We start from the raw sequence: 141,104 nt of genomic DNA on the forward strand, positions 1-141,104 counted from the left end.
GAAAATTATAGCCAATTCCCAGTAATCAGCACCAACAGGAGCCAGCAGTAGGGCCTGCAATTAGATAAAGAAAAGTAGCCATGTTAGCAATCCAATTTGTTTTAAAAACAACAGATTTACCTTTATAATTATGAAGCCGTACAGGTTCCTGCCAGAAGAAGGGCTCCAGCCCTTCCACTCAGAATAATCCTTGCACCTGGCCTTAAATCCCCTGGACGCCAGAGCTCTCCCGGCCTTTAAGGCCTCCTGCAAATCTTACTTCCTCCAAGAAGCCTTCCGGTTCCCCTGTCACTGATCGGGTCTCAGCATTCCAGAATTGTGGTGTAGCCCCTTTTCCAGTCTGCCTCCTGTCCCGGTAGAATGAAGGCTTCCAGCAGGCTGGCTCAGCTGCTTGGGCCATCTCAACACCTCACCCTTGACCCCCGAAGTGGGGCGGACCTAGCCCAGTGCCTAGCACCCAGGGACTTTTCCCAACGTCTTCAGTGTCCCTTGTCCTGTGGGACAGGGGCCCCTCTACTCTCAACTCCAATTCCCAGCGCGCTTTTCGATAAGGCTTTAAAGAGCAGGGGCATTTAAAGGGGGGGGGGGGTGCGGCTGGACTGGGCAGCTCCCTGCAGAGCTGCAGGGAGACGCTTTAAACCCGTTGCCTGGTCAGAGCAACCCAGTGAGGGAAATAAAGGACTCCCGTGGACCCTCGAGTGTGAAACCAGAGTTGAGGCTGGGGAGAAGTAAAGGGAGGGGGCGAGAGATCGGGAGCCGCCTGCCTGCCTTCCGCTCCCCGTTTCTCTCCAAGTGCTCACCGCCGGCCTCCCTTCCCGCTTTGGGGCTCTGTCGGTCTGTCGGTCGGCTTTCTCTCGCTGGCTTTCCTGCGCTCGCTCGTTCTCTACCTCTCGCACCGTTCACGTGACCGCCAGCTCGCAACGGCTCCGATCACCTCTTCCTGAGGCTGCACCTTTCGGTTGGTAACAGGAGACACTTGGGTGTTGGGGGCAGGATGGGTTTCCTTCCTTAGCTTTTCCTCCGCGTCTTCCTCGGCAGCTCCCGCCGCTCTTCTCGGCCGGGCCTCCACCCTTGCAGCCTCTCCCAGCCCCCACAGTGCTCGCTCTCCCTGCCCACTCCTTTCCCCCTCCCCGCTACCCGGCCTCCCCCCGCCCCCACGCTGCCGACCCTCTTTGGGGAGGGGGCTTCGGCGGCGCGCCAAGTGGGGGTGCAGACAAAAGGGCTAGGACGGACTCCGGGGCACCCCTCTGCAGCTCCCCACCACGTGGCTCCTCCCTGCTCAGGCCGGGGACAGCCCCCTCCCTTCCGCAGCCAGAAGTCTGGGGAGTTCGCCTCCGCCCCGTGAGGCATCCTTTCCGGGCCTCCTTCGGGCCAATGGCTCCGCCGCGGGTGCTGAGCCTCCCGGCGCCTGGAGCACCAAGGAATGCACCCAGCGGGGTGGGGGAGTCGCTCCAAGGGCCGAGGCAGCAATCTCTCGGTTGCTAGCGTGGAAACACACTGCACGGGTCGGTCGTTGGAAGGCTTCGGGTTCCAGAAAGGTGACAAGCTCCCCGACCTCATCGAGCCCTGAGATCTCAATCCCTCTTGAGAGTCCGAAACTCAAGAAAAAAGGACAGATGTAAAAGCAGACTGTAAAGTGCCCTGCCAAAGCAAGAGCTGGCCTACATCGGGGGAACCAACTCACCCAGCTACTACCTCCCCACAGCCAAAAGCTGCACATGAACTCCTTCCAGCGGCACCTTGGGGGCTTGTTCACCCACCAAGGCCACTGAAGACCCAAGTGACCAAGTCCAATAAACAACTTTCTAAAAAAAAAGTATTGTTTATTTTTATTGGAAAACCAGAGTTACAGAGAGGAGGAGAGGCAGACAGAAAGGTCTTCTACTTACTGGTTCACTCCCCAAATGCTCACAACAGGCAAGAGCTGAGCTGATCTGTAGCAAGGAGCCAGGAGCCAGGAGCCAGGAGCTTCTTCCAGATCTCTCATGCGGTTGAAGGGGCCCAAGGACTTTGGGGCCATCTGCCACTGCCTTCCCAGGCCACAAGCAGGGGAAGCATGGTGAGTGGAGCAGCCGGGACATGATCCTTTATGGGTTCTCAGCACTTCCAAGAGGAGGATTATTCAGTTGGGCCATCACACCTGCCACCCCCCAGACAATTTTTCAATGGTGCCTCCCTGGAAATGCACTCCTCGCTTGTGGCTCTGGCTGGGGCCACGTCACCAGGCAAGCCCTTAGATAACATTGTGTGTGCATTGGAAAGCTACCCCCCCCCCAGCTGACCACTTAATATAGTTTTAGTCAATAAAGCTAAGTTTCCTCAGGGGATATTGCCTGTGGCCAGAGCCACACTTGGATTTTCGGAACAGTCTTGGCCAATTGGATCAGAATGCTGGGAGGAACCAGTGCCTGGAGGAATTCCATTGCTCCAGCATGTCAGGGAGGGGACTAGAGGTGAGAAGTAGACCAAGCTTAGGCTGGGCCAGGACAGCTGCACCCACTTACAGCAAAAAAAAAAAAAAAAAAAAAAAAAGAAAGAAAAGTGAGAAGAGTCACCACAGCTGCCACTTATCAGTCCTTATGGTGATGATGTAGATGATGAGGTAACAAATGCAGAGCACACAGCAGCTTGGATCAAAGCTGCAGCAGGTACTATTATTATAGGTACTATTATTGTCAACCCTCCCCGCCCATCCCCCCCTCAGCTCCTGTAGAGCAAACAGGAAACAATGGCTCGGAGAGGACACCTTGAGCAAGTCTCACAGCTGGCTAAAGGTAGAGCTGCCTCTGGAATCCAGGTCTGACCCACACCACATCCAGGACTTCAACCACGACCTTATTTGGCGTCTGGTCGGCCAAACTGGAGTGATTCTAGCCCTCTCCCGCTAGCAAGGGACTGAGACAATCAGGCAGCAGGGCACAACCTTGGTGGAAAGTGACTATTTACAAAATTGTGTAGGGGTCAGCCCAAGAGGCCCCAAGTCGTCCTGCTGCCATTGTAAATGCCACAGCCTTGCAAACAAGTGCACACTCCTAGATTCCAAACCCTGAAAAACAATCCAGACATTCTCATCTGCCCATCCTTGTAGAAACAATCCATCTTCTGGCTTTGGTCTATCCATGCTGGGTAGGGAGGAAAGCAGAGCTTTACAGGGTGCCAGGCCATGGGGTGGGTTTCTTGGAGAGTGGTGTGGGGGTAGGCTTGATCCTGGACCCCCATGGCCCCATCCCCAGTGCTCCCTGGAGGGAGGACAAATAGGCCCATTGATTGAAAACTCTCCCGGAGGGCATGAGAGTAATGACTCAGGCCTGTGTGGTGCCTGCACCCCCTTTGACCTCCCCACTGACCCCTGCCCTGGGAGGTTCCAAAGACCACAAATCTCTGGTGCTTGTGGGCCATGTGGTTTGTGGCAGTTGGGAGTTCTAGAGGGGAGGGGGAGCTGCAGAGGGGACAAGGGGATGCTGCTTGTCACTGTGTGGGTCCCCAGAGAACTAGCAAGGGGCAGGCAGGGCCCCTTCCAAGCCCTGCTAAGCCACACTGCAACCACTGATAGGGGCTCCATCATTTATTTTTGAAAGCAACAGGGCTCTGGGCTCATTTGCATACATGTTTGCACTGCCTGCTGTATTTTTGGTGTGGGAGAGGGGTATTAAAACCAGAGCATACTTAACAGATTCGTTTTTTTTTTTTTAAGATTTATTTATTTTTATTGGAAAGTCAGATATACAGAGAGGAGGAGAGACAGAAAGATCTTCCGTCCCTTGATTCACTCCCCAAGTGAGCGCGAAGGCCTATGCCATGCCTATGCCATGCCGACCCGAAGCCAGGATCCAGGAAATTCTTCCAGGTCTCCAAAGCTTTGGGCTGTCCTCCACTGCTTTCCCAGGCCACAAGCAGAGAGCTGGATGGGAAGTGGAGCTGCCGGGATTAGAACCGGCGCCCATATGGGATCCCGGCACGTTCAAGGCGAGGACTTTAGCCACACTGCTGGGCATACTTAACAGATTTGTAACTGGTCACATTGATCCTGTCCAGGTTGGTGAGCTAAGCAGCCAGCCAAAGATGGCCCCTCAGTCTTTCTACCCCATCTCAGTGTGAAGCCCAATAAATACTAAGGGACTACTTGTAAGCCAGCTGTTTTCCAGGAAGGGTAGAGAAAGCAATTTTTTCACCTTTAAAAAGGTTGGGATTCAGGCCCGGCGGCGTGGCCTTGCGGCTCACTTGGGGAGTGAAACATCGGATGGAAGATCTTCCTCTCTGTCTCTCCTCCTCTCTGTATATCCGGCTTTCCAATAATAATAATAAAATCTTAAAAAAAAAAAAAAAAAGGTTGGGATTCTTGGGGTGGTGCTGTGGCATAGTAAGCTAATCCTCTGACTGTGGCACGGGCATCCCACATGGCTGCTCCACTTCCCCCTGCTTGTGGCCTGGGAAAGCAGTCAAAGATGGCCCAAAGCCTTGGGATCCTGCATCCACGTGGGAAACTCTGAAGAAATTCCTGGCTGCTGGCTTTGGATTGGCTCAGCTCTGGTCGTTGTGCCCATTTGGTGAACAGCAGATGGAAGATCTTCCTCTGTCCTCATTTCTGTAACCCTGTTCTTCCAATAAAAATTAAATATATATATGTATTTTGTAAATGGGAGGGACTCTTCATTTCTGTCATTCAAGAGACATTTTTGGAGTGTCTTCTATGTCCCAGGCACTTTATCAGGTACGGGACACTTCAGCAGTAAGGCGCTGTGTCCATCACTGAGAAAGGCCAACTCAGGCCCAGGACACAGAAACATAATCAAATAGCTTTAGCGTCGTATGCCATCCAAGAAAAGACTAGAGCAGACTGCTGCGGTAGGCCTATGTGATGGGAGGGACTCGGGGAGACTAGTCCGGAGGTAGGGTTGCTTAACCTGGGTCTCAAGCTTGTAGCCACTCCCTCACCTCCTTCCCCTTTCCTAAGGTGTTTTCACCTCCTCCGGAGCCCCAGTGCAAAATTAGCAAATGATTCTGCTTTCTGGGAAGCCTCAGTTTCCTCATCCTCAAAATGGGGGTCATCAGTCTATGACTCGGGTGGGCCCTATCTCCCATCCACCTTGCTGGAGTCCTGAAACCCATCTGGATCCTGATCCTCCGCCTCCTCCCCAACCCCCTCCCCAACCACCACCAGTATGAGGGCGTAAACAGCAGCCTCTTCAAGGTACCACGAAAACACGTGGCAGATCTGGAGAGTAGGGAAGGCGGAGAGGTGGCGACGGGGGACGGGACACGCGGGGGCGTGCACTTTGGGGTGTGGCCCCAAAAGAGGGCGCCCGTGGCGGTGTGGGTTCAAGTCCGCATTTAACGTTCTTCACGTTTTTAGCTATACTTCCACAGCTTTCCTCTCCCCCACTGTATACGCGGGAGCTGAGCAGCAGCAAGCAGCTCCCTAACGCAGCTCGTCCCACGCGAGATCCGGAGGAGCAGGGCACTCAGGGAGGGCTGCCCCGCCAGACCTCCACTCCTTCCGTCGAGTGGAGCGCATTTACGCGCACTCCCCATCCACATTCCCCTCCCCCAAATCCTAAAGATAGCCCACCTTTGGAGGGGATTCCCAATCCCGCTAAGTTTTCTGCTCGCCCAGAAAGGGATTTTTTTTCCATTGGCCCCTTGGGGCCCCCGAGAGGGTGGGGGCGAGAGCTCGAGGACTGGGCAAAGGCAGAGCTGCCCGCGCTGCCCCTCCAGGATTTCCAGCACTCAGCGCAGAGAGCGGTTCGAACTTCGGCCTCCGCCGAAAAGGCCTGGGCGCTTCCTTTAAAATGCAGAAACTCCCAGAGTCCACACCCCCGCCTCTCGGGCCGCCTCCCTCCCCCTTCCTCCTCCGCCCCCGCCCTAGCCGAGGCTCCTCCTTCCCGAGCTCTGCGCGTGGGGGCCTCCCTGCCACCTGCCCGCTGCCCATCCCACATGCAAAGCGTGACCGCCGGGGAAGGAAGCCGAGCGCGCGCCCACACCGGCCCTGCGCCGCGGCGACAGCGAGCAGCTCGCCTCCTCCGTCCGTCTGCGCTTACCCAGCATGCACTTCCAGGCCCTGAGCTATCTCGGAGCCGCAGCCCCGGGGTCAGAGCGGCCGGAAGAAACAGGAAGTTTGGGACGGTCCTAAGTCGTGGGGCTGGGAGTCCGACACCGCAGGCCCTTAGTTCTGCGCTGCCTCTCCCCCCCCCCACCGCGCGCCCTCCCTCTGGCCAGCTTCCCTGGGGTCCCTTTTGGGGGCTGGCCTGCTCTCCAAAAATCCAGATGTGTTTGGGGGTCATTCAAGGCGCACTCCCAGGGTTCCCTTCGCGGTAGCATCCCCTTGCTCTCTGGCTGGAGGGGCGGGATGGGAGGGAATGCACCCGCCAACCCCGGTGGGGTGCTGGTCTTCCAGGGAGGCCTGTCTTGTGCCTGCGGAGAGGGAGGGACAGTCTAGGTTGCAATGCCGCTGGGGTCGGGGGCTAGCAGTTCGCCTCCCAGGGCCATCACTTGGACGGTAGTTAGGGCCATCTCTTGGTGTAGAGTCAAGGGTGATTGCCTGTCCCTCCCCTTAATGGTTAGCCACACTCTAATCTGCTTTTTGGAGCTGCCCCGGGCTGCCCCATTCTCCTTACCAACCAGCTCCCTAAATGTTCAGCACTGTAAACCATGGGCACAACACAGAGAAAGAGGGACTACGCACCTTCCCCCCCACACACACACACCTTCCTGGTGCAGAACAGGGCTAGAGCTGTGAAAGGTGACCCTCCCCATCCTCATACCCCTTTGGCCAGCCTGAAAGGAGTAGATATCCAGCACCCTTGGCCTCCCTCTCTGTCTTGGCCCCAGCATGGACCACTTAAATTGTTGTCAACCTCAGCTGGACCCACTTGAGTTCTTACTAACCTATGGATCGTGGTGGAGTCCCATGGGTTGTCCTGATCCCAGTATGCCATTTGGCCAGTCCTTTTCCAGGCGTTGCAAAAGAGCCCTTGGTAGAGACTCTTCCCACAGCCTCATGCTCCTGGCCAGTGACTTCTTCCCATTCACCAAGGGTTTCCAAGCTGTGTCTCTTCTTAGAGGTGCTGATAACAAGGGGCCAGGTAGCGGAGATGAAGAAAGGATGAATATTTGAGGAGCATAGAAGTGAAGGTAAAAATGCATTTGGCTGTAGAATGACCATTTAAAAAAAGACTGCTATAAGCATAGTTTCTGTCCCAGAAAGAATTAATTCATCTTTCCTCTGTACTTGTATAGCATAGGATTTATACCCATGTCACATTGAATTGTAATTATTTGTTCAAGTATTTCTCCCTCCTAGATGGTGATCTCCTGGAGGGCAGAAATGATGCCTTATTTATTGCTGTACAGATCCTAGCTCACAAAAGGGCTGTCGAATAAATGAACTTTAATGATGTTGACCTCCAGGCTCTGGTTCAGATCTAATATTCCATGATGCAATTTGAACATGCACCCACGGCCCACGGATACAGTCACATTCATGTAAACACACAAATGGGGCACATCCATAAATACTGTGATGTCACAGTCTAAGTGTGAGCATAAGATCACTCCTGTGGAGGTGAACAGATGTTACATGATACCAAGAAACTGGTAGCCTTTGGAAAGCTGAATCTCCAAAATGAAACATTTGAAGTGTGGACAGCCAGCATCACAACTGATGTGGCCGCTTTCTCTTTCACTGCTCTGCCTTTCCAAATAGCCACAGTCCAAAATGTAGGAACATTTCAGGCTGATACTCTGAGTTTCTTCAGTACAGGTCTTTCTGATTTACAGACCAGAAGATTCTTGGGTCCAAATTGAAGCTGCAGTGGAAGTATCCATCCTGTTTCCCCAGTGCTTGCTTGGAGCATGCGTGAGTGTGACCACATGTCTGTCTGCAGACACCTGCTTGGAACTGCCCACAGCTCTGCTGACATACGTGGATATGGGTGCATCCTGAAACATGTGCCACAAATACACGCAGGCACATTCTTCCCTCAGTTCCCACCAGGCAAGCAAGGATGGCCTCATCCTCACTTGGGAGGAGGCAAGACTGCTGTGGGTCAGGGAAGAGAGAGGAGAGAGAGAGCAGGGGTCACCGGACCTCCAGACAGCCCTGGTAGATAGCATAGGGACTTTGCAGCTGTCACTTAATGTGCTTTGGTTCACCAGCTCCTCAAGGCTTTCTGTTGTTCCTCTGCAGAGGGTTCCAGGGAGTGTGCATCCTGCAGGCATGCCGTGTGAGGAAGCTGTACATTTCCAGCTGTTGTCTCACACTGACGGGGATGGGAGGTAGAGGTGGGGGGTCAGGAGGGGTGCTGACGGATGGGAGCCTTCCCCTCACCCCCACAAGCAAAATGCATTACCCACATTACTCATGGCCGGCCTCTCTTCACATGGACATGGTTATGGCACCAGAACCTTGGCAAGCCCTTCTCAAGAGGAGAGAAATTATGGCTTTTTCTCCACCTTGCCTTTTCCTAGGGGAACGCTTCTGTCAGCCCCTCCAACTGGAAGCCTCCGCAGTCTTAAGCCCCACCTGCCTCTGCTGGCCGCATTGCAAACACACAGCCTGCATCCTAACCTTTGATGGCCATGTGTGTTTGCCACCTCGCCCCCACCCCTTCCCTAACTTTGTGCCATACTTTACAGCTTGCAAAGCACTTTCTTCCCAAACATGCTTTCTTTCACCTGTGCCACGGTGTTTCAAGGCAAGTATCCTTTCTACTCCAAAAGTCTGCAGCTCAGAGAAGACAACAAGTTTTCCAAGGTCACACAGCCCATACCTGGGAGTGGGGCAGGGCTACATGTCACAGCTTTAACCACAAAGTACATGCCATGCCACAGTTTTGCCACGCTTGATGCCAGACTCCTGAAATGGAGGGAAACATCTTTCTGCTTGTTTGGTATCTGATGGGTAAACCTAGCTTTGTGCATGGTTGGCATCGTGATACCTGGCTAACCAGAGAAACCCATGAAACAGCCTGCCAGGGAATCCTGGAAATTCCAGGAAAGAAGAGGCTGCTGCACCCTAAAGGTGTTGTGCACCATTAGTATTTGCAGCCATGCCCACTCAAGAGGTCAGGCACAACATCCTAGGAGTAGATCCGGGCTTGTCTCTCTCCCTCTTCTGGAGCTTCAGCGTGTCAGAAGCTCATGAATAAAGCTGGTATTGGAGCTAGACATCAGCTAGTAGGAGTGGGACTGTGGTCTAGAGCCTACCTTGCAGGGATGGGCTGTGCCAACAGAATGCCCTGAAGCCCCAGCCCTTTCATGCAAGGCTGGCTCGAATTGAGCAAGCCCCCCTACTTTGAAGAGTCGTGGTTGATTTCTCCCCACCCCTAAGGCCTCCCCCACTAGTCAGGACCGCCCCCCACCCGGCCCCGCCCCGCCCCGCCCCGCGCCGCCGGACTCCCTCACTGTACCTGGGCCCCTGTCCGGACTGTCCTCAGGGGCGGGGCCAGCCCTAGGGCAAGCTGGGGCAGGAAGTGGTTGCAATTACACACTCCCGCCCCGCTCCGGCTGCCACTGCCGAGCGACAGGGCTAACGCGACCGGCCCTCTAACGTTCGTCCCTAGGGCAGAGGCTTGGAAAATGGCTCAGCCGGCCCGGAGGGCGGGCTGCCTGGGAACTCCTGAGCTGGAATGAAGCTCCTTCCTAAAGGACAGGGAGTTTCCAAGGTTGGACAAGGCTGATGTCTCCACTGGCTGCTGCTGGTGGCATTCAGGAGTGGAGGAGATGATGGGGACGTGTGTGGGGGGGCTTGCGACCCCACCCCAGCGTGTCAATCACTGTACAGCGTTATCCTTTAACTCGGCTGCTAGCAAAAAAACAGCTTTTTCCCCTGTCGACACAGGCAGCTCTGATCCCTACCGAATAGGAGAGGACATGCTTTGATCCTACAGTGGTTTTATACCCCCTATTCTGCACCACCCCTTTATCCCCCCACCCCCACCGTGTGTTACCCATGGCCATCTGGGGCCGGGTATGAGCCAGGTGGAGGGTGGGGCTGGAGTGGCGAGCGGAGTTAGTGCATGTTTGACTGAATGACTTTGATGGCAAGCATCTTTAGCTCAAAAAGCTGGGGTTACTTTCTGAAATGGTGGTAGAAAGTAGCAGCCAAAAGATAACACAAGGAGTCTCTGAGGGAATGGGGGTGAGAGAAGTGGTTAGGCTTTTTAAAAATAAAGTTTTAGGGCCCGGCGGCAAGGCCTAGCGGCTAAAGTCCTAGCCCTGAACGCCCGAGGATCCCATATGAGCGCTGGTTCTAATCCCGGCAGCTCGACTTCCTATCCAGCTTCCTGCTTGTGGCCTGGGAAAGCAGTAGAGGACGGCCCAATGCATTGGGACCCTGCACCCACGTGGGAGACCCGGAAGAAGTTCCTGGTTCCTGGCTTCGGATCCGCGCACCGGAGCTTCTTCTGGTGGTAAGGGACCCAGGCCCTTTGGTCTGTGGGGCCAATACTGTGGGGCATTAGAGTAAGTTTTTGCCCGTGGTGGTGGCATCCTATACGGACACTAGTTCATGTCCTGGCTGCTCCACTTCCCATCCAGCTCCCTGCTTGTGGCCTGGGAAAGCAGTGAGGTTGACCCAAAGTCTTGGAACCCTGTACCCACGTAGCAGACCTGATTCGTAGCTTTGAACTGGCCCAGCTCTGACTATCGTGGCCATCTGGGGAGGGAACAAGTGGATGGAAGCTTTCCCTCTCTGTGTCTCTCCTCTTGGTAACTCAAGGTCTCCTGCTGCCCAAAGGTGTAGTCTTGATGGAAAAGCCTTCACTGCCTGTTGGTTGGTTGACACAGTGACAGACAGAGAGCTTTCTTCATGACCTGGAGGTGCTTATGAAGGGGTTGTAGCTGCCCTTTGGGGTCAGGGCATGGAGGGAAGCTGGCACAGGGCAGGGCTGCTTTGCTGGGATTGGCACAGGACATGTATTTCTCTCTGTCGGAAAATTCCCAGGCAAAGTGTTCAGAGCCTGCAAGTGTTAGAAAGTAGATTCTTCCAAGGTCGTTCACTGTGTGCTTTAGTCTCACGAACTCAAAAAGACTTACCACCGCATGCAGATAGGTAGAAACCCAGAGGGCCATGGGAAGAATCAAATCAGGGACAGGCAAAATGGCTCAAGTGGCTAGTCCTTCACTTCCAAGCACCAGCATTCCATATGGGTGCCAGTTCATGCCCTGGCTGCTACTCTTCCCCTCCAGCTCCCTGCTAATGGTCTGGGAAAGCAGCAGAGGATAGTCCAAGTCCTTTAGCCCCTGCACCCATGTGGGAGACCCCGAAGAAGCTTCTGGCTTCTGGCTTCACGTTGGCTCAGCTCCAGCCATTGTGGCCATTTGGGGAGTGAAACAACTGATGGAAAATCTCTGTCTTTCATACTCTGTAAATCTGTCTTTCCAATGAAAACACATAATTCTTTTTTTAACTTTCTCATTTTTTTTCTGTATCTGGTGTAATGGGGGGGGGGATAAAGGGAGAAGCCCCATCCAGCCATCCCAGGGTCCCCAATGTGGGGCATGCTTCAAGGGCACTGCTCAAGTGGTTTTGATAGTTCCAAAGTTCTGAATTGCTGCTGCTCCCACCATTCGAAGCATGATGAAATCTCTTCAGAATCCACTGACTGACATAGCCCACCTTAGAGTCTTTGCCCAGATTTTCACTGCCAATACATGGTTGGGGTAGATGATCAATTTATTCTGTCCTCCATCCTCTGTTGTGGTACCAGGCATCCTCTGCAGGTTCCTCCATGTGCTCCTGAATATGCTGTCCACTGTTCCATCTGACCCTCAGCTCTGACACATGCACGCCATGGTCGGACCATGGAACCTGCACTTCTCTTCATGGTTGGGGTTCTGAGATCAGCAGTTTAGTTGAAGGGATCCCCAAAGAAACTTCGTCTGAGGTGATCCCAGACCTGATTCTTGTGTGTGCTTGCCAGTACAGGGTCCAGCTCAGTCTGTCACCCCAATCAGCTCTTGCACATGCTGGTCGTTGCAATTGCTTGGTCAGTTCTGTTTCCAGCCCTGTCTTCCACACGAACCAATGGGTGCTGCAGTCCAGCCCGATCCTGCCCACTTCATACTCGGCCCTCAGGCAAACCAGTGGGAGCTACAGCCTAGTCAGGGTGACCCGCAATAACCCCACCAGGCCCGCCCCCTGCCCTGGTTCCTGTGCTTGCCAGTATGTACAACAGACTGGTCCAGTCTGTCCCACATCCCATTCAGTTCTCATACATGTCAATGGGCATTGAAGCCTAGTTCAACCCAGCCAGCCCCACTATCCAGCCCACACATATGCTGGTAGGTGCCGTTCTGTCTAGCCACCCCTGCCACAGTCCTGGTTTTCATGCTCTCCAGTGGGAGTGGTAATCTAAGAAGGAGGTGCCCACTATTTCCCTACTGGGCCCACTCTCACTCCTGGATCATGCACTCTCCAGGTGGTTCTACAGTTCAACTTGACAGAACTAGCCCCCAGTGCCAGCATCTGCCAGCTGATGCTGCGGCAAAGCCCAACCAACTCTCACCCACTCTGATTTATGCTTGTTCCAGTAGGAACAGCCAGCCCAGCCTGGTTTTTCCCTGGTCCAGCTCACATGAGGCCCACAGGTATTGTAGCCCTGCCTGGTCTGGTCTGCCCCCATCCCAACTCACGCTCTCCAGTGGGAGTGATGGTCCAGCAGAGGAGCCCTCCACATTCCCCCTACCAGAAAACAAGAATCAAATTGGGATAATTGATGGCGAGTGTGACCTTGGCAGTGTGCTGTGTCTCCCAGTGCAGTAGACATCCTAGAGGGATGGCAACTTGCTGCCGCTGAATTTCAGGGACACACCAGCTACTCAAGGGCCTGACCTGGTCCCTGAGTGGGCACCCTGCTCCCCCACTGCATCCTATCTCTCATTCAATCAGTACATGTCGATCACTAGTCCTTGCTCTGACTCTGTGTCCCATTACCATCCTGCAGATGTAAAGACTACCTTCTAACCTGGATCTCCACCTGAGAGCTAAGCAAGCCTAACTATGAGGCAAGCAGCCCCCTGCCTACACCTCATGGAAGGGTTTCTTTTTGCACTTCTCCCTTCTCTGCTCTTTTTCTCTTGCTGTGCTGACAGTGGAGTCTGAAGTTACCTAGGACTTAGCTTGCCCACCTCCAAGGAGCCTGGAACCCTGAGGGGGAAGGGGAGAGGGCTGTGACCAGCTAGCTCCTGCCAGCAGGGGCAGGCTGCTGGGGAGGGGGATCTTTCTCTTCTGGCAATGCTAGAGTGAGCCATAGCCTCAACAACTTGACCAGGCCTGGCCTGGGAGAAGGGGAGCTATGTCTGTATAACAAGCAAAAGCCCATTCAAGGGTGATGTGAAATGAGGCTTCAAGCTCGGGACAGTATTGAGTCCAGGCTTTGCAAGGTCACCCTCCTCTTAGAGGAGGTACTGCAACATGGGGTAGTGGGGAGAACGGACTTACAGTGGAGATGCAAGCCAAGCCTTTCGTGTTTGTGTGTGTCTGAAGCCTTGAAAAGCCAGGAGAGAAATTATGCAATTGGTGTTGTGTTGGAATAGCATTCTCATCTTGGGTCCTGTCAGAGCAGACACCTCGGTTAGTCCAGTTTTGGTTGTCACCTTGTGGGGGACAGGTGAGGGGCTGCAATGGCCAGAGCTGAGCTGATCTGAAGCCAGGAGCCTCCTCCAGGTCTCCCACATGGGTGAAGGGGCCCAAGGACCTGAGGCAGCCTTCACTGCTTTCCCAAGCCATAAGCAGGGAGCTGGATCAGAGGTGGAGCATCTGGGACTTGAACCAGAAGTCATATGGGATGCTGGTGCTCTAGGTGGAAGTTTAACATACTACACCATGCTGCCAGCCCCAGGAAAATATTTTTTGAATATTTATTTTATTTTTATTTGAAAGGCACATTTAAAGAGAGAATCAATGAAAGAGAATGAGAGAAAGAAAGAGTTTTCCATCTACTGGTTCACTCCCCATATGGCTGTAAGGGCCTGAGCCAAGCTGATCAGCATCCAAAAACCAGGAGATTCCTCCAGGTCTCCCACATGGTTGCACGGGCCCAAGGACTCCAGCCATCCTCCTCAGGGAGGGTGGATTAGAAGTGGAGAGTCTAGGACATGAACCGGTGTCCTTATGGAATGCAGACACCAAAGGCATAAGATTATTACCATATTTTGCCACCACGCCATCCCCCCAAAAGTTATTATTTTTTTGAAATATTTACTTAATTTACTTAAAAATTGGAGATTCAGAGAGAGAGAGATCTTCCATCCACTGGCTCACTCCTTCAATGGATGCAAAGGCTGGAGTTGAGCCTATCCAAAACCAGGAGCTTTTTCTGAGTCTCTCATGTGGGTGCAGGAATGCAAGGATTTGGGACATCCTCCACTGTGTTCCCAGGCCATAGCAGGAGGCTATCAGTCCACTCTACTGAGCAACTTGATGGTATCTTTTCGCTCCCCTTGAGGGGGTGGTCTTGCAGGTATTCACAATCAGTGGATCTAAATCAGGTTCCACCAACTTGTCAAAGTCCCTGTCTGATATTTTAAGTCTAGTACAATCCTGTATAGGACTGTAGAGGTTAATAATAACATCAAGTGCTTTCTGGCTTTTGCTAGAAAACACTGACTTCGGTGTGATCATCTCAAGCAAATCCGAAGTTCAGATGCATTTGGTGGATTTTTCGGGGCGTGCACTTGGTGCAGTGGTTAGGGTACCACTTGCACTGCTGTCCACATCTCATATCTGAGTGCTCGGTTCATGTCCCAGCTCCTCCAGTTCTGGTCCAGTCTCGTGCTGTTGCACTGTGGGAGGCATCAGATGAAGGATAAGTCCTTGGCTTTCTGGCACACGTGTAAGAGATGGAGATTCCAGTCCAAGCTCCTGGTTTCATTCCGACTCAGCCTGGATTACAAATGGCCATGTTTTAAATGTGGGGAGGGAAACATTTGAGGAAATCTCTTTGTCCTGTCTGTCTGTGTCTCTGCCTTTCAAATAAAATGAAACTAAATGTTGAAAACATATCTTATTTAATAGGTAACTATTTTGTTAGTTTTTAAAGAGATTTATTTATTTTAAGTTTTATTTGTTTATTTTTAAAGATGTATTTATTTTTATTGGAAAGGCAGATAAACAACGAGGAGGAGAGACAGAGAAAGATTTTCAGTTTGATGGTTCACTCCCAAAGTGGCCGCAATGGCCGGAGCTGAGCCAATCCGAAGCCAGGAGCTAGGAGCTTCTCCCAGGTCTCCCATGTGGGTGCAGGGGCCCACGGCTTTGGGTCGTCCTCAACTGCTTTCCCAGGCCACAAGCAGAGAGCTGGATGGGAAGTGGAGCTGCCGGGATTAGAACCGACACCCATATGGGATCCCGGCGCTTTCAAGGCGAGGACTTTAGCCACTACACTATTGCACCAGGCCCAAGATTTATTTATTTTGCTTGAAAAATCTTTACAGAGTAAAGGAGAGACAGAGAGAAAGATCTTCCATCTGCTGATTCACTCTCCAAGTAACCTCAATGACTGAAGCTGAGCCAATCTGATGCCAACAGCAGAGAACCATACTGGTACAGGGTCCCAAGGCTTTGGGCTGTCTTCAGCTGCTTTCTCAGGCCACAATAAGGGAGCTGGTAGGGAAGTGGAACATTCGGGACACAAACCAGCATGCATATGGGATCCCGGACGTGCAAGGTGAGGAGTTTAGCCACTAGGCTACTGCATCAGGCTCTATATATTTATTTTGAAAGGCAGAGAGAGAGAGAGAGAGAGAGGTCTTCCATCCACTGGTTCACTCCCCAAACAGGCTCAACACCTGGAGCTAGACAGATCGGCACCTAGGAGACAGAAGTTCGCTTCTGGTCTCCTAAATGGGTGTAGGGGCCCAAGCACTTGGGCCATCCACTGTAGGTTTCTCAGGCATGTTAGCAGGAAACTGCATGGAAAATGGAACAACCAGGACTCAGTGTCAGCCCCTAGGTGAGTATTTGCAACATGCGGTTAAGAGTCCATACTCTGGAGCCAGATTGCCTGGATTCTACTCCTGAATCCAAATTTTTTTCCTTTTCTTTCCTTTTCCTGAATCCAAAACTTACTAGCTAGGATAGCTAAACATATTATAGCATATCTACACGCTGGGATATTATTCAGCTATTAAAAGGAATGATGTGCACTTGCTGCATCACAAATAAATTCTAGGAGAAAGAAGCCAGACACAAAAGGCCATATTTTGAGTGATTTATGAAAATGAAATGTCAGGCCCGGCGCTAAAGTCCTCACCTTGAGTGCGCCGGGATCCCATATGGACGCCGGCTCTAATCCCAGCAGCTCCACTTCCCATCCAGCTCCCTGCTTGTGGCCTGGGAAAGCAGTAGACAGCCCAAAGCCTTGGGGATCTGCACCCGCGTGGGAGACCTGGGAGAATCTTTTAGCTCCTGGCTTCAGATCGGCGCAGCTCCGGCCGTTGCAGCCACTTGGGGAGTGAATCATCGGACGGAAGCTCTTCCTCTCTGTCTCTCCTCCTCTCTCTATATATCTGACTTTGCGATAAAAATAAAATAAATCTTGAAAAAAAAAGAAAATGAAATGTCTTTTTTTATATTAATGTGTTCTTCAAAATAAAGATTTCTATGAATTCTTTGAAGACACTTCCAGGGCATGAATTAAAAAAAAAGTGTAGTGTCACAGTGGGTTAAACTGACACAGCGTAAGGCACTGCTTGCAATGCTGGTATCCATATCAGAGTGCCAAACCGTCCTTGATGTGCTTCTTCTAATCTAGCTCCCTGCTGTTATGCCTTGGGGCAGTGGAAGATGGCCTTAGCACTTGGACCCTTGTCACCCACTTAGGAGATGGTCTGGTGTCCTGGTTTAGGCCTGGCCCAACGCAAGCCATTGCATCCATTTCAAGCTTGAACCAGCCGATAAAGAATGTTTCCCTGTACTTCTTTCCCTCTGACTTTTAAGTCAGTATAATCATATTTTTTAATTAATTAATTAATTTTTTATTGGAAAGACAGATTTCAAGAAAGAAGGAGAGACAGAGAGAAAGATTTTCCATCTGTTGGTTCACTCCCCAGGGTGGCTGCAATGGCAGGAGCTGAGGCGATCCGAAGCCAGCATGCAGGAGCTTCTTCCAGGTCTCCCACATGGTGCAGGGTCCCAAGGCCCTGGATCATCCTCTACTGCTTTCCCAGGCCTCAAACAGGGAGCTGGATGGGAAGCGGAGCACCAGGATTAAAACTGCCGCTCATATGGCATCCAGGTGTTTTCAAGGCGAGGGCTTTAGCCACTAGGCTACTGCGCTGGGCCCAGTATAATAAGCTTTTAAGAAAATTATTATTTATTATTGTTTTATAATACAGTTCTGTAGGAAGTATAATACACTTTTAAAACAAGTATTTATAGCCAAAACAAGCTTACCTTTTAATTTTCCACAAAGTTACACAAAATTCTTATCTGAGAGAGATTGATTTTATATCTTCTGATTTACTCCTCAAAATGCCTGTTACAGCTGAGGGTAGGCGAGGCTGACGCCAGAAGCCTGGAACTCAGTCCAGGTCTCCATGCGGGTGGCAGGGACCCAACTACTTGAACCGTCACTTGCTGCCTCCTGAGGGTGTAGATTAACAGGAAGCTGGAGTCAGGAATGGACTCAAATGCAGGCATTTCCCTAAGGGGGTGTGGAACTCCGAGCACTGTACGCAATGCCAGCCCCCACCCCTCTAGTGATCCTGATGTATTTGAAAGTTTAAGAACATTTAGTATAGACCACATGTGCACTGAATGCAGAGCATTCTTTCTTGTTTTGTTGTTGTTGTTTAGAAAAATCCAAATCCCAGCTTTCAGCTTGCTTTTTAATCATCTTCTGACTTTCTTCACAAAACAACAGATCTCTCCCCTGGAGCCCCTTGGTGTTTAAAGAGCAAAGAACAGACACACATGAGTACGTACGAACACACAGAAGCCCGACATAAGCGTGGTATCTTTAGTGGGTTATCTATAGCAGCAAAACTATGCGCTTCCCCGCTGCTGTTAATATTGGAAGCTCTGTACTAGGCCACACGGAGGCCACAATGAGACACGGCCTGTGCTGTACACATGCCTACGTGTTCTAAGAGACGGGATGGGCACTGAAGAGGCTGGGGCATTGTGCAGGTGGTTGGCTTGAGAAGTGTGGTGTGTGTGTGCGTCAGGCATATAGAAGGTTAGTGGAAGGCACTGGGGGACAGAACTCGAGCAGATCCATGCCCCCGCGAAGGCTCACTTGTCAGCCAGTCCTGTTGTATTTTTGGAATACTTGCAGTTGGCTCACACATTACCAGGCATTGTGGGAAATGCCACCTTGTATGACAAGGGTCCTGCTCTCAGATGAAGGTGGCCCCACTGAAATCCAGGGCACAACACACAACGTCGGTTAGTGCTCAGCTGTGCTGTCCTTAGCTGTGAGGCCAAGAGGGTCAGGGATGGGAGCAGAGCTGATCTGAGGCCCAAGCATTAGGACAGAGTTTCAAGGAAATAGAATCTGAAGGATTTACCCTGGGGGAGAGAAACTCCCCAGGCTGTACCCGCATCTCACACTGGAGCCAGAGCCACTTTGGCGTCAAAGGCAGAGGAACGCAACCACTCCACATTCAGGGAGTTGGCTGACTAGCCTCCCATTACTGGGGCCCACTTAACTTGGTATTGTTTGCAATAGGCTTTAATCTCTTTAGGGGGAAGAGCTGATAATTTTCCTGAAAGGTCTTGGTAAAATGGATTCTATTTCCTTTGCTAAAAACACATCTCTTTCTCTATTTTTAGTTTCTTTTCTTTTTAAAAATATTTATTTATTTATTTATTTGTTTGTTTCTTTGTTTATTTATGTTGTAAAGTCAGATTTACAGAAAGAAGGACAGAGAGAAAGATCTTCCATCCACTGCTTCACTCCCCAAGTGGCCACAACAGAGCTGAGCCTATCTGAAGTCAGGACCCAGGAGCTTCTTCCAGCTCTCCCACATGAGTGCAGGGAGGGTCCCAAGGCTTTGGGCCACCCTCAAATGCTTTTCCATGCCACAAACAGGGAGACGGAAGAGCAGCTGGGATATGAACTGGCACCCATATGGGATGCCACCACTACAGGCAGAGGTTTAGCATACTACACCATGCCGCCAGCCCGTTCTTTTTTTCAACTTTTATGTTAATGATGAATTAATTTAAAAAATGATGAATTAATTAATCAATTAATTTAAAGGACAGAGTTATGGAGAGACAGAGACAAAGACAGAGATTTTTCCATCTGCTGCTTAACTCCCCAAGTGACTATAAGGGCCAGGGCTAGGCCAGGCCAAAGCTAGGAGCTGGGAGCTAGGAGCCAGGAGTTAGGAGTTGGGAGCTTCATCTGTGTCTTCCACATGGGCGCAGGGACTCAAGCATTTGGGCCATCCTCTGTTTCTTTCCCAGACACATTATCAAGGGCCTGGATGGGAAATAGAGCAACCGGAACTTGAATAGGCACTGCACCACAGTGCCGGCTCCAAACCCTAATTTTATAAATGAAGAAACTGACATTCGGAGAAACGCGTCCAAGGCGATATCACCAGGAAGTGTCAGGGTCAGGTTTCAAGCCACATCTATCTAACTTCAGAGACTGTACCTGCAAAATGGAAAGAGAAAGACTGAAAAATACTGACTTCAAAATGAGTCTTTAAGAGGGCTGGTGTCTGTCGTAGTGATCAGTAATCTCCTTTGGGTACCTTTATTCCCTGCTAGAGTGTCTGGATTTTGGTCCAGCTTCATACTTGATTACAGCTTCCCCACTGAAGTACATAGCGGGAGGCAGCAAGTGATGGCTTTAGGTACTTGGGACCTTGCTATTCATGTGGGAAACTCGGGCCGAATACCCAGCTCACAACTTGGGCCTAGCCCATCCTGAGGTTGTTGCAGGCATTTGGTGGAGTGAATCAGGGAAAAGCAGGTCTCTCTGACACTACCTTCCAAATAAATAAACTTTTATAAATAGCTGAGTTTAATCATAATGAGGCTCTAAAAAAATCATTTTACTCATTGGAATAGTAGACTTACAGAGAAAAGGGGGGAAGAGATGAGAGATCTTCCATCTACTAGTTCACTCCCAAAATGATTGCAATGGCCAGAGCTGGCTCAGTCTGAAACTAGGTGCTTCTTCTGGATCCCCCATGTGGGTGAACAGGCCTAAGGTCTTGAGCTGTGTTCTACTGCTTTCCTAGGTCACAAAACAGAGCTGGATGGAAAGTGGAGCAGCTGGAACATGAACCAGTGCCCATACTGGATGCCAGTGCCACAGTGGAGGATTAACCTAATGCCCCACTATACTGCCCCCCAGCTCATTCTTAGATTTCCCCCTTCTCCACCTCTAATACCATACCGTTTGGTTAAGAACTTTGTTAGAGTTCTTAGGGGCAAGGGGAGGGGGCGTGGTCAGGGAGCTGAGGGGCATGACCTGGTGAAGCCTCTGTGCAGATTTTAACCCTCCCCTTTCTCATGGCTTCCTCCTCCCCCTTTGGCTATAAAACCTAGAAAGATTGTTGGTTGTTTACAGAGTTCAGTTTAACCAGACTTGCTGTCTCCCCATTGAGGCAGGGGGAATTGGAGGGAGCCGGAAATGGGGAGGAGGTTGGGGGAGGCGTCAACCCTGCTTGCAAGAAGCTGGGCTCCTGTGAGATTTAGGCATCGCCAGTGGGGACAAGCGTTGCCCTCTCACCCTCAGTGGGGCCTAGCTGGACACACAGTTGAGCAGGAGACGGCATGTTGGGAGCTCTTTCCTGTAAGTTGTAAGGTTCGGTCTCTGTCCGTCTCTCCCACTGTCCAACTTTCACCTTTGGCCAATTTACAGTCCTCCAGGAGTGCTAAGGCCCCCAAGTTCCATCCCACCTTCACTTGCAACTGACTGAGGTGTGGGAAATGGACAACCAGTAGCTTCCAAGTTGCTTCATTTTGATAAGTTATAAAGATCTGAACCACTGGGATTTTTTTTTTTTTTTTTTTTTTTTGTCATAGGGTTGGGTTGTTTCACCAGTGAGACAAGGGCCTTTGATTGCAGAACAAAGCAGAGAATTAAAGTAATTATCCTGTAGATTTAGCTCAAGGTTGGTTTGGGCACTAAATTACTCTGGGACCCCACATGACCTGCTTTGTCTGCTAGGCATCAGAATGGCAGGGCCTAGGCCAGTGTTACCCCAAGGTCCCAGGAGGCTGGTGCTGCTGACACGAAGTTTATGGCATACAAAACTATTTTCCATCCACACCTGGTTTGGCGCTCGTGAGGTGTCCTTGTAAGGGAGGCAGAGCAGGTGCATTGATGTCTGGATTTTAGAGGGAGAGAGGGAAGACCTAGGTCACAGTACCTGGCATGAGACTGGTATGACTCAGTCAAATGTTAGGGCTTGCTTGAGGTATCGCAGGTAGCCACTGGGAGGATGGTACCAGGACCTGACTCTTAGAAGTCCCTCAAACAATCCTCTTTCCATTGCACCAAGGTGCCCTGCTTGGGGCCCTGGATGTTACTGGTGGGAGAAATAATGAAGAAAAACAATATGCCTGAAAAAGACTATATTGGCATTTGAGGCAAGTGCTGCACTCTAAAAAAGTAGAGTCAGGACTACTTTGTTTTCTAGGTCTTAAATTCACTTGTTATGTGACCTCAAGCAAGCCACTTGTAGATAGTGTAGGCTCAGTTTCATCTGTTACCAAATCAGGAGTTGTAGTGAGAAACAAATGCAATAACACAAGGGGAAGGGTCTGTAAATGCGCCCACGCCCAATGACAAGAAGGTGTTGCCATCACGGCTCTGGGTGCTGCGGCTCTGGCTGTGAGCAGGTTTCCCACAGCTCTCCCCAACCCGTTCCTTGGTTTCCCATCATCTCCTGTAGGGCAGGAAGCCTGGCCCCCAACAGGAAAGGGCTCAGAGAAGCTAGAGCTTCAGCCAGGAAACAAGCATCTTGCCCCAACATTTGTTTCGCCAGATCAATGTTGCAGCTAAATGGTGAGACACCCGCCTAAGCACCTACCAAGGTGCCCAGGAGGCACTGCAGCCTCAAGCCAAGGGGTAAAATAATCAGTAAGATCCTCAGGGCTGGAGAAGTGTAGGTTTCATCATTGTTAGATCAAAATCAGTGGGGACAGTAGAGTTAAATCAAAAGCAGAGTTGATGGGGTGGCAGGGGTGGGGGTGGAGAATTGGGGTAGAGTCCTGCGTTATTAGCCCCATAGAGATTGGCTCCTTAACAGTGCATGTTGAATTCTCATGTTGATCAGTATAAACAAATCATTTCCAAATCTTCACTCTCCTGGTGCAACTAAGGCCAAATACTTTTAAAAGTGTGTGTGTGTGTGTGTGTGTGTGTGTTATTTGGGGAGGGAATGCATGGGATCAGAGGAGTGGCCAAGTGAAATAAGTACCAAAGTGGTTCCTAGAGCAACATAAAATGGCCAGGCTGTCCACTCTGCTGGCAGTTGATTTTGAGTTTGTTGAGGATCAGCAAAGAGGAGCCATGGAACAGCAGGCCTTGAAGCCAGTGCAGCCTCTGACAACTAACTGACAGCTAACTTGCTGCAACTCCTCAGGCACATGGTTCGGAGCAAGTGAGGGAGACAGAGCAGACAAGTCTCAACTGTTATCTCCCAAGTACTTTCCAAGGAGAGAAGACACCCCCATAGCTTAGAGATGGAACTTCTTGGCCTGTGAGCAGCCCTGGGGGAGGGGTGGGAAGGAGAAGGAGGAAGACATTCATCCCACAGAGCTTCCTTCTAGTCTCCATGAACCCCTGGCTTCCTTTCTATAGATAAATACATAATACATAATAAATAACATCAATATATCTACGCATAAAAATTTTCCCCCAAATTCCAGTGATCCATTTCAAACCGTCCAGAAACTTACGGGCACCTCCCCTAATGCTCTCTTGTCTAAGACTGTGCTTTAAAGACAGTCCTGACCCCCCCACCCCCATCCCACTAGCACTGGCTCAGGGCTGGAGCCACTCAGAAACACCCTAAGACTGAAAGCAACTCAGCCGGCTGCTTCAGCTCCTTGCTGAAGCTGCTCTCCTTGGAGTTAATGTAAAGTCATCAGAGTTACATTGCGGACCGCAAGCTGCTCAGCCCTTCAGTCCCGCCGATGGCCTGCGATGTAAACACACATGAGGATTTATTCCTTTGCCCAGGCGGAGGAAAGTCGTTAGGGTAAAGGGTAAGGGTCAAGGGGCTCGGATTGGTGAATGAGGAGCCAGGGGAAAGTGGGCATAAACCGAAGGCTCTTCCAGCCGGGTTTTTGGCTGCGAGTCTTGCAGGCTTCCCGGTTTACAGAGGTTTGGTCCGCGCCCCTCTTCTTCCTCCTCCCTCGGGTCTCTCGCTCCCCCCCCTGCCCCGCCCAGCCCCGCCCCACAGATGCCTCTACGTCCAGGCGGGGGGCTGCCCCATTGAAGTAGGTGGGGGGCTCGCGGGTTTGCAACCAAGGGAGGTTGCCACGAAGGGTGGGTCGTCTCTCGAGACGCGGGGAGAGGCGGCGAGCCCCAGCATTTTCCCTTCGCCAGCACCTGTCCCATTTTGGCGTTGGGGCCGGGGCTTGGGCTGTGCCCGCGGGCCGCCTCGGTTGCCCGAGGCCAGAACCGTGCACCGAGGTCGCTCAGGGTGGGCAAGTGGGGGGCCCGGGAAGGGGCGGGGCGGCTGGTGGGGGCGGCCCCTTAACGCAGGCAGGACCCCCGCTCCCCCCACCCTTCCCCGCGCACACGGAGGCTACACGGGGAGAGAGTCACACAGAAAGCACGAGCGAGCGAAAACGCTCGTTCTCCGATCCCGGACCGCGTTGTTCGCCACCCCCCCTCCCCTTCCTGGAGCCCGGGGCGGGCCGGGGAAGGTGGCTCCGTTCTTTCCCCAAGGCCAGTGCGGGGTCTGCGGCTTCCCGGAGAGGTTCCGGCTTCCCCGGGGCTGGCAGGGGGAGCCCCGAGAACTGCAGGCCCGCCCCCCCTTCCTCCTCCTTCTTCCCCTCCTCCCCCACGTGTCCTCCCGGAGCCCAGCGGCCTGATCCCAGCACCCCCCACCACCTCTCCCTCCTCCTCCTCCCGCTTCGCTCGTTTCCCCGGTGGTGTGGAGAAGAGCAAAGTTGCGACAGCGGCCGGGGGGCTCTGCCCAGGTAAAGGGGGCGCCATGAGGGAGGGGGACGGCGAGGCCCTGCAGAGGGGGCAGGGGGAGGATAAAGAAACTTGGTTTGCGCGGCCCTCACCCCGCGCGGGTTCGGGTCTTGCGTGAATTGAGCCCTCGTGGCGAGACGCGGCAACGCCGCCAAGCACCGAGGCCGGCGCCCGGAGCCGGACCGCGCGCTTGGGCCAGCTCGGCGGGCGCAGGCAGCGGGCCAGGCCGGCACCCAGGCAAGGGCGGAGTAGGTGGCCGTAACACCGGACCGAACCGGGGACTCTAGGGCTGTGGGCACGGGCCGAACCCGGATCGGGCCGAGTTGGGTGGCGAAGTGGGACGTGGATTCGGGGGCGGGGCGCGGCGTGGGGGGAGGAAGCGAGCAGGCCCCGGTGGAGTGGCCCGGGCGTGGGGGCGGGGGGCGAGTTCGGGGCACTTGCTGGGCTCGGGACCCAGTGCTAGGGCGGGGCGGCGCTAGGGGCTGGGCCGGACCGCGGGGGGAGGGGAGGGCAGGGCTGGGGGAGCCGGGGGTGGAGTAGGGGCGTGGAGTTGCGAGCGGGGTCTGGCCTCTGCCGGGGGCGAAGGTAGACCGGCGGGGCCGAGAGCCGAAGGAGGGAGGCCCGCGGTGGCGCGGCGGCGGGGAAGGCCAGCTTCCGCGGAGTTTGTGCCCGGGCAGCCCGGGCTTCGGCCGCCTCACTCGCATAAATGGGGCTAGGGGACTGACTGGTAAGCAACTCCCAGTGTTAGACGGTGTTGGGCTGCAATTCCGGGAAAAGCGAGCAGAGACACCGTCTGCAATTATGCCGCACCCCCCATACACACCTCTTAGCATCTGGACTGTGCTCTCTGGGGGCCACAGACCCTCCCCACCACAATCCTTTTACTCTCCAGCACTCCCTCCCCACTTCTAGTCCTTCCTTGGCCATCTGACTCTCCTAAGGCTCTGCGTTTAGGGGGTGCACGGCCACGGTGTGTGTGTGTGGGGGGGTGCGGATAATTTTCCTTCCCGTGGCGGCAGCCTAGTTAGTATCTTATTCCTGCAAGGTGCCATCGCTTTTGGTCGCGTGAACATTAGCATTTAGATAATTTATCCGCCCCCCCCCCCATCCCCATGATTTGATGGCTGTTAAGGAAAGGGACGAATCCTTGAATTTGCGCGGTTGCAATGAGGTTTGAAGGTTGGGATTTACCTCCAGGTCACTTCCACTGCCAACTCCTCATACCTGAGAGCCACTTCCATGGGGATCCTAACCTTGAGCGCGGATGGGGAGAGGTGGGGTAAGGGAGTACTAACGTGCTTCTCTGTCTCTACACAGGATCGGCGTGGCGAAGGACTGCTGGTCTCAGAGGGAAATTAGCTGCCACTCCAACTTGGGTCACCCCCAATATTACTTTGGTGAGGGGGACAACATTAAGAAGGGGATCTTGGTGCGTGGGGGCTCAGCCTCAGGGCGGGGACTGGCCAGTCGCCCAGAGTCTCCCATTTTTTGGCGGGGAAGAGAGGCAAGCCCCGACTTCCAGACTTCCAGGGAGGAGTCCTGGGGAGGGGGATGGGGGTGGCGACGACGGTGGAAGGGAGCTAGGAAGAACGGGGCAGTCCCACTCTGCTTGCAAGGGGAGCTTCCCTCAGGCCCCTGGGAGAAGGGGACTGAATGTTTTGTGCTACCCTGCAAGGGGAGATCTGGAGTCTCCGGGTTTGCACACTGGATCGGGCACCAGTGGCCTGAGAAAGTCAGGTCGGGGCATAAGGTGGAGAGCGTTGGGCGAAAAGGAGAGGACCCTCTGGCCGCAGCGCACTGATCTCTCTTCCTCAACCTCTCCTTCTAGGGGTGTCGAGGTGTTGGGGGGGCGTGGGGCTGTTGCAGCCCCGCGGATTGAGTGCCTCCGCCTCTCCCGGGAGTCTAGCTTTTTGCCCGGCTTGCTGCAGCCACTGCTGCCTCCCTCTCCGGGATCCGCTCGGTCCTAGCAGCGATCCCCTCCTCCTCCTCTCCCCTCCCAGTGTCACCGGGGCTGCTTGGCTCTGCCCCCTTCTCCGCCGCTTGCTCCCTGCTTTCGTCCCTCCCTCTCTTGCTCGCTCCCTCCATTCGCCTCCACCTCCCCATTCACCCCACCCGCGTAGGCGGCATTCTGGGAGTTGTAGTCCGCTGGTGTGGGGGCTAGCACCGCCCGCAGACCCGGCCGGACTCCACTTCCCGTCGAGCCCTGCGACCGGCACCCACTCCACCAGGCTTCGCTCGCACACACAGACACACACACACACCGCTCTCCCCCTCACTCTTTCGCTCGCCGCGGCTGCTGCCAGTGTGTGGCTCTGTCTCTCCTCCGCTTTGCCGAGCCCTCCCTTCTTCCTCTCAGTTCCTAGAGTCCGACCGCCGTCGCCGCCGAGAGAGAGGAGAAGGAGGTCGGTGGTGATAAGGGGCGGAGGGGGGGGCTTAAGATCGGGGCAGTATCTGGCGGGTGGCCGTTAAGAAGGGGTAAGAGGGAGCCCGGGTGGCGGCCTGAACCTCCCCGCGGAGCCGACCCGGGAACAGGTGCGTCTTTTTTTCTCTCCCCCGACCCCTCCACCTCTCTTGACTCCCCGGCTTTTTCGTATCCCCCCCCCTCCACCGCTTCTTTCTGTCTTAAGCCTTTGCTCAGCCCTGTCCCTTCTTCGCCCCGCGGCCGCTCTGCTTGCCCCCCGGGGGCGCCGTCCTCTTCGTGTCCCCGGACGTAGCGCTCCCTGGAGCTCGGTGTGTCCTCGCCCCTCCCTTCGGGATAGCTCCCCAGCACTTCCCATCTTCGAACCCCATCCCTGCCCTGCTCTACCCCCTTCTCGACCCCCTTCTCTCTCAGCCAGGTGAGACTTATTCGCTGTGATCCCAGAGAGTCTTTTCCCCGGCTGGGCGGGGGTCTCCATGGAAACGGGGGTCGGTTGATCCTGGGGTGGGGTGGGGGATGAACCATAGGAATTACCCCATTCCTCGGAAAGGGTGGTGGAGGCTACCGTCTTGATAACTACCTGGCCCCAAACCCTGATACAAGGATCCAAGATCCGAAGGGAGGTTGGTCAGCAGGGCAGGGCGAGAAGAGGCTTGTTTTATTTTTTAATTTTTTGGGGGGGTCCGTAATGAAGTCTTGAAAAGACCAGGAGAAAATACCCTGCAACCTCAGGGGAGGTGCGACGGCTGCTCCCAAGGCTGCTTCCTTCTTCACGCTGAGGTGAGGGAACCGTAGGGTAAGGGGTACCCCTAGGTAGCGGCGGGGCCTGAATTCGGGAGTGGGAGTGCTGTGATGGGGGCAGGGGCAATTATCCCAGTCCCTGGAAAAAAGGCGGGGGATGACTTCGGAGCGCCCCGGTTCCGCTGCCCTCTCTCTCTAGGGGTGGGGACCGCCGGGCCAGGCGTTGCGAGGAGGGGGCTAAAATAGAAGCAGGATGAAATGGGGGGGCAATTTGTACTAGCCCCGGCAAGCCGGGTGCGGGGAGGGGGGTCAGGCGTGCTAGCCCTCTACACGCTTCGCGCCAGGCCTGGAGGCAAGGGGTTTGAGAGAAGCCCAGGGCTTGAAGGAGAGAGGCTCTGGTTACGGGGCCGGGTTTCGGGATCAGGGGCAATCCCCCAGCCCTTGGAGGAGGGAGAGGGATGGCCGCGAACCCCAGGGCTCCCCCACCCTAGGTCCAGAGGGGCGTGAGGAAGGGACAGCAGGCCCAGCGGAGCTAGATTCGAGCGGAATCGCGGCCAGGGAGTGGTGGGGCTTAGTGGTGGGCTTGGGGGGAGCAGTCCGGCGGCGGGGCGGCGGGGCGGGCGGGCGGGGCGTGGGGCTCCGGCGGGCGGCGGGGCGGGGCCGGGGCGGCGCTGCCGCCGCCGCTGCCGCCGCTGCTCCTGCTGGGGCCGCCGCAGCCGCTGCCGCCGCCGCGGCCGCCGCCGCTCTGGGCGGGGAACGGAGGCCAAAGGGAGTCCCGTGCCGGGGCAGAGGGCGCGGGCGGCGCGCGGTGGGGAGGGGGCCGTCCTAGGGGCGGGGGCAAGCGGGGGAGGTGGAGCCCCCGACGGGAGGCGGTATGAACCCAGACCACGACGACGAGGAGCCCCTGGGACCCGGTGCATGGAGGACGAGGTGCTGGGAGAAGGAAGGGGTGGGGGTGGCTCCCACGACGGACGGGCCTCGTGGGCTTGTCTCCTCGAGGTTAAGCTTCAGGATAGAGCCCTGCGGAGATGGCCAGAGGCCCGGAAAGAGATAGGGAGGCGAAGTGGATGGTGGAGGGGGGGGCCCTCCTCGCCGGGGTCCCGCCGAGAGGAAGGCTGGGCCAGAGGGACGTCCGGGGCAAGGCTGGGAGGAGCCGGCCGCACTACTGCTGGGGCTTTCACGTTATGGAGGCTCCGGAGGTTGTTGTAAGGACCAATGTGGTCTACGGGAAAGGTGGGAGGGAAGCATGCTGCGAAGCCAGCAGGCCAACAACACAGGCCCATGAGGGTGCCTTCCCTGCTAGTCCGCCCCCACCACCCCTTCCCCAGCCCCGTTGAAGCGCTGTGTTTTTGTTTTATTGTTTTCCAATTTACTGTATTGGCCAGTGTGGTGCTTCTGAACTCCTTCTCCGTGTCTCTTGGGGGTAGATAGTGAGGCCAGGTTTGCCTTGAGAAGCACATGTCTAGCCCAAAATTTGCGGACTCTTGCTGCCAGTGTGTGAAGCAGGCCTAGTAACTTTGTGTACTCTTCTAGCAGTTTGGAGGTTGCCCCTGTGGCAGCAATGAAAAAAAAAAAAGGAAAAAAAACCCTCTTTGCTGAGACTTCTAGAGAGTGCAATTGTGGGTTAACTGGTCTCCCGCCACCACCTCTGTCCCGGAGGCGGGTGCTGGTTCCTGGGGGAGCTCCCCTGGTTTTTTAAACTTTGAAGGCTGTTTCTGAAAATCTCGGCACTAAAACCTTTCAGAGGGAAAGAAATGGGAAATGCATTTAGGGTTCGGGGTAGAGTAGCGTGATAATAAAATTCTGATGTGGGAACACACGTGAAAGGTCATGTAATTCTGTTTCTCTGTCCTAGCCTTGAGTGTGGAAATTGAGTGAGGCTTGTTAAGAGGGACTTGGTGGGTGGCAAAATAGATGGTATTGGAGGACAGTTTGGTGTAAAACTGGGTCTTGATATCTCTGTGTAGTACTGAAAATGACAGTATGTACGAAAGAAATTTGGAGGATTAGATTTGGGGTTCAAGTGGGACAGTCTGATTCCAGAAATCACCCAGGGGCTCTTCAAACAGAAGCAGAAGGTTACAGAGCAGCCTGTCAAATTTTGGTGGTCAAGCAAAGTTAGGAAGGACTGGGAAAGCTGGCAGAAGTAGAGAATTCAAGTCAAGTGTAGAGAATCTGAAGTTTGATGGTAAGGTTTAGGAGCAATGTGGCAATTTTCACTAAGTCATAGGAATGTTGATCAACAGACATCTTTTCATAAGGTGGTTGAGGCACCTGCCATTAGAGCAAATGGGCACCAGAGTTGCAGGCCTTGGGGCACAGATCATGGCCAAAATGGAGTGTATAAGAGGGTTGACCCCATTACTAGCTTTGCAGCTGGGCTTGGTGGGTTTCTTTTTCCTCTGGTTCTGAGAAGACTAGTACTCTGTAAGTCATGGGTGATGCGAGGGGACAGGATGCTGATTCTATATTCCAAAGGACTAGCTCTTTAGAAGAAGCCCAGAAGGAAGGGAGTGCAAATGGTTACAGTAAGGGCAGGGGAAAGCCAAGGCTCCAGCTAGCACTGTTGTTGGAGTCTGGCTTGGGCAGAGTGGAAGGGAGTTGCAGAATAGTAGCTGTACCAAGGACACTCCTGCAGCTGGCTGTGGCTATTTAGATGTGTCAGGAAGCAGTAGGGAGGAAGAGAAGAATCCTTTCTTTCTCAGTGGCTTAGGCTTTCTAGGGGAAAGTGAAGGGAATTTCCTGCTTTTATTTGTAATGCAATTCACTTTAAACAGGTAAAAATGTTGATGAGCACAGGGGGCAGTGGGTCTCATAATGTGCTAGCTGTGGGATAGGGATTTCATGGAAGGTCATCTCTGAGAGAAACAGAATTAGGGGAGAGAGGACTTGGTGAAAGCAAAAGGGAAGTCAGGAAGAGGATTGGTTGAGCAGTGGAGAGAGAGGACATGTGGTCTTCAGTGGGCCTGTGTGAGGGGCAACAAGGAAAAGTAGTACCTTGAAATCTTCAGAATAATCTTTTTCCAAGAAAAGTTTGAAGAGCTCCTAGAGTTCTTTACACTTTCATTATAGAATCTTGCCCACTGAGTTTGAGCAAGAAAGAAGAAAGATCTTGGTAGCGGTAGATTTTGGGGAGAAAGTGCCATTTACAGACAGATACAAACATATTTACCTATAAGGAAACAGGATTTAGTGAGAGTATACAGGTGAAAATGCAGAATGTGACAGGAGAGGCAGAAAGAGCCGAAGGAGCATGTCATTTGGCGCTTTAGTTGGGGAATGGAAAAACTAGCCACAGCTCTGAGAAGGTGTAAGAGGCAGGGGTGGGGTGGGGATGGGGAATCCAGGGCTTACAAGTTTAGGCATTAATTAGAAAATCTAAAAAGTAACGATCCTAAGTAGGGGAAGGAATTCACTGTCCTAAGTAGGATGGCATTGAGAAGAAGGAGAAAGTGGGAATATACCAGTATTTCAATATGCAAGTAGGAGGGATCCTAGATATAAGGAGGGCAATGATGAAAATTCAGAAGGAATTTTGGATAAAGAGTGGTGTGATAGTCTTGGGGCAGAATTGGAGGGTAGTATAGGGGTAGGGAGAAAGAGACTCTATTTAGAGGTTGTATTTTGTAACAGATGGAATGCCCCATTGATTTTAGCTGAGCTAAGTTGGGGATGGAATAGAACAGTCATAGGGAATGGAGAGCTGTTTGCCAGGGTCAACCAAAATCTGAGATTGAGTGAGAAGAAATTTGCCATTGAGAGAAAGAAAGAGAAAAAGTGTGTGTGTGTGTGTGTGTGTGTGTGTGTGTGTGTTGGGGGGAGAGGGGGAGAGGAATAAATGCTAGAGTTCCACAGAGAGAGAGAGTTGGTTTAAGTGGAAGTTGGTGGGATAAAACAGGAAAGAAAGGGAAAAAGCCACTGATGATTGCAGTAAGGGAAAGAGAAGACCCTACTACTTCGGAGTTTTCAGAAAGAAAGGAAGCATCTTCCTGCTGGAACTGGAATTAGATGTTAATCCGTGCTCGCCAGAATGTTTAGCATCAGGACAGCCAAAGAGGGAGGCAATAAGTAATTTACCTTTGGGCCTCTAGTGCGGTGTTTTACATAAGCTCACAGACGAGGCTTCATTAATGCTGGGTTTTGAATGGTCATCCTTAAGATTAGTTCATCTACCTTTTCCAGATTATGTCCTTTCCTTCTTCCCCTGTAACTTAAAAACCATCTCTGATGGTGAAAATTTTATTTGGTAAGCTGAAGTCACATTCTGATCAAGGGTAAAATTTAACTGTAATTCTGTCCCCTTCTAATTCTATCCACTTCTTCCTCTTTTTTTTTTTTTTTTTTTTTAAGGCAGAACCCACCCTTTTCCAATAAAACATTTAAAAATGGATCATTTTTTAAAAGTAACTGCAGGCTACACGTCAAGGTCATAGTTTCCCTGGTCAATGAATTGTGATAAACTTGAACAGAAATAACTTATTATTTGTAAAATATAACTTTCAGATTTACCCAGAAGTGTGTGCGAAATGGGATGTGCTCTCATTTCAAGACCTTCAGCGGGACCGATGTGTTTTAGCAGGTAAAGCTGCAACCTGCAATGCTGCCGCCCTTTATGGGCACTCATTCATGTCCTGAGTACTCTACCTCTGATCCAGCTCCCTGCTCATACCTGGGAAAGCAGCAGAGACTGGCCCAAATGTTTGGACCCCTGCCACCCACTTGGGAGACCTGGAAGAAACTCCTTGTTCCTGGCCATGAACTTGCCAGCTATGGCTGTTGTGGCCAACTGGGGAATGAACCAGTGGTTGGAAGATCTCTCTCTCTTTCTGTCTCTCTGATTTTTAAAAAAAAAAGGTTTACTTATTTATTTTTTATCAAAACGGCAGATTTACAGAGAGAAGGAGAGACAGAGAGAAAGATCTTCCATCTGCTGGTTCATTTCCAAAATGACTACAGCGGCCATAGCTGAGCTCTCCAATCTGAAGTCAGGAGCCAGGAGCTTTTTTTCAGGTCTTCTGCATGGGTGTGGGGTCCCAAGGTTTGAGCCATCCTCCATTACTTTCCCAGGCCATAAGCAGGGAGCTGGATTGAAAGTGGAACAGCCAGAACACAAACTTGGATTCATATGGGATTTTGGCACTTGAAGGGGAGAGTTAGACAGCTGAGCCTTTGCGCCAGGCCCATGTGTGTGTGTATGTATGTATATATATATATATATATTTTTTTTTCTTTTTGAGGAAGATCTTCAGCTAAGTGTTCAATGAATAATCAAGAATGCTAAGGAGCAGGCAAACCTTTGTGCCTGAGCCTTTTTTACCTACCTGCTGTCTGCTAAGAAACCCCCATTACTAGGGTATGCCTTGAAGTCACAGTGTTAGTGCTATTTAAGGATGCAGTCCAGGGAAAGGAGAAGCAGCAGATTTTCGCTTTGTGAAGTTCTGTGGAGAAGTGCACCATGCCTGAACATGATCCCAAGACTTAGACAGTGCTCTCTGAACCTGACTGCATGAGACTGTTAGATATTCTTCTGGCAGGGCTCCACTCCATTTAACCTGGTGTCCAGGTTAGTATAGCGTAATGGTTCTCAAATTCCAGCACACAACTAAATTGTTTGGGGAACTCAGAATATATGACTTTGGGTTAGAGTTCCTGTTCTTCCATTTCCTGACTGTGTGGTAGGACATAAGAGGTGCCCTTCTTCCTTCCTTCTTTCATTCCTTCCTTCCCTTCCTCCCTCCCTCCTTTCCTCTTCCCCTCTTTTTTTTTTCAACTTTTATTTTTCATGTTATGGTTCCATAGGCACAGGGATTTCCGCTTCCACCCCTCCACCCCTGCTCTTTTGATTTACTTTATTTGAAAGGAAGAGAGATAGAGAAAGAAAGAGATCTTCCATACACCAGTTCACTTCCCAGGGAGCCACAAGGCTAAGGCTGAATCAGAAGGAGGGCAGGAGCCTGCAGTTCCATCCAGATCTCCCACAAGGGTTTAGGGACCCAAGTACTTGGACCAGCCTCTGCTGTTTTCCCAGGTGTATTAACAGGAAGCTGGATCTGAAGCAGAGCATTTAGGACTCAAAACTTGGTGCTGATATGGGGTGCTGGCTTTGCAAGCGGCTGCTGAGTTTGCTCTGTCACGGCACAGACCCCTGCCTAACTTTCTTGAGCCTTGGTTTTCTCATCTATACATTGCAGATGATAATCCAAAAATCACAGGGCTCTGAGGATTATATAAGATGAACTATATATGGTGAAGATCCATAGTTGATGTCCAATAAGAGGAATCTGTCATATCATAATTCTTGTGAAAGTTTTTTTTTCATTTATAAGACAAGGAAAGAGACAAAGCTAGATGGACAGAGATCTTCCATCTACTATTTTACTCCCCAAGTGTTTGCAGCAAGTTGAGGTGCGTTCAGGAAGAAGCCAGGAAGGAGCCAGGAGGGAGCCAGGAACTCCATCTAGATCTCCTGTGTGGGTAATAAGAACCCAAGTCATTCGACTATCAGCTGCTACCTGCCCCCTCTCCAGGTGCATTAACAAGAAGCTGGATCTGAAGTGTGGAATTACCAGGGCTAGAAACAAGCACACTGATACAAGATGTTTCTAAAGCTGCGATTTAACTGCTGTACCAAAAGGTCCCCGGAAAATAGAATAAATTGTGGTGCAGGGGGTTAAGCCCCTGTCTGCTATGCTGGCATCCCACATGGGTGCTGATTAGGGTTTCTGCTGCTCTGTTTATAATGCAGTTTCCTGCTCATGTGCCTGGAAGGCAGAAGATGGCCTAAGTGTTTGGATTCTTGTCACCCACTTAGGAGACCCCAATGTAGTTCCTAGCTCCGGCTTTAGCCTGGCTCAGCCTTTCAGGAGTGAACCAGTGGACGAAAGATTTTCTCTGTCTTTCTCTACCTCTAGTAAATAAAACTCAATATAAAATATATTTATCTTGGCGCCCAACATTTTGAAATACAGGCATAGTTCTTCATATTCCCTATTTTTCAATGAACTTTTAAAAGCATTTAATTTATTTGAAAGAATCACAGAGCTAGTGATAGAGGTAGAACCATCTCCCAGTTCACTCCTCAATGCCTGTAGTAGCTGGTGCTGAATCAGGGAAAAAACAAGAGGCAGAAACTCCACTGGATGTTCCATACAGGTAGCAGGCACTCAGGTACTTGAGCTATCATTTGCTGGCCACCAGGTCCATTAGCGGAAAGTTGGCTTGGAAGTGAAGCAGCTGGGACTCAATATCAGGTGCTCAGACATGGGCTGTGGACTTAGCTCACATACCACAATATCCACCCCTCTGTTAACTTTTTGAAGATCTCACATATACAAAACATTTTGGGGCACCAAAATTATCTTTTTTAATAAAAAGATTTATTTATTTTTATTGTAAAGTCAGATTTACAGAGAGAAAAACATTCCATCCTCTGGTTCACTCCCCAAGTGGCTGTAACAGCCAGAGCTGAGATGATCTGAAGGCAGGACCCTGGAACCTCTTCAGGTCTGCCACATGGGTGCAGGGTCCCAAGACTTTGGGCTGTCCTCCACTGCTTTTGCAGGCCACAAACGAGGAGGTGTAAGGGAAGTAGAGCAGCCGGGATACCAGCTAGTGCCCACCAGGCTACCGTGCTGGGCCCAAAATTTATCATTTTTGTAGATTGGAAGATATGATGGGAGAGTGAGAGAGAGAGAAATGGATCTTCCATCACATCAGCTGGTTCAATTTCCCAAATAACTGCAATGGTTGTGATTGGGGCAGGCTGAAGCCTGGAGCATGGAACTCCATCCCCGTCTCCCACATGGGTGACGGGTCCAAGCACTTGGTTCATCTTCCACTGCGCATTACCTACCGACTGGGAGCTGGCTTGGAAGTGGAACAGCCAAGATTTAGTCTGGTGCCCATATGGATGCCAGCATTGCAGACCCCTGTACCATAACAGCAGTTCCAAAGCTATCTCTTAATTTCATTTTCCATACACATTTTCAAATGCCCTCAGATTAGTAACAGGTCACATTTGCAGAGTGTCATGTTGGGGAGAAGTGAGTTGACACTGTATCATCTCTGTTGGAGGTGAAAGTGGTAATGTCTTCTAGGTTGTAGTGTTGATACCGCTCAGTATGTCAGTGAAGGAGCTGAAGAGTGGATAGCCAGTTGAAACTTTAAGGGACATTTTGGGCCATGGGTGACATTTTAAAAAGCTACTGCTTTCTGAAAAGAGCTGCTGGGTTTAATTACAACTGGTTGGGCTTTCCAGCTGTCTCTGACATCTGGGAATTCTACAAAAACTGGTAGATAGAGCCCAGCTCTGGTATGGCTGTATGACAAGGGTGTTTATCAGCAATAGACTAGCAGCGAATAATACCTCCAATAGCTCAGGGTTCCCCATACCAAGCTTTTTTTTTGAAGATTTATTTTATTTTTATTGCAAAGTCAGATATGCAGAGAGGAGGAGAGACAGAGAGGAAGTGAAGCTGATGATTCACTCTCCAAGTGAGCGCAACGGCCAGAGCTGCGTTGATCCAAAGCCCGGAGCCAGGAACTTCCTCTGGGTCTCCCACGCAGGTGCAGAATCCTAAGACTTTGGGCTGTCCTTGACTGCTATCCCAGGCCACAAGCAGGGAGCTGGATGGGAAGCTGGGCTGCCGGGATTAGAATTGGCGCCCATATGGGATCCCGGAGCGTTCATGGTGAGGACTTTAGCCGCTAGGCCATGGTGCCGGGCCCATACCAAACTTTTTAGCAGAGAAAAAGCATAGACTGTAAATAGATCTTTCTGCAATTGAGGTGTTTATTTTTTTTAGAAACTTTGTTTTGAAAGGCAGAGTGATAGACAGGGATCTTCATTGACCAGATGACCAGGGCTGGGCCCAGGTCTCCCATGCGGATAGCAGGAATTTAAGTGCTTGAGGCACCATCTGCTGCTTCCCAAGCACATTAACAGGGCACTGGATTGAAAACAGTAAGCAGCACTCAGACTAGGACTCTGATAAGTTATATGGGCTCCCAAGTGCTGGCTCACCCACTCTGCTACAGTATCTGCCCCTGAAGCAGTCCTTTTTTTTTTTTTTTTAAGTTTTATTTATTTTTATTGGAAAGGCAGATATACAGATAGGAGGGGAGACAGAGAAGATCTTCCATCCACTGTTTCACTCCCCAAGCAACAGCTGGAGCTGATCCAAAGTCAGGAGCCAGGAGCCTCCTCTGGGTCTCCCACGTGGCTGCAGGGTCCCAAGGCTTTGGGCTGTCCTCAACTGCTTTCCCGGGCCACAAGCAGGGAGCTGGGTGGAAAATGGAACAGCTTGGATGTGAACCAGCCCCCATATGGAATTCTAGCTCTTGAAGGGGGAGGATTTGCCAATTGAGCTGTTGCGCCAGGTGCGAGAGATTTTTATCCACTCTTTCACTCCCCAAATGGTTACAGTGGCTGGGACTGGGCCAGGCTGAAGCCAGGAACCAGTAACTCCCATCTGAATCTGCCAGGTGGATGGCAGGGGGTCCACCTGGGCCTTCTTCCACTGCTTTTTTCCAGACCATCAGTAGGGAGCTGATTTGGAAGTGGAGCAGCCAGGACCTGAACTGGTACCTTTATGGATCCCTGAATTAAAGACAGTGGCTTTACCTGTTCTGCAACATTACTGACCCCTCATTTATATTGTAGCAAGGCAGATATTAAAATGAATTGTTGCTTGAGCACAGATCTACTGACAGTGGCAAAAGGCAGCGTATATGACACTTGGGTTTAAAAATTAGCTGTGGGGGCCCTGGCGGCGTGGCCTAGCGGCTAAAGTCCTCGCCTTGAAAGCCCTGGGATCCCATATGGGTGCCGGTTCTAATCTCGGCAGCTCCACTTCCCATCTAGCTCCCTGCTTGTGGCCTGGGAAAGCAGTAGAGGACGGCCCAATGCATTGGGACCCTGCACCCGCGTGGGAGACCCGGAAGAGGTTCCAGGTTCCTGGCTTCGGATCCGCGCACATCGGCCCGTTGTGGCTCACTTGGGGAGTGAATCATCGGACGGAAGATCTTCCTCTCTGTCTCTCCTCCTCTGTGTGTATCTGGCTGTAATAAAAAAAAAAAATTAGCTGTGGTTAAATTGTACTCAGATAATTGGCAGTTGATTTTACTGCTTTGCCTTACTCAATTTTACTTATTTCTGTGGCTGTCTTCATTGTGAAAGTAGAGAGAGTTTTGTGAGAGTAAGGGAAGCAAAAGGCGTCCATAGACTTGATTTTTACATGGAATTTTTGGTTTCCGCATGATGCAGAAAGGATTTATCTTTTTCCTAGTATTTTAACAAGTATTTATTGAGTGTGTATTGTATATTTTATTCATGCGTGGTATTATTTGGAGAGGACTGTTAAAAATAGGAAATTTCCTTTAAAAAGATTAATTTATTTGAATGGCAGAGTGACAGAGAGTGGGGATAGTAGAGTTGGAGGGAAGAGATCTTCCATCCACTGCTTTGCTGCTTTGCTCTGTAAATGTCTGCAACAGGCAGAACAGGGCCAAGCTGAAGCCAGGTGCCAGGAACTCCACTTGGATCTCACATGTGGTGGCAGGAACCCAAGTACTTGGGCCTTATCCACTGCTTTCCCAGGCACATTAGCAGGAAGCTGGGTTGAATCAGGAGGAGCCAGGGCTTATGTTTATTCTCCAGTGACCTGGTATGCTGCAGTCCCAAGTGGCAACTGTACTTGCTGGGCCACAATGCCCAACCTCTGATAAGAAGTTGAATTAATGCGGACAGTTTGAAATTCTTCGGCTGATATAATTTAATCAGAGATGTTTAGATATAGATTTATTAAAGATTTTTTTTAAAGATTTATTCATTTTATTACAGCCAGATATACACAGAGGAGGAGAGACAGAGAGGAAGATCTTCCGTCCGATGATTCACTCCCCAAGTGAGCCGCTACGGGCCGGTGCGCGCCGATCCGAAGCCGGGAACCAGGAACCTCTTCCAGGTCTCCCACACGGGTGCAGGGTCCCAAACCTTTGGGCCGTCCTCTACTGCCTTCCCAGGCCACAAGCAGGGAGCTGGATGGGAAGTGGAGGTGCCGAGATTAGAACCGGCGCCCATATGGGATCCCGGGGCTTTCAAGGCGAGGACTTCAGCCGCTAGGCCACGCCGCCGGGCCCAATATTAAAGATTTTTTAAGATTTATTTATTTTTATTGGAAAGCCAGATAGAGAGAAAAAGAGACGGAGAGGAAGATCTTCCGTTCGCTGATTCACTCCCCAAGTGGCCACAATGTCTGGTGCTGAGCCGATCCAAAGCCAGCAGCCTGGAGCTCCCTCTGGGTCTCCCGCGTGAATGCAGGGTCACAAGGCTTTGGGCCATCCTCGACTGTTTTCCCAGGTCACAAGCAGGGAACTGGATGGGAAGCAGGGCCGCAGGGACGTGAACCGGCACCTATATGGGATCCGGGTGTGTGCAAGGCAACGACTTTAGCCACTAGGCTATAGCGCTGGTCCCAGATACAGATTTATTTTTGATTAAGTAATAAATATTAATATTTTAATAATAAGTGCTGAAATTAATTGAACCCATTAGCTAGATCTGGTTTGGGGTGAGAGAATATAGACAAAATAACCTGATTGTAGTCTCTCCAAATATTTGTGTACAAGGTCCAGGAGACTAAAAAAAGTAAAAGCTGGGTGAGGAGGAATCCTCTTTAAATGAAAAATTCCAAGAATCATGAGTGCAATGTATAGTGAGAGGAGAAGGGTCGTGGTGACAGCCAACAAGCGGCAGGACACAGGAGCATCACAGAGGGGAATCTAGTGACCTAGTGTAGTGTTTCAATTTTGGATGGCACTAAATATTCTCATGGCGCTGCTGAAGACCAAGACTGAGGACACCAAATCCTAGTTTTGGTCTAGAAGAAATCAGAAGTGCTTAAAAATGACCTTGCTTGTGTCTGAAGTGTTGGCAGGAATAAGGTGGTGTGCAGAGTGATGAGATCAAAGGGCTTGGGGATGGATTTGGATAAGAATGCTCACAGGGAACTCTGGGGAGATGGCAAGCCCTGGGCACTCCACAAGGTGACTACTTTGGAAGTAACTGCATTCATTTGCTTTAGTAAGCTTTCATGTGTTTAACAGACAGTTAACATTCTTTTGTATTCAATCTCATAAATGTTTATGGGGAAGGCTTTTAAATGTGCAAGTATCCAAGGAGCCTATGAAGATGTCCATGCTGGAACCATGTGCAGCCTTCTTGGTAAATGCTTGGTAAATATTCTATAGCCTTCTCGGCAAGTACGAGAATTGATGTATCTAGAAGAAACAGGATCCGGTGTCCTTTGTAATACTGATCTCTTGGGGATAGACAACAGTGGAAATATTTGGATGGGAAAAAAAAAGCCCCATGGGAACAAGAAAGTGCTAAAATAAATCTAGTCAGGCAGAAGGTTGGGTGAACAGAAAGGATCTTTTTCTTTTCTTTTTTTCTTTCTTTTTTTTAAAATTAGAGTGAGAGAAAGAGCGAGAGAAAGGTCTCCCTCCACTGATTCAGTCTTTTTTTTTAAAGATTTATTCATTTTTATTACAGCCAGATATACACAGAGGAGGAGAGACAGAGAGGAAGATCTTCCGTCCGATGATTCACTCCCCAAGTGAGCCACAACGGCCAGTGCTGCACCGATCCGAAGCTGGGAACCTGGAACCTCTTCCAGGTCTCCCACGCGGGTGTAGTGTCCCAATGCATTGGGCCGTCCTCTACTGCTTTCCCAGGCCACAAGCAGGGAGCTAGATGGGAAGTGGAGCTGCCGAGATTAGAACCGGCACCCATATGGGATCCCAGGGCTTTCAAGGCGAGGACTTTAGCCGCTAGGCCATGGTGCTGGGTCCACACTGATTCAGTCTTAATGTCTGCAAGGCCCAGGGCTTACGCTAGGCCAGGACCAGAGCTGAGCAATTGGAACGCAACTCAGGTCTCCTATTCAAGTGGCAGGAACCCATTTACTTGAGCCATCACTACTGCCTCCTACATTAGCAGGAGGCACAAGTCAAGACCTATGGCCAGCAATCAAACCCAGGCACTCTAGTGCAGCATACAGACACTGCAGCTAGTTACATTTCTACCTCTCCTTTTTCCTGTCTTCAAATTGCCTGATAATTTTTTCCCAGTTGATGTTATATATGCATGTTTGTGAGTGGTGGTAGAAGAATCTGCTTTGCATAAAGGGAGTCAAATAAAATGATTGGGATATGTATACGCTCGTGACTCTGGACTTACTGGGAATGACATTTGGTTAATAGGAGGGAAAGATGGAGAGGACTATGAGGAGAATATTAGCGTACCTATGCATGAAAACTCATTAAAATAAAGCAGTTTAACAACATGGTGGTATATTAGGTTAAGCCACTGCCTATTGATACCAGCACCCCATGAGTTGCCAGTTCAAGTCCCAGCTGCTCCACTTATGATCCAGCTCCCAGTAAATATTGCTGGAAAAACAGTAGAAGGTGGTTTAAGTGCTTGGGCCCATGCTACCTGCATGGAAGATCCTAATGGAATTGCAGTCTTCTGGCTCTGGCCTGGCTTAGTTGCAGTGTTTGCAGTCATCTGGGGGAGTGAGCTAGCAGATGGAAGATCCTTCTCTCTGTTTTTGTCTCTCTCCCTATAACTCTGCCTTTCAAATAAACATATCTTTCTGTTATTTATTTGAGAGACTGAGTTACAGAGAGAGGAGTAGGAGAGAGAGAATCTTCCATCTTCTGGCTCAGTCCCCAACTGGCTGCAATGGTCAGAGCTGGGCCAGACTGAAGCCAGGAACCTGGAGCTTCTTCCAGGCCTCCCACATGGGTGCCAGAGTCCAAGCCCTTGGAACATCCTCCATTGCTTTCCCAGACACATTAGCAGGGAGTTGGATAGGAAATGGAGCAGCCGGGACTCAAACCAGTGTCCATGTGCGATGCCAGCATCATAGGCAGAGAGTTAACATGCAATGCTACAAACCCAGCTCCTCAAATAAAGAAATATTTTTTAAAATAGGTTGAGAGAACTTCCACATAGTGGGATAGTGGTTGAGTTCTAAAATGAAGTCGAGAAAGCAGGAATGTTATTCACCTGTTGAATATACTTGGAATGAGGCAGAGTAACAAGGAGGGTCAGATCTGTAGTAGGCATTCCATGTCTAAAGCCAGGTAAAATTCTCCTTGTAGGGTATGTGTACACTTTCATACGGAAAACAATGACCTAGAGAAATTTTAACTTTCCATCTAAAGGCATGCTGGTGACAGAGCCAGAAGCCGTAGCCCTTTCACTTGAGCCCTAGGATCTCCATGTCGGGTCTCTTGGATTTCCTTAGGGGTGGCTTTGATCCTGCTTTTGCAGGAGTGGAATAGTGGGATGACCTTTGCAATGCATGGGTCAACCTTGGTCTTAGGGGAGCTTTCCTGAGAGCGCTGGCTTTTGATTGGAGCACTAGGTCCCAAAGTTGATTTTCTTTACTTATTAGTCATCACTGACCTAATCCTCCCTCCTTAAACTGTCTACCGGCCACTCCTATCCTCTTGAGGATCAGTTCAGAGCCAGGCTTTGAGATGAATATTTTCCGGCTCTTTCATTTTTAAAAGTCATAATTGCTTCCAGGTCACTGGGCAGTATGAACCAAAAGGAGCCTAGGGGAGTGCAATAAGATTTAATTTAACAGAGACCTTCTTAGTTTGGAGTTTCTAATTTGCTATCTTGATGGTAGAGACCAACCATGAATAAACAGGCACTGTTTCCCGCTGTATGCAGTGGGTCTGTTTGTGTCACCTTGCATCATCCTGTACTTACTGGGTCTTTGGACACCAAGGAAGCTAAGCGACTCTGTAGCACTTGTCAGCAGGAGGAATACCCTGTCAAGAGTACCTTGTAAGAGTCAAGGTTTAAAGCTTCTGAAACGCTGTCTACCTGGCACAGAACATGTGTTGAGTAGATTCTGAATTGTCTCTTTTTGTGCCTTTCTCCTCCTCATATGTGAGAAGACCATGATTGTGCTTGTAGTTCTTTTGAAATCTGCTTCATTTTGGTATCTTCACTCCAAAACAGAGAAAAAAAATGTGACCCTATCTATAAAATTGCCTTTGAGATTCTAGTGCTGCCCATGTGCTATTGGTAACTCCCCTTGCCCTGACACGGGCTGTCATTTGATGTTGTTCTTCCTCTTTTGACAATATATTCGCTAAACTTTTCTAAAATGTCTGTCTTCAGTGCTTCCCCACAGTGTTTCAGTTTGGCCTGTGATGGGGAAATATTTTAGGTTCCCCTATTTCATTTTTTTCCCTTTTGCTTGTTTTGTGTCATGGGCTTCTCTTTTATGCCTTTCCTACCTGCCCTTGTTTTCTAGTGCTTTTTTTTTTCCTTTTGGATTTTAAAAAAAGATTTCTGTTTCTGTATGATTTTTCTTCCATTGCCTGCTGGTCCTAAGCTTAGCTGCTGTTTTCACCATTGAAGAGTTATTGCTCTCCTAAGCAGTCCGTTTTCATTTGGGGTTCCCCCGTTCATAGTGCAATGGTGAGTCTGGTTAGCTGCTCTCTGCTGCTTACTTGTTAGATTAGTTTGGTTGAATCTTGGTCAGTCTTCTACTTCAGTGTGTATGTGCCTCCTGAAACTGGGGAGTTGGAGTTGATTGTTTCAGCTAGGCCCTTCGCTTGGATTTGGTGGAGCAACCACGTACTCTTCTTGGTCCTTCCCATGAGCTGACTGTGACTATGCCTTTTGAGTTTCCCCCCACACTGTGAAGAAAGTTCACAGTGCTCCCATCGTCTTCCACTCACGGTTTCCAGCACTTGATTGTTTGGACCAGGCAGCTGTTCATTACTTTCTCCTTTTTAAAAAGATTTATTTATTCTTGTTGAAAAGTCAGATATACAGAGGAGGAGAGACAGAGAGGAAGATCTTCTGTCTGCTGATTCACTCCTTAAGTGGCCGCAATGGCTGGAGCTGAGCCAATCCAAAGCCAGGAACCGGGAGGTTCTTTTGGGTCTCCCACGCGGGTACAGGGTCTCCAAGGCTTTGGGCCATCTTTGACTGCTTTCCCAGGCCACAAGCAGGGTGCTAGGACACGAACTGGCATCCATATGGAATCCCAGGGCATGCAAGGCAAGGACTTTAGCCACTAGGCTACTGTGTTGGGCCCAGCTGTTCATATCTTAACAATTACATGCTTGTGACATCTGGGAAAATCTTTTCAGATATTTCATAGCCTTGTGCCTGTGCTTCCTGGGTCATCTGGGATTACCAGGTTTCCACTAAGTTCCTTTGCAGAACTTTGCCTTTGATGTAATGATTCCCATCTAAAAGCCAGAGGGAGAGCACACACATGAGTACCAGTGGTTAGAGTGAGAGCAAGCTAAGATGCAAGTGTGTGTACCAGTGAACCCTCCCTCGTGGTGGCATATCTGTGAGGTTTTTCTTTTTTGATCCCCTCTCCTGAGTGGTTTACAATTCAGCAATTACTAATTAGATTGGACATGAGGTAGCAAAACAAAACCATAAGCCTACTAAAGGAGGACTCTCCAGAGACTTAAGAGTCTATTTTGAAGAGCTTCTCAGTCATTCTGGCTACAGAGACATTGGCATACACTGGCCATTCTGACACCTCCTTTCCTATGTGGGCATCAAGGCCAACAGGAACCGGTTGTCATTTTAAGCATCCCCTTCGCTTTCTCTGGCTCAATAGGACCGATACTGCTCCTGTATTCTCCTGCCTGCATTTCTACCCCCTCTTCTCTCCCTATGCAAAGGGAGTAATAGGCTTCAAATGGAATGAGGTGCACCTCTGAAAAAGAAACCATGGTAGGAGATGAGGAGGCAAAGCTTTAACTGGGTGATGGATCTCTAGGATCTCATAACAATGGAGGTATCCAGTATTGGCTTTGCTGTCTAGGAAGTTGTAAAATGTATATCCTATGGTCGTTGATTTCCCTTTAACTTGATTTTTCTTACTTTTAGCTTGTTTGGTCTAAAAAAAAAATCTTTATCCAGGTGATGTTCCCTTCTAAAATACAGGGATTTCCCCCCTCTGATTTCTGCCCCAGATCCTAGGAACCATTGGTCCCCTCTAGATAGAACCAAAATAAGCATGAATGAAAAATCCATGTTCACTGACATGTCTGCTGCCTGTGGACATGGAGGGACTTCAAAAATTCATGCAAAGTGCATATCAAGAAAACACCATGTATGGATTTTGATTTTTATACCAAAATTAAGTTCCCTTTTAATTCCATTTCATCAAATTAAAAAAGATGCTTATTTATTTGATAGGCAAAGTGTAAGAAGGAGGGAGGAAGGAAGGAAGGGAGGGAGGGGAGAGAGAAAGTTTATGCCCTAAATGGCTGTGACAGCCAGGTCTGGGGTAAGCTGAAGCTGAAGCTGAGAATCCCATCCTGTCTCTCACATGAGTGGCAGGGGCTCAAGCACTCAGGACATCTGCTGTCTTCCCAGTCACATTAGCAGGAAGGTGAATCAAAAGTAGAATAACTGGGCCTGGAACTGGTAGTCCAGCCGCTGTCACATGTGCTAGCTTAACTTGCTGTATTACGACACTGGTTCCTTCCATAAACTCTTTGAACTACCCACATATTTAGGTAGCAACGAAAACTTGTACTTTGTGTTGAAATTCACTTTGTGACAAGAATGGCCCCTTCCATTGCCTGAGTCCTCTAATGCTTCACACAGAAAGAAGATGGAAAAAGTATTTTATATATCAGCCAACAGGCTGAGCCATTATTTCTTTTTAAAGACTTATTTTTATTTATTTGAAAAGTAGAGTTACACAGACAAGGGAGGAGAGAGACAAAGAAAAACGTCTTCCATCCACTGGTTCAGTGGTTCACTCTCCACATGGGTGCAACAGCCAGGGCTGGGCCAGGTCAAAGCCAGCAGCCAGGAGCTTCATCTGCATCTCCCATGTGAAAGCAGGAGCTCAAATACTTAAGTCAACTTGCCCTGCTTTCCCAGGCACAGTAGCAGGGAGCTGGATCAGCAGTGGAGCAGCTGGGACATGAACCCATGCTATGTGGGATGTGAACACTGCAAGTTTAACCCATTCTGCCACAACATCACCTCGAGGCATTGTTTCTTAAACTGGAAATGTTCTGAACTATTTAAGAGATAGTCAACACTTGAGTAAGTAGGATGCTAAGTTTCTAGAGGCCCCAGCACTGTGGCATAACAGGTTAATCCTCTGCCTATAGTGCCTGCATACCAAATAGCTACCAGTTCATGTCCCAGCTGCTCAGTTTCCAATCCAGCTCCCTGCTAATGACTTAGGAAAGCAATGGAGGCTGGCCCAAATAGTTGGGCCCCTGCCATCCATTTGGGTGGGAGACCTGGAAGACGCTCCTGGCTCCTGGATTTGGACCTGCCCAGCTGTGGCTGTTATAGCCATTTAGAGAGTGAACCAACAGGTGGAAGATTTCTCTCTGTGTGTGTCTCTCCTCTCTATAAATCTGCCTTTCAAATAAAAATAAATAAATCTTTAAAAAAACTTTCTAAAATTACACTAACCCACATAACTGTCTTAGTAATGTTTAAAAGATAATTTTCAGCAAAAGGTAAAAAAATCATGACTCTCATATAGATAAAAAATAAAAATGTGTTTAAGATTTTATTTTGTGCAGTAATCAGCAGGGGAGCCAAGACAGACTTCATAGACAGTTGAAAGAACCGCAAAAGCACAAATTTATATGGAGTGAAGAATTGCATTGTAAATGGAGGCACAACTGGTTTTTCCCCAGTGATGTGGGAAGTGTTAGATAGGACAGAGTTTGCATATCCATCAGTTACCTGCCATTCCCACAGGCTCCAAGCAGTTTGGATGATGAGTCAGGTTAGAATCCAGCAGCCCAGGATGTGCTATAGATACTTTGCAGTGTTGTCTGTAGTGAGTAAGCATGGTGCACTCTGTTCTGGTTTCAGTCCTATACAACACACATTTACTGAATGCTTACTGTATGTAAGACATTTCCGAGGAACCAGAGACAAAAAAGGGTGATCTTTTTTTAAAAAATTAATTTTACTTTGAATGTTATTTTTTAAAAGATTTATTTATTTTTATTGGAAATCAGATATACAGAGAGAAGGAGAGAGAGAGAGGAAGGTCTTCCATTTGCTGGTCCACTCCCCAAGTGGCCCCAACGGCCGGAGCTGAGCTGATCCGAAGCCAGGAGCCAGGTACTTCTTCTGGATCTCCCATGCGGGTGCAGGGTCCCAAAGCTTTGGACTTTCCCAGGCCACAAGCAGGAACCTGGATGGGAAGCAGGCCTGCTGGGATTATAACTGGCACCTCTATCGAATCCTGGTGCATGCAAGGCAAGGACTTTCTCCACTATGCTTCTGCACTGGGCCCAATGTTATTTATATGGTTGAGGGGGATACACACCCATGTGGGCCTCCAGTTAAAGTGGGGAGGGTTGAGGTATGGAAGAAGGTGGGTAAGGATGATACTTCTTTTTTTTAAGATTTATTTATTTTTATTGGAAAGTCAGATATACAGAGAAGAGGAGAGACAGAGAGGAAGATCTTCCATCCAATGATTCACTCCCCAAGTGAGCCGCAACAGCCGGTGCTGCGCCTATCTGAAGCCAGGAACCAGGAACCTCCTTCGGGTCTCCCACGCAGGTGCAGGGTCCCAAAGCTTTGGGCCGTCCTCTACTGCTTTCCCAGGCCACAAGCAAGGAGCTAGATGGGAAGTGGAGCTGCCGGGATTAGAACCGGCGCCCATATGGGAACCTGGCATGTTCAAGGCGAGGACTTTAGCCACTAGGCTACTGTGCTGGGCCCAGGATGATACTTCTTTCCTAAGTGATTGTCTAGTTGTCTGGAGGATGGATGTCGGCAGATGTTTCACTCAGAATCAGTGCTATGGTGGGGGGCTTGGGAGGGTGGTGGTAGGAATTAGATGTTTGAAGAGAACCAGAGAGTGAGGGGTTAACTGATCAGGGTCAGAGCTGGTGGGGGGGTGGGATTTACATTTAAGCTGGAAGGGTGACAGAGAAGAGGAAGTGGGGTAGTGGGGTCACAGGAAGGGGCCAGCAGAGTGAGGAAACAGCCGAGTTCTGAAACTGGATGGTCTGTTTATAAGGAAGGGTCGGGAGCTGAAGGTGGCGAGGGTGGCAAGGCTAATGGCAGGAGAAGGCACACCAGAAGCCTGGAGAGAGCTCTGAGCCCAGGTTGTGACGACCCCCTAAAGGCTGTGCTAAGAACTCGGACGCGATTCTGAATGTTTTTGAGGCAGGAGGGGATGACATTTTTGAACAGGCACTTCAGATGAGTTGTTTGTAGAATCTAGAGATTGGAGGCCAAGGGAGCAGTTATGAGGTGAGCATAATATTCTGGATAAGAGATGAAGGCTTACATCAGGGAAGTGGCAAGAGAGGCAGAAGGAGAGGATGGAGATGGCAATATTAAAGTTTGGCTCCTGATTGGATCTGGGCAATGAGAATAGAGAAGGAGTTGAGGAAGTTTACAGAAAAGGGAACAGTAGTGCTATTAACTAAGAAGGGGAACATGCTATGCACTAGGCATAGGGGCAGAGAACAGTTTCTTGAGGACATATCATGAGTCTGATTTGAGACCTGATGGGTTTGAGGGACTCAGGAGACATCCATTTGACAGGGATTTGTAGGTAGCTGGAAATTCCGGTCTGGGCCTAAGGCAGGAGATCAAAACTAGATACAGACTTGAAAGTCATCATTACATACAGGGGTGAGTTGAAACTGTTGGAGATCAAATACTGAGAGAGAGATGAGGAAGCAAGGCTGCCATATATACCAGAGCTGCAGGAACTAGAAAGAGGTCCAATAAAGCAGAGAAAGAAAAAAGAGGCAAGTGTCAGGGAATGAGGAGAGACCAAGACAAGAGGAAGACTGAAGGCAGAGGCAGGAAGAGGCAAGAGCAGACTGTGGTGGAGAAGGGAAAGGAGGGGAAACTGAAAGGGAAACTCAGGAAAGTGTCAATGTGTGAGGTACAGCTAGAGAAGAGAGGTATCAGAGAAAGTTGTGAAAGAGGGATGTGCTGAGAAATAGAAGAAACGTGGAGGAAAGGGGACGAAAAAGACAGCTGGGAGAGATGAGGAGGAGGAAGAAATACGAGGAAGAGGAATGCAGCAAAATGAGAAAGAAAGTGGAAGGGGAAAGATGAAGGAGAGAAGGGGAAAGGGAGTAGGAGGGGAGAGTATGAAGGAAGACAGAAGAAAGAAAAGATGGGAAAAGGGGGCAGAAGTGAGGTGAGACAGCGTTAACATGGGTTGATGCTTGGGTAGTGCCACAGTGTTGGAAGGGGGAGAGACAGGCCCCAGAGAAGCTGGGAAGGAGATGGGGAGGTGTAAAGCAGAGAGGTGAGGGCAATGGCACCTTTGAAGTCCATGAGGCACCCATGAGGTCCACGAAGAGTAAGGGGCTGACACCTCTCTGCTCTCCGACCACCTCCTTCCTTCCTTGTCTCCAGGACACACTGGCCTCCTGACCCTTCTTGATCTTAGCATCTCCTACTTGGAGCCTTTGCATACTGTCTTCGCTCTGCCTGGAAAGTTTTTTTTGCCTTGATAACCACATTGCCTGTTCCTTCACCTTCATAATGTTGTTGAAATATCTTCTCAGCGAGGCCTATTCTGATTATTTTGTTTCAAACTGTAGTCTACCCACACCCTAAACACATGCCCAAGACTTTCCTTGTACCCCTTAACCTGTCTTGCACCACCTTCTAACATGCTATGATGTAGAATGATTTGACATATTTATCACCCAGCTCTTCTCTCTACCATGGAAGCTGCACACAGATAAGGATTGTGGTTTGTTTTGTTAATTGTGGAATCCCCAACACCTTGCACAGTGCTGACACATAGTAGGAGCTCAAGATATACTTGTTGGGCTCGGCGGTGTGGCCTAGTGGCTAAGGTCCTCGCCTTGATCCCATATGGCCGCTGGTTCTAATCCCGGCAGCTCCACTTCCTCTCTATCTCTCCTCCTCTCAGTATATCTGACTTTGTAATAAAAATAAAAAAAATAAAAAGATAAATAAAAATCCAGTATATAAGCTTAAATTTCATTGTACTTTAAAAAAAAAAGATATACTTGTTGACAATGTGTGGCTCTACTCCTAAATAATAATGGGACGCCCATTGCCACTTATAAGTATACTTCTACATTTCAATACTGTATTTACCATGCCAGGATGTGTTGAAATATCAGAAAGTTAAGCTTGTAACCATGAACTGAGCTACTGTGCTTTTGTGATAACATGGGGACAAATAGTGGAAAGATAAAATGGGTAGGGAAAAAGGGGAGGAGGAGAGATGAACTACTGTGCCTATGAAACTGTATCATGGACAATAATAAACAGTTTTTAAGAAAGAAGTGCTTGTTGGATATGAACAACCTGTAACTTAAAAAAATACATATGGAACAAATCTCTGACATGATTGTATTTTACTGTAATTGACTTCATTGGAAAGTGGAGACCAGCAGAATATTGTCATCACTCTAAGATTCTGTTTGGGTGAGCTTTGATAAATATGAGTTTTAGGTAATAAATTAACTGAAGAGTTTAAGGATCTTCGGACAAAGTCATTGTGTAAGAGTCTGTGGTGTTTAAGAAATACTTATTTATTTGCTTGTTTTTATCTACTTGAAAGTTACAGAGCAAGCAAGAAAAATCTTCCATCTTTTGGTTCACTCTCCAAATGTCCAAAATGTCCAGGTCAGGGCCAGGCTGAAGCCAGGAGCCTGGAACTTTAGCCAGGTCTCCCAAATGGGTGGCAGAGGCAGAAGTACATTAGCCATCATTTTCTGTCTGCCAGGACATATTAACAGGAAGCTGGATCAGAAGCAGAGCAACTGGGACTCAAACCAGGCACTCTGATATGAGATGTGGACATCCCGAGTGGCTGCTTACCTTGTTGTACCATAACACTCTATCTCTTTTGCTTAGTGCCTCATTTTCCCCAGAGGTGAATTGACCATGCAGTGGCTGACAGCATGCAAGAGCTGGACATTGGCTGGAGAAGGGGGATGGGGTGGGAGATGGGGATGACAGACTAATAGCAAGGGACAGGGGCAGAAGTGTGCATTGATAAAACATTGGTGTTTGTTTATTTATTGTCATAGTACACGGAATATTGTACCTGATTTGAAGGGAGCTTCCTTCCAGGTTAGATGTATGTGTTATGTCTAACTTAAAGGCAGAATGCTTTTGAAGGTCTTATGAAGAAAGTATCTGCTTCCACTAGAGAGCTTCATTTAGCTGCATTACTCAAATCCTTCAGTACCTGTGAGAGTAGAGATGAGAAATATTTCCCATATCTTTCAGTGCACCATTTATATATGAGTATGACCCTCTAATTGTAGTTGGTTAGGCTTAGGCTAAATAAGTAAAGCAAAATATACTCTTGGGCCCGGCGGCGTGGCCCAGTGGCTAAAGTTCTCACCTTGGACGCCCTGGGATCCCATATGGGCGCCGGTTCTAATCCCGGCAGCTCCACTTCCCATCCAGCTCCCTGCTTGTGGCCTGGGAAAGCAGTCGAGGACGGCCAAAAGCCTTGGGACCCTGCACCCGCGTGGGAGACCTGGAAGAGGTTCCTGGTTCCCGGCTTCGGATCGGCGCAGCTCCGGCCGTTGCGGCTCACTTGGGGAGTGAATCATCGGACGGAAGATCTTCCTCTCTGTCTCTCCTCCTCTCTGTATATCCGGCTTAAAGCTGCGCCGATCCGAAGCCGGGAACCTGGAACCTCTTCCAGGTCTCCCACGCGGGTGCAGGGTCCCAAGGCTTTTGGCCGTCCTCGACTGCTTTCCCAGGCCACAAGCAGGGAGCTGGATGGGAAGTGGAGCTGCCGGGATTAGAACCGGCGCCCATATGGGATCCCAGGGCGTCCAAGGTGAGAACTTTAGCCACTGGGCCACGCCGCCGGGCCCATAAATACATAAATCTTAAAAAAAAAGAAAAATATACTCTTATCTCACTTGTCTAAAACAATGAATTTCCTTGAACACTGAAGCACTTTTGTCTTTCAGAATAATTTAAACACCACTCTAGGGACCAGCATTGTGTCATAGGGGGTTAAGCCACTGTCTACAATGCTGGCATCCGATGTTGGAGCACCGGATTGGGTCCTGGCTGCCCTATTTCTGATCTAGCTCCCTGCTAATGCACTCTCAAAGAAGCAGAAGATGACCCAAGTACTTGGGCCCCCTGACACCCACATGGCAGACCAGGATAGAGTTCCAGCTCTCAGCTTCAGCCTGGCCCAGACCTGGCTGATACAGGCATTTGGGTAGTAAGCCAGTAGAAGGAAGATATTCTCTCTCTCCCTTTCCCTTTCAAGTAGTGAAAAAAAATTTTTTTGTAAGGTCATTGGAGGTGATTAGCAGTGTCCTCATCTTCAACCTGAAGCCTATAAGTTCCTGGAAAGCTGGTACTATCTCTTCAGTGTTTGGACCTGAATTTTTCATAGTGATCTGGCTTGGGAATGAGACTGCTTTAACAAGCAGATGTTGTAATTAATCCCTTTATTGAGATACTGGTGTGTAGAAGGTGGTTACAGCAGCTGTCGTTGTTCTCAGTTTTGATGTCTTGGGATTCTTTTTCCCCAGGGGGAGTGGCCACAACAGGTCTTACCTGGTGGTGAGTGGCTGTCATGATCTCTACAGCACCGCTCTACAGCGGCGTGCACGACTGGACCAGTTCTGACCGGATTCGCATGTGTGGCATCAACGAGGAGAGGTGAGGAGGGTATGACTGTTTCCAGACTTGGAGTGGCATCTGGTCACCCTCAGGGAAGCTGCATGCAGTGGGGCCTGGGAGGAGGGTCCTTGGGAGGCAATTGGGTTGTTTCTAATTTTCTTGAGCTGGCATGGACTGTGTGAGGGGCCAGCTCTGTCATACTGTGTCTGCTCAGGTGACCTGAAGTCAAGGAGGCCAGCAGATGACCTTTTGTGGGCTAGAGTTTATCTCCTCATTAAGAATTGTTAGATTGTAAAGTAGAGCAAGGGGAAGGAAGCTTAGGTAATGGCGATTTTTATTTGCTACATCAAAGGGTGGTGCTCAAGGATACATGGAAGATATTTTTGGTCCCTGACCTGGCCCTAGAAGAAAGACTGTTTTGTCATGCAGCTTTAATAGTGAGAACTGGTGGTGGGCTTTCTAATGGCCAGCCCTTTCCTGCCTTGCAAGGCCAAGGATAATTCGCAGTGAGATCCTTATGAAGTGTCAAAGGAGGATGAGACTGCCTGATAACGTTTTTCTGTAAAAGAGTTGGTGACACCTGCCTGATCTGAGTATATTTTCAGTTTCCTGTACACCCAAAGTATTTGATGGACACTGAGATAGACCACTTCCTGGTCATGCTCCCCTAGCAAGGGCCCTCAAAATGGCCTTTCAATTTTATGGTTGACTTTCATAACCCTTAGCCAAAGAAGTGTGTCTGGTGATGGTTTCAGTGCCTCTCCCATTTGAAGAGGAAGGCCTTGTTCTCTTGTGCTTTCTGGAGTCTCACTGTTGTTTCAGCCCATTGACTTAAAACTCAAAGGTGCCAGAGAAATCACCTAGAACACAGAACAATACAGCTTTGTTGGAATTTAAGATCTGGTGATTCTTGAGTCAGTGTTCAAAGTAGGTACATAAATGTGCATGTCAGAGAGTATTGGTAATTTTGAAGGCAAAAAGGAATAGATATCTTTGTGTTTATCTCCTTTCTTCTCTGTACCTAACTGGATAAGTAAGTACTTGTCTGAGGTTAAGGTTAGGAGAATAGACCTTTTTTATTTTCTTAAGCCATTAGTGCCTGATAGCTTAATGTTCTCTGCACTGAGGAACAAGTTAGAGATGGACTTAAAAGGAATGTAATTTTAGAATCTAAAAGTCAAGACCAAGGAAAATACGACAGAATTCTTCTTAGACGCAACAAGAAAAAGGTTATTCTCCTTTGTGTGTGAGGTGTGTGTCCTTGGATGATTAGTAAGAGATGATCCAGGGCAAGGCAGGGTGGTGCTATTGATTTGTGTAAGCACGTGTTAGCAGGTCGCGTTAATCTTGTTATAAGTAGTCCTGACTTTGATGCAGAGGGCTTGACTACAGGTTTCCAAAAAAACCGGTAGACAAGTTCCCTCGGTTCACTGTCCATTCTAAATCCTTGCCAAGAAAGGAGCAGGAGATGGGCTTGAAATCTGATTTTCCCTCTTTATGGATCTTTCTCGGGATGCTAAATTACCAAAGATACCTAGTGGTTAAGATGACCTTTTAAGCATTGTCACTTCTGATCTCATCCACCTTTTATTGTTGCCTTCTCGCCAGAGTCTAGGCCGTGCCACAGCCAATTTTCAAAATGTAATTCCACCTTATTTTAAAAACCATCTTTCTCAGCTCCATACAACTTGTAGAACTTGGACATGGGGTGGTGGGGAGGGCTGTAAGGCTGCAGTCAGGGGTAGACTATGAGAGTCAGGCTTTACAACCCTGCCCAGGTTCATCAGACACAACTGAGGACCCCGGTCCCGAGACTGGTTTTGTGCTGCCTTGGCGGAGCGGTACTCTAGCCAACCCTTCAGTGAAATCTTTGTGGGTCGGCTTGCCTGCTTCCTTTCCAGCACAAACTCATCCTGCCATCCAGCAAACACTACACACATACTGATAGTCATGGAACATGGATGACGAGGGCCACAGGGTGGCATGTCCAGCGTCCGTGGCAGTCTCGAATGACATACTTCCTGAGGAGAGGAAGGGAAGCCAGTATCCTGTGAGCCTGGGCTGGAGGATGAGTAGGAATAGGACCAGCAAAGGGTGTGGAATGTATGTTTGCCAAAGATCCGCAAAGGAATAAAGGAAACCAGCCTTGGCCTCGCAGCAGGGCACTCTGCAGGGACTGGAAGGATGGCGCCCCCAGGGTGTGTTAGGCTGTATATTTTTCTCCTGCAAGTACTCTGAGCCCAACAAGAACCAAAAGAAGATCCATCCAATTGTTTTTTAAAGATTTGTTTATGTTTGTTGGAAAGCAAGATTTAGAGAGAAGTAGAGATAGAGAGAAAGATATTCCATCCACTAGCTCACTTCCCAAATGGCCACAATGGCTGGAGCTGAGCCAATCCGAAGCCAGGAACTAAGGGCTTCTTCTGGGTCTTCCACATGAGTGCAGGGGCCCAAGGATTTGAGCCATCCTCCACTGCTTTCCCAGGCCACAAGCAGGGAGCTGGATAGGAATTGGAGCAGCCAGGACATGAAGCTGTGATCATATGGAATGCCAGCACTTTGCAAGGGGAGGATTAGCCAATTAAGCCACTGCATTGGGCCCAGTCTGTCCAATTTGAAAGGGGTATCAGCCCTTAACCATTAGGAAAATGGCCTGAGATGGCTGTGGCCATTTCTGGTTTAAGTTCAGCAAACCTTGCACATACCAGCCTGTAGCATCTGATAGGAAGAATCAGCAGCTGGATTTTCAGCCTGTTTTGACCTTCTGCTCTCTTGTCCCATTCTTTCCCACCCCAGCTTGCACCCTCATAACCCTGCCTGGGGGACCTAGCTGTCGCCAGGCACCCCTACCCTGCAAATTGTTCCTGTCCCAGGAGTGTCTCTCAGTGAAACACTTTAACCTTTGCTTAGCACTACACACCCTTCTCAGAGGGTTTCAAACCTGGCTGCTTGACCTTGTGCTCAAGCCTCAGGGGCTGGCAGTGAGGCGTGGGGTCTGGCTGGAGCATCCAGGCCTGTTGCCACTGCTGCCATCACTGAGTTTCCTCTCAGCCTGCTTCTGTGGCTTCTCTCTCGTGGTGGCTGCCTTGAAGGCCAGGCTTTTTGCTTTCAAGTAGGATTGCAGGCGTGGGAGCCCATCAAGGGGCAGCAAGTATGCAGCTTGCTCCCCTTTGTATGGTCAGCAGGGGAAAGAATGTAAATAAGCAGGCCTTCCCCTTCCCGTGTGAGGTTAGTAAGAGGGGAGACTGCTGCTGCCTTCCCTGCACTCCCGTCCTCCCCCAGAACCATCGATTGGCATGTCTAGTTAGAACACGCTTCCCCCTGGCCCAAGGCTGGATATAGGCCGTGCTTGTCTGGTCTCTTGGCAATTTATATGAAAGGAGCTTTTCCCTTTCCCTCACGCCTTTCCTTTCCGCCTCTTCCCCAACACCCCCTACCCCTGCCCCACCCAGGCAGCACCAGAAACCCTTGCCTCTCCTTAGGATCATTTCTTTTCATCATCAACAGTCATTTCCAGCACTGGAACCCTCCCATTTCTGCCAGCCTAGCTGTCACTTCAGGAGAACAATCCTCCTTCTCCCTTACCTTATTTTTTTTCCTTGCTTCCCTTACCCCAGGCACACCTTGGGATTCCCCATTTTTTTGTGGGAGGGTGGGAGTTGTCAGCAGGGCCCTTCCATTTTTGTTGGGGTTGCATCCAAGTACCCCTGTTAACCACTTCACCAGTGCAGTTGGTGAGGGGGCTGGGGGTAAGAATGGGGTGGGGTGGTGGGTATAGATACAGTGCCTTTCTCTGGGGCAAATGGGGCACACAGGTCAGGCCCACCCAAGGAGACACGCCCCAGTATCATTTGGTCCCTTATTCTTTAATGCTGCCCTCCTCCCTGGCTGTTCCCAGCTGAGGCTCTGGTGTCCTGGGCTTATTCTCCAGGGCAGGGGGCAGTGTGTTCTTGTGGTCCTTCTTGCTACAAGTTTCACAGGTATTTTTCCCTTTCTGTAACTTTACTCTCCCAGTCTAATCCTTATCCTCAGCCCCTAGCTGCCCCCCCCAACCAGAATATAACTGTTTTGTAAGATTCTTAACTTTGGAGAGGACTTTTTCAGCAGGTGGGGGTACAGTTGAGTTTTTCTCTCTTGGGACCCATCTCTCTGGCCTTGAGCCCTTCCTGCCAGCATATGCCAGGCTGATTTTGAGTCTATGACCTTGAGGAAGTCTCCCTTCCAGAGGGGAGAGAATATGGCAGTGCTGGGAGGCCAAGGGGAAAAGTGGGGGGCCTTGATGGGTGGGGAGGCTGGGATGGGATGGGTTTCAGGCAAGGGTGGGAAAAGGGTAGGAGGGGGCATGCTGGCAGGAGCCAGATGAAACTGTAGAGGAGTAGGAAATGTTCCCTGGTGGGAAAGAATTAGTGACTTTAAAATGCCACCCAACATGCAGTGACCTGGTGGCCTCGAATCACTGTCTGCACTGATGCTACTAAGCACATGTATCTGCTTTAGGCGGACTGATCGGGCAAACAGGTGACAATTCAGACAGCCTAGCCTGGAAAACACAATGTGGCCAGCGATTTGTTTTAGAAAAGGATTACCCTCATGGCACCAACCTCCAGCTCCCCTTATGGACTTCAAATAAGACAGCTTTTAAAACAAAAATGGGGCCCGGCGGCGTGACCTAGTGGCTAAAGTCCTCGCCTTGAACGCCCCGGGACCCCTTATGGGCGCCGGTTCTAATCCCGGCAGCTCTACTTCCCATCCAGCTCCCTGCTTGTGGCTTGGGAAAGCAGTCGAGGACGGCCCAAAGTTTTGGGACACTGCACCCACATGGGAGACCCGGAAGAGGTTCCTGGTTCCCGGCTTCTGATCGGCGCAGCACTGGCCGTTGCGGCTCACTTGGGGAGTGAATCATCGGATGGAAGATCTTCCTCTCTGTCTCTTCTCCTCTCTATATATCTGACTTTGTAAAAATAAATAAATAAATCTTTTAAAAAAATAAAATAAAACAAAAATGGCCTGCATGCCTTCTCAGGCCTTTAGGACATTCCTTCACCCTGTAGGGTCATGCCTTGTCCATCCTGGGGAGTACCCCGATGGGTAGGCTCTGGGTGTTGGGGGTTGAATGAAGGTACTGGGAGTCCTGCACACTCCTAGTGGAAGCTTGCCATTTAAAGGGAGCAACAGGCTGAAGTCGAATTAGGCAGAAATCTGTAAAACTGGATGTGCAAACTGGGCTTTGTAACCCAGACCTCCCCCAACCCTACTTCCTTATGAGCCCTTGCAAGCTGCCAAGGGGAGGAAAATGGGCAAGTTTTGTGGGAACGCAGGCAGGCAGCGGTCAGCATTCTGGGGAGGGTGGTGATGGGTCATAAACCAGGACCTCATATTCCTTCTCTGGTTGTGTCTCTCCTGGCAGAAGAGCACCTCTTTCTGATGAGGAGTCCACGACAGGTGACTGCCAGCACTTTGGATCTCAGGAGTTTTGTGTCAGCAGCAGTTTTTCCAAGGTAAGGGGTTGTGAGGAGCCACCTGCTGCCCACCAAAGAGTAGAGCTGACCCAACCAGCTAAGCCTGCATCCCAAGGAAAGGGGCTGGACCTTTGCTGGGACTTGCTGAAGATGGGAAAGCAATTGGTTGGCTGCTATCCATCGCTGCTTGGTGCAGTTGCCAAGAGGAGCAGCTCTGGCCTTCCAGGGGCCTCAGGACCCTCGCACCGGCCACAGGGAGGCTAGCTGAGAGGAGCAATGCTCTTTTGTCATTGCAGGTGGAGCTCACAGCAGTTGGAAGTGGCAGCAATGCCCGGGGGGGAGACCCAGATGGCAATGCGACAGAAAAACTTGGGCACAAATCAGAAGAGCAGTGTGATGATCTCCAGCCGAAAATGGACTATGCGGGGAACACAGCCGAGGCCGAGGGCCTCCTGGCACCGCTGAGCAGCACAGGGGACGGCCTCAAACTGCCCCCGGGTGAAAGTGCCGAGGCTGGCGAGAGCAGGGCCGACTGCTCCTGGACTGCCCTCAGCCCCCCAATGAGCAAGCAGACCGAGTGCTCCCCGGCACCGGCTGGGGCAAAGGCTTTGGACTCTCGCCATACTGTCGGGGAAAAGAGTACCTTCATTTTGGCAACTCTGGGAACTGGAGTCCCCGTGGAGGGGAGCCTGCCTCTGGTTACCACTAACTTTACTTCGCTGCCTGCCCCCATTTGTCCCCCTGCTCCTGGTGCAGCCTCTGTTCCTCCATCAGTTCCAGATTCATTCCAGGTTCCCCTCTCCGTCCCGGCTTCTGTGCCCCATTCTGGGCTCGTTCCAGTCCAAGTTGCCACTTCAGTCCCAGCTCCTTCTCCCCCCTTAGCACCAGTCCCGGCCCTTGCTTCGGCACCCCCCTCCGTGCCCACGCTCATCTCTGACTCAAACCCCCTCTCTGTTTCAGCGTCCGTCTTGGTGCCCGTGCCAGCTTCTGCACCCCCATCGGGCTCTATTCCCTTGTCAGCTGCCGCTGCTCCTGCCCTCTCAGTCCCGGTCTCAGCACCACCCCTGGCTCTAATCCAGGCTCCTGTGCCCCCTTCAGCTCCTACATTGGTCCTCACTCCCGTTCCCACTCCAGTTCTGGCTCCTATGCCGGCATCCACCCCTCCTGCCGCTCCTGCCCCTCCATCCGTGCCCATGCCTACTCCCTCCCCATCCTCTGGCCCATCTTCCACTCCCACCCTCATCCCCGCCTTTGCTCCAACGCCTGTGCCTGCACCCACCCCAGCCCCCATCTTCACTCCAGCCCCCACGCCCATGCCGGCTGCTACACCAACTGCCGTTCCCACCTCGGCACCCATCCCGGCCTCCTTCAGTTTGAGCCGGGTGTGTTTTCCTGCAGCTCAGGCACCAGCTATGCAAAAAGTTCCCTTGTCCTTTCAGCCAGGGACAGTGCTGACCCCAAACCAGCCACTGGTATATATTCCACCTCCGAGCTGTGGGCAGCCACTCAGTGTAGCCACACTGCCAACCACCCTGGGCGTCTCTTCCACTCTGACGCTCCCTGTCCTGCCATCCTACCTGCAGGACAGATGTCTTCCAGGCGTGCTGGCTTCCCCAGAGCTCCGCTGTTACCCGTATGCATTTTCAGTGGCCCGGCCTCTGACTTCTGATTCCAAGCTGGTCTCTCTGGAGGTGAACAGGCTTCCTTGCACCTCCCCATCCAGCAGTATCGCCACCCAGACCACGCCCGACGGGGTCCCTGGGCCTTTGGCAGATACCTCCCTCACCACCACTTCTGCCAAGGTGCTTCCAACCTCTCAGCCTTTGCTGCCGCCCCCCAGTGGGAGCTCGGCCCCACTGCATCCCACCAAGTTGCCAGGCGGTGCTGAGCAGCAAACCGAAGGGACTTCCGTTACTTTCTCTCCCCTCAAGTCACCGCCACAGCTGGAGCGAGAGATGGCCTCTCCATCGGAGTGTAGCGAGATGCCCCTCGACCTCTCCTCCAAGTCCAACCGCCAGAAGCTTCCATTGCCGAACCAGCGCAAGACGCCCCCCATGCCCGTCCTGACTCCCGTGCACACCAGCAGCAAGGCCCTCCTCTCCACGGTCCTCTCTAGGTCTCAGCGTACAACCCAGGCTGCTGGCAGCAATGTCACCTCCTGCCTGGGCTCTACTTCCTCACCCTTTGTCATATTCCCTGAGATTGTGAGGAATGGAGACCCGAGCACCTGGGTGAAAAATTCCACCGCGCTGATCAGCACCATTCCTGGCACATACGTGGGAGTGGCCAATCCAGTGCCTGCCTCTCTGCTGCTGAATAAAGACCCCAACCTGGGCCTCAACCGAGACCCTCGCCATCTCCCCAAGCAAGAGCCCATCTCCATTATCGATCAAGGAGAGCCCAAGAGCACCGGCACCATGTGTAGCAAGAAGGGTGGCCAGGCTGGTGCCGAGGGACAGCCAAGCACAGTCAAAACTCGTTTCACCCCAGCCCGCATTGCCCCTGGACTGCCAGCATGCCAAACCAAGGAGCTGTCCTTGTGGAAGCCGTCGGCGCCAGCCAATATTTACCCACGGTGTTCAGTCAATGGGAAACCCACCAGCACCCAGGTCCTGCCTGTTGGCTGGTCACCGTACCACCAAGCGTCTCTGCTTTCCATTGGCATTTCCAGTGCCGGGCAGCTGGCTCCCAGTCAGGGGGTGCCCATCAGGCCCACCAGCGTAGTTTCCGAGTTCTCCGGCGTGCCAGCTGTTGGCTCTGGTGAAGCCGTGCACGGACTGCCTGAGGGGCAGCCACGGCCCGGGGGCCATTTTGCTTCAGAGCAGGACACAATCACAAAGAACAAAACTTGCCGGATTGCTGCCAAGCCTTACGAAGAACAAGTTAGCCCCGTGCTGCTAACTCTGAGCCCACAGACAGGGACCCTGGCACTGTCTGTGCAGCCTAGCAGCGGGGACATTAGAGGGACTCCGGGGCCTGAGGAATCTGAGAGCCACCTCGGCCCTGACAGCACCCCTAAGCTGGAAGGCCCCCAGGGTGCTTGTGGCTTAAAGCTGGCAGGAGATGTGAAGCCCAAGAACCAGGTGCTAGCCACCTACATGTCCCACGAGCTGGTCCTGGCCAGCCCTCCAAGCCTACGCAACCCGCCTGAGCTGCCTTTGCTACCTCATGACAGCCACTCCCAGGAGCTCATCTTGGACGTGGTCCCGAGCAGCAAGAGGGGCTCCAGCACGGAGCTTTCACAGCTTGGAAGCCAGGTGGATCTGGGGCGGGTGAAAACCGAGAAGGTGGATGGTGATGTGGTCTTTAATTTAGCTACCTGCTTCCGGGCTGACTGCCTCCCAGCCGCTGCCCAGAGGAGCCAAGCAGAAGTGAGGCCAAAGGGCGGGCAGGCACGAGTGAAACGGGAAAATGTTGGGGTCCTTACTTGCAAGAACCAGTGGCAGCCAGATGACATGCTGGAACCCGTGCCTCCCAAGAAGAAATGTGGCAAAGAGAAAGAAGGCGAAGAGCACCAGCAGCCACAGGCTAAGCCTGTAGTCCGGAGTTCCATGGGGCCCAAGGTGAGTCCCTGGCAGGGCAGCGGGTGAGGGGGGAGGCGAGACCCCTACAGGTTTGCTGAACTCTTCTGAGCTCAACTGCATGTGCCCCTAGAGTAGCTGTGCAAACCAAACTGACCAGAAGGCCTTTATCAAATGAAAAATGACCCACCATCCCCTGTCTTTGGCTGTTAAAAAGTTACCACCTGAACCATTCTTAAAAATTATGTTTATTTCATGGAGGGATGAGAGGGAGTGTGTGAGTGTGTTGCAACAATCTGATTCACACTCCTCCCAAATGCCTGCAATGGCTAGGACTGAATGGGAGCCAAAGCCAAGCTTTGGAAACTCAATCTATGTCTCATTTGGCTGACAGGAATCCCATTTCTTGAGCCATCACCCCTCCCCTGCTAATCCCCCTCCAGCCTGTATTGGCATGAGGCTGCAATCAGGGGCTGGAGCCAGGTATTGAACTTGAGTATTTCAATGTAGGTCGTGTGAGTGTTTACCTCTAGACCATCTGTCCATCACACACACTGTCCCCTTTCTAAAGTCACATCCTGCATATATGGTGTTTTAGCCTGGGGAAAGGCTGGCTCATGTGTTTTAGAATGTGGGAGCTGATTCTGTCCTTGGGGTTAGGGAAGCAATTGTCCTAGATGAGGCTGGAAAGTGGAAGAGGGTATTGGCGAGGGAGATTAATAACAGACTGTTCCATGCATAACCACTCTTCATTGTCCTATACCAAGTTAACTGCTGGCCTTGAGACTTAGGGCTCAGGAAGGGAAAGGTCCTTTGGCAGGGTTACTGTTTGTACCACAGGGGCAGTCTGCTAAGGATTTCCATGAAGTCCTGTGAGGTCAGTCAGTTAGCTTCTAGGCTAATCTTCCTGTTTCCTAGTGTTCTCATGTTTGAGGTGGCAGATTTGGGGTTTGGCTTGTTAGGAATCTAGCGGGTGAGGCAAGTGAGTATTCAAGTGTTGGTTCATCATAGACTGTGGATGGTTGCAGTGTGGTAAGCAAAAGAGTGGGTCAGGAGCATGCTACTTGAATCCATTCCTCCAGAGAACAGCTCCTAGGCCATTGGTAACCCAGGAAGATTCTGAAAACATTTGAGGACAAGATTTATTCAGCAGATAGAGCAATGGGAAATTCTGTTAACAAGCTTACAAATCTGATATTGGTAGACATTAACAAATACTCTTCTAACTGGAGAGCTGTGAGTTTGTTCATGGCACAAGTTCATTGTCTTCTTTGATGCATAGACCATTGTGAGAAGCTGATGAGAACCATGAATCCTATCACTAGAAACGCAGCCTCAGATTTTTGCCAGTAATTTCACTGGATTCATGGGTACAACCCCTCCCCAAAGGCTACGTACAGACTCCAGGTTAAGAATCCCTGGAATAGAATTTGGGTAGATTTGACTCAGTAGCCCCCTCCCGCCAACCCAGGGTATCAGAGACAAAGTAAGAACTTGGGTCATGGCATAGAACAGTCGGTAATGAAATAGGAATAATCATTCATGTCATTGGGATTGGACCTGTTGCCCTCTTCCTTAATACCAAGGGCTTTCTACATATGCTATTTAATTGTCTGAACAGGAACTTGGTGAGATGAATGTCGTTCTCAACTTATGGGTGAGAAAATGAAGGAAACAGGCTCAGAGGGGATAAGTTACAGTTGACACAACTACCAAATGGCAAAGCTGCAACGCTAGTCTCGTGTGTTCCCAATTCCCTGTTCTTCAGCAGTACCACCTTCCCTCTGCTTGCCCACAACTGGCTCAGTGAACATTTATCAAGTGTTTGTTGAAACGCCCCCACCCCTCCAGGCAGAGGGACACTGTCTTCAGGAGGATGATATAGTAGAATTGGTGAGGAATCTGTTTTCTGGATCCAGGCCCAGAGCTTGAGTTTGATTCTTAGTGATCTTAGTGATACTGGTCAAGCTACTCTCTCTTGCCCTCAGTTTTTTGGTTTTTCTTTCTTTTTCTTTTTTTTTTTAACCCACAAAATGAGACAGTAATAGTACCTATTCATACGGTGGTTGTTCAGATTAAATGATGTGATATGCAATGTCCAGATTAGGGAAGCCCATAGAGGCAGGCAGTAAGTAGATTAGTGATCACCTAGGATTAGTAAGGATGGAGGAATTGTCTTGACTGTTTAGTGAGTGTGGGGTTTCCATGTGCAGTAATGGAAAAGTTCCAGAACTAGATAAGTGGTGATAGTTACATATATCTGTGATTGTACTAAAAACAGGTGAATTATATACTTCAATTGTGAATTGTGTGATACAGCTCAATAAAGCTGTTGTTAGGAAATAAATGAGGTGATCTCTCTCTCTCTCTCCTTAGATTAGATTGATGTAAGTACCTGACACATGATAAGCACTTAGCTTAATACTTGGCACATAATAAAAGTTAGAGATTACTTTTACTGTGAGTATTATCGCCAAAATAGGCACAGTCTCAGCTCTCAAGGAACTTGATGTCTTGCAGAAGACTCAATAACAAGCAGACACCACTCTTCCTATAGAAGATGAACAGTTCAGTAGACCCGCTGATGAATGCAGAGGTCAGAGAAAAGAAGTTATGGGTTAAGGACCTGCATGCAATGCAGCCCTAGTAACTTGTCTGTAATGATTTAGTAAATGTCCATTTTCTTGCAGACCAAGTAACTTCGTTCTCTTTTTAAATCATCCATTTTCTCAAGAAAGAAACTGCTGGTAAGCCAAGCAAGATCAGAGGTTAATTCACAGGAGTTCCCTTTAGGACATGGCTGAGGAACAGAGTATTGTCCTGTCACCTGCATTGCCTACCTGCTCAGAGCCTCTGGAAACCCTGAAGGACATTCTCGATAATCAGAGTTCTGCCTCATTGGTTCTGGGAGCATCTTATTATTTTCTCATTCTTTGGAAGATGTTTCAAAACTGCTAACTGGAATATTCATTTATCTGTTCTTCTCTATCCTCTCAACTTTTCGCATAAATTGGAGTATACAAGGTATTTTTACTTTCCATGCTGCCACAGACAGAAATCCCTTCTAGATGTTATTTCTTGTTTTTGTCTGTCTTGGGGAGCAGAAGTTAGTATCTGTTCTGGTGCAGCTAAAAACAACTCAGGAGTAAACAGGACATGTTCAAATTCATATACATTTCACTCCTATTTCCACCCCCCACTTGAAGTTTCTGACCATACCTGAAGGTCAGTATTTGAGCAGCTGTTCCTCATTTTCTCCCTTCTCAAATTCTTTTCATTCACTGATACTTTGTAAAAACTGACAGAGCACAAGGAGAGAGAAACTTTCAGCCCAGCCCTCTGTTGAACAACAAGCAAGGAGAGTTGATGGGCTTGGGCGAGTCCCGGGAATTGGGTAACTCCCCCTTCCTCACATAGGTTCTTCCATCTCTTAGCCGGAGGTAGACTGTGTGGGAACACCTTCTAGAGGTAGGTCTGCTTAGGGGAAAAAGAATTCAAGTAGGTTTAACTCTTCCTTTCTGGTTAGGCACTGCTTTCCTTATTTAAACATTTTGTTTATTCCATACTCCCTAGATCTCAGAATGCTGGAGACCCCTCATTGTTCTGTGTCTCATTGAGTGGCATAGAAAGACCTCCAAACTTGTGAAAATCGGTGACTTTCAGGCTGAGGGTGGCTTTGCAGTGTATAAGCATGGCCATCATGCCTGCTGGATGTATCAGGCAGTAGGCGAGAGTAGGGAAAGGAGAGGTAGTCAGAACTGATGCCGGGGGTCCCAGGTCAGGGTCCAGGAGCCCAGGGACTTGTTGCCAGCTCTATATCCTTTTTTTGCAACACAAATGAGCCAACTTGCAAGTGACCCACCTTTTAGGAAGCCCCTGGGCTGTGGGCTGCCCTGCATAGATCACCCAGCCTCAGTTTCCTCGTCCGTTGAGTATGGATAATGTCAGCCTTCTCAGAGTCGTCGGGAGGATAAAAATCCAATAATAGAGATGAGAGCCCTTGGAGAAGTGGCAAGTGCTGCAGTCTAAAGTGGTGTTGTTAATAATGCCCGGGTCTTTGCATTGTGCTTCATATGTCTGGAGGGATTTCAGTTGCCCTGGTGTCATGTTTTTCTTTTTGCCATAGTTGAATCTCCTCTCTGGTATTAATTTACACATGAAAACAAACGATTTTTTTCTTGAGTTGGCCCATACTGAAAATTATTTTCAGTTGTTGGTGTCAGGTCCATTCACAGCTAAGTTATTTGAACAATGTAGTCAACCCAACTTGCAGAAGAGTTGTTTTTGGTATTTGGATAGACAGAGTTGTAAAGTTTGTACCTTTTACAGTGACTCTGGATGATGAGTGAATGCAGATTCTGTAGACATTATTTAAAGATTTATTTATTTTTTATTACAAAGTCAGATATACATAGAGGAGGAGAGACAGAGAGGAAGATCTTCCGTCCGATGATTCACTCCCCAAGTGAGCCTCAACGGCCGGTGCTGTGCCGATCCGAAGCCCGGAGCCAGGAACTTCTTCGGGTCTCCCATGCGGGTGCAGGGTCCCAAGGCTTTGGGCTGTCCTCGACTGCTTTCCCAGGCCACAAGCAGGGAGCTGGATGGGAAGCAGGGCTGCCGGGATTAGAACCGGCACCCATATGGGATCCTGGCAACTTCAAGGCAAGGAGCTTTAGCCGCTAGGCCACTGCGCCGGACCCGTTTTTTAATGTTTCTTTATTAGTTTATTTACACTTAAAATGTGAGATAGAGATTGAGAGATTTCCCATTCACTAGTTCCCTGCTCAAATGCCAGCTCTAGTCCAGGCTGAAGCTAGGAGACCATAACTCCATCTGGATCACCCTTGTGGGTGGCAGAATCATCATTGCTGCTTCTCAGGATGCATTGGCAGGGAGCTGAATCTAAAGCAGAGCAGCCGGGAATTGAACCCACACTCCAGTATAGGATGCCAGCATCAGAACAGTGGCTTAACTTGCTGTACAATGATACCTGCTCTGGGAAGAACTTTGTTTCCTTTCTTCTTCTTCCTTTTTTCTTTTAAAAGATTTATTTACTTGAAAGGCATCATAGAGAGAGAGGGAGAGATAGACATGTCTTTCATCTTCTAGTTCACTCTGCAAATGTCTGCAATGGCCAGGGATAGGTCAGGTTAAAACCAGGAGCCAGGAGCTTCATCCAGGTCTCCCAGGTCTCCCTCATGGGTGCAGGGGCCCACCCAGGCACTTGGACCATCTTCTTCTGCTTCTCCAGGAGCATTAGCAGGAAGCTGGATCGTAAGTAAAGCAGCTGTGTGTTGAACCTGCATCCATATGGGATGTTGACATTATATAGGTGGAAGCTTAGTCCTTTATGTCACAGTGCCAATCCTGAAGAGCTTTCTTAAGAATCAAAAATGAGGCTAACATCGTGACTTGGTTAAGCCACTGCTTGTGATGCCCATATCCCATGTGAGTGCTGATTTGAGTCATGCCTGCCCTGCTTCTGATGTAGTTCCCTGCTAATATGCCTGAGAAAGCAGTAGAAGATGGCCCAAGTGCCTGGTCTTTGCCAGCCATGTGAGAGACCCAGTTGGAGTTCCAGACTGCTAATTTTGCCCTGGCTCTGAATTGGCTGTTGCAGGCATTTAGGGAGCGAACCAAAGAGTGGAAGATTTCTCTCTCTCTCCCCCCCCCCCACCTCTGCCTTCAAACGAGCCAATAAATGTTGGGGGAAGAAAAGTAGCAAAAGTGACCTCCACCTGACTCTACCCTTCCACAGTGCCGGAAGCCACCTAGTGACCCCCCGGAACCCACGAAGAAAAGTCCCAGGGGATCCTCAGAATCAGGAAAAGAGCACAGTGCAGTCAGGGGAAAGCACAAGCCGCGGAAGCCAGCGAGGCCAGAGGCCCAGTCTCCAGGGAAACGAGCTGACGGCCCCGAGGAAGGTAAGCCCTCAGGGATCCGACCTCCCCCCCCCCACTGCTCCCTGAGGGGCTCGTGGGGCTTGTTCCTGGGCTGGGCTGGGCTGGGAACTCTGACTTCCGAGGCCGGCCAGGAGGGAGACTGGGGGTGCCTCTTCATCCTGCATTCCAGAACAAGGCTCATTTTGAAGGCCAAAGGAGGTATGAGCTCCCGAGTAACAGATCGGTTTCTCTGCAGTGGGTTGAGGCTCAAACAAGAAACAGATTTCAGGGGGATTTAGTAAAATGGGGATTTCTCTACTTTGAGATATATTGGAAAGTTCTGGTTCAAAAAAGAGAAATAACTTGCCACCTATGTGGCCAGAGGGATTTAGAAAATTCCTAAGTTCTTCTTGTTCTTCGGTGATAGGAATGGTACCTGCTTGACCTGCATGCTTTGCCACCAGTAGTTCTGTGTGCCGTCAGGGAGGGAATCCCATGCGGTCCTGACCACAATAGTTTGTGCTCATGGTCTGGTCCATTTGACATGCCCTTCCTGTTCTTACATAACTGTTTTTCTCTGTTCGCCATCTTGCTGCTCCCATCTCCCTGCCTTCCTCAGTCCTCCAAGATTCGTTGCGGTTACGCTTCTCTGGCACTTACTCCAGCTTGGTTCTAACTGTATAATGGCCTCCAAGTCATCTAGGCTTGCTGGACCTTCCACCTCCTGGCCTACCATTGAATTAATTCCACGAATTGACTTTCTTAATGTTAGCAAAAATGACCAACCTCCAAGTTTCCAAAAGCCTCTGGGAAATACATATTACCTAAGAGACATGCCTGTGTGATAGTAGCATAAGGCAAGGTCATGTGTGTAACTCAGGGTAACCAGGGGCTGAAGCACTAACTCTCCCTTGATTTTTTTCACCTTAGCCTCTCTGACAGGGTTTTCCAATTGTCAGACTCTGATTGTGCTGTTTTTGCCCCCAAACCATGCATTGCTCCAGGTTCCATGGAGAAGAAAGCAAAGAGCAGTTTTCGGGACTTCATCCCTGTAGTTCTGAGTACCCGCACGCGCAGTCAGTCTGGTAAGTGAGATTAAAGGCATGGCGTCTTCACTGCAGAGAAAGGTAGACATTCATTTGAATGATTTCACCACTGGCCCAAAGCAGAGAGTTGACAGTTTAATTCACAGTGCCAAGTTGTGTGGCTCCTTTCTACAGGTGGCAGCAGGGATAGTGCCCATGGTCTTAGGGTTATTGTTGGCCTGGCATCCCAGGTCAGGGATCCATCATGTCTTGTCAAGAGCCAGTGATGAAACGAGGCAAGAAAAGCTGGTTCTGCTGCAAGTTTTGGCATCAGAGGGTTATAGAGGCCCAAGTGAGACAGTTAGCCTTTGGGTCTGGATCTTAGTGTCCTTTTATGGTGGGCATCATCGTGTTTGCCTCCCTCAGTGTGTATTGGGCAACCCTAGAGTTGAATTCAAAATGACCCTTGCCACGCACCAGTGATCTTCTCCCAGCCTCCACATTGGTACAGGGTGCTAGAGAGGGTTTCTCTTGGATCTCCAGGTAGACTAGCTGCCATGGGGAAATGAAGCATTGTGGAGACTCAGTGATCTGGCACCTCAGCACATGGCAAACATGAAGGTCATTGATGCTCATCATGATGGCCTAGAGGCCTTGCAGAATCATGAAGGATCTTCTGAACCATCATCAAAGAGCGATTACACTCAGGCCAGTGGCATTTTGGCATTAGCCACCCTCTACTGCATTTGAGTCTGGCCATTGGTGATCCCCGTGTGATCTCTATGGTGATTGTATGTTACCCAGAGTATTAGATTAACCGGAACACTTGGTTCCCTTGCTCACTCTGTGTCATGGAAAGTTTGCTGCATAGGTGCTGTCTGCAAGTGGTCTGACCAATTTGAAGCTTGGGACCAGGATCACTGTGTTTGCCTCTCTCGGCTTACCTCACTTGGGTCTGGGGATGGTCAAGTTAATAGCTGAGGCTTGCAAGAAAGATGGTCATGCCTTGCAGCTGCTTCCCAGGAAGGTGTCAGGTCTCCGGGTGTCCACAACCAGCCAATTTAGGTTGTACTTTTGTTGTTAGAATTGAAGGAAAGTGGCAAAAGAGGAGAATGGCCTCCTGGCAAGGTGGCCGAGGAGGGGCGGAAAGGTGCCACCCGGTCCAGTCCCCAGGGCTGTCAGGAAAGAAGGGGAAGTGGCTGTCCCGCCCAGTAGTGAGGAACAGCTATGCTAGGGTGGGGATGGGAGGCAGTGCTGGGCAAAACTCCACCCCTGAACTCTTGGCAGCTCTGCAGGAGGTGGGGTCAGTGGAAGGGAAGAGGGACTGGCCAGGGAGCACTTGGGTGTGACTGTGACTAGAGCAGGCTGTTTCACAGGAAAAGGACCCCTTGCTTGGCTTTTCTTTTGTGAGGCTTCTGCTCGTTTAGGGTGGCTCTAGCAGTGAAAATGGTGGGGCCACAGAGTGAGCAGGCCTGGGGAACAAAGCCAGTTGGGCCTTCTTCATGCTCCACCAAAGCCGGATTTGCTGAACAGATGGACCTGTGGTCCTCTTCTGCCCCCTTCCTCCTGAAGCTTGGTACTTTCTATGTGCTAAACATGAGTTTGTGGGTTGAATTCAAGTGTCACAGTAACATATGAAAGTAAGGTTGTGTTTTTTTTTTATTTATTTTTATTTTGAAAGGCAGAGTTACAGAGAGAGGAGATAGAAAGAGGGAGATCTTTCATCTGCTGGTTCACTCCCCAGATGGCCACAATGGCCAAAGCTGGACCAATCCAAAGCCAGGAGCCAGGAACCAGGAACTTCTTCCAGGTCTCCCACATAGGTACAGGGGCCCAAGGACTTGGATCATCCTCCTCTGCTTTCCAAGACCACAGCAGGGAGCTGGAGTGGAAGTGGAGCCACCAGAGCCCATATGGGATGCTGGCAGCACAGGTGGAGAATTATCTTGCTTCATCGTGGCACTGGCCCCAGGGTGTGTGTGTGTGTGTGTGTGTTTAATAGTGTTTAGTAGTATGACATGTCAGTTTCTATAAAGTACTTCAGGGTGAAAGATCATATCTGAGCCTCCAAACAGCTCCAAGAGGTCAGTAAGGGAAGACTAGTAGCCCCATTTTACAAATGAGGAAATAGAATGAAGGAACTTTTGCAAGGTGCATGGCTAATAACTGGCAGAGCCTGAACTTGAACCTAGACTTGGGACCCCTAGCCTAGGGGACTTGCTTAGAGTGTACACACTGTCTTCTGGAGAGGTCTGTGACTGTCTTCTGTGCATCTCGTCCCCAGGAAGCATCTGCAGCTCCTTTGCTGGTATGGCAGACAGTGACCTGGGAAGCCAGGAAGTCTTCCCCACCGAAGAGGAAGAGGAGGTGGCCCCTACCCCAGCTAAGCGGCGAAAGGTGAGAAAGACCCAGCGGGACACCCAGTACCGTAGCCATCATGCCCAGGACAAGACCTTGCTGAGCCAGGGACGCAGGCACCTGTGGCGAGCCCGAGAGATGCCTTGGAGGACAGAGGCTGCCCGGCAGATGTGGGACACCAATGAAGAAGAGGAGGAAGAAGAGGAGGAGGGCCTGGTGAAGAGGAAGAAGCGGAGACGGCAGAAGAACCGGAAATATCAGAGTGGGGAGTACCTTACTGAGCAAGAAGAAGAGCAACAGCGGAAAGGGAGAGCAGGTAAGGCTGGCCAGGGGACTGCCATTCCCGCAACAAACTGGGCTGCTGGAGAGCCTCAGACATCACAGATCTTCACGCTGCTGCATTCTTTGCTGCAGCCAAAGGCCTCTGCAAGCACTGATGCCCATTGTGGTGATCTCCGGCTGTCAGGTGGGGTTATTCAGCTTCATCCCAGAGCTTCTGGCTTTGCATTGAGACTGAATGAGTCCAGAATGATCTGCAGGAGAGCTGAGGGCATGAGGGTCAAGTCCTCTGAGTCCTCTGTTTTTCTTTTCTTTTTTTTTTATTTTTTAAAGAGAGGTCTGAACCTTTGGGCCAGGCCATGGGGACAGAAGTTGTCCCCCAAGTGGGCAACTTGATGTCAGTGAGTTGAGACTTTCAGGAGTCTGGGTGCTCTTTCCTCATATCCCAGGTTCAAGAAGAATCAGGGCATTGGCTGCCTTTCCTGGGGTTCTTCAGCTCCTAAGCTCAAAAATACAGCAGTTCCCTCAGACCTGCAGTACAACTTCCAAGTCAAAGTCAGGTACCACTTGGCTTTCTCCGTGAAACCACAAAAAGTACTTAGAAGCAGAGGGAAGCATTGGGATGACCCAGAGCAGCTCCATTTTTGTTGGACCTTAGGTGGGAAAGTACACAGCCCAAAGAGAAAGGCAAGCTTTCTTTGGTCATGTCTAAAACTGTCACCTGTACTCCAGGAGGCACAAACTGCCGGGGTCCATTGGCAATGTGTTTTACTAAGGACTGTTCAGGCCCATTCCTATAGTAGATTTCTAATTGAGCAAAAAGCACATCCCTCAGTTGCATAAGAACACTTCTGTATCTCACTCTCATTCTATGACCATCTACCCTTGAAACAGCAATTGATTGCCTCCCATGATATATTCATACTGAGCTACTGGTAGACATCTGCAGCTTGTTATCAGTGGAAACTAAGTAACCTCATATTGAGCGGGCACAATTCTGGGTTTCCTATAATAATGCAGCAAAGGCTTAACCTCATTTCTGGCTCAGCTTAAATGGTGATGTATATGCTGCTACTATCCTTATGCTCAAGAGAGTAATTGAGCTAATTTTCATCAACTATGCAGTGAGTAGGGGCAATTTTCCCTTTCTCCTGCTAGAGTCATAACGGATTGGTTATGGATGAATTGTTGAGCCATTGGCCTCAGCCACTTGTGTTGGGATGAAGAGCAGTGTTTGCACCCACCCTTCTTCTCTGATGTGGGCTAATTTTCTCACTTGGAGGATTCCTACGAAACTCTTTGGCTCTTGAAACCAAAAGGACCTTCAGGGTAGCCTGGTCCCTTTGGCCAGTCAATGCAGAGCTAGCGATTCCACAGTGTTTCAAATAAGTGACTAGCAGGCCTTTGGACACCTCTAGTGGCACAGAGAACATCACCAATCAAGTCTTCCTAGCTTGTTTGGGAGAAGCTCCCTTTGTTGAAAAGTCTGTATCTGTCTCCCTCCATCTCCCCCCCCCCCACCTCCGCCCCCTCTCTGGATGTGTCTGAAGGGCTTTGCATTGAGGCAGCTGGCTTTGGCATGTCTTGTGGTAACCTTCCTCTCCAGCTCTGATGATGACATTTTTTATGCAGGAATTGCCTGCCAGACCTTTCTATCTTCTGGAAGCTCCAACTCCACCTCCTCCTGTCATTCGGTTTGACATCAGAGAACTAGGCAAAGGTCAAACTAGGCAGGTCACCCTTACTTACCCCTGTCTAAGCCTGTGCCCAGGATCTTTCTTCTTCACCTTCAGAGAGATTAAAAAAAAGAGCCACTTCCTCTCACACTCCTCCTTTGTGTGCTATGTACTCTTAATTCCTTAGTGTGCTATGATAAGGCATTAGCTCCTCCACAGCTGAATGAACCTGAATTTGCCCTGCCCTGGGTGAATGGGGTAAAGGCAAAAAAAATCTCTTTTGTGAGTCATTGAACGCTGTAATATGGATTTCCTATGTTTCCCGGGGTCCTAACTGTTCCTTCCTCCTTTGCTTCAGTCCAAACTTGCTGCATCAAAACCCTAGTTGAGGAGTGGGCATGTGGCTAAGTGGATAAGACAAGCATGTCCCACCTCTTGAACCTGGGTTTGATTTTTGTCCAGACTCTTCATTCTACTTTCTGCCATTGCAAACCCTGTGAGGCAGCAGTTGGTGATATAAGTAATTGGGTTCCTGCCACTCAGGTGGGAGACCTGGATTGAGTTCCTTGATCCCAGATCCCCAGCAATGTAGGCATTTTGGGAGAGAACCAGTTGATAAGAGCTCTCTCTTTCTTTCTCTTTGTCTCAAACAAAAATTTAAAAGTAAGTTCTAGTTTAGAAGTTGCACAGTGAAAGTGCCGTTAGGGATATTTATCTTTGTTTCACAAGTTAGAGATTGATCCCAGTTCATGTATTCCATAGACAGCATGATAATTTGCTGTGTGCTAGGTGTGGTGTTCTATCCTTTAGGGACGTAACATACACGTTTGGCCCTAACTAAAAAGTCCATGCATAAATAATAAAGCAATATAATGTCTTACATGTTATCAAAAGAGTTTTGTGTGTGTTAATTTCATTTTATTCTTACATCACTCCTATAATGTGAATTGTATTATCTGTTTTACAGAGAAGGAAACTGAGGCTTACAGAGTTTCTGGGTTGCACACTGTTGACAGTTAGTGCCCTAGTCATGTAACCCAAGTTAAAAGATAGCGAAAGATACTATTGCCCCTATACCTGAGCCATCGCCCCCACACATGGGCTTTAGAGCGCACCTCTTGGAAGGAGAGTCCTGAGAATGGAGTTCCCAACAGGCCTTGTGAACTTACAATGCACTTTGCTCAGTGAGCTGTGGCTAGAGTTTGAGGTGTCACCCCATGTGTTGTTGTGACACTGGTGACTTGGTTTCCAACCAGGGAAGGCAGAGGATTTCTGCCATGGACTACCAGCTGCGTAGGTTCATGGCATCTTCTGGATTCAGGGAGGTTCTGGGGCTTTCACCTTTGTGTCCTCAGAGAGTGACAAGGAGGACCATCAGGTGAGTAGAACTGAAGGCAGAAGGCAGCCAGCCGTCTTACATGAATGCCCTATCCCCACTGTACTTGATGCTTTTCATCAGCAGAGCTGCCAAATTTGTTTTTGGCTTTTTGTTTTTTAATGTTGTAGTGGAGACAGACCAGTGTGCGGGGGCGGGGGAGAACCTGAAAAGAAACTTCAATTTGCTTAGGCCTATGGGTGAACCCTTTTAAAGTTACCCTTGTCTTGGAGACAGTCAGATAGGCTGCCTCCTGCTGGCAGGGCTGGGAGCTGTCTCTGTTGATAGAGGGAAGGACTTGGATGTTGAAGTCCAGTGTCCATTGAAGGAGGGCTTTGGGGCACAGTCAGCAGTGCACTAGGTTCTGTTAGCTGACATTTCCCCAACTTCACATTTGCATTCTGATCCCCATAGGTCCTCTGATTCATTCAAGAGGATAGTGTTGTTTCTGTGGGTTCTGTGTCTTTGACATGGTTCTCTCCCGTTTTCTTGCCTTCAGATTTGAAGGCCCGTAAGCAGAAGACTTCCTCCCAAAGTTCGGAGCACTGTCTCAGGAACAGGAACCTTCTCTTACCCACCAAAACCCAGGGGATCTCGGATTCACCAAATGGCTTCCTCCCAAATAATTTGGAGGAGCCAGCCTGCCTTGAAAATTCCGAAAAGCCATCAGGAAAACGGAAGTGCAAAACCAAGCACATGGCAAACGTCTCTGAAGAGACAAAGGTATGTCACTATCAGGGAACATGTCTAGGGGAGGGGCACAGGCTGGTGGAGCCCACCAAGCTCCTTGGTCAGTAGGCATTTGGGGAAGGAAAGGCAGGGAGGTATGGCAGGGATCAAATGTACTTATCGTTATTAAGGTATTCCAAACTTGTTCTAGAAGGAAAAGGGGGCAGATCTGAAAAATGGGAATTCAGGTTTACTTACAGAGTTTGGGCCCATGAGGGCTTTTCCTCTCCACTGTCTGGATCTCCTTTGAGTTAAAGAAGCATTCTAGAATATGGCAGGATGTTAGTGTGAATATTTTTGTTAACATCCAATGTTAAGCTTTTGTCATTGGAAACTAATCAATCACAGGGCTTCCTGAACCAGTCAAGGTAAGGAAAAACAGCCACAACAACTCATGGGAGCAAGGAGTTTGATAGCCAGACAAGGGTGGCCTGAGGGTGGGGCTGGCTGAGGTATTCTACTCAGGCCCAGGTTATAGCTGCCCTGCTCTACCTTTTGTCCCAGCTCCCATATGTCTGGTGACAGCCCAGGAATGACCAAGTAAGCAGTCATAGTCAACCCGAAAAGCATTCCTAGGATGCCCTTTCAAAACAAACATCTCTTTGGGGTCTAATGTTCATAGCATTGGGGTTGGATTCCACATTGCACTATCACGGGGTGGGGGGAACAGTGCTCATCCATGTGAGCTCTATATTTGAGAGAAATGAAGGTCCAGATTCAAATATGTGATCCATAATAGGCACTTGTCATCGCTCACCCCTCCCCGAGGCCCAGCTGGGCTTGTTGTGGTGCTTGTGGTTGTTAATGGCTCTCTCCATCTCCAGTTCCTGGGCAGGGATCCCTGAAAGGGCAAAAAGGTGGGAGACCCAGATGCTTGCTTCCCCTCTAGCCCTTCCCCTACCCAAGCCACAGCCTTATTGCAGCCCACATGAGGGATGCCAGGCTATTTCCTCATCCTTCAAAACGGAGCTATACTCCATGGTCTTTGTGGCTCACAAGAGTGCTTGGGGAAACAAAGGAGGCAATGTCTGCGACGGGCTTCGATCACCCTAAAGTGCTCTCTGGGGCTTGCTTGGGCATTCTCTTCATCATTTGGGCTGAGGCAGCATGAGGGGCATGAGGCACAGGCACAACATGGCCATGACATCTGTTCTTCATGACCCTCAGAGTGGGAGAAAGACAGGGCCCAAGGGAAGGATGGTCTGTGCCAAGTGCTTTGCTTCTGTTACCATTCTTGTTTCTGGGAACCAATGCTTTTATGCTTTTGGAGGCTAGTGCTTTTTTTTTTTTAATATTTATTTTGTTTATTTCAAAGACAGTTACAGAGAAGAAAGGGAGACACACACAGATCTTCCATCCACTGGTTTAGTCCCCATATAACTGCAAAAGCCAGGCCTGGCCCAGATGCAAGCCAGGAGCCTGGAGCTTCATCCCAGTCTCCCACATGGGCAGCAGGGGCCCAAGCACTGCTACCTCCGCTGCTTTCCCAGATGCATCAGCAGGGAGCTGGATCAGAAGTGGAGCAGCTCAAACATGAACTGATGCCTATATGGAATGCTGGTGCTGCAGGTGGCAGCTTCACCTGTTCCGCCTCAATGATTTAGTTAGCCTCATCCGAAGGCGGCAGAGACTTAAGTGCAGTTACTTTGCCTTGCTGCAGCAGGCCTGTGTACTTTAAGAGCCACAGCGCCTCCCTGTGGCTCTCAGCCTTCCAAACAGCTTTGGTCTGTACATGGGAGACCCTGCGGGCAGGGAGATTGGATAGGAAGCCTTGCAGCCTAGCGGAGCTGGGACAGAGGGCACCCCAGGTTCCTGCTTGTCCTTCCTCCCCCCACCTCCCCCACACATTCTGATGACTCCATCCCACCCGGTGGCTCTGCCTGGTAGTGTGCCTGCAGAAATGTGTTTCTGCATGTGTTGCCGTCCCTCCTGGCTCCTCTGTTTGTCCCTCTCACCTTCCTTTCATTTCTGGTTGCCCCAGATGGCACAGGACTTTGTTGTAGCAAGTAAGATGGCGGGAGGCTAGAGGTACTCCCCAGCACTGGCGTGGGGCCTCCGCCAATTGCTGTGGGGAGAGGGGGAAGCAAGGGGTGTCTACACTTGTACTTGCTCCTTGCCTTGCTGTTCTGACAGCTGTGGCTGCCAGAAGGCATGTTACCCTTGGGTTCCTGCTTGAGCCTCCTGAAACACCTGGGTGCTTCAGCCAGCATCCTCTGGTTCTGCCATGGCATGCTCTCTCCTGCTGCTGACCCAGGGGTGCTGGGCCCTCCCAGCCAGTCTCTTGCTGCCTGGGACCGTACCTCACTACCCTCTGGGATGAAAGACTAATCATTAGGTCTTCCCATGCCTCTTGGGATCTTCTGGAGGAAACAACTGCCCTGAGGCCTCAGCTTGTTCTCTGCCACTAGGCTGACTTGGCTGACTTTCCCTGGGCAATATTTTCTGACTGCCTAGTGCACTGCACCTGGCCACTGTTGGTGCACTGATGTGCACAGCTCTGAGTCCTAGAAATAATGAAAGGAAGATGAACCCCATTTCCGGGGAGCTTTTTTTGTTTTATATATATTTGAAAAGCAGAAAGGAAGAGAGAGATCTATGCACTGGTTCACTCCTCAAATGGTTGCAACAGCCAGAGCTGGGCTAGCCTGAAGCCAGGAGCCTGGACATACCTCCGGGTCTCCCACATAGGTGCAGAGGCCCAGGGCTTTGGGCCATCCTCTGCTGCTTTCCCAGGCCACAAGCAGGGAGCTGGATGGGAAGTGGAGTGGCTAGGACATGAACCAGCATCCATATGGGATGCCAGTGCCAAAGGTAAGGCTTACTTGCTGTGCCACTGCACCGGCCACATCCATTGACTTTTTGAAGATGCCTTGCTATCATTTATTGCAGTGTAACAACTTGGTCTAAAACCTAGCAACTTAACAGAATAACAAGTATATATTCTGTCACACAGGTTTGCGAAACTCCGGAATTCGGGAATAGCTTGGCTGGGCCTGCCTTGGGGTCTTTCATGTGGTTGTAGTCAGGGTGTCAGCCAAGGTTACAATCATTTGAAAGCTGGAATGGGGCTGGAAGATCTGCTTCTGGGGTGGCTTGCTGAGTGGCTGGCAAACCGATGCTGGTTGTTGGTAGGCAGCCTCCTACCCTGGCCCCATTGCGCCTCTCTAAAGCACTCCTGAAGTGTCCTCCTGATTTGGCAGCTGACGGTCCCTCTACAAGGCATTCGAGAGGGAGCAACACAGAAGCCACAAATGTCTTTTTGGGTCCCAGCCTTGGAAGTCAGACTGCAGTGTCTGCAATCTCCTATGGCTTACACAGGTCAGCCCTGTCTTGCGTGATTGGGGCTACACCAGGGCCAAGGGTCAGGAGGTGTGGTCGTCAGGGAGCATCTTGGAGGCTGGCTAACACAGTCAGCCCCCTGCCCCCTCCTCAGGGATTGATGGCCCTGCCACAAACAAAGGGAGTCCCCCACACAAAGGGCCCCTCAAAGTGGCATCCAGTTGTGTCATTTGCTCCAAGCCTAAGGTCTCTTCATGTAACTTTGGTCCACAAGCAGACGAGGCTCCTTCTGTCTGGTTCCTCCAGCACAGTCGCTCCTGATCTGAACACGTGGTACCTGCCCCCATTCCCCTGGAAGGACCCCAAGACCATGTACAGCCAGCTAGGCTTGGGCTACCACTTGGAGACACTCCAGTTTGAAGGGGGAGAAGGGAAGACACTTGGGGCACACAGGAAAGAGGCTCTGAGTGCCTGCCCTCCTTTTTTTTTTTTTTGCCTGTCCTCTTAAGGTTATGGTCCCTGGTTGGGCTGTTGTCTCTGAGACCCTGTAAAAAAGATAGTATGGCTCAGGGGGGTTGTGCTGTGTCCCAGGCTCCGGAGCTGGTGCCTGGCTGAGGCCTGGTTCAAGCTCAGATGTCTCTCCATCTGAAGTCAAAACTCACCCCGCTGTCCCAATTGGATCTGGGTATGGTCTGGGGACACTGCATGGAGAAAGACAGGCAGCAGTATCCAGGCAATGCCTGTGAGGGTGGTGGGGATGAGGTCCCAATGTCCTTGATTCTCTTTACTCTCTGCTTGCATTTGTTGTTGCATCTGACTGACTTGTAAAGCCCTCACTGAAGGCACTGGTGTGGTGACTCAACAGGCTATTCCCACACCTGCAAGCACCAGTATCTCACATAGGCATTGGTTCATGTCCCAGCTGCTCCATTTCCTTTCTAGCTCCCTTTTTATGGCCTGGGAAAGAAGTAAACAATGGTCTAAGCCCCCGGGACCCTGCACCTGCGTGGAAGAACCAGAAGAAGCGCCTGGCTTCTTGGTTTGGACTAGCTGAGCTCCAGCCATTGTGACCATTTGGGGAGTAATCCAGCAGTTGGAGGGTCTTTTTCCATATCTATAACTCTACCTTTCAAGTAAAATAAATCTTTTTTTTTTTTTATAAGACTCACTGAAATCGGGAAGGTAGGCAGGTGGGCCGAGTGCTTAAGAGGAACAGGTATGTCATCCACATCTCTGATTTCCAATCCCTTCATCAGTCTGTACTTCATGGGGCTGAGGATTTAAGCCTCTTGCCATCTCGCCACCACTGGTGGGTAGCAGGTCCTCTGGCTTTCAATGTGACAGTGGTCTATGCTCCTGGGATTACCATCAGCAAAGCACAACATAGGCATCACTGAGGGTACATGGCCCAAGTGGAGTGGCTGTGTTGTCTGGCCTGCCCCATGGCCCTATCTTGGCTTTCCAGAGTAAAGGTCGTTGGAGCCAGCAGAAGACACGCTCGCCCAAGTCTCCCACCTCAGCGAAAGCCACGGAACCGTGCACACCCTCTAAGTCCCGAAGTGCCGGCCCGGAGGAGGCCACGGAATCCCCCACAATCCGGCAGATCCCCCCGGAGGCACGGCGGCTCATTGTGAACAAAAACGCTGGCGAGACCCTCCTGCAGCGGGCAGCCCGTCTTGGCTATAAGGTAAGCTGGCTGCTGACTGCACATTTCCATCAGCCTGGGCACCTCTGGCGAAGCTGTTCTCACCCTTGGCTCCCCTGGGGTTTGTGTCCATGCTGGCCTGCCTCCCCTGCCCACACTGCCTGTAGAGGGTGGGGGTTTGCCTTGCCCTTCATCTGATTGTTTTGTGGGAATACAAGTTTCATTTGAATGCCAGTCTGCAATAATGTTGAAGTAGTAACAAAATATCATCCAGTGCATTCCTGGGCTTGGGACAGGAGTATGGGGATTTTTTTTTCCTTGTCTGGAATTTCTCTCTGTGGTCGTTCCCCTGCTCCAAGAAGAATAAAAGGTGATTATTACCCACTTTTTCACCATCCCCTCATTGCACCTGCTGGGAGAGGTGTCAAGGGGCAAGACTGAGCGACCCCCTCTTTATCTTCCTTCTTGGTGTGTTGGGAAGATGGCAGGAAGGGAAGCTAGCATGTAATGGCACCTTTTTGGTCATGCTGAGGTCTTTGATGACTTCCTGTCACTTAAAGCTCACAACACACCTGCACGGTCACTTTTATTATGCACACTATATGGATGAGAAGAGCGAGGCTCAGCAGCAGCTCCCTCTGCCAGCTTACACAGAGCAATGCTGGTTTGCTGGAGGGTAGTGGGGGAGGGCCAGAAGTGACTACCCTGGCGTGGATGTTGGTCCAGCCGAAACCGGTATTCGGGGCTTGTTCATCCTACCTCATTTGTAAATTTTTCCCAGAGGCTGTGCTTGCCACGCCCATCTCCTTGCCCCCATCTGCAGCTGCCTTGCAAAGCCAGAGGAGTGCAGGTCTAGGTGCTGGGGCTTTGCAGGGGGCAGGTGAGCCTCTTAGAGTGACTGCCAGCCCAAACGCGTGTTCTCTGCCATCAAATGTACCTCTCTGCTGCCCTGGAGACACAGCAGAGCTGGCGTCCCGGTGGCAGCAGGGAGACCTGTCTGTGCTCTCGAGGCTCTCCCTGTGCCCACAGGACGTGGTCATGTACTGCCTGCAGAAGGACAGCGAGGACGTGAACCACCGCGACAATGCCGGCTACACAGCCCTGCACGAGGCCTGCTCACGTGGCTGGACTGACATTCTGAATATTCTCTTAGAACATGGTGCCAACGTGAACTGCAGCGCCCAGGACGGCACGAGGTAAGGTTGTCCCACCCCGGCACCCACCTTTGCCCCTAATTTAGGGCACTCGGCAGTTGAACCTTGGCTTGGTCAGGAGGCATTTCTAAAGGACTCATGTTGAGGGCAGGCACTGATAAGTTCTTGGAAGGCCAGTGTACCACAGGTTCCCATGAGAAGGCCGGGGTTGTCAAGGCATCATCCTATCCCTTGCAGGTGTCAGCACTAACACTGCCCCGCCCCCCTCCCTGATCAGCTTGGTGGGACAACTGTTTGAGGGAGACTCTGGGGCTTTAGAAGTTAACTAGGGAGCTGACCTCAGGGTAACATTCCACATTGGATCTTTGTGAATTGATCTCTATACTTTTTCTTTTTCCTAAACACACCTACTGTGTCTTAGAGAAATCGTACCCATTCTCCTCTGTTCTGACAGAGGGCTTGCTTCTTGGGGAAAAAAGAGACATGAGCTCGGGGTCAGGTCCTAGTACCTGGAGAAAAGGGTGCAGGCTCCACTTGGCTGCCGTCACCCCACTCCTTCCTCTTGAGTGGCACTCCTGGGTGTCTCAGTTTGTACCCCCACTGCATCTGCAGTAACTTCTTCATTGCTCCTAGGCCCATTCTCCGCCAAACTCCACGAAGACCAGCATAATATTATTGTGTCCTAGGAACTGAAGATTGAGGGTGGCAGGAGAGGGACAGGGCACGCATGCAGATCTGGGGTTAGGGAGAGAGAATGAGAAGAGAGGAGGAAGATGTGCAAAGGTGGAATGGAAGATTATGGAATTACCCAGGGGGAGGGGACAGTCATCTCATTTGTTCTCTGCTGAGGTAGCCTGAAGCCAAGACACCTCAGTTCCTGCTGGCTGCCTGTTGTCCTCACCCTGTGTCACCTCCACAGGCCAGTTCATGATGCAGTGGTCAACGACAACCTGGAGACCATCTGGCTTCTGCTGTCCTACGGGGCTGATCCCACGCTGGCCACCTACTCGGGGCAGACGGCCATGAAGCTGGCCAGCAGCGACACCATGAAGCGCTTTCTCAGTGGTGAGCACTGGCACACTTGCATCCGCCATCCCTGGGGTTGACCACTTCCCCTTGAACTTGGGAGGAGGCCCTGTTCATCTCCCTTGATCTCAGAGTGCTTCCCATGAGAACCACCTGCCCTCTCCTCACACGTTCCTTCAAGCGCCTCAGAAATTCCTGTCTGCTTTGTTCATTTGCAAAAGAGAGAGAGAGACAAACAGGGATACATGTGCCAGTTTCTTCCTCAAATGCCTGCTCCAACGGGGCTGCTGAGGGCGATCCTGACTTTGGCTCAGGTTCCAGTCAAGCTGAGGAGGCCATGCAGGACAGATCTTAACCCCTCCTGGGTGGGGAGTGGCAGGAGAGCCTTCTCCATTTCCCTCCACACCTCAGCTCTGCTTCCCCAGGGCCATGTCCTTGAAGGGTAGGCAGAGCAGGCCTGAGATGGTCCTTTAGTCATTTGCCCTGGGCAGTGATAACTGCCATTCGCTCTAGTGGAGCTGGCCCTATGGGGTCCCAGCACCCCGGGCGAGCTGCCTCAATGGCCTCCTCTCACATACTGTGCTCAGCATATGCACACGTGTGAATCCGTCAAGATCCCAGGAAAGCACTCTTGCACATCCAGAGCATCTCAGTGCAACGAAGGGCACCGCAGACTCTGTCTTGATCAAGGAGTCTCGGGCAGCAAACCCAGGGGGCTCTGCAGTGGTCTCGGTGGATCATGTGGTTGTCCAGGTCCAGTGAAGGCTGTCTGACCACTTCTGTAATCAGATGAATCCTTTCTTTCTTTACTTCCTAGAACCTCCAAAGAATGGATGTTGTAAACATTTGGAGTATTTAAAAATTAGAAATTAATGTTTTTTTTCTCTTCTGTCAGCTCAGCCTAACTACCAGCCAGCCCTCTTTAAGAGTTTATTTGTTGATTTGAAAAGCAGAGTGATGGAGGGAGGGCCAGAGAGATAAAGAGAGGGAGAGACACAAAGATCTTCCATTTGTGCCTCACTCCCCAGTGCCCATGGGCCAGGCCGAGCACACAGTTCCATCCAGGGCACCCTTGTGAGGGCCAGGAATGCCAGGATTTGGGCTATCACCTGCTGCTTCCCAGGTACATGAGCAGGAAGTTGAACGGAAACTGAGGAGGCAGGATTTGAACTGGCCTCCAAAATGGCATGCTGGCATCCTGCCCTTTAGCCAGGGTACCCCTTTGAATAAACAAATGCTAGTGTGTGTTGCAGAGTGCTAACTAAATCTTTATTTTAAAGATGTATTTATTTTTATTGAGACTGCAGAGTCATAGACAGGAGAGACAGAGAGAAAGATCTTCCATCTGCTAGTTCACTCCCTGAATGTCCCGCAACAGCAGGAGCTGAACTGATCCGAAGCCAGGAGCTTCTTCTGGGTCTTTCATGTAGGTGCAGAGTTCTAAGGCTTTGGGCCATCTCCCAGCTATTTTTCCAGGCCACAAGCAGAGAGCTAGATGGGAAGTGGAACAGCTGAGACTTGAACTGGCACCTGTATGGGATGCTGGCCCTTGCAGGTGGAGGATTAGCCCATTGAGCCATCATGCCAGCCCAGAAGACTTACTTTTTTTTTTAAGACATATTTTATTTTTGTTGGAAACTCAGATATACAGAGAGAAGTAGAGACAGAGAAGAAGATCTTCCATCTGATGGTTCACTCCCCAAGTGGCTGCAATGGCCAGAGCTACACTAATCCAAAGCCAGGAGCCAGGAGTCTCTTTCGGGTCTCCCACGTGGGTGCAGGGTCCCAAGGCTTTGGTCCGTCCTCTACTGCTTTCCCAGGCCACAGGCAGGGAGCTGGATGGGAAGTAGGGCCTCTGGGATACAAACTGGCGCCCACATGGGATCCTGGCGTGTACAAGGTGAGGACTTTACCTGCTAGGCTACCGCACCGGGCCCAGAAGACTCATCTTATTGCTGGCACTTCATAACCTGTTGGAGCTGCATGGCTTCATCCAAATATTGACCCTGTTTCCCCATTTTATGGGTGTATAGCTGGTTAGTAATGGGGATTGGGAGCTGATGGAGTGCTATAAAATCTCTTTGCCACAGAAAGTTCTAACAAAAACTTTGGCTTTGACCCAAAGGATGTTTGGGGGCGTTAGAGGACAACACTCAAGGCTTTGTTAAAATTGAGGTGAAAGTCACCAAGCATTAACTGTTTTAAAGTGGGTGATTCAGTTGCATGTGGTGCATTCATGACGTAGTGTCTTCGTCATCAGGGTCTGTTTTCATGCCTCACAGTAAATATATGTCTGGTGTCATCACTGTACGCCTGCCCCACCACATTTCCAGGGATGGCTAGATAGAGTGGTGTCCAAGGCCACAGGACACACGCGAGGATGCGGGCCAGGAGCTGCAGGCTGCTTCCCTGCCACCCCCACCTCCTCAGCCCCCGCGGCTGGGTGCATCTGCGGAGACTTGTGGGTTGTTGTTTCACCTGGCCCGTGTGCTTGAGGCACTTTCCCAGCATGTTTTTCAGCCCCAAGCATTTGCTCAGCCAGATTCTCTGTAGATTGTCTTCAGCCTCGCCCACTGTACGTGCCACTGAGCAGCAAAGGAAGGCAGATCCCTGTAGGGTGCAAAGAATGCCTTTTTAAAAAAGATTTAGTTGTTTGTTTATGTATTTTTATTGGAAAAGCAGATTTACAGAGACAAGGAGAAACAGAGACAAAAATCTTCCATCTGCTATTTCATTCCCCAAATGACCACAACGGTCAGAGATGAACCAATCCTAAGCCAGAAGCGAGGAGCTTCTTCTGGGTCTCTTATAGGGTTCAGGATCCCAAGACTTTGGGCCATCTTCGACTGCTTTCCCAGGCCACGAGCTGGGAGCTAGAAGGGAAGTGGAGCAGCTGGAATATGAATTGTTGCCTATATGGGGTTCCAGTATTTGCAGGTGGAGATTTAGCCAATCAGTTAAGCCATTTAACTGGCCAGAAGGGCTCCATTTTGTGCAAACTTAAGAGGGGAGGCTGAGCATCATGGTTATGCCTCTTGTAGTCAGTCTCCCTTGCCTCACACAAGGTGCCTGTTCTAGATAAGTCTGATACCCAAACCCTTCTAAGAGGAAGGGTACACCATGTTGTTCAGGCTTACTGTAGTAGATCCTTTTTGTGAAGCAGAAAAATTCTGATCATCTGGGCTGTGAATGTGTACTTTCTTCATATTTGGTGGGCTTCGTGTGGGGCCCATTTTGCCGGAGACGGTAAGGATGGGTGGAAAGAATGTGGGGGCTTGGAGCAAGTGTTGCTCTTTGGCTTGGGATGTCAGAAGGACCAGGACTGCTCTGGTCTCCACTGATGAAAAGGTTAACAGTTACCACTTGAGCTCACTCAAGTCACAGCTTTCTGTTCTTCCTGGTAGAGACTTCTGCTACATGACTCCGTGTCAAAAGACCACTTGTTTTTTGTTTATTTGTTTGTTTTGTTGTTGTTTTGCTCTGTCTCCTTTCATGTCCCTCAGCTGGTGACTTGGTTTCAGGAACTGGGGAGGGGTATGATGGAACCCTGGGAAATGGAGTAGCTGCTGCTCAGCCACTCATGTTGAGATTAGAGGCTGTTCTTAGAAATGAGGCTCAGAGGGGTGGGCACAGTGCCAACACCCCATAGGGACACTTGTTTGTGTCCCAGCTGCTCCACTTATGATCCAGCTCCCTGTTAATGGAAAAACAGAGGTGGCTGGCCCAAGGCCTTGGACCTCTGCACTCATGTGAGAGACCTCGAAGAAGCTCCTGGTTCTCAACTTCGGATCAGCTCAGCTCAGCTCAGCTCTGGCCTATATGACCATTTGAGGAATGAACGAGTGAATGGAAAATCTGTCTTCTGGCTTTTCTTCTCTCTGTGTAAAAATCTGCCTTTGAAATTAAAATTAAATAAATCTTTTTTAAAATAGGAAGAAATGAAGCCTGGAAGTACTTTTCATGAAGGCATTGAGGTGAGATTCACATAAAACAAAGAAGTGAGCAATTCTGAGACTGGCTTTGGGCACAACAGATACTCCTTAGGACACCCCCATCCTGTGTCCTAGTGCCTGGTCCCAGTCCTAACTACTGTGCTTCCCATCCAGCTTCCTCCTGATGACCATCCTGCTAGGTACTGGGCAGAGTGGCACAGATACTTGAGTCCCTGCTATTCAGATGTGAAACCCAATAGGAGTTCCTGGCTGCAGCCTGACCTAGCCCTGGCTGTTACAGGCATTCAGGAAGTGAACCAGTAGACAAGAGATCTCTACCTTTCAAATACAGAAATTTTTTTAAAATTTGCTACATTGTGCAACTGTTGTCATTCACTAAGTTTAGAACATTTTCCTCACCCCACAAGCAAAGCTGATACCCATTAAGAAGTTGCTTACTAGGTTTGGCATTGTGGAGGGGCAGGTTAAGCTGCCACCTGCAGCACTGGCATCCCATATGGGCATTGGTTCAAGTTTCGTCTGCTCTGCTTCCCATCCAGTTCCCAGCAGCAGAGGATGGCCCAAGTGTTTGGGTGACCCAGAAGAAGCTTCTGGCCCCAGGCTCCGGCCTAACCCAGCCCCGAGGCATTATGAATATTTGGGGGATTAACTAGCAAATAGAAGATCTCTCTCTCTCTCTTTCTCTCCCTCTCTCTCTCTCTCTCTCTTTCTGTGTATCTCCCTTTGTGCCTTTCAAATAAATATTTAAAAGAAGAAGTTGCTTCCCATTCCCCCTTCCTGTTCTTGGAACCACCATATGCATTCTGTGTCTGGGTTGACTTATGCAAGCCATTTGCAGTGGACTCCTGCAGTGTGCACGAGGCCTTTCCCATCTGACTTCTTTCATGTAGTATGTATTTTCAATGTCCGCCCATATGTTAACATGATTGCATACCTATTCTGTTGTATGGCTGTGCCCCAGTTTATCAATCCATTCACCCTCTGGGGATGATTCATTCACCTATTGGGGGACATCTGGGCCATGACCACTTTTTGGCTATTGTCTGTTGAGAGCAGAGCCACCGTGAATACACCTATACAAGCATTTTGCTTTTTGCTTTGTCTGTTTTCAGCTCTTTTGAGTGTATGCCCATAGGATGAAATTGCTGGGCCCTGGGTACTTGTTCAAGGACTGTAAATGCCTGGGGATGCTGGGAAGGAGCTTGGGGAAGAGGCAAGCAGAAGGAAGGTGCTCTTCCATCCGAGCCATGTGTGGATGTATGGCTGTGCTTGAGGAGTGTGAATGGAAGTTGTACTGCGAGCCTTCCATGTGTGGGTACAGGGACTTGTTCCAACTTTGCATCTTTGTTCGTGTTAGCTAACTTTTGGCTGTCTCAGAATGGCACCTTGAACTGTAAATGACCGAGATCTGCAGTCAGTGAAGAGAATTAGAAGAGTGGGGGTTATGGCTGGTTCTGTGGCATAGCGAGCTAAGCCTCAGCCTTCAGCACCAGCATCCCGTATGCGCACCAGTTCTAGTATGGACTGTTCCACTTCAGATCCATTTCCCTGCTTATCGCCTGGGAAGGCAGGAGAGGATGGCCTAAGTCCTTAGGGCCCTGCACCCACGTGGGAGACCTGGTAGAAGCTCCAGGCTCCTGACTTTGGATGGCTTTGGATCGGCTCAGCTCCAAGTACTGTGGTCATTTGGGGATTGAACCAATGGATGGAAGATCTCTGTCTCTCCCCTTCTTGCAATAACTCTAAAAAAAGAATGTGGGGTGCAGGGAGTGCTCTGAAGGCAGCACCTAAGGAGAAGCCCCTAGGAACATGGTAAGCTAGGGCTGCTCTAGCGGAAGCCACTGTGACCTTTTGTTGGGGGCAGGGGACAGTGGCTTGTACTTGGCCTGCTTGTTAAGCAAGCACTATATAGCCTTTCCTTATAATATGGAAATTATATGCTAGTTCATCCCCCTTCATTCTTTCCTTCCTCCTTCCTCTCCCTCCATCTCATGTGTTTCTTAAGCTCTCATCATATGCCAGTCACCTGCTCGGTGTCAGGGAGCCAGATGTGTGCCCTGCCTTTTGGCAACTTCCACTCCCATTCCTGTACCTGCCCCTACACCCAGCATAGGGTTCAGCCTGGAATAGACACCTGCCTTCCTAACAAGTGCTTCTGGAGGAACGAATTCCAATGCTGTAGTGGCACAGGGTATAGTGGGGTGTACAAGCCAGCTGGCGTGGCCTCCAGGTTGTTACACAGCGTGTACGTGATGGAAGCTGCTCCCTGTTGCCTTCTCTGACCCTTTATCTCCGGGAAGATGGCTCAGATTGAAAGTCTCTCAGGCACTCGTGCTCCTGACAGCTAAGGGCCTTGATTGGATGCCCTGCGGGAGGTACAGTGGATGAGGTCATAGTGACACTGTCCCTTGGGGCAGTCTAGCTCTGCTCCTTTAGGAGTGAATACCTGCCAACTTCAGCATGGGATTGGATGTTTTCTGGTTTTTTGTTTTTGCTTTTTTTTCTTTTCAGGTCCTTCCTCTCCTTCCCCTCCCCTATGCTCTTTGCACTGTGTCCTGTTCTGTTGCCCAGGTGTCACTTTGAGGGGTGATAATAGGCACACACAGAGCTAAGTCAGTTTGTCAGTTAGGCTTAGTCAATGTATTAGCAGCCACTGGGGCCATGTGTTCACAGATGGCCTGGGAGCAGTGCTCAGGAAAGCAAGGAGACCTATGTGTCACCCAGGCGGACTGAGCGCTGACATGGTTCACATGGTAAGGTGTAGCTAGGCAACAAGGAGGCTAAAGGGGACTGAGGTCCAACTCCAGAGCAGGGGAGCAAAAGGTGCTTTTTATGGTGGTAAAATGCATGTCACGGAAAGTCTACTCTTTTAACCACTTTGATTTATTTAAAAGAGCTTTTTTTGAGAGGCAGAGAGAGACTTCCCATCTGTTGGTTTCCCTCCCCAAATGCCCAGGATGGCTCCAGCCGGTCCCAAGCCAGGAGCCGGAAATTCAGTCCAGGTCTCTCATATGTGGGGGACAGGGACACGGTTACTTGGAGCCAGCGGCACTGCTTCTCAGAGCCCCATGTCAGCAGGAAGCTGGGGGAAGGAGGCAGAGGCAGGATTGTAGCTCTGCGCCCTTTGGTAGGGGATGTCAGTGTCTCCGTGAGTATCTCAGTTGCTAGGGAACAGGTGCGTGAAGTGTGCTCAATGACAGTGTTGTCTCTCTTGCTATTTAGTTTTGCAACTTTTTTTGTCATCCTGAAGGGAAACCCCAGCCCCATTCACAGTCATTCCCCATTTCCTTGGCCACCATCAGTATGCTTTCAGTCCATCTACTTGCCTCTTCCAGATGTATTAATTTTTTTATAGGTAAATTTTCACTTATTTAAAAAGGAGAGTTTTAGAGAAGGAGAGTCAGGCAGAGCAAGAGAGAGAGAGAGACAAGCACACGCACACACACAGATCTTGCATCCACTGACTCACTTCCCAGATGGCCACAATGGCTGGTGCTGGACCAGGCTGAAGCCATGAGACAGAAGCTTCTTCCAGATCTTCCAAATGGGTGCAGGGGTTCAAGGGCCCAGGCTGTCCACTGATTTCCTAGACCTTAACAGAGAGCTGAATCATAAATACAGCAGCCGGGACTGAAACCAGCAGCCATATGAGATGCTGTTGCACCAGGTGGTGGCTTAATTCCCTAAGCCACCATGCCAGCCCCTTCTGGACACTTTATATAAGTGCAGTCCTACAACATACTGCCTATTTTGTCTGGCCCCAATCACTTGGGCTTCCATGCTGTGGCAAGCATCAGAAGTCCATTCGCTTTTATTGCTTGTGATACTCAACTGTGTGGATCGGTCATGATTCACACGAGCCAGGGACCATTGGGACCGTTTACCACAGCAACCCCTGTGAGTAGAACTGCCGTGAACACACATGCATGTATACTTGCCTCAGTGTTTCCTTTGGAGTGTTCAATCAGGAATATAGCTACCAGGCCACGTGGCCATTAATTCTTTGTTGAACTTTTTGAGGAACTACCAAAGCACTTTCCCAAGCAGGTGAATCATTTTACATTCCCATCAGAAATTGCATTGAATTGATGGGCATGTGGAGTGTTTCCTCCTTGTGGCTACAGTAAATAGAGCTGCTGTGAATATTTCTGAGTTTTTGTTTGAACACCTGTTTGTTTGTTTTTGGTTCTTTGGGTGTATACTGCGCTGTGGAAGCAGAAGATGCTTAATGAGGATAAACCTAGCCGTTTCTCCCCATGGTTTTCAGGGATGAGGCAGAAGGCATTTTGCTTCCTTATCTTACTTTAAATTCGCGAGATCATAATTGAATCTGTAAACATTGGAAGTTCAGGGAATGGAAATCTTGCACTGGGCCTCAGGTTGTGCTAGTGGAGCACTTCCCTTGCCCCACTTGGAGCTGGAGTTCCCAGATGGACATACCTTCAGGATTATGTGCACTGCAGGGAAGAGACAGGGTGGGGCCTGGGGAGTCAGAGCCCACACATGCACACTTGCACGTGTGTCACCGCCCCCTCTGGCCAAATGTTGACCTGCAGGAATGCAGACCCAGTGTTGCCAGATCTGATTTTTTTTTTTCCCAAAAAAAAGTTGGAAATCAGAATTTTTGAGTGAAACTTCCCAATTTGAAAGACATTACAAGTTAATTAATAGATCAGTTTTAAAATATTGGGCCAAACCACAGATAGGCAGTTGGGCCACATTGGGCACGTGGCTGCTGCTTTGCAGTCTGACTGGGAACAGGAAGCCTCTCTCCCCATCCCTCTCATCACACCAGACTCCCTGTTGTGGTCCCTTCTTCCTTTCTCCCACTCTGATTGTCCCCCATGCCTGGAGCACAGGGTTCCTTCTGTGACCTGCCCTCCTCATCTCAGTGCTTTCTCTTCTCTCATCAGATCACCTCTCAGACCTTCAGGGCCGGGCAGAGGGTGATCCGGGCGTGTCCTGGGATTTCTACAGCAGCTCTGTGTTGGGTAAGCTTTCAGTGGCCTTCCACTCTTGATCTATGGCTCAGAGAAGCCCCATTGGATGCAGGGTCTGCTGCTTCTGCTCCAAGATAGGAATAGTTCTGCCCCCAGGGACTTGGTCTTCCTCTCCTGATAGGAGCTCAAACCTCGACCCCCGCCCCCAGACCCAGGGGTCACTCGCTGAAACCAGGAAATTGCAACGGTGATGTGCACAAAGCCATCCCATTCACCACCCTAGGTGCTTTTAAGCTTCCCCCACATCTAAATGTCTTGTTCTCCTCCCTGGCTTTGTCTTCACCCAGCTAGAAGTCCCTAGGAGTACTGTCACCTCTTCTGACTTCGATCACACTCAAGAGGGACCCAGTGTGTCCTACAGCAACTATCAGCACCATCCTTCCCAGTGCACACACAGATTTTTGAGATAGCTCTGTCTCCAGAGCCCTTAGCCTCATGGCCCAGCTTTCCTCTAGTGGAAGATCAGCAAGTCTTTTATCTAGTGGTGGATCTGCCGGCATGCAGCCACACTGGGCCAGGGGCTAAGGATTAATGGAAGCCACCACCCCTGAGCCTATAGGCGAGCTGCATATGGGTGGGGGCCACATTCCAGCACACAGCTTGCAGAGTGGTGCCTTTTAGACCTCCCCCCACCATCCCCTGCCGTGTGCTCCACTACAGCCCAGACTTACAGACCAGGCAGCAAGGCTTGGAGAACTGCAGCTAGAGAAAGGAAGGCGCCCCTCTCTGTCAGCTGAGCACCTCACCTTGCACATCACCTAGCTTTCTGCAACCAGAGGGCAGCCTGATAGAGTGGCTCTCTGGCCACGGACTGCCATTCTCCAGGACTAGGACTTGCACGTGACCTCCTGGGGATACACACCACAGGACCAGCAGCTCTTGGCTTCTGCTGGGGTGGAGGGTGGTTATGGCTTTGTCATTTGTCTCTGAAGTGCCCCTCTTCTCTCCAGCCCAGCCCTGATGTCACTGGGCATTTCTTTGCTTTTGTTTTGGGCAAGTAACAAAATACTGATTCTGTGTGTGCTCCTCACAGAGAAAAAAGATGGGTTTGCCTGTGACCTCCTGCGGAACCCTCCTGGCAATGCCGAGCAAGAAGGAAACGATGGTGAGGAGGACGATTTCATGTTCGAACTCTCAGACAAGCCTCTTCTCCCTTGCTATAACCTCCAAGTGTCGGTCTCCCGTGGGTAAGTGGCTCCACAGACACCCAGCACCAGGTTCCTGGCCAGTCCTGGCCTGCCTCCGTGGGAGACGGGGGCTCTCTGGGAGGAAGTGGAGCAAAGGAAAGACAGAATGTGCCAAAGAGTCTCTTGACCCACTGCCCTGGGTCGACTGCAGGCGCTGGCCATGTCATCTGTTTGCACTGCCTCAGTTCCTGCATCTAGAGCCATTCCCTTAAAGGCTTTGCGCACTGTCCCTGCGGACTGGAGATAATGTGGGAGATCTTGGAGCTGATGAACTAGTAGAATACCTGGAACATCTTTGTGCTTGCTGGGGAGAGCCAGATTGGATCTCTGAAATTGAAATTCTCAGCCCAACCAGGAGGACAAAGGGTTGTCATAGCCGTAGGACCATGTGGATCCTTAAGCAACCCACAGTGTGTTTTCTTGCGGCCTGAGTTGACTAGGTGATGGTGTGGAAGCTGTCATTGCAGATGACAGTACATATTTCAGTGAGGATCACTTATTTTCCAAGACCCAAATGTGCCTGACACTTCCCGTTGCACCGAACCCACATGATCTTTATTAGAGGATCCACACGGGGGCCAGACAGCCTGTGGTTCTTGTTGGGCATCCCCGCCCACACGTGGGCACTTGGAAGCATTGCTTGGCCCACACGGGAACTCAGGGTCGATGACTGTTCTCTTCTGAAGGAATTGCTTCTCTTCACCATATTCCTGAATTTCGGATACTTCAGTGGCCAGCTGTGAGGGTCGTTTTCTTTTTGGAAATCCTTATTTGGCCAAGCAGTCAGCAGCTAGCATGAAGGGCACCAGGACTGGGAGAGTGAGGTGGGTCATGAATTAGGAGTCCCTCTGTTTGCCACTCAATTAGACCACTGCTTCTCTTCTGCATGCCTGCCCTCAGGGCTTGATCAAAATAAAAATAGCCTATATGATGACACGCGAGGGATCACGTTTCAGGGGCTTGTGGCCCTTATTCTTCTGGGCTGAAGCTGATCCCTGAGGGTGGGGCTGAGCCTGTGGGATATAGTATTGCACGCTTAATTATTTCCTGCCCAGCATTGAGCAGGGCCTGCTCTGAAACAGGATCTTAGGCCACAGGCAGTAAGAGGGCCAGGATAGTGAGCTCTAGGTGTGGCCACCAAGGACCACCACGGGGAGCTCTGTGAAGCGGGCAGCAGCCCCACTTGCAAACAGCTACGTTCTTTGAGAACCAAGGGACGAGGGAGGAAGACAGGAGGCTTGCTGGGGTCCTGAAGTGCCCTGGATATCTCAGACCCTGACTCAGTGTTGCTCAGCAGGGTGAAGGTTCTAAGGACACGGAATTTTGTGTGTCCTCCGTGCCCCCCCACACATACACACCCTTCTTTGAAAACACTGGTCCACATGATAGTGGCTACAGTCTCTTCGTCTTACTCCCAAATCCTGGGAGGTAATGCTGTTTGCCGTCATTTGAAAGAAATGTATTTTGCAGACTGCGTTTTGCAGATCTGGGATGTGGGGTGGGAGGTAGTGGTTGGCAGCACCATGTGGCCCACTGGGTTCCATAAGCATGTTCTCTGAGAGGCTGCACCAGGTACAGTACTCAGGCCTAGAACACAAACCAACCTCTCAGGACCCCCAGGTCCAGTGGCCAAGGCAGGCAAGTGCAGAATTGACTCTCATCAAGGACCAACAGTCCTAAGCAGACTTCTTTTTTTTATTGGCAGAAGCTCTCAACAGTTTAACAGATCACCAAGAAAACACTAAAAAGTTCCAGTCTGACCCCATGCCCTCCCATGCCTATGCTGCAGGGAGCACAGCAGATTTGAGTTGCTTTGGCAGCATTTTAGTATCGGGCTCTGTGGTAGACGAAGGGTTTAATTAGAGGCATGAAGCAAGTGCTGTGAGACTTCGAAACATGAGCTACTTGATCAGTTACATCACCAGAACGTCTCCCAGGGTATGGGGGAGGAATGCCAGCTGAGCTGAGCCAGGAAGAAAGATGAAGGGCATGGCCTGGGCAAAAGCCCTGGGGCATACAAGTTCAGAACCTTTGGGAACAGGGGTGGTTCTCTATCCTATGGCTGGCACTTGGTGGGATGTGAGTAGCTCGTATATGAGAGAGACAGGGAGAGAGATACTGAGTGGGTGTTGGCTTCAAGAGGTTGCATGCAGTCCTCTCTGGAAGGTCTTGCATGACATGATGCAAAAGATTTTGTTTCTTGGAGATCCTGGAGATCCATTGAAAATTGTTTGGGGAGGGAGTGGAAAACCAGATTTTATGGTTGGAAAACTGATTGGATCAGAGGATCCAGTGAGGGTGTGGAGGGTACGACCAGGTGACTCTTGTCCTGAAGTGGTGAAGGCGGGACCCAGCCCAGCACGGTGGCTGGGAAAGCAGACCCTGTCAGTGGGGCCACAAGGGGCCATGTCACTTCTGGGTTTAGCCATTGGATGGACCTGGCCCATGCCTGGCCTCTCCTGCACTCCTCCCAGCTGTCCCTAGGTTGCCACCAGTTGGGAGTGCTGTCTGTCTCAGTGGAGGCCAACTTGCTGTAATGTGAGCAATGGGCCTGCACAAATGATGGTACTGCTGCCATAGCCACCACCAGAAAAAAAAAAATGTCTAATGCATTCCAGAGCCAAAGAGAAATGCCTTTTGGATTACCCGCACTTGAGGCCTTTTTCCACAGCTTCCTCTCTGCTGCGGGAAGATTTGGAAAAAACAAACAGGCAGGGGGAGCAGAGGAAAGGGAAACTAGTTCCATTGTCAAGGGCGTGGGTCAAGGCAAGCACTTGTCCTGGCAGATGGCCGAGCCCAGGTCAGAGGGGTGCCGGCTAGGTCCTGGGGACACCTGCTTAAGGGACGTTTAGTTTCTGGAAGGCCCATTCCCTGCTTCCTGCCTGTTCTCCCTGGTGTGGAGAGAGGGCTCACCTGCTTGGCTGAAAGCCAGGCCAGGCAGCTTAAGGGGCCAGGGACAGTCCTTGGCCTTGGCTGCATCCAAGGAGCTTGCATTATGCTGAGAGCCTGCCAGAGGACCCTGGGTTTCCAGGGCAGAACGGAGCCAGGGTAGACTGCAGGGTCCACATGGGACACCCTGCCTCACTCCACACACAACGCTGGCCCCCAAGCCAGTTGCGTTTGCTGACTGCCACCTTGTCCTCCTTCCAGGCCCTGCAACTGGTTCCTCTTCAGCGACGTCCTGAAGAGCCTGAAGCTGTCCTCGCGGATCTTTCAAGCCCGCTTCCCGCACTTTGAAATCACCACCTTGCCCAAAGCTGAGTTCTTCCGGCAGGTGGCCTCCAGTCAGCTGCTGAGCCCAGCCGAGAGGCCTGCGGGCATGGACGACAGCTCCCCACCCGGGGCCTCGGAGACTGTGGAGCTGGTGCGCTATGAGCCGGAGCTGCTCAGGCTCCTGGGCTCTGAGGTGGAGTTCCAGTCTTGGAGCAGTTGACCAGGGAAACAGCCCCCTACAGCAGTCCTTCTCTTCTTTTTTCTCCCTAGTTTGCCCTTCTCCCCACCCCCAGCTTCACCTCCCATGTCTCCTCCCTCCCCTGCCCCCCTCCACCGAGCACCAGACTGCAGAATGAGGCAATAATACGGACCAACAAGAAGCCGCCTTATTAATGCCAGCATTAGTGACTGGATTTGTTTGTTTGTTTGTTTTGGTTACAATTAGTTCTCATCTCCCTGTCCTTGTTGTTGCAGTTGGTGATGGGGGGGGTGGGAAGTTGAAGTTCACATCTGAGGCCGGTGGAAGGTCCCCAGTGGTGGTGGGAGGTCCCCAGTGGTGGTGGGAGGTGGCCACCACCAGGGTCCAGAGGTTCTCTGGACAGGCCTTTTCACATGACACCTGACACCACAGCGGGTGAGAAAGGAGAAAAAGCCTGAATCTCTGAGCAGGGGTGGGAAGGGCCCCGCCCCCATCCCCCTGTGTTCTCCCGTCTGCCATAGTATTTATTTTATTAGTATTTAATTTGTATTGTTTCATTGGTTTCTGATAAGTCTGTATCACTGTGACAATTTGAGACAACTTGTTTTGTTGAGGGATATTCTTGACCTTCCTTTCCTTTCCTGTCCTGTCCTGTCCTGTCTTTTCCTTTCCTTTCCTTTCCTTTCCTTTCCTTTTCTTTCCTTTCCTTTCCGGAGCAGCTCTGGGGCTGCTCCCTCCCGGGGTTGACCCCCACCCCCACCCCTCTGCGGGGGAGGGGTGGCCCTGGGGGCCTGAGAGCTGCGGGTAAGTAAATGCCGGGGCTTTGGTGCTCCCTTCCACCCGCTGCGCCCCCTCTCTCCCTTTCTCCCTGCCCTTGGCAGCAGCCCCACCACCATCTTCTAAGCAGGAGAGGATTGTGGGGTGGCGGGGATGACACGTCAACAAGTTACCCTCATAAAGGAGCCTTGAGAAAGGGGCCTCCCAGGGCCTCCCCATCACTGTTTTCACTGTTCCCTCAAAGCCCACAGCAGGGGTTTCTTCCTGCCCCCCCTCAACTACACCTGTCCTTCCACCCCAAACTCCCACCCCCATTCTGACATCCTGCCCCCGCCCAGATACTGAGCCTGGCACCCCTCAGCCCTCGAGGCCTCCCATCTCTGCACCTGCCCTGTCCACACAGCTCTTTCTCCCACTTGCCCCTTCCATTCTTCCCAGAAGCTGCATGCACGCATGGGGGCTGGGAGAGAAGGCCACAGAAGAGACCCAGGCCAGAGCAGGGCACTGGCCTTCTGCCTGGGGATCTGGGACAGTCCACACACTGCCCCGCACCCTTCAGGCTGCCCTCCCAGCCACCGCAGGGCCTCCAGCACTGGGCGGGGGTTGGGGGGCGAAGCTGGTGACAGAAGAGCTGGTGTGGTCTCCTTGTCCCCCCTCCCCGCCTCCCTACGTGGTAGTATCTTTCTCCCTCTCGCTCTTATTTTTCTACCAATTGCTATTTTTCCGAACAATCCTTGTAGAGAGTATGTATCATCATTCAAAGGCAGGAGAGCCTTGTTGTGGCCAGCCCTGGTTGAAGATGGTACAGTTTTATTGTACAGGTGCTAAAAACAACAATAACAAAAGAAGAAAATTGGGGAAAAAAAGACAAAAAAGCAAAAAAAAAAAAAAAAAAGCCAGTTTGAGGATGGGACAATCTGTTCCCTAGAGGCTCCCAACCCATGCCGGAGCCTTGGTGGTTATTTTTGTTGTATTGTGTTTGTTCTTTGTTCCCCGTGGATGGGGGGAAGTTCTGGGCCCCCTTCTGTAGACTGCTCCTCCAACCATACTGCCCAGTTGGTTTTGAAGTTGTTCTCCCTTTAAAAAAAAAAAAATATATATATATATATATATATATAAAGTTGAGGGACTTTGAATTTTAATTGTTTTGGTTTTGCTGAGGTTACTGGTATTGTGTGGTTTATGTTTTTGTTTGCTTTTACTTTTTTTTTTTCCGCATTCAGGTGTGTATTCTCGCTGCCCTTCTTGTTTCATTTGAAGCAAATGGTTGTGGAGTCAAAAACACTTGCATACTGAAAAAAAAAAAACCTGTGTCAGGGCTTCTGTCCGCCGGCTTGCTTTTCGCTCTCCCCCCTCCCCATCCCCACTCCTACCCCTGTCCACCCCATGTGACTTTGAAGAAGGTGGGTATCCCAATGCAAGAAATGGGGACACTGCGATTGTATTTTGCAGCTCCAGATGGCCAGGGCTGCAACTGAAGAAAGGCAAGGTGGAGTAGCTGGTGAACAGGTGGGTCAGTGAACTACCTTGGAAAGAAAATGAAATGCGCAGAACAAATCCAGGGGAGGCAGAGGAAGAGTAGAATGCAGGGGAGCCAGTGGGTGGAAAACTGAGTATATGAGTTACTTTGCAGAAAAAAGATGTGTGTGTGTACACACGCCTGTGCACCAACATTCCTTGTCTACCATAGGATGGGGCAGTAGCATTGAAGGAAGGAGCCCTCATTTTTGGTGGCCCTGGGGAATCATTCTCCTTAATGAAACCACCTGCCTCCTGGTTAACTTTCCTGCTGTGGACCACCCAGCCACTCTGGCTTCTGGTTCTCTGAGTCTTCTCATTGGCTTCCATGTTGGGCCAGGGCCTCCATGCCCACCCATGCAATACAAGCTTGCCCCTGGTTCTGGTTTCCTACTACCCAGCTACCATGAAGGCAGAAGTGCACACGAAGTTTACAAATTGCCTTCCCAGTTCCAGAAGGACGGTGGTAGGAGTCAGGATCCCCCTGATTGATGATGGCTCTAAAATGTGCAGGGGGCGGAGGAGAGAAGGGTTCATGAGCAGCCTGGGCTGAGGACCCATTAAGACAGATTCTTAAGCATTGAACCATCATGCTGAGCTCATATGGGCAACAGTTCATATCCTGGATGCTCCACTTTCCATCCAGCCCCCCTGTTTGTAGCCTGGGAAAGTGGCAGAGCATGAGTCAAAGCCTTGGGACCCTGCACCCATGTGGGAGACCAAGAAGCTCCTGGCTTCGGATTGGCTCAGCTCTGGCTATTTCAGCCATTTGGAGAGTGAACCAGTGGATGGGAAATCTTTGTCTCCTGCTCTCTGTAAATCTCCCTTTCAAATAAATTTTTTTTTTTAAAGAAGCAAAGCAGAAATGACAGGTGGCAGAGAAGACTTTGGAACTAAGCAGACAATGTGAGCAAAGGCTTCCAGACGAAGGAGGAAAGTTTCCTTGCTTCGGAGTCCCTTTGTTGAGAGTCCCATTGCTAGTGCGCCAGTTTATAAACATGGATGCAGGAGATATGTGGGCCAGGAGAATAAATCCATACCCCAGTTCTGGGATGGAGTACTTATTGAACAATTTCTTATTAGAATGATTGAATCCTTTAAGTGTGGTGTAGGGGAGAGGGCCGGCTGATACCGGGTGAGAACATCACCTTTCTTAGCCTTGAGTGGTCCATCTGGGAAATGAGGCCCGAGTAAGCACCCAGAGCCCAAGCAGACTCATGCAGAGGGTGAGTCTTGGCTCTTGGCTGACATTACTGCCAAGGTCACAAGCATGATGACCGTGTCCCGGCCTCAGTAAACCTGTTGGCAGGAGTGGGCATGTATGCGAATTGGAGTGGGGTCTATTCCACCGGCATGCTGTTTGGCTGCTCCTGAGAGGCCTGAAGGGCTTGGACCTGCCGTACCCCTCTGCCACCTGGGCTGGAGCTCCACATATTACCCTAGAACACAGATTTCCACCCCCCGATGGGGGCTGGCCAGTCAGGAGCTGGGTGTATGCGCCAGGCTTCTGGAGCCAGGGCTCACGCGGCGGGTGGGTCAGGGCCGTCAGCGGGCCAACGGATGTCAGGACGCCTCAATCGCTCTGCGATTTCAAGGCGGAAGGACCGCGGCACATGGAAAGTAGTTAAATGCAGGCCCAGGTGGCGAGTGGGCCAAGAGGGAGGCAGCGGGAACTCTGGGCTTACTTCAGCTGCCCCCGCTAGAGGCCGGCCGAGCCCGCTGCCTGCTCACCTGCTGGTCTGCACGCTTGGGGGAGGCGGGGCTAGGGAGGACATGCAGGGGCGGAGCCAACGCGCGACCTGCCAATAGGGAGAGTGCATGCAATGGTTTGGTAAATTTCCCCTAGGAAGTGCCAGGGGGCTGGTGGGAAAGGGAAAAGTTGGAGGCTCCCGAGCTGCGGAGGGTGTCGGTGGGGCCAGAGCCACCAGGGATAGCGGGGGATGAGGGGATGTGAATGAGTGGTGGGACAGGGCTGGCCGCCCGGCCCTTCACGGGCTTCGCCGGGGAGACCTCTCTGGCCTAGTGGCGCCACCTGCTGGGGACCGGCGCCTCTGCGCCCGGCGTACCAGCGCAGGGGCTCTTGCCTGGCGTGCTGGGACCCCCGAGGAACGGGTGGGCAGACTCTGTGGCTCGAGCGGCTTTGAGAACCACTCAAGTGCTTCGCTTAAAATGCCCTCTCCCTGGACGCGGAAAGACCCTCACAATTTTTGTCTTGCTCCACCCACCGAGGCTTGCATTTTCACTGCTGAGTTCCACCCAGAGGGGAGGAAATGGCTATGAGGCAGCTCCTGGAAGGACGCCCGCTGTGTGGCATGGGACAGCAGCTGAGTCGCCTGTGTAGTGCCTGGTGGCGGTGAGACGGGCGGCAACCCAGGGCTGCTCATGTGGTGGGGGGCTGTGACAGAGACAGGCAAAGGACCTGGCTGCCTGCGAGGGCCCCCTGGCTTGGATTGAGCCTCCCTGACTCCTCCTAGCCCGCTCTGGGCTAGCGCATGTTTCTGTAATTAAAATCTGCCTTTGTTCTGTCAAGAAACATCTATTGAGCACCTACTGTGTAGATGGCGCTAGGCATACACAGCAGTGACTAAGACAGCAGCCCATCTTTGAGGAATTCAGTGTATACAGAACCCATCAAGAAGGTTTGAACTGGCTCGGCTGCTGCGACTCTCAGAGGCAGAAACAGAGCACTGAGCAGCCAGGATCAGGCACGCATGTTGCAGCCAGGAAGGGCTGGGTCAGCTCTGGACTCGCTTTAACCACTGCAAAGGCACACCTGTTGGTACTACGTGACCCTGGCCAGAGAGGACCTGCTACCTGAGGCTGTCATGGGGCCTCTTCTCATTCAGTCAGAAAGTGTTGACACTTCGGAATTGGAAAGAAAGTGGACAGAGAAGTTTCTGGAGGGGCAGAGCATGTTCCAAATTGTAACAAGTCTTGGGGGTGTAAGGTGGGAGAGGGGAATGCCGGGGAAGGGACTAGGAGAGCGCTGAGCAGTGGAGCCCCTGCGGGAGGTCAGAGGTCATTGACATCCACATGTGGCGCCCACCGGGGCTCAAGCAGTTCTCACCATCAGCTTCATCTTGTAGCTTGGTGCTGTCCCCATCCCCTAAAGAGGGAGTGCCCTCACTTGGGAGACTATCGAGGTAGTTTGTGGTAACAGACTATTGAGGTAACAGTTTGTGGTTACATCACAGGCTCACCACAAAAGCTGACAGGAACTCACTGACCAACAGGCTGGCTGCTCTGGGGCAGGGATTCCAAGAAGTTTGGAAGGCTGCGTGCTTTGGTGGGCTCCAGCAAGGGGCCAAGCACAGTCTCATCAGGAGCCAGAGGGAGAATCTTGATGGCAGACTGAGGCCTTGGGCTGTGTCTGAAGGCAGAGCTGCTGTCTGGGACCCACTGCCCTGAGATCTGGCCAGCACTCGCCCACCCCACCAAAACCCCAGCACCGACCTGAGGACTTGGCAACCAAAGGGTTATTGCCAGCCGACCTATGTAAAGAGGTTGGAGGTTAAAGGTTTTGAACCTCACCCCCTACCTGGAGTCATTGGAAGCTTTTTAACCAAGGAGGGACTGAGGGGAGTGGGGGGACTGGTGTCCCTGGTGGTTAGACCTTGCCAGCCTGTGGCCTGTCTCAGGAAGGGGAGAGGCTGTAGGAAGTGGGGGTGAGGCTGGAGGCCCTGGCAATCAGGCCTTTTAGAGACGCTGCAAACTGTGTGGCACCTGGGGATGGGTGGCACAGGGACAGGTTCCAGGGAGACCATCAAATAACTGAAATTTCCGGCCAAGGTTTGGAAAATGGTGGCACCATGAATGGAAACAGGCAAGCGATGATGGCTTTTTTGTTTTTATTACAAAGGGAGTGTGAGTGTGTGTGTGTGTGAAGTGGATCAGGTGAGCCCAGAGGTTGGGGGGTGGGGGTTCGTGCACTGAGACTTCCAAGATTTACCCGAGTCAGGGGTGGGGTGTGCAGACAAAACCTTTGAGTAGTGACCTTCTTGAAATACTTACATGGAATGATCAGAAAATTGTCACAATAAACTGATTTTATTAGAAAAAAAAAGGAGAGAAGGCACTTTAATGCCACGCGGGTAGTAACTGCACCCGCACAACCACATACACTCCCCTCTCCACAGACGGGGAGGGGAGAAGAGAAAGTGGGAGGGGAGAGAACGGCCAGGGGAGGTAGTTAGGTCAGGTGGATGGTTTTGTGCCCAGTCCTGAGGTCCCGAGGCACGGATTCACATTTACCAAATTCCCTGGAGAAGAGGTGTCCTGGAGGCCAATGTTTCTCAACCTCGTCCGGCCCTAACCTGGGCGGGAAGGTGGCAAGCTGGTTCACAGAAGGGGGATGGGGAGCAACAGTCCCATAGCCACGGGAGGGGGTGGCAAAGTCCCCTCCCTCCACCCCAGGCGAACAGCAGAGACTGTGCATGCAGGAGGAGCTACGGAGGTGGCTCTGAGCTAGGTCACTGCCTGGCTTGCCCTCAGTGGCACATGGCAAGTGGGAAGGATCAGCTTGGATCTTGGCTGGGACTGGCTGCTTCTGGAGGGGCACTTGGTGTTTCTCAGAGCACCTGCCACCATGATGACTGTGGTAGGCAACGAGGCAAACACACACAGAGTCTGCAACCAGCCTGTGCCCTGGGTTCCTAAGGCTTGCTTCTCTCCCTTGCTGAGTGCCATGGTCTCCTCCAGCCACAGCATCCCTTGTCCTGATGCCATTATGCGCCATCAGTCCTGTGCAGTCCAGAGTGTCAAAAACTCAATCTAGGTTTCTATAAAGCAAATTCAAGGATGCTTTCCCTTAACAAATCCCCACCTCTGTGGTTGAACCCTGGAGGGACAGACAGAAAGGCACACACCCCCTCCAAAACTAGAGTTCACGACCATGCCCTTGTTCTCTCCAAAGAAGCTACAAGATAGACCCACAAGCCACAAGTATACACACACATGCATACACACCAAAAAAAAAAACCACCCAGAGAGATTCACATATGGGGCCATCACCCCATGTAGGGAACAGGGACAGGGAAAGCCAGCCAGGCACAAGGACTCAGAAGCCTGGGAGTAGCCCTGCCGGCAAGCTCGCAGGTTCGCAGCTTCAAAGGCTATACCTGCCATTACCAAGGAGCCCATTTGCCTGCCAAGAGAATATCCCCTTAGGGCTCTGGAGTGCCATGGTCAGATGTCAGGAACCCTCCACCTGGGCATGGTGAGACCGAGCAGGGCTGGGGGCCTGGGGGCCTGGGGCTGGAGGGGTGGGGGGTGGGTGAAAGTACTGAATCCTACTGAAATGTAAAGGGTGGCCATGCTACATAAGTCAGCCCATCCCACAATGCTGCTCTGCTGTGCTGGCGAGCTCACACTTCTCACCACCTGCTCATTTACATGTCACGGGACTCCATCTTAATGAGTGAAGTGGGGTTAAAGGGAGAGAAGGGGGCTGGGGTGGGTGATGTGGTGGGCAGGCTTCCAGCTGTGCTCATGCTAGGTTCAGCCATTGGGAAGGACCCTGAGCCTGAGGCAAGCTCAAGTTCAGCCACTGGGGTCAGCCCAACAGAGGGGCGTCTGGGCGGAGAAAAAGTCTGGCTCCCCGTAAGGCTTGCATTCTGGGGAGCCCTGGAAATGACCTGGGCTGGGAGTGGCTGAACATGAGCCTGATCCCTCAGGAGCTCCCTCAGGGTCTCTTCGGGCACCAGCAGGCCCTCCATAGGGGCCCCGGTCACAGTGCCCTGCACATAGGAGGAGGACTGCAGGGGGCCCTCCTTGACCCCTGGGACTGCACCGGAAGTCCTGATGAAGGCAGCAATGACAGTCCCAGGGGGCTGGGAGCTAGACCCTGCTGAAGAGGCGCCCGAGACTGAGGTGGCTACAAGGTGGTTGGTGGGCTGGTTGGCCCCTGTCAGGAGCTGCGGGAGCCCACTGAGAATCAGCGGGGTCCCTGTAGCTGTAACCTGGCTCTCTTGGAAAGTGGCATTCAGAGGGAAGGAGGCCTGCAAGGTGAAGGTGTCCTTGAACGTGCTTGAGGCAGGAGGCACACTCTGCAGCACAAGCTGAGTGGAAGTAGTAGTACTGGCAGGAGGCCCATTGGTCAGCACTGTGGTCAGCGGGATGGTCTGCAGGGTCAAGGCTGAGCCTGATGCCACCGGTGCCACTCCCAGTTGGATGTTGGTGGGCACAGCCGCCGCCGCCGCCGCCGCACTGCGAAAAAGGATGGAAAACAGAGTTGCCTAAGGCAGTAGGCTCGCCCTTGTCTGGCCAGCCAGGAGGGTGTGCTCACAAGGAATAGAGCCCGAAGGGGTTCTCTTCCTTCCTGGTTGTCTTAGCTAGCCCCAACTGAGTGTTTAACATTCCAAGTGGCTGATGGCTAGGCAGGCAGTTCACCCTACGGCGAAACAGTACACAGACTGAATACCGACTCTCTGGCTTTGCAGCTTGAGGAAAGAAACTGAGGCAGGGGCCCCCCGCTTACCCCCCAACTCCCCCGCAGCGCAAGGGACCGTAAGCACTAGAGCAGAGACTTGGCATCCGAGCCGGGCAATATCCGAGCTCGCCATCTCTCCCTCTTTCCTACCTCCCCACCCATTGAAAGAGCATCTGGGCTCCCCAGGATGGGCTAGAGAAGGAGTGGACATGGTGATCCACACTCCAGCCACTTCAGGGGGCAAATGGGAGGTTCTGTGATGGTATCCCAAGGCGCAATTTCAAAAACAACCTGAACCCCCCTCATAACTCAAGGGAAGAGCTGTTAGTGGCCTTGGTGTCCTTACCTCCCGGCTATGGTGAGTTTGGCCTGGGTGTCTGGGACAGAGACCAAGATGGCAGAGGTAGTAGGGGTCTCTGAGTTTGCAGGCAGACCCTGTTCCAGGCTTGCAGACGGCTGCAGGCCCACATGCTGCAGCTTCGGCTTCTCCCAAGAAGAACTGGCCTTGCCCTGGGGGGCCGCTCGGGCCGACATCCTGGAGCTGACGCGACGGCTACCATTGCTGCCGCTGCTGCCACCAGCACCATCACCAGCACCGCCACTGCCGCCAGCACCGTCACTGCCGCCGGCACCGCCACTGCCACCGGCACCAGAGGAGGATGCAATGGCCTGTGAGGGCCCTCCTGGGCCCTCCTTTTTCTCGTCCTCATCTTCAATCACCACCAGATCCTTGGGCATCTCCTTAAACTGGTACACCAGCCGCTGTCCTTCCACCTTGGCCAGGATGCCCCTCTGATAGTAATACCTGAGCACCAGGGGGAGGGACAGAGTTAGCCAGGGACTGAGTAAGGGCGGGGACAGGGGCTTCTCTCTCTTTCTCTCTCTCTCTCTCTCTCTGATTTGTACAAAGTGCACAGACAAGGGACCGAGGTATAATACAAAGGGGGCTGTGCGCAGGGGCAGACATAGCAGGCAGAGGGCAGGGCAGGGAGAGAGACTCCTAGGACACAAGGAGCCGCAGAGAGGGGCAGGGAGCATCCCCCCCACACACACCCCTGGAGCAGCTGCTTACCTCAACGCCCGTCCCATGGTCTCGTAGTTCATGTCCGGCTTGTTTTTCTGCTTCCCCCACAGCTTGGACACGGCTTTGGAGTCCACCAGCTTAAAGATGCCTTTCTCTCGTTGGGTCCACTTGATGTACTTGGGGCAGGTGTTGCGGTCTTGCAGGAGCGCCAGAAGGAACTCCCATAGGTACACACTGCTGCCTGCGAATGGTCCAGCCCCAGCCCGGAGGGCAGCGTCAGGAGCCAGCCCAGGCAGCACCCCAGCCGCCTGTCCAGCCAACTCCCCAGGGCTTGCCACCATACCTTTGCCGTCCTTAGATTTCTTGCGGATGGGGACGCTGGGATCAGTAACAGGCGATGTACTGCGGTTGTTCTTTGTCTTCCGTACTTCGGAGGTGGGGGAGAGGCAGGGAGAGCAGGATGAGGCTGGGGCTGAGGTGAGGCCAGGCTCCTGAGCTAGGGGGCTCTGGAGCTGGCCAGGCAGGTGGACCCAGGTTGTTGGCCCTAGCCCCAGCCTGCAGGTACCTGCACTTGCATCTGCTTATGCGGGTGGGTGGGAGTGGGGTGAATGTGGTGGTACTTGGGTAACTACAATCCGGTGCAGCCTACCTCTGGAAGGGCCAGACGGCCTGAAGGCACCGTGATCTGGTTGTGTAGATCAGTGCAGTGCTGGGGTTCAGTCACCATTAGGACAGGTGAATCAGTAACACAGGGACTTGGGAAAGCCCAAAGTCCTCCTCATATGTGGCCTCGGTTTCCTGAGCTTGGCGGTAGAGAGATAAGCTCACCGTGAGCTCTGGCTGCGCGTCCAGACACTAGGGGCCCGGGGACTGGCCAGAGGCCCACGCCTGCAGCCGGGATGCTGCCCACCCTGAGCACATGGCTATTTCTGGGAGAACTTAGGTGTGTGCACAAGGCAGACAGCAGCACATGGGCCATAGTGGGCTGTTGAGCACACACCTGCTACGCCCAAGAAGCTGTCTTCTTTGTATGGGGACTCTCAGGCCACTGGGCCCTTGTAACCACCCCGTAACCCCCTCCACGCAGCCCCTTGAAGATACTCATACACACACACACACTCTGGCCTTACTTCTCTTTTTGGATTTGCCGGTTTTCTTGGCATGGTCCTCCTCGGAGATCTCCAGGTTGAGCTGCTGGTTGTCACTTCCACTCACACTGTGGAGGCCGGAGGGCTCCAAGGTGGTCTGCACACAGCTGGACAGAGTAGATTGCACAGGCTCGGCTTCTGGGAGCATTTCGGAGGGACTGACTGCAAGGAGAGAAGGCTGCGCTAGGTGGGGCTCAGGGCAGGGCTCCTGGCGTGTGCTCCACCCAGTGGGAGGCGGCTCTGGACACAGGATACACCCAGAATAGCCTCCTGTGTTCTGTAGTGGCCACCAACTAGCCCCGATCAGAGCCCGGTAAAGTTCCAGCTGGCATGCAGGGTCAAGGGCCACATGAACTTAGCCATGGATGCATTTCACAACCCCAAGGGGCCTGAGGGATCGTTCAGCTTGGAGGCCAGCGGCAGGGTAGAGCAAGTTAAGCCTCTTCCTATAGCACCAGCATACCATATGGGTGCTGGTTTGTGTCCTGGATGCTCCACTTCCCATCCAGCTCCCTGGTGATGGCCTGGGAAAGCAACAAAAGATGGCTCAAAGCCCTGGGCCCCTGCACCCATGTAGGAGACCTGGAAGAAGCTCCTGACTTCTGGTTCCAGCCCAGTACAAGTCTAGCCATTGTGGCCATTTGGGGAATGAACCAACAGATAGAAGGTCTCTCTCTTTCATTCTCCTTTCGTAACTCTGCCTTTCAGATAAAAATATTTCTTTCCATTTGAAAAGCAGAATTATAGACAGGAGAGACAGAGAAAGTCTTCCATCTCCTAGTTCACTCCTCAAGTAACTGCAAGAGCCAGAGCTGAGCCGATCTGAAGCCAGGAGCCAGGAGCTTGTTCCGGGTCTCCCATGCAGGTGCAGGGTCCCAAGGCTTTGAGCCATCTTCTACTACTTTCTCAGGCCACAGGCAGGGAGCTGGATGGGAAGCAGAATAGCCAAGACATCTACTAGTTTCCATATGGGATGCCAGTGCTCGCAGGAGATTCAGCCTGTTGAGCCGTGGCACTGGCCCCAAAGAAATACATTTAAAACAAACAAGCAAACAAAAAGAAAGCATTGAGCTCAACTCCTCTGCTCTTGTGATGAGATGGACCAGGGATGGCAAGTCACATGCCCCAGTGGCACACAGCGTGGGAGCCCTCAGTAATCTTGGTTGGATCCTCAGAGAAGATTTCAATGCCTTTCCGGGAAAAAAGCAGTCTGTGGGAGACAGGGAGCTTTTGTCCTGTGATGGGGGTCTGATGAGGAGCAAGGCTCATGCCCTGGGGACTCCTGGCGACTTGGGAGCCAGGCAGGAGGAACAGGGAGGTATTTTCTGATTAAATCACAGGCTGTTGTTTGCCTTGGTCTTCCCAAGAGGCATACACGTGACATTGTTGCAGACACAGTGCAGGGCGGACTCCCAGAGGCTGGGAGAGAGGAAAGGGCAGGGGTGACTCTTCCCGGGAATAGAACTGCAGTCCTCTAAGGCGAAAAGAAGCCTGGAGATGGGCAGTGGTTCTAGATCAAGCATGGCAGAACTTCATGCTGCGAGATGGTCTCTGCAATCCATTTGGGGGTCATGTATATTCTATCCACAAGTTCAAAACTGGCAAGCGGGCCCGGCGGCGTGGCCTAGCAGCTAAAGTCCTCGCCTTGGAAGCCCCGGGATCCCATATGGGCGCCGGTTCTAATCCCGGCAGCTCCACTTCCCATCCAGCTCCCTGCTTGTGGCCTGGGAAAGCAGTCGAGGACGGCCCAATGCTTTGGGACCCTGCACCCGCATGGGAGACCCGGAGGAGGTTCCTGGTTCCTGGCTTCGGATCGGCGCGCATCGGCCCATTGCGGCTCACTTGGGGAGTGAATCATCGGACGGAAGATCTTCCTCTCTGTCTCTCCTCCTCTCTGTATATCTGGCTGTAATAAAATGAATAAATCTTAAAAAAAAAAAAAACTGGCGAGCAACCAAAATTCAAAAACTCACCCCCTGGTCGTCTCTCCCTTGGCTGTGGTGCCCTCGTGCCCCTCCCATACCAGTCCTAGCTTGATGATGACTTGTATGAGCGGCACTTCAAAAACTTCATGGAAATGGAACACCCAATTTCATTTGGATACAAAACAAAAACAAACAAAAAGGAAACTTGTGCCCCAATTTCTCAGGCGATATATTTTCCATGAATTTTTTGAAGACCCCTTCCTCGTAGATTTGTGGCTGTGGGTATGTAGGGCCAGGGTGCACACGGGCCTGAGAATCCAGTACTTGTAACTTAACATTCTCAAAAGGAACATTTGTGAGGCACGAAGGCAGGGGTTGAGGGAGGGGTGCTCTTTCAGACTTACAGATCTGTTTCTCGTCCAGGGTGTTACTGGGAGATTCCACATTAAGCAAGACTTCAGTGGTGGACATGGTGTGTGAGGTGGCTTCATTGTCATCTGCTTCCAGTTGCATGAGGATGTGGGGGAGAAAGGAACAGTGCTCAGTGTCCAGGGCAGGGGCATTCTGGGAGCCGGGGGTGGGTGGTGGGAGGCCCAGGAGCCACTACAGACCTGGGGTCTAGGGGACAACGGTGTGGAAGGAGGCAGTGTCCCACCCGCTTACACAACCTCTCCACCCCGCTTCTGGCACCCCACCCCGTGGGGCTCCCTTGGCATAGCTTGCTCCTGCATGCAGCGTAACACTCGGAGCTCCTTGTCTTGGGAGCTTGTCCATTCTGCCTGGTGTTTACTGATAGACACGGTGACCTGGGTTCCCTTGAGGCATAACTCTGTTCCACACCCCACCTTCGGCATCCAGGCAGAGAACAGACCTGCCAGCAGAAAACTGCCCTCGAGGACCTGGTCTTGCGCCATGCACAGGGTCCCGTCAGTGATGACACCATTGTGAACGTCATCCAGCTCCAGGCCCGAGTAGAGATGCAGCAGTTCTGGGTAGGGTACCTGCTCCACGATCACAGCCGGGAACACGGAGGGATCTTCCAGCTGTGGATGAGGAGGCAGAGGAGACAGATGGTGCTGGGCTCGTTTGCCCCTTCTTAGAAGCCTTCCCCACCTTCCCTTTATCTCTGGAGCCCTTGCCTTTGGAGGGGCTGGCTGGGGGCTGCCCTTTGTAGTTTGTGTCTCTTAGTCTAGGTCCAACCTTTGAGGGGCTCTTGATGAATACAGATGGGTTAGTTCTAGACTGCCACCGCTCAACTAACTGGGTTAGGTTGCTTGCAGATCTGGCATCCCTTAATCTGAGAATTGGTTCCAGGCTCGGCAGCTCTGTTTCCGATCCAGCCCCCTGTTAATGTGCCTGGGAAGGCAGTGGAGGACAGCCCAAGTGCTTGGGTCCCTGCACCCACATAGGAGGTCCAGATAGAATTCCTGACTTTTGGGTTGACCCAGCCCTGACTGTTGTAGACATTTGAGAAATGAACCAGACAAACCAGCAGATGGAAGACTCTCTCTCCTTCTCTCTCCCCTCCCTCTCTTGCCCACTCTCCATCACTTGGCTCGCCAAATCAATCTTTCTGTTTTCCCAAACAGTGCAATCACAGCTGTTTTCTTTTACAAAACTTCTAGAAGGAACTATATAAGGATGCTACTGGTAGTTATATTTTAGTTCTCTTGGGTGATTTTCTCCCCACTTCTTTCTACTTTTCTGTTTTCCACATTTCCTATCCTTAATCCTTCTTCATTACACTGTCTTTGTGCAATTTTCATCAGTGTTTTACTCAGGAGAACAGGTTGAGAATGATTCTCCGCCAGCGACCCTGAGGAATCAGGTTTAGCCTTTGACAGTCAACCTGGCTGAACCAAGTTCAAGGCAGTTCCAGGGGCCTCAGGCAGGGTTATAAGTGATCTCGAAGATGGTCCAGGGCACACAGGCAGGGGGAGTAGCCAAGGCTACCATGCTCTCTGGAGGTGTGCACCATAAGAGCCATTAGCCATGGGAGGTTATTTACATTTCCTTGTAAAAAATTCAGGCCTTCCACTACCTTCACCACATTTCAAATACTCCCATAGCTACAGGTGGCTAGTGACCCCAGACTGGACAGCATATGGAATAGTTGCAATATTCCAGAAGATTCCATTGGATTTTTACTGATCTAGAGCAAGACTGCCTGGGTTGAGACCAGGCTATATTTTAGTAGCAGTATGAAGAGAGGCAAGCTGCCTAACTATTTTGTATATCAGTTCCAACCGCACAGAGCTGTGTAAACAGATGGCCACAGGAAAAGCCCTCTGCTCAGGGCCTGGCCAGCTGTAAATCCTGGGTAAGCACCAGCTATGAGGAGCTTTTGAAAAATCTGACATTTTATTTCTTAACCTGGGCTTGTTTTATAGTTATCTAATCATCATCCTGACTTACATACTCTTTTGTATTCATGACATATTTTGCAATAAAAATTGTCTCCTACAAAGAATGAAAAGGGGTTTTGGGGGGGTGGCTGGTGCCATGACAGAGCAGCTGAAGTCATTGCCTGCAATGCTGGCATCCCATAGAGTTGCTGATTCAAGTTCTGACTGCTCCACTTTTTTTTTTAAAGATTTATTCATTTTATTACAGCCAGATATACAGAGAGGAGGAGAGACAGAGAGGAAGATCTTCCGTCTGATGATTCACTCCCCAAGTGAGCCACAACGGCCAGTGCTGCACTGATCTGAAGCTGGGAACCTGGAACCTCTTCCAGGTCTCCCACGCGGGTGTAGTGTCCCAATGCATTGGGCCGTCCTCGACTGCTTTCCCAGGCCACAAGCAGGGAGCTGGATGGGAAGTAGAGCTGCCAGGATTAGAACCGGCGCCCATATGGGATCCCAGGGCTTTCAAGGCGAGGACTTTAGCCGCTAGGCCACACCGCCGGGCCCAACTGCTCCACTTTTGATCCATCTCCCTGCTCAAGTGCCTGGGCAAGCAGTAGAAGATGTTCCAAGTGTGTGGGTCCTCACCACCCAAGTGGGAGACCTGGATGAAACTCCGGATCCCTGGCTTCAACCTAGACCAGCCCTGGCCTTTGTCATTTGAGGAGTGAACCCAGTGATTGAAAAATCTATCTCCCCCTCTCTCTATGCAACTTTGCCTTTCAAATTCACAAAATAAATCTTAAAAGAGTGAAAGGGAAGGACCCGGCGCCATGGCCTAGGAGCTAAAGTCCTCACCTTGAATGCGCCAGGATCCCATATGGGTGCCAGTTCTAATCTTGGTCACCCTGCTTCCCATCCAGCTCCCTGCTTGTGACCTGGGAAAGCAGTCGGGGACGGCCCAAAGCCTTGGAACACTGCACCCACATGGGAGACCTGGAAGAGGCTCCTGGCTCCTGGCTTCAGATTGGCTCAGCTCTGGCTGTTGCGGTCACTTGGGGAGTGAATGGACAGAAGATCTTCCTCTCTCTCTTTCCTCCTCTCTGTATATCTGACTTTATGAATTAAAAAACTCTTCAAAAAAGACTGAAAAGGAAGTGAGAAGGTACAAGCCACAGCAGAGATAGAAGACCAAAACTGTGGCGGGCTGCGGACCCCTTCTCTGGAATGCTTGTGACCAGAAAAGCCTTTGATTCCAGGTGTGTCTGTTTTGTTCTGTTTTGTTTTAAGATCCTGAAATATCTGCACAAACTGCCAGAGAGCATCTCTAATCCCAAGATCTGAGAGTGGAAACTTCAGAGCCGGGTCATGACTCAAAGGGTTTTGGATTGCAGAGCATTTAGGTTTTCAGATGTTTGGATAAGTGTTGCTCAACACATACTTTGAAGTGCTGGGGCAGGGGGAGGCAGAAGGCAGGGAACAGCTCTCTTTCTTTTTCTTTCTCTCAGATTTACTTATTTCACTTGGAAGTCAGAGTTATAGAAAGAGGGGGAGAGACGGAGCTTTTCCATCTGCTGGTTCACTCCCCAAATGGCCAGAATGGCCATGGATTGTACCAGGAGCCAGGAGTTTCTTGCAGGGCCCCCAGGTGGATGCATGGGTCCAAGGACTTGAGCCATCCTTTGCTGCTTTCCCAGGCCGAAAAGCAGGGAGCTGGATAGGAAGTGGAGCAGCCAGTACTTGAAATAGCAACTATCTGATATGCTGGTGCCGCAGATGGAAAATTAGCCTGTTATATCAGCACACTGGCCCCGGAAAGCTTTTCAGGGAGATGTTCAGGTTGCAGAGAACTGTTTGTGAGATCCGAAAGATACAGCATTGGTGGGGGAAGGTGACTGATAGTTTCAAGTCTTGGAGATGGCAGGAGAGAGCAGATGAGGCCCAGGGCTGGGTCGCTTCCTCTGGGAGAAAGAGGGACATTTCCCTCTCGCAGGTGAGCAGGGAGGCAATGACAACAAGGGGTAGTAAGGGTAACAGGTGAGGAAGTGGCATTGTGACACAGCACGTTAAGCCACTGCTTGCAATACTGACATCTTAAATCAGATTGCCTGTTTGAGTCTCTAGCTGCTCTGCTTCCGATCCAGTTCCCTGCTAATGCGCCTGGGAGGGAGCAGAAGCTGGCCCAAGTCCTTGTGGCCCTGTACCTGCACGGGACACTCAGATGGTGTTCTTGGCTCCAGGCTCCATGACTGGCCCAGCCCTGCCTGTTGATTGGGGTGGGATCTACTTCCCTCTCTTCTCTCTGCCTGTCAAATAAACAATTTAAAAAACAATGTAGAATCCAAATGTCTAAAGGTTAAAGATACAGGCCACCATTATGGCACAATGAGTGACGTTGCCGCCTGTAACCCATTTCAGAGTGCCCGTAGTCTGCTTCTGATCCAGCCTCCTGCTAATGCGCCTGGGAGGGCAGCAGAAGGTGATCCAATTACCCAGGCCCCTGCCACATATGTGGGAAACGTGGCTGGAGCTCTGGGATCCTGCATTTGGCCTAGAGCAGCCCTGGCTGTTGCAGGCTTTGAGCCTGTCTGGCTTGGGAAAGCGGTCTGCTGAGGGTGAATGGGGTAGGTTGGCAGGTAAGGGTAGCCTCTAGGAAGAACAGAAACACTTGTTAGGCAGACCAGATGCACATAGAAAAATTACAAGTAGCATTAGAAACCCATGGCGGGTTCACTTTTTTTTCCCCGTTGTCTCCTGCCTTCTCTGGGAGGCTAGGCTTGCCAGTGCTGTTTAATTAAATCCAGTAACTTGAGGTGAGGAGCGGGACAGAAAGTGCAATGCACACAAAGACCACTAGGGGGCAACCTTTGGCAGGACTCCAGAGATCGACAGCTTTCCATCCTCGAAAGGATTTATAGGGTACAGAGCTTTCAGTGATAACCCAGTCAAAGCTTTTCTAAGCAAAGATGGGAAAGTAGCAGTTGGCACTGTGGCACAGTAGGTAAAACTATGGCCTATGGTGCTAGCATCCCATATGGGCACCAGTTCAAGTCCCAGCTGCTTCACTTCTGATCCAGCTCCCTAATAATAATGTACCTGGGAAAGCAGTGGAGGATGGCCCAGGTACTTGGATTCCTGTACCCACGTGGGAAACCCAGAAAGATGCTCCCCCCCCCAAAAAAAAAGAAAAAAAAAAAAAAAGAAAGATGCTCCCGGCTCCTGATTTTGTGCCAGCCCAATGCCAGCCATTGTGATCATTTGAGGAGTCTGACAGTCCCAGTCTCGGGGGGCACCCTGTAGTTCCAGAACAGTGCTGTCTCTCCCTCTAGCTAAGTGGGTGTTCCAGCAGCTTTCTCGGTGACACTAAGGGGCAAGGTCTCATGCACCTGCTCACTCCTTTTCCTAGCAGCTCCTTAGCAGATTTGGTGGCTAGGCATGGCATGTAGGAGACCACTGCCCTCCATGCGCCTGTTGACTATGGACGGGCCCTCTGTGAGTGACTGATTGGCAAGTGGACCTGGCACCCTGAACACAGGAGGTGCTTCTTCAGTATGCGCAGGGTGCGTCTGCCTGCCTCCCAGCTTCGGCTGCATGGGCTTTGTTCTCCAGGGCCTGTTACCTGGTGGATGTCATCCATGCCGTTGCTTGCAAATTCGAAGACCAGGTCACTAGGCTGCAGGGTGACAGCCATGCTGTTAGGTCACACAGCTAGTAGCAGGGTCCCGCAGGAGGGCCCAGGGGGAGAGAGGCTTGGGGGGCTTCTGGATGCAGCGTTGCCGTGCCTCGGAGCCTTGAACCTGCGCTGAGCCAGTAAGATCGGAAGTGGAGACAGCTGCAGCTTGTAGGGGCCTAAGCCGGGTTCAAGGATGCATGCTGAGCTGAGCCAAGTGCAGGAGCGACCTAGGGACAAGGAGAGAGACAGGGCAATGAGGAAAGTCACGTTCCTTGCCCTCTGCTGCCAGAGCAGAGGGACTGTGGCCCACCAAGGCAGACTGCCAGGGGCAGGATAGACAACGGTAAGGGGAGGGCAGTGGGAAAAGGGGCAAGGAGCAAACAGGAAGGAACCAGGAGAAGAGGCAGTAGACGCAGTCCCTGCAGGGGTCAGTGGCCAGGCCTCGATGCCCCCCGACACCTGCAGCCTCCCTCCCTGCCGCTGAAGGACGTGACCCGGAGACAAGGGCTCTCTCTCTCCACTCTGAAGACTAATGCCTGAGTCCCTTGCGCTGGGGAAGGCATCGTGGCAGTGAGGCAAGGGGTGGCCAGTGCCCCTGGCTGTTTACCTTAGGGAGTGGGGGGATGGGGGAGCTTAGTTGGGAGGGACAGACTCTATAGAGAAGGCAAGATTTCTTGCTGTGGACACTCTGTGCGTGTGTGGGGTGGGGTTGTGCTTGTCAGGGCTAGCAGCTGGGTGGGGGGAAGGGCGCCCATCACCAGCCAGGCCACGCCTCCAGAGGAGAACCTGGCCACAGAGGGCCAAGTGGGTTGCTGCGTGCCCTTCGTGCTGCACCCCTGCCCCCTACGGCTGCCAGCGAAACCAGCCTCAGCCACTTTGTGTGGGTTTTATGTTCTCTGCTTGGCTGTGCTTTCAGTTTCAACATTGCATTGTGGCTCTGGGAACCTGGGAGCAGAGGCCCGGCACCCTGGGATCTGGGGGAGGTGGCAGGGAAGCAGCGACCATGCAGCATCCCAGGGCCGGCACAAGCCACTTTTCCAAGAGTCTTTCGCTAGCTCACATGCGTGAGCACATCTTGCTGCCCTCCACCCCGCCCCCACACACACGCACTGGAGGTGCATGCCCCAAGCCCATCTCTGCAGCTCAATGCCCCTGTCGGGCTGTGCTCTGACACGTTACAGAGACTAGCAGAGTGGGAAGTGTCACACCCTGTCCACCCTGGAAGCCCCATGGCTGGCCTGATCCATCCCTCCAGCTGGCCTGCTCTCCCCCCTCGGCTTTGCAGTGAGCTGGGGAGGGCCATGACACTTCTGTTTGGAGTTCACAGGTGTCTGTGGAGCCAGCATAGCAGGAGAGAGTCATTGGTGCCCACTTCCAGGATGGCCAATTGTCCCCCAGGGTTGGGGCGTGGGGAAATGAGGAACTTGAGAGGGGCAAAAGAGAGGAAAGGGGGGAGCACGGGTGACCTCCCCAATGACCGCTGTCCCCGATGGGAGACACCCAGGCCTCTCCCACTTCCTTTCCGTTAGCCCACAGGGCCAGCCCCAGCTTTGCCCCACCCCCGCCCTCACCCCCACACCTTTCCAGCCCCACGGGCAAAAAAAAAAAAATGCTTGGAGAATACCTTGGGCTCCACTCTGTTCCACCCGCAGGGTCTGAGTCAGCCTGCAGCTGAAGGAGACACGGGAGGCTGCACCCTCACGCAGGCAGGCCTGCCAGCAGGCACCTGGACTCCGCACTCCCTGCCCTGGTCCCACCCAGTCCCTCACTAAGCCTCCCGGGGCCATTTCTGCTTGGACAGTCTGTCCCTTCGCTTCAGCGCCCTCATGTGGATGTCTGCATTCCGCAGCTGCAGCCCTCACACCGTCCTGCCTGCCCCAGGAAGAAGAGCATTTTCTGGCCGAATCCAATAAAAGGTGATCACTTTCACCTAATCCCACTCTATCTAAATCTGAAACTCTGTGCCTGCCTCACCCAGGCCAAGGCCATTTCGGTGTAACCCTTCCTTTCCGGTTTGCATGTCTCCTGGGCTTCCCTTTCACAGATGGGTGTTTCATCTGTGCAAGGTCACAGCCGGTTTCAGTGCCTGGGGGATGCCTGTGCGCCTTCCTCACCTCCAGCAGTCCACAGTGGTCTCCTGGAAGGCAGGGACCACTCTGTTGGCAACTAAGTGCTTGCTCAGCACATCGCCCTGGGCCCCGCATGGAGCAGCAGCCACTTCTTGTCTAATCACCCCTCACTGGGAGACTGGTCGTGTTTGCTGAGCATTCTTCTCAGCTGTATGCTTCCAGGTCTACACAGGATGCAACCAGCACTGGGGACTCTTGCTCCCATAAGGCTGAGCAAGGCTGAGCGAGGCTGAGTGAGGTTGAGTGAGGCTGAGCGAGGCCTGCATCCCCTACGAGGTCCCATCTGGAGACTTGTGCACTGTCCTCATTATCTACGCTTTGGGCACTGTCTCTGTTTACTTTGCAAGTGCCATTTGGGAGGTGTGTGTCTGTGTGTGCAGGGTGCGTGCATGAGTCGCAAGTGTGGGGACATGTGCGTGACAGTCACTGTATCCCACTGTGGCCAGCAAAGCTGCAAGCTTGGTTCCTCCTTCACAGAGCCAGGAGAATGCTCAGCCCAAGCTCCTGCTGACTGCAAGAGGCCTATGCTGGAGACCAGGGTGGGCTGGCTGCAGCCTGAAGGCTGCCCCTATTACAGGTGAAAAGCTAAGGTGAGGCCCAGAAAAGCTAAGGTGAGGCCCCCACCTTCACCCCCAACACGCACACGCGCGCGCGCGCACACACACAACACAGACAGAGTTCACTTTGTCAGGGAGCAGTAGGGAGGGGAGGCAGCCAGAGCAGTGGCCATCAACAAGGTGTGGAGCAGTGAAGTTTAGATCATCCCAAGCGCATGAGTCTTGGACCTGCTTCTTATCCACACTCAGGACTCAATTGGTGCAGTTTCCACCAGTCCAGGACTCTAATCTGCTCCTGCCCCGATGCTTACGACCATGGCGTGCTCAGGCTGCAAGTAGCTACCCTCCCCTCTTGGCCAAGGCTAAGAAAATTCCCTCCCCACCATGCCGTGGAACCTTCCAGTCCCAAAAGCTTTCCCCTTCTCTTCCCCCCCCCCCACTTTGAGATGTTTTGAGGATTTGAAAGTAAGAGGTGGAGAGAAAGGCTCATTTGCATGTTCACTTACTCTCTGCCCCGAGGTCCCTCAAAATAACCTCCCTCTCCCAAGAACCTGAAACCAAAGAAGCCACCAGCAGGCAGGCCCTCCCTCCACTCTGTTGGAGGCTAGAGAGGCCCATGCTGGGGAGGCCACTCCATCCGGCCAGGATCCTGCCTCCGTGGCTGCAAGCAGGACATGCATGAAAGCAGACACTTTGTTCAGAGAATTGAGGTGCCTGGGAACCTGCAGAAACTAAGGGATGCTTACTCCCCCAACCGGAGTACAGCTCACAGATGGCTCTGGTTGCCATCTGCTTGCCAAGGTGGTCAGAGTTCGTGGGCTTCCCTTCCTGTGGGTTTTCTCCCTCTCTTCCAGGGCCCTACCCTGTTGAACTAAAAGCAAAGTGTCTGTGGCAGCGCAGGAGTCAGTGGGTTTAGTGGGGGAGCCAGCATGTGAGGGCATGAGCATTAGCAGCCTGCAGGTGCTGCAGGTGCTGGCTCTCTGGGGCTCTGAATGAATTTCCTAATCAAAGAACTATGGAAGCAGCTTGGACTGCTCCATTGTAACCACAAATGGCCGGTACAGGGCCCTGCTGGGGTTGTCGCTGGAACACACAGAGCAATGGTCAGCACCACCCACTCGGGCCTCCCTTACAAGCAAGCGGCTCCTGGGCAGAAGCCACATCCAGTCTCCACGGAGTGATTGCCAATCTGCGCCTGCGTGCCTTAGGCCAGAGGCTCTCCCAGAACGGCTCGGAACAATCGTGCCATTTTCCCATGGGGCCAGGATACATGGGGGCCAGATGGCCAGCCGGGCCCCAACGCCACCGTCACCACTTCTCCTTCCCCCAGAGCTCCTTGTCCTTGGAGCCAAGCTCTCACCCCTGAAATACCCTGTCCTTCATGAAAACCTTTCTGGAATTCTCTGGAAAGGAAGTGACCATTTCCTTCATGCCATTTCCCACTCCCTCGACACCCCTCCCCCACAACCACAAACAAAATGGAAACTACCCTAGGAACAGCTGTGCCCTCTACTTAAAAACAGCCCCTCCTCCTCTGGCTAGGCGTCATCAAGCAGCCAAGGCGCCTGCTGCCCTACCGTAACCAGCAGAGAGGCTCTGCAGCCCCAGGCGCAGACAATCCATCCATTGGCAGGACTCAAACCCATAACCTTGGCCTGGCTCAGGCCCAACTCTGATCAGCAAGCGAGTCCTCCTTGAGCCGGCACCCTGTGTCAGCTCCTTCTCTGTTCCTTTCCTTCCAATGCCCCCTGTATTTGACATGAAATTAAGAAGAGGGAGGGCGAGCAGGCCAGAGTTTTGCAAGCTTTTGTTGGTTGGGGTTTCTCTGCTTATTTACAAGAAACCCAGTTTCCTTCCGCACCCCTGGGTCACTGCCTGATTCCAGCTCATGGTTTGTCACACTCCCATGGTGAGGTGGGTCTCCTCCATATCCCCCTCACCCGTCTTCATCCTCTGCTCCCCTCTTCCAGGCTTCCTCCTCAGGCCCACAATCCATCCCAGGGAGAAGGTGATCAGGGCTGCGGGAGGTGGCAGGCTGCAGGCTGCAGGCAAAGAGTTGTCTAGCTTTACTCCTGGGGAAAGAGGGGGTGGCAGGGTGGAGACCCATGGCCCACCCACGATGGTGTCTACCGCCCAGGATGAGGGAGGAGAAGGAGGAGGATGAGAAGGGTCATGCTCTCCTGGCTGCAGCCCCATGTGACTGTGACCTTGAAAAAGCCACCCATCTTTCTGGGCTGTGCTTTCTGTCATCCTTCAAGTGGGTGAGGGTGCAGGGTCATGGAGCCTTAGCAGGTGCTCAGCAGGCAGTCTTGGGCGAGTGAAGGTGGCGGGTGGGAGGCACTGTGAAAGCGAAAATTCACTCATCCAGATGGTGAATTCCAGGCCACCTCCCAGGCAGCAAGGGGTCAGGGCCCCAGTCTGCGGCCTTGAGAGCCCCCGAGGAGCTCCCGAACCCAAGAGAGGGTGGGACTTAGATGGTTATTGGCTGGGAAGGAACCGATTCCTGGCTTGGGTTGGGGACCCTGCACGGAGGGGCAGGCTGGTGCAGTCCCCTGCCCTCCCCACCGTCAACCCTGGCCCAGCCCTCTGGGTTGTGGTTATGTAGCAAGAAGAACAAACACTACAGACTCCCCAATAAGGGAGGAAGGAGGGGGGGAGGGTGGCTGACAAAGGGAACCGCTGGCTTCAGTGGCCCTGAGAAAGCTAAAACAACGCCACCTGGAGGTGCCTGTAGCCACTACACCTACTCCACTGAATGCCAAGGACAAGAGGCGGAATAACAGAAGGGCCACTACAACGTCCGCAGAGCCTAAAGGCATGAGTTTTGACGCCAGCAGAGCTGGTTCCGCCTTAGGGTTTGTGCCTACCACTTTCCTGAGAAAGGACAGGATTGGGGCGGGCTCTTAATCAAGCACTTGAGACGCCCTGAGACTGAGCCCTGGCTCTGCGCCCCATGGCAGCGTCCTGCTCACGGCGGCCCTAGGAGGAGGCAGCAGTAGACAGCCAAAGTCATTGCATCCATGACACGCACGTGCAAGAGCTGGATGAGCTCCCAGCCTGGGCCTCAGCCCAGCCCCTGCCATCACAAGCATCTGCAGAGTGAACCAGTGGATGGGAGACTGGTCTGTCTCTGCCAGATAATACAAGAAAATGTCCAAGATATCATGCAAAAAGAAAGGGAAATGGAGATGGTGAGTCAAAATGAAGGCTGAGAGGGGTAGAGGAAAGACAAGCAGTGTAAGCACTGGGAGAGGGAGGGGCTGGGAGAAGCTACAAAGTGGATAGGATGTGGATGCATCAGACAGCGGAGGAATCGAACATACATATATATACACACATATATATGGCTGGCGCTGTGGTATAGTGCTAAAGCCACCGTTAGAGATGCTGCATCACAGGTGAGCAGTTTGAGCTCTGGTTGATCTGTTTCCCCCTCCAGCTCTCTGCTAACATGCCTGAGAAAGCAGGGGAAAATGCCCCAGGAACTTGGGACCCTGCACCCATATGGGAAAGAAAAAGGCTCCTGGCTCCGGATCAGCCCATCTCTGGCTGTTGTGTCTGTTTGGGGAAGTAAATCCTCAATGTAAACTTTTGTCTTTCCTTTTCTCTGTAACTCTGCCTTTCAAATAAAAATAAATATTTTTTGTTTGGTTTCTTTTGTTTGTTTTTAAAGATTTATTTATTCTCATTACAAAGTCAGATATACAGAGAGGAGGAGAAACAGAGAGGAAGATTTTCCATCTGATGTTTCACTCCCCAAGTGAGCGCAACAGCCAGTGCTGTGCCGATCCGGAGCCAGGAGCCAGGAATTTCCTCCAGGTCTCCCACGCGGGTGCAGGGTCCCAAGGCTTTGGGCCGTCCTCCACTGCTTTCCCAGGCCACAAGCAGGGAGCTGGATGGGAAGTGGAGCTGCCAGGATTAGAACTGGTGCCAGTATGGGATCCTGGTGCGTTCAAGGTGAGAACTTTTAGCTGCTAGGCCACAGGACCGGGCCCTCAAAAATAAATCATTAGAAAAAGAAAGCCATCCTCTAGGTGAAGGTAAGAGTGGGTCTGTGAGCACAGGAGGTGGCAGAAGACAAGTGGGTAGCTCTGGAACCTGGGGGATGATTTTCTTAGCCTCCAAAGGAAAAAGCTGATAGACTATAGGGTAACAGCCTTGCTGTAGAGACCCCCAAATGTGTAATGGTTCCACTGTGAAAATGGTACCAGATATGCGTGATCAGGGCAGTGAAAAGGACTGACCTTGAGTTTAAACTCATACATTTTATTTATTTTTTTCTTTGCTTATTTTAAAAAATGTATTTATTTTTACTGGAAAATCAGATTTACAAGGAGAAGGAAAGACAGAGAAAGAAAGATCTTCCATCTGCCGGTTCACTCCTCAAGTGGCCACAAAGGCCAGAGCTGAGCTGATCTGAAGCCAGGAGCCAGGAGCTCTTCCAGGTGTCCCATGCGGGTGCAGTATGCCAAGGCTTTGGGCCGTCCTCCACTGCTTTCCCAGGCCACAAGCAGGGAGCTGGATGGAAGCAGGGCTGCCGGGATTAGAACCAGCACCCATATGGGATCCCGGCACACGCAAGGTAAATGACTTCCTACTAGGCTAGTAGGACTAGCCACTAGGCTACTATACTGAGCCCAAGCTCACAGTTTAAAGATGGGATTATCTTCCAAAACCCAGGTTTAATGAGGGGACAAAAAAATGAGGACCAAAACAAACATTTTGCTAAGCCTTGGTCTTATCTGGGTCCGTTGGCAGGAGGGGCCTAGGCAGGTGTTCAGCTGTCAGACAAGCCAGCAGCCTGATCTGATGCAAGTCCAAGGGGATTTCAAAAAGTTCACGGAAACAATGAAATGAAATGAAGTTTCTTTTGTGGGAGAAAAATAGGAAGGGAGGATGGAAGGAAGGAAAAAAGAAAAACAAAGATAGAGGCCTGGAGCCAGTTCGTATCCTGGCTGTTCTACTTTCCCTCCACCTTCCAGCTCCCTGCTTGTGGCCTGGGAAAGCGGTCGAGGACGGCCCAAAGCCTTGGGACCCTGCACCCACGTGGGAGACCTGGAAGAAGCTCCTGGCTCCTGGCTTCAAATTGGCTCAGTTCCAGCCATTGCAGCCACTTGGGGAGTGAACCAACGGATGGAAGATCTTCCTCTCTGTATATCTGCCTTTCCAATAAAAATAAATAAAATCTTTAAAAATTAAAAAAAATGTAAAAGTCATGCTTAGCTAAGGATCCACATCCAAACATTCCACTGAATGGATTGGCCCACGGGTCCTCTTTTGCCAACCCCTGCTTAGGTCTAAGAGGTGAAGAGGAGATGAGAATTAAACCAGGCGAGGAAGGCTTAGAAGAGATGGCGCTGGCTTCAGATCTTGAAGGATGTGTGAAAGTTGAATTGACAGAAATTGAGGCGGGAGGGCTGGCGCAGTAGCCTAATGGCTAAAATCCCACCTTGCACCCTCTAGGATCCCATATGTGCACTCGTTCTAATTCTGGATTCTCTACTTCCTATCCAGCTCCCTGCCTGTGGCCTGAGAAGGCAGTAGAGGACGGCCCAAAGCCTTGGGACCCTGAACCCATGTGGGAGACCTGGAAGAAGCTCCTGACTCCTGGCTTCAGATCAGTTTAGCTCTAGCAGTTGCGGCCACTTGGGGAGTAAATCAGAGCATGGAAGATCTTTTTCTGTTTCTCTTGCTCTTTGTAAATCTGACTTTCCAATAAAAATAAAAAATAAATCTTACAAAAAAGAAAAAAAGAAATTGGGGCAGGACATTGGACCGGGATGGGAGTAGCATAAACAAAGGTGCACACGCGGGGAAATCATGGAAGCTCAAGGTATTTGACACATGCATGGGTTCATCATTAGTTACTGGAGTACTGTAGCACCAAGTACCAGCCTTGTGCCAGGAGAAATGCCCTTAGCTTTGCCAGGTGTGGGAAGTGGCCCAGAGGGAGTGGGCACTGGGGAGTCCCCCAGCCCGACGCCTCATGCACATGGGAGTCCCGGATCCGAGCGAGAAGGCTTGCATCGGTTTCTAGGACACACGCCAGCAGGGGCCTCAGCAGACAACATGGTCCCTTCAATAAAAGTTATCTGCCTTAATATCCTGTTGGTGCTTAGACTGATTACCCTGGCTTCTAAAAGACCCACTAATGAATTTAATTAGTCTCTGGTCAGTGCTGCTGCTCCCTCCCTCGCTCCCTCCCCTGACAATGGAAACAAACTGTCCCTAGGCTAGGGGGGCAGGGAGATGGCACTTTAAAGTGAGCCTGCCAGGGTTCTGTGAGGGTCTTCAACATGTTCATGAAAAAAGCACATTTATGGACAAAATATGCACAGATTACTTTCTTTTCTTTTTTTAAAGATTTCATTATTTTTATTGGAAAGCCACATCTTTCATCCGCTGGTTCACTCCCCAAGTGACTACAATGACCGGAGCTGAGCTGATCCAAAGCCAGGAGGCCAGGAACTCCATCAGGGTCTACCACATGCACAGCAAGGGCCCAAGTTCTGATCATCTTTGCTGCTGTCACAGGTCAATAGTAGTGATCTGGAAAGGAAGTGGAGAGGCCAGGACACGAACCTGTGCCCACAGGGGATTTTAGGCATACAAAGTGAGGATTTAGCCTTTGAGCCATCCAGCCGGGCCTGTGACAGGATTTTTATGGGTCCACAATGCCTAAGGAATTTACTACGTGATCCTTAGCCTGGCGGTTAAAATCCTCGCCTTGAACGCACCAGGATCCAATATGGACACCGGTTCTAATCCCAGCAGCTCCACTTCCCACCCAGCTCCCTGCTTGTGGCCTGGGAAAACAGTGGAGGACACCCAAAGCCTTGGGACCCTGCACCATGTGGGAGACCGGAGGAAGCTGCTGGCTCCTAGCCTCAGATCGGCTTAGCTCTGGTTATTGCAGTCACTTGGGGAGTGAATCAGCGGATGGAAGATCTTCCTCTCTGTGTATGTGACTTTCCAATAAAAATAAATAAATCTTAAAAAAAAAATAACCTACGTGATCCTTAACACGACAAGTGTGCTGGCCTTTAGCTTGAGAATGTCACAGAAGGCTCGTGATGGAAGTGCCTAGGGGGGAATGGTAGGTCAGTACGTACAAAGCCAGAGGCTTTGTATGCTGAAGTCTGTCCTGCTCCAGGGTCAGGACACCTGACTGAGGTCTGAGCAAGTCACTTCCTGGCATGTTGCCCTTTGCCTGGCGAGGGCTTTGACCTGGATGTAGTGAGACCCTCAGTGGGCTTTAGAGAAAGCCAGCGACCTGTTGCAGTTGCTAGTCACCTAGTTCTGAGTAGGCTTGGTCTTGATTGCTTCATTGTTGCTGCCGCCACCACCACCACCGCTGCTGCAGCAGCTCTCACAGAAGACCTCCCCCCTTGCCTTGCCTGGCTGTGGTTTCCGGGCCCACACCCCTGGGCCCCCCTGGCTCTCAGCGCTCACCTGCTCCGCCCACTCTTCCCTTGCCCTGACCTGCCTGTCCTGCTCTCTCAATTTCTCCCCCTACAAACATAGCCTTTTCTGAGCACACCACCTGCCCCCGCCCCCTGGCTCCTGGCAGTCAGGTGGCTCAAAAGCCTCCACTTTGCGGTCGGGAGGCAGGGCAAGGAGTCTCCCCTGTCCCCCCACCTCCCAGGGCCCATGGTAGATACACAGTAAGTGGAGCTGGAGACAGGGCCAGCTCTCCCCGCACCCCTGCCCTGCCAGAGGAAACAGCCCCTGGCTGCCACTTCCTGTCCCAGGGGTTTCAGCAGCTTCCCCTACAGGCCCCTGTCACCCGCCCCCTTCCCCCGTGGCTTTCCCCACCCCCACCCCAGCCCCACGCAGGTCAGAGAGTGCAGAGGGGAGGATCCTTCACTGGAAGGCAGATCGGACAGCTGGCTACACGGGACGGGGGGAGGGGGAGACGCCCCAGTGGCAATGCCATCAGCCTGAGCTCGGCCACCAGCGCTGTCTCCATGTCCCTGACCTGTTCACTGATGAGTAAAAATGAACTAGTCACTTTGGGGGAGGAACTTCAGAGGGTTGGATACACAATCAGAAATTAGAAATGCTAAGGTCTGTTCCCAGTATGTGGAGGGACAGGCTGAAGCCATAGGACCTGGGGCAAGTCATAGGCCAAGGAGAGAGGCAGGTGACACAGAAATCAATGTCACTTTATTACCTGTAAGGGGGCTTCCTGTCACTAGTGTTTATGGACAGAGGCAACAGTAGAGAAAAAAGTATTACATCATATGTAGGTCAAGGGTAGTGGCATTTTCCGGGTGACGGAGCAGGGAATGCTCACATTCCACCGCGGCTGCCTATGTGGCGTGATCATTTAGACTTGGTCAGTTCCTCCCAGGGCTTTTTGCCGTGGGCCAATGTGCCTGTGAGGGATCCTGTTGAGAGTGCCTAATGATCTATGGGGCTGTCTAGGACAGCACCACAGACCAATGCCCTAACGAGGGCAGCGGTAAACAAGTTCAGGAAGTGTCTTCCCCTTGGGACTAGGCTGCGTGTCCTGCCTGCGGGAGTGACCTTTTAGTTGATTGGCTAGGTGTTATATATAAGCAGGTTGGGTCCTGGAGCAGGGGGGCAGAAAAAGAGGGGAGAGAAAGAAGGAGCAGATGGCTTTCCTGTTTGCATGCTGCCTGGTGGAATAAAGAGTTCCTACACATTCACTCAGCGTCGGGTTTTCTTCCGTGGGTTCGGAGATTCCCCGACATCTGGTGCCGTGACTCGGATCCGCTTCAGCTGGTAAGCCGCAAAACACGGGACAAGGTAAGCAACTGAGCGCACAGCTCAGGAAGCCGCACACGTGGGAAAAAGGTAAGTAGCTGAGCATAGGCTCAGGAAGCCGCTTTTGCGGGGACGCGCGCGTCAGGTTCATAGGGTAGTGACGAGAGGTTCACGGGGTAGGGACGAGAGGTTCGCAGGGTAGCGAGCGATGAGAGGTTCGCAGGGTAGCGATGAGAGGTTCGCAGGGTAGCGACGAGAGGTTCATGGGTAGTGACAAGAGGTTCGCAGGGTAGCGACGAGACAGCCTTCGGTCAAGGAATAATACCGTTCAACATTATGGTGAATCTATCTTCTAGTATGTGTATGCAGGAGCTGTTATGGAAACTGTTGAAAAAACATGGTACTCCTGTGAAGGCGAAAACGGTGCTTGCATTTCTGCAGACAGCAGGTAGGGTTTCCCCTTGGTTCTTAGATGCAGGTCTTCTGACTCTGCCCCAATGGGAGCGCCTCGGGAGAGACCTTCTGTGGGCGGAACGGAAGAGTCCGTTACCGCCAGGAACCATTGGTTTCTAGACCTTGGTTAAGCCATGTCCTACTGAACGATCAGGTAAGTTTAAGGAAATCTTGTAGGAAGGGGAAGAGCTGTTGCGAGAAATGCAAGAGGAAGCTTCTTCAAAAGCAGCAACTAGTGAGTCAGGAGGATCAGATTCAGAGGAGAAAGAGGAAACCTCAGGGAACGAATTGGATGAGCTGGTGGAAAGACTAGAAACTGTGTCGGTAAGTCATTCAAAGAAATCCTGGGTACCTAGACCCCCACCAGGAGACCCACCCTTGGCGCCTATGGCTCCTCCCTGGACTGGTGATTGGGATGTATTAGGGGTCCGGCCACGCGACCTCAATGTGGAGGAGAGGCAAGGTTGGAGAGAATTGCGTGGCCCTGGGCAGGTCTTTCCCGTACAGGAGGACCAAACCCCAATCCCCCTGTACGCTCCTGGGTCCCACTAGATTTCAAGCTAGTGAAAGAGTTGAATTATATGCTTTCATTTACCATTTTGTTTACTAGGTTCCACAGTGATTTAAATCATCACAATCCAATATACAGAAATCAAATATCTTTCTTTAAATTGACTAATGATTCATCCTTTTATAGAAAATGTCATTGACACTTAAAGTCATTTGATACAAGCTAATGAATTCTTCAGCATTCCTTCAGAAAAGTAAAAAAGAATTTGAATAGTATATTGGTAAATCTTGTAACATACAAACTTGAACAATGAGAAGAACTATTTGGGTCTAAGTTCATGCTTATAAGCAGAAAACGGATAAATTACTAGAAAAAATATTGACAACATGAGATCATAACACTTTGGAATAGGTTTTAGGGACTTTGCATGTGCACCTGTGCTTGTCTTTCAGTTCTTGTTCACTCTTACAGTGGTATTTATTCATCTATACTTGAACCTCATGAAATAGTTCTTTTATTGTTCACATAATAAATGAACATTTAAGAGTTGTATAGACAAATGGGATGCAAAATTTACTGCAGTTTTTATATATACCCGTGTATCTATATATGTATATATCTAGGAAGGCAAAGGGAAAACCTGAAAACGGTGAAGAGAGTATAAAATAGTACCTGAAGATAATTATAAAGGCCTTTTAAACCAGTTTAGGTCATATCACAGGTGATACTATATAACCTCATCATATCAACCTAAAATTAAGAGGCTTCAAAATGTACTTGCAATGAATACATTCAAAGCAAATATTGAAGCCCTCTTACTGTGTAACTGGTATATAAACTTTATAGTACATTTGCTTTGGGATGTATTAGAGAATATGTAGTCTTCCGTTAAAAAAGGAACATTCTGTTACTGCTGTAAGTAAATCATGAGATGACTGTTCTTCAAAAGAAAGATTTATTTTTTTGTCGTTATAGTAAACGCTGTTGTCACGAATGTTTCTTATTAGATATAATTAGAAGAATGGTGATTTATCAAATTAGCGAAAGAGGAAATTATTGTATAGCATGTTTTGTACTCCTAAACCAAAAAGTTAAGATGCTCTTAAAATTGCATTGGGAAATGCTAGATATCCAAGTATATGAATGTTCCTAATTTTCAAGAGTATAAATTCTGTTCTAAATTTGCTATCAAACATTCCACTGGCATTCCCTATAATTCCACGGGTCAGGCTATAGTGGAACGTGCTCATGCCATACTCAAGATTCTGGTAATTAAACAAAAAGGGGGAGTAGGAGCCTCCCTCTTCCCCAATAGCCCAAAACACCAATTAGCTCTTGTTACATGTATGTTTAATTTTTTGATTTTGGATTTGCATGGCCGCTCTGCTCCTGAGCGGCATGCCTCGGGCGATGGCCCCTGTAAAGACTGGGTTATGTGGAAGGATGTCCTAACAAAAGCATGGCGAGGCCCGCATCCTGTCTTACGACAGACGTGAGGTGCAGTTTGTGTTTTTCCGCAGGATTCTGAAGGACCAGTGTGGATACCTGAACGTCTGACATGTGTGGTGAAGGAGCCTCCTCAAGATGAAGCCCCCGATGTGGTGGATGCTAATGACTGCACTGACAACGAGCTTGGCAGCGAACAGGCACGACCAGGACCTTCACCTGTGGATGATAGTGAGGGCATGGCTGATGCCCCTGCCAGTGACCAATAACAGCCGTATATTGCCTATGTTCTTTACCAGCAATGAGAGTATTGGGCTGCCCACTATCCCTTGGGATAATAAATCGGTACCATAAGGAACATAAGTATCATCTTGCCTGGTACTGTGTGCTTTCAAGCCCGGGCCTATGCTATAAATGAGACTCGACCCTGCGTCCTGATGGTGGATCGGACAATAGGGAGGTTTCAGGATAACCCAACTGATGGAGTAGCTATGACCATGACTGCCACCGTTCCTTGACTCTGCCCGCAAGCTGAATGTGGCAATGGTCTGTGACCAGAGTACATCAGATACTGCCATGCTGTGCTGGTGTTTGGAGATGGCCCCCGGAATGGACAGGATGTCAAAGTACTGTGTCACCCAGAAGAGCGGCCCCAGGTTTTGCTGTGACAAATTTGTTTTCCATCTTTTCCAACTCAACCTTTTTTGGGTATGATTATTCATATTGTGATCCTGCTCAGTGTTTGCTCAACCTTGGAATGCCTGAGTACTGTGTACCAGCAATGGTGGCCGCTCAGATATATCAGCATTCGCTTCGGCTCGTGGGACAGTGATACAGAACTGTGCCTATATCTATAGTAACTCACGCAGTTGGGAAGAAAATGTAAATGTGACCTGTAAGAGTCATGTCTCTATACCCCCTGCCTTTGTATGTGTTTCCCCACCATTTATGTTTTTGGTTTCCCATTGGTTCAATGCTTCTTATTTGAATTGTAGTGAATATGGGGGTAGCTTGGACCCAATGTTGGAATGGGTCAGGCACTGCTGTGCTGACAATGGCAGCTGGTCCTTGAGGTTCGATAATTTAACCAGAGGGCTCCGCACACAAATTCTTTCCATCAATGCCACACGGGTAAGAGTAGCTTCAGTAGAGCAGTGGGCCAATTGGGTCTTGAGAGGCCTTTCATTTGCTCGCCAGTGGGCTGGTCTAACCAGCGTAGGTCTGCTCCTTGTCATTCATGTGCTCTGGGTTGGCTGCATCACCCTAACTCGGGTATGGTGCCATTAAGCCCAACAGCAGGTGCTAGTGCAAGCGGTGCTTGTGCTCCATAGACGAGAGTCCCCCAAGGTATGGCTGAACATGCTGGACCAGTAGTCAAAGACGGGTTAGTATCTGATATGGGCTCTACCAACCTAAGACAGGCGCCGCGTCCACGGCCGCGCAGTCAGCCCATGACGGGTAAGGAGAGTGCTAACTCGGAACACCTAAGACAGGCACGGTCCCTTGTTAATTAAACAAAAAGGGGGAGCTGTTGAGAGCGCCTAACGATCTATGGGGCTGTCTAGGACAGCACCACAGACCAACGCCCTAACGAGGGCAGCGGTAAATAAGGAAATGTCTTCCCCTTGGGTCTAGGCTGCGTGTCCTGCCTGCGGGAGTGACCTTTTAGCTGATTGGTTGCTTCCCACGTGCAGGGGTGACCTTTTAGCTGATTGGCTAGGTGTTATATATAAGCAGGTTGGGTCCTGGAGCAGGGGGGCAGAAAAAGAGGGGAGAGAAAGAAGGAGCAGATGGCTTTCCTGTTTGCATGCTGCCTGGTGGAATAAAGAGTTCCTACACATTCACTCAGCGTCGGGTTTTGTTTCGCGGTTCGGAGATTCCCCGACAGGATCCCACAGGCAGGTGACGTGCGAGGCCTTTGGAAGGCCATGGGTCAAGGCAGCAATGGTGACCCAAGGTTCTGGGCTGCTGGTCCATTGCTAGCTGTCCTTGGAACAGGTCATAGCTATAGATCCAAGGCCTTGATGCTTGTGATGGGGGCCTTGGGGTAATGGACACAGTTACCCTACTGCCCTCATGATCATGTCACATAGCAGTGAGAAGCTTAAGGGGATCCCAGAAGCTGTGATTCTGGATGAGCCAGCAAAGAAAATTTCAAGACCCCTGGTAATAGTTCTCCTGGATCTGAGAGCTCATCATTTTCCACCTTCCACTCAGAGCTCTGCCCAGCCAGGCCTCTCCCCAAGAGAAAACGGGGGTTCACTCTTCCCTCTGCCCCTCCCAAAACAAATAGAACTCACTCTCCCCAAGGTAGGGCCCCAAGGATGGAGGCTACTTCTCAGTGCCTGCAAGTTGGCATGAGCACTGCTTCACAGCTGGTACGAGGGATGTCCGGGGAGCCTTAGAGGCAACATCTGGATGTGCAACTGGACTCCTGCCAGTCCCCCTCCTGCCAGATACAGGGCTAACCCAGGGCCCCGGGGATTGGTTACAAGCCGGACTTGAAGCTGGTCATGCATGTTTGGAAAGCACATTGAGCCTTGGTAGAGGGGGGTGGAAACACTTGAGGTTGGTGCCAGCTGGGGGTGAGAGCTCGTGAGGTTGGCACCAATCAGAGCCAGTGCCAGGCCTAGGGCGGTGGGTGTGGCTGCTGTGGCCTCATGTGGCCACTCCCGGGAGGGGCAGAGGGGTGTGGGTGCTTGTTTAAATGTGGGCAAGATTTCTCTTCTGCACCCTCTGATAGCAGTTCAAGTTTCTGCCCTAGGTCTCGGGAAGTGGAGAGTGGTGGGTCAAGGAGGAAAAATGAGAGGGTGACAGGCTGGAATGGGGGGTTGGGTAGGGGTGGCACGGAGTTACAGTACTGTGGTTCGGGCTGTGGGGTTGATACTGTGCAGGGGTTCTGTCACATTATCCCCGTTTGTCCTTCAGTGGCAAAGCTGGGGTTTGAGTCCAACTTTGTTTCCACCTGCTAGCTTTGAACTCAGTTTTCAGGGTAGGCAATTTTGGTAATAATTCTAACCATTCCCTTTTAAAAGCAGCAGAAGTGAGGCTCAGAAGAGATTAGGTAACATGATTAATATCACAGTGTCAATCAGGAGGAGGCAGAACTCAAACCTGGACCTGGGAGACCTTGATCTCCAAGTCCTTGCTTCTCCTCCTGTCCACTCTGATGACCACCTGCTGGGACCCCAGCTGGCTCACAACCCTCAACTTCTAAGGCTCACAGGCCTTAGGAGGTCCCTTCAGCCACAGCATTCCATGCCCTACAAGGCTTTCCCAGTGAATGCTGACTTCCTGGGTCAGGTCTACCCAACTTGAGCACTAGTTGTATAGTTCTGCTGATGTGGCGGCTTACGCTGCTTCCTGGACATTCCCTGGCTTCAGCCCTGGAGTTTCCCTGACATGGTCCTAGCCCCATAAATCTACCCTTGCTGTCTGTCATCTAACACATAATGTCAGTCTGGGTTCTTATCTCCGGGTGTTGGTTCACAAGTTCACTCGAATATTTATGGGAAAGCCAGTCTAGAGCACCTCAGAGGGGCCAGACCCATGGCCAGGTGCTAGCTCGGGAGACCCAGCCCGTTGTCCATGGTAAAGTTCCTAGATCTAAGTTGACAGCAAGCTGAGTTAGCCCATCTGTCTAAACATCATTGCCGATGTGTAGCAAGCTTCCCTTCAAAACTGAAGCCCTTGGCCTGGCACCATGGCCTAGCACCTAAAGTCCCTGCCTTGAATGCACCAGGATCCCATTTGGGAGCTGGTTCTAATCCTGGCAGCCCCGCTTCACATCCAGCTTTCTGCTTGTGGTCTGGGAAAACAGTTGAAAATGCCCCAAAGTCTTGGGACCCTGCACACATGTGGGAGACCTGGAGGAACTTCCTGGCTTCGGACTGGCACAGCACCAGCTGTTGAGGTCACTTGGGGAGTGAAATCATCGGACGGAAGATCTTCCTCTCTGTCTCTCCTCCTCTCTGTATATCTGACTTTGCAATAAAAATAAATCTTTAAAAAAAAAAAAACTAAAGCCCTGGGGCCAGCATCCTAATATAGTAGGTTAAGCCTCCACTACCCATAGCACTGGCATCCCATATGGGCACTGATTCCTGTCCCAGCTGCTTCACGTTCAATCCAGCTCCCTGCTTATGACCTGGGGAACAGTAGAAGATGGCCCAAAGCCTTGGGACCCTGCATCCATGTGGAACACACAGAAGAAGCTCCTGGCTTTGGCCTGGCATAGCCTTGGCCATTGATGCCATCTGGGAAGTGAACCAGCAGATGGGAGATTCTCTGTCACTCCCCTCTCTCTGTAACATTACCTTTCAAATAAATAAATGAATCTTTAGAAAAAATATCTGAGGTCCTGAGGCTGGGTGGAAATGGGAAGTGATAAAGATACTGTAAAGTTGACTCTGATGATGGATGTGCAACTCTGAGAAATATACCAAAACATGCTAAAGTGCAGACCTTATGCGGGGAATTTTCTAGTACGTGAACTGTATCTAAGAAACTTTTTATCTTGAGAAAAACAAACAAACAAAAGCAAAACAAGACAGGCCCAGCACAGGACCCACTCAAGGCCACACTTTTTCCCTATCAGCCTCCCTGAGGCCCAAATTAAGCAGAGTCATGGAGCGGAAATAGCAAGTCCACTCTGTGTGTAGAGATAGGGATGTACTACAGGTTTCAGGGTGAGCAGTGGGAAAGAGACAACAGCAAGGGTTGTGGGACCAGTGCTGTAGCACAGCATGTTAAGTCACCAGTTGCGATACCAGCATTCCATAAGCGCGTTTCCAGTCCCAGCTACTCCACTTCTGATCCAACTCCCTGCTAACAAACCTGGAAAGCAGTAGAGAATGGCCCACGTGCTCGGGTTCCTGCATCCATATGGGAGACCCTGACGGATTCCCAGTTCCCCGCTTTGGAAGCAAACCAGCAGATGGAAGATTTCTCTTTTTCTTTAATTTTGACTGTCAAACAAATAAACCAACCATTTAACAGAGTGAGAGAGAGCGACCAGGAACTTGAACTTCAGCTCTGCCACTCATGGCCAGTCTCTGTATTCGTTTTCCTATCCTCTGTGAAGTGCCTGTGGCTGAGTTTGTTGATTCTTTGCTACCGGCCTAGCTGGTTCTGACCCTCTGGATTTCTAATTAGAAGGCCCTGCAAGACAACAGGATGGATGGTGGACAGGCGGCTCTTGGTGGGGGGTCTGCAGGAGACCTTTGACACAATTGACACCAGCGCTGTTCCAGTCCATGCTCCATGACATCTATTTTCCTGTGAGTCACATTCTCTTGCATTATTCTGCTGGTGAGGCTTGCCACGTGGAACACCTTGGTTCTAATTTCCCCTGGTAGTGATGGGTGGTAGATCAAGTTGGAACCCAGATCCACCAAGAACAGCCCTTTGAGAGGGTGGTGAAGAAGGTCCCTGGCCAGCAGCCTCTCCACTCCCCTGCCTCGCCCCTTGCTCGTGTGGAGCCTGCGTACCCAGTGTGCGGCCGGGTAGAGATCACTGACCGCTCCCAGTCTAGCCCCTGTTGGAGAGGATATTTCCACATCAGGCCCCCACTTCCTGCAGACTACCCGTGCTCCGGTTTCCTCCCCCCACTCCTGCCATCTGGTGGCCTGCCCTCTGCCCCCTCCCCTTGTGGGGTGTTTCCAGGCTGCCTTATCTGCCTGGGGAATCTGCACCTCACCCTGGCGGCCCCGCCCCGCCCAGGGCCCTACCTGCTCTTTCGTCACCGTCATCCGTGGTTGCCTGCCACCACCACAGCGGGAAGCAGCACCCGTGGCTAGGATACCGCCCATCTCCCCGCCCCCACCACATCCCCACCCCATGCCTGGCAGGTTGGGGTGTGGACCAAAGTTTGCTGCCTCACACAGGCTTTCAGCCCCTGGGGCCCAGCCTGTCATGGTAGAACCTAAATATCTGTAGCACCAATTCAGTTTGCGCAAATGAGGAGGGCATGCTTGGGTTGCAAAGTGCTTGCTTTTCTATCTGCAGGCTATGCAGACAGGCCAGAGGGCTCTTCTGCTCTTTGCCACTAGGAGATGAGGGAGGGCAGCAGTAGGCTGGAAGGCTGGGGGGGTGGGGGGCAAGCAGCTGTTTTTGAAGTTGGGGGATGCTGTCAAGGGGCCACAGGCTGAGCATGAAAGAGGAGCTGCGGCCAGGAAATCCCTCCCACCCCAGGATCTGCTCACCCGCCCAAAGGCTGGGATGAAGCCAGGGCAAACCACTGGGCAAGTCAAAACACTGCCCTCCCAAGACATAAAGATCTAGACTATCCCATCGGATATGTTTGAACCAAAGTACAAGACAGAGAGGTGGGGACAGGAGGCAAAAGAAGATGCTGTGGGCAATGGGTTTTCCTTCCAGGTACTTTGTACTAGAATCCTGGCAGTTCTAAGTTTTGACCTGCCCATGTCAAGGACAGGTTCAGGGGCCTGCTTGCTACAGCTGACCAGGCCGCAGACTAGGACTCGAAGCCACAGTTCAAAACCAGTTCACCTTCCAGGGGCTTCCTTTTTATGCACCGATAAATCATTTTAAATGTGTTTGAGACGGTAGATTAAAACACTCACACTTCAGATTAAATGCTATACTTCAAAGACGTTTTAGAAGACTGTGTCCTTCTAGGTCTCTGGAATATGATTCAATAGGGGCACTTGGATGGGAAAGTTCAGAAAACCTCTGTGAGGGTTAATTTTGCCATTAGTGGGCCATATAGTCACAGGCAAGCCATGTCACACGGTTTCTTGCAGCCTCAGGCCTCTTCCACACAAGGATCTATACTCCCCGGTGCTCCTCGCAGGATTACTGACCCTAGCAGCTGGCAGGACCCCAACTCTCTTTCCTTCCTTCCAGAGCATCCAGGCATGCGCATTTGGCACAGTGGGTGAGGCCCTGCTCCGGATGCCCAGATACCCGGATGCCAGGCTCTACTTCTGGTAACATGTGGAGGAAGCAGAGTCCCTGCCACGCCCATGGGAGACCCTGATGGATTCCTAGCTTCTGGCTTCTTTGGCCTGTCAAATGTAGACATTTGTGTAGAGACATAGTAGATGGGAGATTTCTGCCCCTCCTCCACCTCTATCTTTAAATGACAAAAGCTTAAAGCTTCCAAATTACTATATTATCTACCTACCACTCAGGAAAATCAAAATCCATTTGGTATGAATGTGCTAACACCTGACATTGGGTTAATGCATCATCTCGCTCAAAACATTTATTGTTTTGGATTTGTTTTTATTTGACAGGCAGATTTACACATGCAGAGAAGGAGAGATGGATCTACCAGCTGATTCACTCTCCCACTCCCTTAGCATCCACAATGGCCATGGCCGTGGCTGGGCTGAAGCCAGGAGCCAGAGGCTTCTTCCAGGTCTCCCACATGGACACAGGGGCCCAAGCACTCGGGCCATTCTCCACTGCTTTCCCAGGCACAATAGTAGGAAACTATATCAGAAGCAGAGCAGCCGGTACTCAAATCAGCACCCATAGGGGATGTCAGCACCACAAGCTGACGCTTAACTCACTACGCCATGGCCCTGGCCCCAACACATCACATTTTTATTATAAGACACCGTCATGTGCTAGCATGCCTCCAGGGTGTACAGGGAGGCAGACCAGAGGTCAGATGAGCTAGGGGGTGTTGCTCGGGGGCTGCCTCTTGTCACAACCACAGCCACAAAGCCAGCTGGCTTTCACCATCTATTTTCCACCACCAGGGTCTCTGTTAACAGGAAGCTATATGCAGTGGATGTGAAAGGGCCTTTGAAAAGCTGAACGAGAGGCCTGATGCAGCAAAAAGCCCACAGGACTGGGAGTGGGCAGGATCAAGTTCCAGGTCCGACCCTGCTTCTGCTTAGCTCCTCCCCAGGCCTCTGAGCTGGCGCCGACTCCTGCTCAAGGACGCACATGAAAATCCACGGCTGTGGCCTCACCGGCCCCACTGCACAGGGCCTCCGAGTGCAAACTCATCATCTTGCTCTGCAAAGGTCCTTTGCAGTCTGACCCCACCCTACCTACTCAGCCTCGTTTCCCATGATTTCCCAACTCCAGCCTGGGCTTCAAGCCCAGTGGTCTCCTCTCGGGTCCCCTGAGGGAGCATTCCAGGCTCATTCACAGAGTTTCTCAGGCCTGCCATGCCCTTGCTGCTCAGGCAGGGGCCCCAAGCAAGTTCCTCAGTGCCGTGGAACTGCCGGATGACACCCTGTTGCCAGACCCCTTCCTCTAAACTACAACAGCCTTCAAAGCTCTATCGCAGTGTCTCTTAGTCCCCACACAGTCTTGTATTGCTCTTCTAGCATTTCAAGCGCATCTCTTGCTGCCCTGGCAGCCAGTCAAACTGATGGGATCCAAGCCCATTTGCTCTTTGGATGAACACAGGTCTGGGCATTCACAAATGAAATCCCCATAAAATCTCAATTTAGGGGTGACATCCCTGTAAAAGACATCACAGGTCCCGAGAGATCCTAGGGCTGTGAAGTATAGAGACAGAGGGCGGAGGTCACCAGGGCTCCAACGTTACTTCTCTTTTGCTCCAAGCCTCCATTAGGGGCAACCCATGCCAGCTGCAGTCATCTATTGCAGGCAGCCTTGGGAAGGTAGTTCAATAATCCAAATCTTCTCTTTGTGTACAAAGTCAAGATGCTCCCATCCTGGCTGGCCTTCTGATCAGCAAACCCTCAGGGAAGACACTGTTATGCTAGACTAGGTCTCAGAGCTAATATGCTGTTAGGAGAGTTCCATGAGGATAAACTTTTTTTTAAAAAAAGATATTTATTTTTATTGGAAAGGCAGATAGAGAGGAGGAGAGACAGAGAGGAAGATCTTCCGTCCATTGGTTTACTCCCCAAGCGGCCGCAAAGGCTGGAACCGAGCTGATCCAAAGCTAGCAGCCAGCAGCTTCTTCCAGGTCTCCCACATGGTTCAGGGTCCCAAGGCTCTGGGTCGTCCTCAACTGCTTTCCCAGGTCACAAGCAGGGAGCTGGATGGGAAGTGGACTGCTCAGGACATGAACCAGCGTCCATATGGAATCCTGGCGTGTGCAAGGCGAGGACTTTAGTCACTAGGCTATCATGCAGAGCCTAAGGATAAAGTTTTATTTGCAGCCCCTTTTGTTGTCTGTACAGACCAGGTTGAAAAGAGATTATAAATGGCACATATAAAGTGATGTATGTGGGGGACAGTGTGGTGGCACAGTAGGCTAATCTATCACCCTTAAGCTCCGGCATACTATATGGGCACTGGTTTATGTCCCGGCTGCTCCATTTCCCATCCAGCTCCCTGCTAATGGCCTGGGAAAGCAGCAGACATGGCCAAAGTCTTGGGACCCTGGACCCACTTGAGAGACCCAGATGAAGCTCCTGACGCCCAGCTTCGGATCAGCTCAGCTCCAGCCATCACGGCAATTTGGGGAGTGAACCAGCAGATGGAAGATCTTTCCCTGTCGCTCCTCTCAAATCTGCCTTTCAAAATAAAAAATATTTTTTAAATGAAAGAAAGAGGATTATGTCTTGTATTTATAAAATGATGTATGGGGGGGCCCGCTGTCGTGGCCTAGCAGCTAAAGTCCTCGCCTTGAACGCTCCCCGGGATCCCATATCGGCGCCGGTTCTAGTCCCGGCAGCTCCACTTCCCATCCAGCTCCCTGCTTGTGGCCTGGGAAAGCAGTTGAGGACGGCTCAAAGCTTTGGGACCCTGCACCTGCGTGGGAAACCTGGAGGAGGTTCCTGGTTCCTGGCTTCGGATTGGCGCAGCGCCGGCCATTGCGGTCACTTGGGGAGTGAACCATCGGATGGAAGATCTTCCTCTCTGTCTCTCCTCCACTCTGTATACCTGACTTTGTAATAAAATAAGTAAAAAAAAAAAAATCTTTAAAAAAATGATTTATGGGGCCCAGCAAGTTAATCCTCTGCTCTGTGGCGCTAGCATCTGATATGGGTACAAGCTCATGTCCCACGTGCTCCATGTTTGATCCAGCTCTCTGCTTATGGCCTGGAAAAACAAAGGATAGCTCTAGTCCTGGAAGTTTCTGGCCATTTGGGGAGTGAACCAGCGGATAGAAGAACTTCTCTATCTCTGTAAAATCTGTCTTTCAAATAAAAATAAATATTTGTAAAATAAAATAAAAATATAGTGATGTATAGAGCAGATAAACCAGGACCCATTGGCTAACAGTTTGTCATAAACAAAGAACAAATAATAAACAGTCCTATTTTACAATTCATGATAAAGTGAATGGATTCTTAAGCTCAAGAATATCAATATAAAGATAAGTACCATCCAAAACAACAGTGACATCAGGGACAAATATTACTACTATAAAACAAGATCACAGAAGCAAAGGCAAACAATGGCCATCAAAACAATTAATGCTAATAGTATCAATATTAAAAGAAAACAATTCGAACAACCTGACTGTAAAGTTCATATGGAATTGCAACAGTGATCAAAGCCCTTGACATTGATGTGGAGATTTTAAAAAAACAGATCAACCAATGGAATAAATCAGCTGCCACAGTTCAGTAACAGCAGTAATAGACTACTGATAGCTTTTCAACAAGTGATGTTAAGGTGACTGGATATCCATATTTAAGCAGAAAAGCAGAGGGGACAACATTGTGGCGTGGGAGGTTAAGCTACCACCTGCTCCACTTTTGATTCAGCTCCCTGCTGATGATCTGGGAAAGCATAAGAAGATCATCCAAGGGCATGAGCCCCTGCACTCATAGGGAGCTCCTGGCTTTGGACCAACCCAGCTCTGGCATTTGTGGCCATTAGGACAGGGAAGCAGCAGATGGAAGATCTCACTCTCTCTCTCCTATCTCTGTAACTCTGACATTCAAAAAAATTTTTAAAGTCAATCTTTAAAAACAAACAAAAAAGAAAAACAGAGAATTAGGGTTCAGACCTCTCATACAGAAAAATGAACTCAAACTGGATCACAGACCAAAACATAAAGACTAACATTAGCCAAATTCTAAAAAGAAAATGTAAGACAAAATATTTGTGACCTAGGACTGGGCAAGGAGAGCTGAGCCATTAGGGGGGAAACTAATGAGTTGGTTGTACTTCAGCAAGATGAAAAACCTCTGCTCATCAAAAGATACTGCAGAGAGACTGGAAAGATAAACCAGACCAGCGCACAGATTTTGCAAAGCACATAGGTGCTCAAGGTCTTGTCTCCAGAATACCTAAAGAACTCTCCAAACCCAACTACAAGAATACACACAACTCAGTTTCAAATGGGCAAAAGATGGGAACAAACACTTCTCCAAAGAAGATATATGAGTGATGATAAGTTCACAGAAAGATGTTCATCAAGAATTAGGGAAATACAAATGCAAACCACAGCAAGCTAGCATGGCGCACCTGTAAGAATGGCGACTGGTAAAGACAACACATAACAAATGTCAGGGAGTATGTGGAACAACCAGAACTGCCATACCGTGCTGGTGCAAATGGAAAAGGGCACAGTCACTTTGGAAAACAGGTGGACTATTTCTTTTTTCTTTTTAAAAGATTTATTTATTGAAGGGCAGATTTACATCGAGAAGGAGAGACAAAAAGATCTTCTTTCCACTGGTTCACTCCCCAAATGTCTGCAACCGCCAGAGTTGAGCTGATCTGAAGCCAGGAGCTTCTTTTGGGTCTCTCACATGGGTGCAGGGGCCCACACACTTGATCCAATCTCCACTGCTTTTCCAGGCCACACAAACAGGAAGTTGGATTGGAAGCAGAGCAGCTGGGACATGAACTGCTATCCAATGGGATGCTGGCACTTGCAGTTGGAAGGTTAGTCTGTTGAGCCCCCATGCCAGCTTGACAGTTTCTTTAAAAATTGAACCTAAGGGGTAGGCATTGTGGTGCAGCTAGTAAAGCCATCTCCTGTGACTCTGGGAATCCACTTGAGTCCTGGCTGCGCCATTTCCAATCCAGCTAACTGCTGGTGACCTGGGATAGCGATTGAACCTTGGCCAGCTGCTTGGGCTCCTGTACTCAAGTGGGAGACAAGGAAGAAGCTCCTTTTTCAAGTATGGCCCAGCCCTGGCTGTTGCAACCATTTGGGGAATGAACCAGCAGATGCAAGACTCCAATTCTCTCTGTGTGTGTGCTATAACTCTGTCTTTCAAATAAATAAATAAATAGGGGATCTGTAGCATAGTAGGCTAGTTCTCTGCCTGTGGTGTTAGCATCCCATGTGGATGTTGGTTTGAGTTTGACTGCTCCACTTCCAATCGAGTTCCCTGTTTGTGGCCTGTGAAAGCAGCAGAGAATGTTCAAGTCCTTGGGTCCCTGTACCACACGGGAGACCCAGAAGGCAGCCCTGGCTTCTTCAAATTAGCTCCTTCAAATCAGCTCAGCTCAGCTCCAGTTGTTGTGGCCATTTGAGGAATGAACCAAGAGATGGAAGACCTTCTGTATGTCTTTCCCTCTCTCTTTGTAACTCTGCATTTCAACTAAAAATACAATGAGTGCTAAAAATACATAAATCCTTTTTAAAAATGCATCGTTTTTTTAAAAGATTTATTCATTTTTATTACAGCCAGATATACACAGAGGAGGAGAGACAGAGAGGAAGATCTTCCGTCCGATGATTCACTCCCCAAGTGACCGCAACGGCCGGTGCTGCGCCGATCCGAAGCCGGGAACCTGGAACCTCTTCCAGGTCTCCCACGCAGGTGCAGGGCCCCAAAGCATTGGGCCGTCCTCAACTGCCTTCCCAGGCCACAAGCAGGGAGCTGGATGGGAAGTGGAGCCGCCGGGACTAGAACCGGCGTCCATATGGGATCCCGGGGCTTTCAAGGCAAGGTCCCCAGCTGCTAGGCCACGCCGCCACTGGGCCCACATCTTTTGAAAAAAACATTGCACCTATACAACCCTATGATCCAGCTATTCTACTCCTAGGAATTAAACCCAGAGCAAAGGAAATACAGGGCCATAAAAAGCTTTGTAGACAGATATTCAGAGCAGCTGTTTGTAGTAGATACAGACTGGAAAAAAAAAACCAGTGTCCATCCACTGATGAGTGGAAAATGTGTGATCTATCAATACATTGGAATGCTACCTGGCAAGAAAAAGAAATGAAATAGTGATGTATCAACAGCGTGGATGAATGTCATATGCACGCACTGAGAAGTCAGAGCACAAGGGAGCACAATTTCATAGAGCATGCGCACTCATCTCTGCTGTTGGAGAGTGGAGCAGCAATGGCCTCCGAATGGGGAGGAGGGCTCTCCGAGGGCCACAGGTCACTTCCTGGGAGGGACACCTACATTCACTCGATTGTGGTGACGGTTGTGCGAAGTAGAGACATGTGTCAGCTATGGTCAAACTGTACGCTGACAAGTATGTGCATTTTATTACGCGTCCATATCACCTCAATAAAGCTGTTGACTAAAAAGAAAGAGAAAGGTCCTCAGATTGGATAAAGCGGCGACGACAACAGCAACAACAGTAACGATAACAGTAAGTCTTTCTTGTGTCCTCTTTGCATTGTCACTCTCCTGTGGGAGAAT

The 141,104-nt window shown here is 50.9% G+C and overlaps 2 protein-coding genes across 11 annotated transcripts in view; one reads left to right on the forward strand and one right to left on the reverse strand.

The window, feature by feature from the left end:
• Positions 1–23,801: 23,801 nt before the first annotated feature.
• Positions 23,802–95,263, forward strand: BCORL1 (BCL6 corepressor like 1). 6 transcript variants are annotated; one of them, XM_058658311.1, is made up of 15 exons: positions 23,802–24,121; positions 25,437–25,516; positions 51,865–51,994; positions 57,363–57,453; positions 57,711–60,977; positions 66,694–66,859; positions 67,822–67,902; positions 70,127–70,516; positions 74,030–74,253; positions 79,004–79,225; positions 80,213–80,379; positions 81,257–81,402; positions 90,230–90,307; positions 91,350–91,503; positions 94,654–95,263. In XM_058658311.1, the coding sequence occupies exons 3-15, from the start codon at positions 51,909–51,911 to the stop codon at positions 94,934–94,936; spliced, it is 5,355 nt and encodes a 1,784-aa protein (XP_058514294.1). In that variant the 5' UTR covers positions 23,802–24,121; positions 25,437–25,516; positions 51,865–51,908; the 3' UTR covers positions 94,937–95,263. The 6 variants fall into 6 exon arrangements, with proteins under 6 accessions (XP_058514294.1, XP_058514295.1, XP_058514298.1 ...); XM_058658312.1 differs by lacking the exon at positions 23,802–24,121 and adding an exon at positions 24,717–24,846; XM_058658315.1 differs by lacking the exons at positions 23,802–24,121; positions 25,437–25,516 and adding exons at positions 26,109–26,521; positions 27,233–27,318.
• A 6,437-nt stretch (positions 95,264–101,700) lies between these two features.
• The window catches only part of ELF4 (E74 like ETS transcription factor 4), a 46,678-nt gene continuing 7,274 nt past the window's right edge, over positions 101,701–141,104 (reverse strand). For 4 of the 5 annotated variants that reach the window (XM_058658254.1, XM_058658255.1, XM_058658256.1 and 1 more), the window contains 8 exons: positions 113,699–113,979; positions 108,606–108,777; positions 108,139–108,231; positions 105,792–105,971; positions 105,005–105,088; positions 104,710–104,902; positions 103,984–104,442; positions 101,701–103,414 (listed from right to left, as the gene is read on the reverse strand). In XM_058658254.1, coding sequence (XP_058514237.1) covers positions 102,598–103,414; positions 103,984–104,442; positions 104,710–104,902; positions 105,005–105,088; positions 105,792–105,971; positions 108,139–108,231; positions 108,606–108,777; positions 113,699–113,770 — 2,070 coding nt within the window. In that variant the 5' untranslated portion in view covers positions 113,771–113,979 and the 3' untranslated portion in view covers positions 101,701–102,597. The remainder of the gene's footprint in view (positions 103,415–103,983; positions 104,443–104,709; positions 104,903–105,004; positions 105,089–105,791; positions 105,972–108,138; positions 108,232–108,605; positions 108,778–113,698; positions 113,980–141,104) is intronic. The other variant, XM_058658257.1, reaches the window with a different exon arrangement.

Source organism: Ochotona princeps, chromosome X, assembly GCF_030435755.1.
Source record: "Ochotona princeps isolate mOchPri1 chromosome X, mOchPri1.hap1, whole genome shotgun sequence".
In the NCBI taxonomy this organism is placed as follows: Eukaryota; Metazoa; Chordata; class Mammalia; order Lagomorpha; family Ochotonidae; genus Ochotona; species Ochotona princeps.

Bases quoted from the DNA above. Each gene is read 5' to 3' on its own strand.
- BCORL1 (XM_058658311.1), top strand. From the start codon at position 51,909: ATGATCTCTACAGCACCGCTCTACAGCGGCGTGCACGACTGGACCAGT. The intron at 57,454-57,710 runs GTAAGGGGTTGT...TTGTCATTGCAG, and splicing joins TCAGCAGCAGTTTTTCCAAG to GTGGAGCTCACAGCAGTTGG. The intron at 66,860-67,821 runs GTAAGCCCTCAG...GCATTGCTCCAG, and splicing joins AGCTGACGGCCCCGAGGAAG to GTTCCATGGAGAAGAAAGCA.